This window comes from Haemaphysalis longicornis, unplaced genomic scaffold, assembly GCF_048455015.1.
Source record: "Haemaphysalis longicornis isolate Haplotype H1 unplaced genomic scaffold, Haemaphysalis longicornis Haplotype H1 scaffold_10, whole genome shotgun sequence".
NCBI classification, from domain to species: domain Eukaryota; kingdom Metazoa; phylum Arthropoda; class Arachnida; order Ixodida; family Ixodidae; genus Haemaphysalis; species Haemaphysalis longicornis.
In genome coordinates, this window is record NW_027526204.1 from 31,134,723 (window position 1) to 31,278,901 (window position 144,179).

Consider the following 144,179-nt stretch of genomic DNA (forward strand, 5'->3'; position numbering starts at 1 on the left):
GCTATCAAGTGGTATTAGAGTTTCCTACTAGCGTAACAGTCAGCGAAGCGTCGCATGTGCGCTTGAGTAACGCCTGTGTGGAGCGACCTTGACTTGGAGCTAGATACAGTGTGCAAACTAACAAAGTGAATAAAGGCACATTCTTTCATTCACAAACGTGTCATGGCTTTGTTTCAACTGAGCGAACAAATTGCGACGACCCGTCCGCGGCCGGCGGACTAAACCCTGGGCCGAGTGACTCTGCCGGAAGGTCGGCGAGCCGTGCAGTAGCTCAGTAAAGGCAGGTCATCTCCTCCTGACGATACACGAAAACGCCCCAGAAAATGGGCGAGGATGCAAAGAGGAGGACAGCATTTTCGAATCGATTTTTCTACTAAATAAATTCGCGCAAACGCGCTCAGATTGGTCGAAACATGGCCTATGGACTCTGGACTACTATTTGCGCTAGTAATCCCGCAATGTTTACAAATCACTGTAGTGTCCCTTTAAGTCGGACACTTGCACCACCACTTCGGTTCACCAGTGGCACCGAAATCAGCCCAACAGCCAACTTATAAACGCATGACAACGCGAAAGTGGGAAAGGACAAACAAGAAAGTGTGCCGTCTGTAAAAGAAAGGAAGGCCTTAAAGGGGCCGATCAGAAAAATACAAGTTTGTTTTATTCAAAAGATTTCGCGTTTTATAAGTGGCTCGAGCGCTTGTCCGGCCGCACACGATGCCGCATTAAATGAGAAATTATTCCATTTAGGCTAAATTTTTTATTCTCCCGCCAAATCGTGTTTTCGTGACGTCTGCAATGAAGTCACAAAGGCCGGTATTCACATGAACTTCTAGTGCGAAACTGGGCTCTGCCACCTTACTTACCTCAGCCCTCCCAGATGGCGCTACCATACGGGGCCACAGACCGTTGTCCGCCGTTGCTTTGTTATTGACCGCATTTGCGCCTGGCTCGTTTTTCTTACGGCATAAAGTAACGGTTTCGTGAAACATGGGGTATCCTCGACAAACAGGGCCACTAAGACAACGTCGTGTAAGGCAACCGCAAAGCGGCGGTCTGCTCCGCAACTTAAACAAGCATAGTGCGACCAATACCAAAAGGGTGCACATCGGTCTTTCTTCGTTTACCTGCATTTTCGTAACTCTCATTATTTACCCCACCACCCTTACTGCCTTAAAATCAATATGCATTACATTTAAGGGCAAATAGCTCCTTCGGCATGCTTATAAGCCGTGCCTAATTTGTGTTTGCTTCTGCCTGCCTCAGCCAACCACACAGCTGGACACACGACATCACAGGTTCTGTTGCGGAAATGAACTAGTGGGTCGCATGGTCATCCCCTTTTTTCCCTAATGATACAGCTTATTTGAGCGAAGTATGCGTTAAAAGTAGGGTCAGTAGGGTTCTAGCGAGGCAATCGTTCGAGTGAACTAATCTTGTGTTTTGTCTGCATGGCGCCTTTAAGGAGGAACAGACTGGCACAGCTTCTACTCTAAATACAGAAACCAGAAAAAAACGGCGGCGTTAGAATTCTGCAACGCTAAAGTTATTCTGCTATGCCGAACAAGCACGGTCAATAAAGTCGAGCGATATCCTCCAGATACCCGAGGCATGACGTAGTAAAAACCCGTGAATTTTTTCAAGTAATTAAATTTATTAGCGTGAAGGGATAATTCTGATGTCATTCCTTATTTGCAAGGACATTCCGTTGAAAAGTTATCTCTTGTGCAATATATTGCACACTGGGACTAAGTTGTTAAAAACCCATGAAGCATGATGTCACAGTGTGCGTGCGTGTGTGAATGGGTGGCTGTGTTGGGTGTGTTGTGTGTGCGTGTGGGTTGTGCCTGTGTTGCGTGTGTGTGTTGTGTCTATGTTGTGTTATGTGTGTGTTTGTTGTGTGTGTTGTGTTGTGTGCGTTGTGTGTGCGTTGTGTGTGCGTGTGTGTGCGTGTGTGTGTCTCGGTGTTTCTGATGAAGATAGACAAGCCGATCGGCTATGGAAAGTCCGTCCTCTTCTTGACACCATTAGAAACGCTTGTCTCAGTCTGCCATACTCACCAAACATTTGCGTTGAGGGGCAAATTATTTCCTTCGATAAAATCCCAGTTAAGGGTATCGGTCCTGGCTTGTCCACCCGGACCGGCCTGAAGACATTTATCTTTGCAAGCCCTTAAGGCACGAATCTCTCCAGCGCGAGGAGTAAACGAGTGTCCCGGTGTTTTTTTAGTGCACTTTACGCTCTAGCGCGAGGCGTAAACGAGTTCCCAGGTGCCTTAGTGCCGTGAATACATGAGACTACGATTACCACGACTGCGACCGAAGACGTCAACAGCCTCAGCCTTTAAGGGGCTTCGCCCCTATAGACGCCTAATTTCAATAGAAAGAACGGAATTAAAACAATGCATTTTACCAAACATAATAACAAAGAATCAACATTGTCCTGACATTCCACCAGTGTCACATCGAATTTACGAGTTAAATGAAGAATAAACCAAAACGTCAAGGCAGAAATAATGTTGCTGAATGATACCTGAGTCTTTCATGAGCTCGTAAAGCGAAAATTAAAAGGGTCACATCATTTTTAAAAACCTAACAACGATTTACTTTGGCGGCGTCGATAGGAAACCTTCGGACTGGAAAACGCCATTTTTGTTGGTATGAGCGCGCTCTCGCAACTACAGTTGCAGGAAACACAAACAGATTGCAGCCCCAGTCTCTAATTCAGCATTGAGAGGCTGTTTCGGTTTCGCTTTCAGCCAATTTTGTTTACGGAGCGCTGAAATCTGATTGTTTATTATGTTGTACGCGGGGTCTTAAGAAGATATTGAATATCGTCGTTACCAGACAGCTCATGTGGAGTAGTAGAACGCACAAGGTAAATAAGCGAGAAATCACAATCGGGAGAGTAAACTAGGAGTTTGATTTTATGGTGGAAAAATCCTGGCGATACGCGCTATGATGCAGCTATATTGGTGCCACGAGCAACGTACCAACTAGAAGCCAGAGCGTCCTCACGGCAAATAATTCGGGGAAACGTTCATCGAAGACGCAATAACAAGCGCCGTGTAACGCCTACCCCAGATTGTAATTTCTGTCAGACGAAACGAAGCAGAGTGAAATCACTTCGACACGTCGCGTGCACGCCCAACAGACGCAGTATGCAAAAAAAAACAAGTGTTGCACATGTTACAACTGTCGTTCTGCATTCAAATGGCATGTAGTCCCTCAAAACATTTTAGGGATTTAGGGATGTGTCAAATTTTCTACCAATCGATACTTTTTCGCCTCCCCGTACAGGCATAATTGACAGTACACGCTGTAACTGCGTTTGTCAGCTGCGCCGATGATACTTCGGTGGTGCTTCACGCCTATAAATTAAACACCCCATAATTTGACAGCGAACAGTAAGCGATAGTTAGCAAATACTTCGCATCGTTTCTGAGCTCCAAAAAGAGTCGCTGCGAGACTTCTTTCGTAGAAGAGAATAATACAAACGCAAGGGTGTCATTATTGTGACGCTGTTTAATTGTTGCATTGTGACAAAAATAACTGGGACCTCATAAGTCGGGGCGTGAAATCCGACAACCATAGCAACATTCTGCATGTAGCCATCCTATCCGGTGCTCTGGTAATAAAAAAAATTTGTTCGTTAGGCGCAACCTAATGCAGCCATTACCAATGCCTTATTTGAGCTGAATCCCAACTCCTAACTTGTTTTTCTAGCCAAATAGAGTACAGCTGTGCAAGAGATAAACTCGTGTTTCTACTTTTTGAAGTTGCCTCAAACGGGGATTCTTAAGCTGCTAACTTCGATAAAAAACTTAGACTTCCCAGACAAAAAACTTGTTTTCTTTTAAAATACATGAAAAACATCAACTAAGTTATCCCCAACATGGGTAAATAATGCACCTATATTATGGCCATGTTATGTATTGCTTTTATTTTTCAGTGACAAAACTGTGTTGCCTTCGCGTTAACTGAGACGTCTTCCAATTATTTTTACCTTGTTTCTTTCAGTGCAATAACAGCGAGTCGTGCTGCGTGAGGTTAAGGTGTCTTCCGACAGCAATGAATGCAAATGACTTGAAATGCCTTGAACCTCCTTGGAGAACCCGTGGCTAGCCAAACCAGGGTTGAATTGTGATGTTGCACCCAAATCATTGGTAAATTAAAATAACTGCTCCGCCGTATTCTTGGTTTCCACTTTCTCCATTGAGACGTGTTTTGTATACATCGTAAACGTGGAATTGCTATTCCCCGCCCCATAAAACCACGTAGAGATATCAAATGATGTTATTCTGCGAACACTGAACTTAAACCTATCCTTGATACCTGGAGCACCCCTGTTTTGTCCAACGATCCCAAAGCGGTGCGGTTACCCATCGCCTGGCGTTGGCACCATGGTCACGTTCACTCCGGCGTGAATCTGCAATTAGTAATTGCTCTTTTGAGCCTATGCCACAAACAAATGGTAAAAACTGGTTGGCAACTATTAAATGCAAGCCTTCTTGATGTTCATTACAATAAAGCACCGGCTCTGTTGTTGGCACCTTGGGAGGTGTCAAGTGAATTTTCGATGAGCAAAGTGCTCCAAGGATTACATATTAGCCGGGGGATGCATGAGGTCAATGCGCCCCAGCAGTAGCTTGTTTATTGGCGAGGCAACTGAAAAAGAATCCAGTAGGCGGGAAACATTATTCACTGTATAAGTGCGCAGGGGGTTTACGGTTGCATGTTTTATTGTGTATTCTTGATAATGGCGACAACATCGCCAAAGATTCGCTCTTAAATAAAACACGCCACTTGTACCGTACACGTTGAATTAGGGGTGGCCAATCTTTCGCAAGCCCTTATGTAGCAAGTACAAAACATTTAGCGTGTAACAAAGCGTAGTGCTGCATGCCCCAAGGACGCGTGTTCGATCCCGGCTCTGCTGGGTCGCTTTCAGATCGAAAAAAAGGAGAATAGACTACGTATCTACATTTCAGCGCAGGTTAATTGCCCCTGGATGGTCGAAAGTAATCCGGAGCACTACATTAGGGTGTCACAGCCGAGGTTTAGTTCCAGCACGGTACAAGCCTGAATTTTCCACTATAGGTTTTCTGCGCAATGGAGACCACATAAATATTTCTGCACCCAGTATTCAGCTGACCAATAATTTGATGCCTTAAAAAGACAATAAATTCGAGGTCTTAGCCATACAGCGACAGCATCGAATTATTGTAGTGAAATTGCCAACTGAAAAAGTATTATGCAATCACAAAACATGACATCACCGTGAAACAACTGTAGGTTACAAAAACACCGAGTCCATGGTGAATGGCTATTACACGCTAGATAGCCATGCCATCATTGTCTGTCTGAAAATCATTTGCGGTAACCACGTAATTGGGGCGAGCACTCAAGTTGTATCTTGTTTTGGGGAAAACGAACATTTACAGACATTATTTGGGCACTGATACAGTCTAATCTTTTGTGCTATCCCGTCTAGCAGCAACGTAATGACGCTCCATTAAATAAATGTTTTTTATTTATTCCATTCTTAGAATTTAAAACGCTATGTAGAAAGCTGAACATTATTTTTCACGTGCTGCAAGTGTTTTCCATCTAAGACCATCAACAATAGTTTTGCTTCTAGCATAGAGGTGATAACTGGCTGCGATAAATTATAATTTGTCACAGGAAATTTGAGTAAACGGTTTCCTAATTACAATAAAGAAAAAGAAATCCACCTTGGGCTACAGAAATAACTACAACGCACGTAGGGACGCTACTACTGGTTGACCACCAAGGTAACTGGGTGGATACCAAGAGACGGGTGTAGAAAAAGGGGAAAGCCAAAAACTCGATCGAGGGACGAAATGAGGACGTTTGGAGGCAAAGAATGGACTCCAGCGGCGCAGGACACGAGCGGTTGAAGGTCAATGAGAGAGACCTCCATCCTGCACCGGAACTAAGTAGGCTGTTGGTAGTGCTGGTGATGATGTACGTTTTAGGTTGCGAAGCCCCTTACGGGCTGGGGCTCTTGGCGTATCCTGTCATCGTCGTCGTCGTCGTAACCGTTGTCGCATGTAGTCACGGTACAGAAACACCAGGAAACTCGTTTACGCCTCGCGCTACAACGTGACGCATACTAAGAAGCACCGGGGCACTCGTTTACGCCTCGCACTGGAGCACTTCGTAACGTGTACTACAAAGACGACGGTACACTCGTTTATGCCTCGCCCTAGAGAGCTTCGTGCTGCAAAGACAAGAGACTTTTCACAGCAAAGCTGTATACCTCTAACCCCAACGGTTTTATCTCCGTTGGCCAAAACGCCAAGGCGCCAAGAATGCTCTAGTACACTGCGTGCTTTGCACCTCCCCAGGTTTCACGCTAGTGGAGATGGCCCGGGATGTTTTTGGACACGCTCTCACTTGCCTATATTTATTTTAATAGTAAACGACTGGTCTAATCTTACTAATGTCCAGAGTTTCCTTCAACTCCGTAGGGCCATGCTTGAAGTGTCTCTAAAATAATACAACAGGCTGGACGCTTTTGCCGCAAGTGTTTCTGTGTACACACACCAATTCAAAGTTGAAGAAAAACAAAAAAAACATTATCACGTCGGAGACCGTGAGCCTAGATGGTGGGAAGGGCTCCGAGGGATCTATTCAGGCCTTGCCGGTTTCTGTTGTATGTGCCAGTCACAAACAATGTTCATTTAGGGTGTATGAAGTTGCTAGCTTATTTTTTGTATTCGTAAACTCTACCTGAAGCGCTTCTTTGTGAGCAAGGCATTTTCCATCAATCACTCAAACTAGCGACGGTGTCAGGGTCTGTCTGCGAAATTTGCGCGTAGTTTACACACGTAACGGTAAGAAATAGTACACAGTCAACCGCGTACAGCCTAACTGTGCACCTAATTCACCCGGAAAGTCATATATAAAGATGAGAATTAACAAGGTTCCGAGATTTTGCCTTTGTGGTTGACCTGACAAGAGTGCAACGAAGGACGAAGAGACACCATTAAAACAAACCATTGTTCGAGTCCCGCATGTGTAGATAGTCTTTGAGCCAGCCAAGTAAACGCTCTGTAATTCTTAGATGAGATAATTTTAACAGAAAAAGTATGTGGAACGCAACCCTTAATGCCTTCATTAGGTGTAGAAATGTGCGTTTATCTGTTGCTATTGCCATATCATGAGCGATACAGTCGATAAATTCTGTTAATTGGGTTGCGCAAGATAATATGGAGTGAAAGCCGTGCTGAGTACTAGTTAACAATACCGTTCTTTTAGGGCTGCTTTATGATGTTTGAATAAATTTTAGGTGTAACTTTCTACAGCATATAGACGTTAAGGACAACAGCCTATAACTATGAGGTTTGGCCCGATTTCCGGCCTGATGGATTTGGGTTATGTTAGCAATTTTTCAACCTTTTGGTGATATTGACTCCTGCAGCGGTTTTTAAATAGTATCACTAGGAAAGGGGGAAATATGAGTCGTACAATCTTCCAATACTTGGTTAACGATACCATCAGAACCATTACAGGAACGCCGGTCCAACTTCGCTAGCAAGGCATGCACTCCTGGTTCTGTTTATTTCTTGATTTTTTATTTATTTATTTTGTGATTTATTTATTTATTTATTTATTTATTTATTTATTTATTTATTTATTTATTTATTTATTTATTTATGGTGCAACTAATGGCCCTCGGCAGGAGGCTATTTCATAGGCGGAGCATTCGTATACATCAAACAAACAAAACATGAAAGGCTGCAAACAAAATGACAAATTATAAATACAAAAAAATCCAAGCAATGACAACTTCTCAAACACATCACTACAAAACACATAACTACATAATCACATAACTACAAAAACAAAAAAGGAAAGCATATGTAGGCAAGCGAAAACACCATTAGGTCGCTTCATTCCTTAATAAGTCTTAAATTTGGTCATGTTGGCTTCAGTGGCAATGTGGTGTGGTAGGTTATTCGATTTTACTATTGTGCGTGGAATGAATGACTTGAATGGGAACACCTTCGACAGAACTCTGTCTGGTTGGGTTTTTAAACTTGAAGAGGCAAATACACCCACCAAGGGCGTTTATTCAAAGCGGTCCCAACGTTTTGGTGCCAACTCGGCTCCTTCATAAGGGGTGACTGTGTACGACAAGAAGAAGCGGTTATATACGCTGTCTCCTTCTTTTTATTTTTGCTTACTGGAATCTTGCCCTTGCGCGTCGGAGACCGTGAGCCTAGATGGTGGGAAGGGCTCCGAGGGATCTATTCAGGCCTTGCCGGTTTCCCTTGTATGTGCCAGTCAGTGTCGGAAATGCCGAAAAACAAGACATTTGACCTTCGCGAACGGTTTTCCAAGTCGTCAAGGTTCTCCTGCATACAGGCCAAATGCACCTCATGACTAACGCCGGTTTCAGTTGACAGCCACCATGGATTTGGTTTCCAGATCATTGACACGTTTAGTCAACGCATCTAAGTCGTTCTTTATGCCGATATAAATTAGCAAGACTTTGTTGACCGCTTCGAGTAAGGTCGCATTGCTGGCTTCAAGGCGTTGGACAGTACTAAAAGCTAAGTCCAATTTTTCTTCTTGTGCTTTAGTCATTAATCCCGCGTTTGCTTCTACGTCACCGCGAAGTAGCAGTAGGCCCCAAAACTACAATGCTGTTGAACCGACGGGCTTCAAGAAACCGGGGGACCATGACACCGCAACAAGACAGACCCTATTATCTCGGTAACAGCCCGTTTTTATGTAATTGACCTGTACAAACGTGAAAACTGGGTGTGGCATGCCGAGTGTGGTCGCGCGGCCCCAATGACAGTGTGGTGTCGCGGCCCTGTTGCATCAATTTCTTTCATGTTTTCCAGATGTGTGCAATATCTAGGAACAAAATCCGGTAGTTGCATTTCAATACAGAATGAAAGTACGTACCAAACCAATCAGCTTTATCAAACCAAACCAAACCATACCAGATTATTATAATGCACAATGGCTGGGATCTCAGTGTTGTCTTTTTAACTGCTTCCTGTACACCGCCAATTTGTTTTCGTTGATCAGCAAGGCTTGTCAAGTACACACGCATCGCATTTCTATAAGTCTGCCCCTTCCTTAAAAGAAAGATTGCTAAAGAGCGAAGCTTTCTTAAATCACAGTTAAATCACAGTCCGCAATCCATCCGCGTAATGTTGCAAATCCACACTCCGAAGTCCGAATCCAAAAGTTCACTTTGAATCAGACAAAGCCAAAGCCAACGGCCGTGCTACGAACCTTAACGAAATGCTGTGCGCCACCCCGAATGCGATGACAGACGCCGGTTTCATAACGCGAGGGACCCAGGTCCGATCCCCACCACAGGGAGCGTTTTCTTCTACGTGCGCGCACTGCCCACACCTGCTCGTCGGCTCCTTGCCTCCTTGCCACTTTTCCTCGCACTTCTTCGCCTAGCATTTCCACCTCTCCTCTTCAATGAGCGGAGGGTTGTAGCGTGAGCTACACTGGCCGAGGTTGAGAAGTTTCGCGTGGCTCCTGGAGAGCCGTGCTGCGCATGCGCGAGGAGCTGGGGCGTCTCACAGCCCACAGCTGGCGCTCCGGAGCCGCCGCCACCGCGACTGGATTAGATTGGATTGGCTTGGATTAAATTGGATTGGATTGGATTGGATTGGATTGAAAATTGTTTTAGCAGCAGTGAGACTGATCACCAGCTAATCCTAGACAACCCGGAAACCTAAGAATCACCAGCTGAACCTTAGCTCGCGCTACGTATATCCTGGCGTAGCCGAGCTAAGCCACTGCTAATTTGTCTATTAACGATCAACATCCACAGAGCTCAAGCTTAGACATGTCCACTGTTACAAATTCGCACGCTACTGGCTTTGAAGGGGAATGAATGCCTGGCTCTATTTAGCGATGACTTCTTAGCTGCTATGACATATTCGCGTCTGCTTGTTTTCTTTATTTCCTTCACCTTTTGGCCTAAAATGAAGGTGATAAAATTTGTTATGTTCTTTGCTTTCTCGCGGAAGGCTTGTGCGGCCCTGTCGCTGCTTGCGGGGCCCTTATTTCGAGGCGCCGCTGCATGTGCCGCCTGCTGGACAAGCTGCATCTGGGCACGTTGTTTCTGCTCGCCCTCGTTGGTCAGCCCCTCCTCCTACCGCACTGCAATGGCATGTTTTATGCCTGGAATTGTTTACTCACTGCGTTCCCAAAGGACGTGGTATAGTGTGGGCATGTGACTGGGTCTTTTCTACGTCTTGATAGCTGGCTGTTGGAACTGCTGGCGGAATCGAGTGATGGCGAATATTTTAAAAGGGCCATTGGAGCAAAATACATATTCGGTTCATTAAAAAGGCTGTTTTGTAGCGTGAGCTACAGTGGCCGAGGTTGAGCAGTTTCGCGTGCCTCCTGGAGAGCCGTGCTACTCATGAGCGAGGAGCAGTGACGTCACACGGCGCACAGCAGGCGCGCCGGAGCCACCGCCGCCGTCGCGACTGGATTGGATTGGATTGGAAATCGTTTTAGCAGCAGTAAGCATGATACTCAGCTACTCCTAGCCAACCAGGAAACGTAATATTAACCAGCTGAACCTTAGCTCACACTACGTATATCCTGGCTTAGCCGAGCTAAACCACTGCTAATTTTTTGTCCCCGTGATAACAATACCATTTCATCTATAACTAAACAAATAACTGAGAGCGTAGTGGGGCCGGTAGTCCCGTTTGATCGTTTCGCTTAAATGATAACGTGCAGTAAACACACTGAAAAAAGCGTTTTCAGTTTCGGCCGAAAAGACGCCATCCCAGCCCATAATAAGTGCCTGTGGCGGAATATTTAAGAGTTCTTTGATATATTTGGCCATTTTCCCGTTGAAAATGTCTTTCGTGGCTAACGCGGAGCTGATTGACCTACCAAACTTTCGTTCTATCAATCAGAACAACGTTCTAGATTGTATTCATGCTCCCTTTGATGTATTTCATAATGATTTTTCCACCCCGCACAAGCAATACGAACAATTGTTTGTACGCAAAAGAACAGAAATCAACAAGAAACAGCATTACATTACCTTGCACATTTCTAATCGGGTACTAACCTAGTGAACTATCCAAACTATTGAAAAACGATATTTAGTACCAGGCAAAGCAAGACCCTTCTTCGAAAGCTTTTCAAAATAAATTTATTTATGCTTGTTGTGGTTGATATTCTAAAAAAAAGCTTTTTGTATTGAATGCATGAACTTGATCCTGCTATAAAACAATGAGCCTGCAGTTGTGTAATGTTAATTATTATTTGAAAATTATTAAGTACAATTATTGTTATTCAATATCTATACTTATAAAAAGAAGTGCCCGACCAACCGACGGACCGACCGACCGACCGAATGACTGACTGACTGACTGACTGACTGACTGACTGACTGACTGACTGACTGACTGACTGACTGACTGACTGACTGACTGACTGACCAACCGACCGAATAACTGAACGACTGATGACTGACTGACTGACTGACTGACTGACTGAATGACTGAGTCATCAACGCCCAACAAAAACTGCTACATCTAGACACTTAAAATTTCAAGAGTAGATTTGTATCAATGCTTGAAGGCTGACTAAGGCGACATTTTAAAAATTATATACTCCTAACCGAGGAAACGAGGGCAATTGTATTTTCGTAAATGACTGAATATCTCACTCACCCGTTCATGGAACGAAGTGCTTTTTGCTAATATGTGCAGCGCTTAAGAGTATATAAGAAGTAGTACTTTTGTTTTGACCTAACCAACACTAATGGAGCAATTCCGCATTTTGGAACGAAATGTGTGTTCTTAAACATTCTACAATAAATGTTTCACTGATTCATTAATCCATTTGGTTTTTCTAATACATGTTTGTCATACAAATGCGCAAAACAAATTTTAATTATTTCGCCACGCGACGCCCCTAAAAGCGAAACCATTTTTATTAATTTACACGGATGACGAGCCCAAAAGGCTTAACAGGTGCTGTCAACGTCCAGCTAAACTGCTGATTCAAACAGCTTCAAATTTCATTAGAACCTTTCGATTATGATGCAGGAGCTAAATATTGCGAATTTAAAAAAAAAATACACCCCTGACATAGAAATAATTTCTCAGATGTTTTTTATCGCAGGCCCTTTGAGATTATAAACTGGTTGTTGTTGACATAGGTAACTTACTGAGGCATCTAAACACTGTTCAATAACATTTTTTACCACACCAACCTAAAAGAAACAATCAGGATTTCTGGAAAGATTCGTATTTTCCCCTGTTTCTTAATAACTATACATCCCGTTGATATATCCAATTCGGTTTTCTTGCAAATACTGCCCACACGGTTTTCCGAATACAAATTGAAGGATTTTGCCCTAACACGCGTATGAAGAGGCCAGCAATATTTTTTATATATTTACACCACTCTCGACGTGGAATTCAGTTCAATTTTCCCGCATTCGCAGAGCGCTCTCCATCTGTTGGGACTTTCTGCAATCACGCGCCGCGCGTAGAATCCCATGTTATTTATCCTTATGAGTACACGACTGATGAGTATCGTTCGTACCTACTGAGACAAAATTTCAGATGGTTAAGGAGACGTTTGAGCGCACCATCTTGGTACAATATGTTTCGGGAGGGTCCCAATAAAACCTGAGTTCCAGGCGCTGTCCATTCCCCCACGCCTGTGGTAGGAGCCTACGTATTGACTGCAGGCGGCATATTCTAATTGTTTACAACTTCACGGTCAACTACTTAATTGTGACAAGTAAAAAAAATAGCCGTGGTTTAGCTCGGCAATGAAAGGATACACGTAGCGTGCGCTGAGGTTCACCTGGTTTTTTTTTTTCAGCTTTCCTGGTTGTCTAGGATTAGCTTGATTATCATGCTTGCTGCTGCTTCAATAACACACACGGTATACGCATTATGTCACACATGTTTATTTATCAATCGGCTCGGGAGCAGGTCAACAATCGCCCAAGAGCAAAGCTGGTTCCACAGGCGCACGCCAGTGTTGCTGCGACGCACGAGCCATAGGTTCCACACCCGGCCACCCCTCGCATGATCATGAACTGAACCGGGGCGCCACGGGTGGAACGGAGGTCGGCGAAGACGCTGGGCACGTAGGGTATGTGAGAGACGTTGGGCTGTGAGCAGCTTTCTGTGTGCCTTGTGACGTCACTGCTCCTCGCTCATGCGCAGCAGGCTCTCCAGGAGCCACTCGAAACTCTTCAACCACGGCCAGTGCAGCTCACGCTACAATAACTGAACAAGTGTTACTCCAATTAGTGTCAACAGTATAGAGGCCGACCCGGGCATCGCCGGGGACTACCGCTAGTAGATAAATAAAAGGATAGTTATTAGCGGGGAGTGGTTGTCTTGCAAGGTTTTCAGCAGTCGGTAGGTAAGTGATCTGCGGAGGCCAGCTCGTGAACAAACCTATAAGTAGAAGTGGTTGGGCGCAGGCAGAAGTGGTCTTCTTCCCCGAAATAAAGAGCGCCATAAACGGGGACAACATGTTGTTCCTCCTCAGACTGAAAGTGACTGCTTGTATGAAAAAGGTATGTTTCTGCGCACAAGCGGTAACCGGGATGGCATGGTGCATGTAGTTATTAACTTGCTTCGTTACCAATATCATGGAATAAGGTGCCTGGGGAAAAAACGCTTAACTTGCTTCTATTTTTATTGTGGTGGCTCTTCCGTGCCTAATATGCCGAGCGAATAGCTGGTTTTATGATTGTCATTTTTTCATGATATGAAAACATAATTTGAATTTGTTATTCGGTAGCGAAAACGTTATTGACTTTATAAAGCCTTAAAGAATCAAATTCACCATGTAACGTCAGCGACGGCAGCAACAGCTATGCAGCAGTGAGGTAAAAGGGCGCGAACTGTTCTCGCGATGTCAGTAGACGATGCCCGTGGTTGCTAATTTCATGTATGAGCATTGGTACATGTGCTAATATTTATTTTCTTTAAGAAACACTTTGGTACTACCGGCAACAAACATATGAGTCGAAATGTAGTTCATGTGGGTGTCTCTCGTCGCGCATTAGCGATACCTTGGCAATCGCCATACCCCGTCATTGCCATGTTGCTGGCTGCAGTATAGGCCTACCAGCACCGGATTAAGCCTGCCAGAGAGAGGCTGAGACCGACGAAGTATAGTACCATTCATCGTAACAGGACGAGCCGAGGCGTACGCAGTGACTGAATTCCCTCCGCGCCATTTTGTGCCTATTATAGAAAAAGTTTGTTCATTGATACCGTATACCACTGGCCCTTCAACCAAATCTATCAACGTAGGCCGAGACCCTTGACCTAGCCAATTGTTGTGAAAGGAAGTCGAGCATACGATAAACCAAGCCAGGAAGCAAATCCGGCGGCGAACTTCTAACGAGGCAGAAAAGAGCGTCGGTGCAAGGTCAACGCGCACGCCAGCAAGCCAACTGTGTGAATAATCATCCGTCGGTAGGGCAACGTAATTGGCAGGAACCCACGGGACCATATCAAGCAGCTTCTCTCTTGCGCGGTCCAGCGATGAAAAGCACTGCTTCTTTAGCCGGATACGGTTCGACATCGCCTGCTGATGAGGAGAACGTTGATAATTTGTCAAGTAATTAATTATGCTGCCCCGGTCTTCCAACAATTCCTTAACGCTGATTGATTGATTGATTGATTGATTGATTGATTGATTGATTGATTGATTGATTGATTGATTGATTGATTGATTGATTGATTGATTGATTGATTGTGTGGTTTAACGCACCGACGCAATGCAGGCGATGAGGCGCGCCGTAGTGGAGGGCCCCGGATTAATTTTGACCACCTGGGGGTCTTTAAAGTGCGCCGAAATCTCGCACACACGGGCGTTTTTGCTTTTCGCCTCTATCAGAAAAGCAGCCGCCATGGCCGGGACCCGAACCCGCGACCTCGTGGCCACCAGCGCAATGCCTTAGCCACTGAGCCACCGCAGCGGCTACGAAGAAAGAAAGGGAAACCCTCGCCCGGAATTCGAACCTGCAGAGTTAGATACCACCCACGCACTACTCCAAAACCATGAACTACGAGAGCACGTTACAGGCCCCTCATAAATAACTGGCATAGTTCATGGAGGCCTACCTCGGCGTCTACGTGTACAGTCCAACAGAAATACTAGTTGGATTGCGCCAGTCAGAGCATCTAAGCTGAACATTTTTTGAATGACGCTTGTGCAATGAGCTGCTCCAGCCACAACAAACATCTCATAACCTGCGACTGCGTTTCTTTAGGCAATCAAGCGATTGCGAATGTACAGTCCATCAAATGTTTAACTAGCATGCGCGAGCTGGGATTTTTAATAGAAAGTGATTTATTCCCTGATACACGAAGATTTCGCTGACGTCCTATCCGTAACGGACGTGCCGCCAATACAACGAAGCAAGCGGCCTGTAAAGGATACACCCCTGCACACAGGGTCTTCTTGCGGTGAAGCAACCTTTTGTACTAAAGAGTACGTTATTCAGTGGACCCCGTTAATACGTCTTTCACCAAACCGCGAAAGAAAAACGTAAGAGCCGGGAAAACGTAACAGTGAGGAAAGCCACGAAAATGGAGCCGCGGTTAGCTGGTGTCGTTAAATTACCCCCTATCTAAGGCTCCATTATTGCCATAAGGTCTGTATTAACGTGATAACTCTGTGATGTTCATAGATATTTTACTGGATCTCTGAAGTGTCGGTGCGGTTTGTAGACGTGCTGAGCGCCAGGCTGCCATTCGGGGTTGCTTCGGCAGCGGCCAAGTCCGTGGCACGGCATTGCTTCAAGGCGCCGTTGGATCTTCACGGATTGAATGCGAGGGAAAGCACGATTCCACGGAAACATTTCAAGGTTACGTCGCAAATTTACGGCTGTGGCATTGATTATGAGCCTTCAGACAACGTCGACTTTTACGAACACATCGTGAACGCTCAAGCTAAGGATACCGCAAAGCAGGTGGACCATGTGGGAGAACGCGGTTCCCCGTATTTCCCTTAACATACCTCGAAACAAAGACGCTAAAGTCATGCAGAAAACCACACCCAAAGGGAGTGTTGCGTCCTGCTAAAATGATGGGCCTTTGTGCGACAAAACTGGCGCAAGTGAAGGTATGGGTGGTGCAGAAAGCGCCGAGAGTAGGAAGAAAGGAGGAGCCGACGAGGCGAAGAAACCGATCTCAACTAATCTCAAGGCTACCGCAGCACCACCGCCTGGTCGGTACTGGAAGGCCGCGCTCTTTGCCAGCTGACGTAATCTAAAAACGCTGCACGGCATCATTACAACAGTGCGGCGGCGCTAACACCACGCACTTCCGGCGTTCCGAAGTGAAACTTCTGTTGTAAGCATAGTGATGGTGGTGACAGCCCTTTCGAGGGATGGCCATTAGGCGACGGCCTCTCGAAATCGATTGCTACTTCTTGTAGCCAATCAATTAAAAAAGCCTGGCAAAGGCTTATCAAAAGCCAAAAATGGTGGTGCCCAAGCGACTTCGGAGAGTCAGGGTACGACGCAACAAACGGGAACGGGCCCGCAGTTGTGACGTTACAGCGGGTTCGCAATACACTATATCCTAGGGAAGCTGTGCCGGGACCAATGACAAACAACGTAACGGCCAGGAAAACGCAACAGCGAGGAACGTCACAGAGGGGTTCTATTGTACTTAGGGTTGTTCATTTTCGGGTTTTATATTATAACACGAAAGTGTTTTATGCCGCGACACCCCCAAAATTTCACTGACGGCACATCCGTCATGGAAAGGAAGCCACTACACCTTTACCAAAGTGACCCGCCAAGAGGACGTCGCTCGCCAAGCACACCCACCTGAGAGCCGCCGACCAGCAAATCATGCTCAGCGGCAGATTTTGCTGCACATTTCACTATCGTGTTTTACTGATTCCTACGACAGAGGAATCAACCACACTTTTGTGTCTAATGACCAACTTAGTGGCCTGGCAGACGATGGGCCCAGTTGAGCGTGCGTTCTGAGCATGCATTGAATCTCAACCTGTTTGCGTCTTGGTTTTTGTCATACGGCGCTGACGCATGAAACGTCGCCGCTCACGAGCGCCAGCTAAAGATTTCGGCGACTGTACAGTCGCGTGCGACGTGAAGGTAATCGCGCGAGCTTCAACCGATAAAGACGATAACGCCCCGGCGCGGAATTTTTCAGTGCGTCTGGGACGTAGTTTATGCATTCTCCTCTCCCTCGGTCGCTGTTCCTTCAAGCAGTCATCACTCCCGCGGCTAGTAAACCACCCTTTCCGCTTTGTGGTGATTTTGTGCGGTTGTAGTCACGTGTGGGCTTTCTTCTTGGTTATCGCGAACAGCGATAGCACCCGTTGTTATAAATGCCCAGCATTTACCCGCAATGTTTTTGTGCGCACCTTTTCGAGAACTGCTGTAAGACCCGACAAGTGGGAAGTCATCGCTGCGTGTGTGATAAAAAAAGAAGGGCTTACTGGTTTTGCCGTGGGAGGGATGGCCGCTTGAGTAAACAGCCACCGAGGGAGAGAAGAATGCGTAGACAAGGAACCAGGCGCAGTAAAAGAAGCCGCGCGGGGGCGTTATCGCCGTGGCCGGTCGATGCTCGCGCGATTACCTTCAAATCGCACGCGACTGTACACTCGTGCTGCCGACCAGTCTGCTAGTTCACCTTGTGAAGAAATTCTTTTACAGCACAGCTGTCTACGGCTAGGACCAAGCATATCGCCTCAGGCAACAGAGCGGTGTACAAAAAAAATTACCAGTGGCTTAGCTCGGCTATGCCAGGAAAAAACGTAGCGTGAGCTAAGGTTCAGATGATTATTCTTAGCTTTCCTGGCTGTCTATGATTAGCTTGATTATCATGATTACTGCTGCTTCAATGACACACACATGGTATACGCATCTGGCGGAGCGTCACCTATCACCCCAGAGCTAGGGTGGTTCCAGAAGCGCACGCCAGTGTTGCTGCGACGCACGAGCCATCGGTTCCACACCCGGCCACCCCTCGCATGATCATGAATTGAACCGGGCCGCCACGTGTGGAACGGAGGTCGGCGAAGCGAAGACGCTGGGCGCGTGGCGTGTGTGAGAGACGGCGGGCAGCGAGCAACGTTCTGTTCGCCGTATGACGTCACTGCTCCTCGCGCATGCGCACCATGGCTCTCCAGGAGCCACGCGAAACTGCTCAGCCTCGACCAGTGTAGCTCACGCTACAAAAAATAAAAATCATATGGCACCCTCTGTTATTATAAGACGGCTGATATTTCCCGTTAAAAAAATGTCTTCCCAGCAATCCAGTTTGTTGAGAGGTGACGCGGCCTTTAAAGGGATCGTTGTAAGCTTGGCTTTTGTAAGACGGCTTTCCCTCACTGAGTGTTGCACAGTGAAGAACGTTCATCTTCTGAAGGAGAATCATCACCGCAATTATTTCTAACTCTCGTTTTATGGAAACTATCCCAAAACAAATTGTGCACAAATGGCCGCGAAGACGACTGTAGCATTACGCCGACTTTTATTTACTTTTCAAAATTGCATAGTTCACAGTTAAATTGCCAATATTGTGAAATTCGTGCCCGCCGGCAATATGTTGATGCCGGCCGGCTTACACGGCAGAGAAATTCACGAGATGTGAAAGTCGTGCCGGCCGGTTTATACGGGAGCGAAAGAGACAACCCATCTTTGTCCACCGTAATAAAACTCTGCGTCCAGAAAATTTTATTCATCTATTTAAAAAGGATGCATGCTTCATTGCTATTTATGAACAAACTGGTTTTTCTTCGTGCACCCCTTGGACTACGCCCCGGTCAAAGCATATTGTCGCTGACGTTGAGTTGGGCACTACAGCCTTGTTGGTCATCTTTCTTCACAGAGTGGAAAATCACTGAATTTCGAAGGAACCTCCTTCATGTGCGATGGGTTCGCGACCCTGACCCCGCCCGTCGTATTGATGCCGACACGAAAGAAACAAATAATCACGGGTTTATTCTGGGACAGCAAAATAAAGAATGACGAGTAGAAACAGCTGCTCGTAACGAATGCGGTCATGTAAGCAACGCGTCACTGAAAAAACGCACCGCACCGATTATGCAGAAAGATAATACGGCGCTTCGCTCTACACTCACGACAACGTTCGAGTCCTTGTATCAAGCCACCCCGTGTGCGCCAACCACATGTGCTGGCTAGTCCGAGCTGGTCAGGGTTCGTCGGTCCGGTTGTCTGCCCATTGCTGCCGCCGAGCTGTTCCGTTCAACTTCCCTTCCCGCACCCGAGAGGGCAGTCTTTAAACCAGAAGGGGCCGCAGCGTGGATGTTGCGGGGTTGATACGCACCCCCACGTGTTCCTTGTCCGCTCACTGTTTATCGTACGAACACGCACAAGGCTCATGACGCATAAGAACTGACGTCCGTATCTGTGTTCGTCGTGCGTTCACTGCGCTGTCACCACAACGCGCACCATGTGTAGTTGCTTCGGCCCTAAAACTTGTACCTTTATTTTGCGCTCTACAATCAAAGCTACAGTCCATTGTTATTCTTTATTACATATAATATTTTCGACGACTTTTTTATGCCTTTTTATGACACACTTTCCACGGGCGTGCCAGTCGCAGAGGAATATGGAGTTTAGAACTCCAGTGAAGCGAAGACAGGAAAGCGGCGTTAGCCAATTTACTTATAGGTGGTATTCGGTGAAAAGTTTAGCTGTCAATTTCTTCGCTTGGTAACACTGGAAACGGCCACAGACATGGCCGATGCGCCACGCACATGGCGCGGCTTGGGCCACTGCGCCCGCACGCCGAAGAAAAAACGCCGGCCTGCGTCGTCTGCTCCGTTTCGACCCGATTCTCAACGGTGGTGACCACAGAGCTGTTATTAATTGCACTCACATTCGAGTCGAGGCGGGACTTTGCGTCCGGCGAGGTAGAGTTTGTTAACGTGCAGCACCGTCATGTGCTTAGCACGGACAAGTACCGCCATCCCACGGAGCCTGACGTAACGAGCGACGGCACACTCACATGGTTGCCTGCATGCGCGCCTCGCCAGCGAATACAAGCAATTGCCTAAACGCAAGCGGGAGGTTATTTTGACTTCATCGACTTTACTAAGCCTAATACGGTCTACAAACAAAAAATAACGGCACAATCTTGCGAGCGCCAATCCTGACGTAGCTCACGAAGTTTTCGCTGCGCGATCGAACAAGGACAACCCGCCGGCGGCCGGCCGACTGATCTCGCGTGTGGTCGGCGAGCTGCCCAGCCGGTGCAGCCAAGCCAATCCAAAAGAGCGCGCACTCCAGGACACGTCGTACGAAATCGGAAAGGAGAATGCAGAACGAAGAACAGCCCTTTTTAACTGATTTTGCTAAGAAATAAGCTCACGTAAGTGCACCCGGACGGCTGAAAAATTGCCTAGGGATTCCAGGCTTTAACCCGCGTGCGTCTGTTTCCACTATTTACAAATCACTCAGTGTCCCCTCTATTTCCTCCAACTTGTATTTGTGACGTATTATCCTACACAAACTTCATCATTCTAGCTTAATTTCCTTAAAGCAAGGGGGGTTCATTATGATTTTTCATTGCTGCTTTGAAGTTAGAATTCATGCAATTGTCCGCAATAATATTTCAATGTGTGCAGCAAAGCCACCAGATATTTCAGTGACATTGCGCACTTGACGGGTATTCAAACCAACGCTGGGATTCATTTCACGTCAGACCACTATCTGTGGATTGCTTTTCGCCTTCGTCTATACTCCTTGCAGTGTTTTAGTCAAGTTTAGTAAACCTAAAATAACAAGTGCACCCTATACGCATATACTCGTCACTCGCTGCAGCTGGGGCGTTTCCGGAATCGGTTTGCATCGCATGTAAAGGGTGAGGGCGGCGAGAGTAAGTTCACCATGTCTTGTATAGTTTGGCTGACCCGGAAATGCATGTTTTCTTTGTGGCATAACTTTACGCACAGCGTTAAGAGATTACCCGCCTGGGTGGCTCAGTGGCTAAGGTGTTGCGCTACTAAGTACGGGGTCACGGGTTCGATTTCCGGCAGTGGCGGCCGCTTTTCTGATGGAGCCGAAAAGCGAAAACGCCCGTGTGTACGAGATTTCGGCGCACGTTAAAGAACCCCAGGGGGTCAAAATCAATCCGGAGCCTTCCACTACGGCGCGCCTCATCGCCTCAGTAGCGTCGGCGCGTTAAACCCCACACTGAATCAATCAATCAATAAATCAGTGTTAAGGGATTGTTGCAAGACTGGTGCAGCATAATTAATTACTTGGGAAATTAAAAACGTTCTCCTCATCAGCAGGCGATGTCGAACCGTATCCGGCTAAAGAAGCCGCGCTTTCCAGCGCTGGAGTGAGTAAGAGAGAAACTGCTTGATATGGTCCCGTGGGTTCCTGCCAATTACTTTGCCCTACCGACCGATGATTATTAACACGCAGTTGACTTGCCTTGCTGGCGTTCGCGTTGACCTTGCACCGACGCTCTTTTCTGCCTCGTTAGAATTCGCCACCGGATTTGCTTCCTGGCTTGGTTTATCGTAGGCTCGACTTCCTTTCACAACAATTGGCTAGGTCGAGGGTCTCGGCCGGCCTACTTTGACGGATTGGTTTGAAGGGCGTGTGATAAACGGTATCAATGAACACACTTTTTCTATAATAGGCACAACTGTCGACCGCTTCTACGATTGATGTTGTGGCTGAAAACTGCGAAGTTCATATTGGACTTTTTTTTTCAAAGTTACCCTGCCCCATCCAAAGCTGCCTGAAAATGAATTTAAATTAAATGCAACGTCTTAATATTTCTCTGGAGATTGAGCGAATAAAGATTCTTTTGTGTGCAAAGTATATTTTAAAAAACAAAAAATATGTTTCCTTACCACCTTAAAAGCGATTACACTTACTTGTTCACACGCGGAAAACAAAAATAAAGATATCCCGATCTATTACGCTCTCTAAAGGTAGAGGACCAAGTTAGCTATATAGTATACAGGCCCAGTGGTATGTGACACCGAATTTCGAACAAAAACACGGATTCAAATATTGTGGATAAATAATGACATGTTATTCTAACTCGGAGTAATAACAGCACTTTGTGGGCGAATTCTTATGTAATTGTTTATAGGAAAATATTGATATAACGAAAGTAACAACCATTTTCTGCTGACCATTTGAGACAAACTTGGCTTTGTGGCACGACTTTTTTTTTGCCGTAAAAATTCACGAATCCCTTGCCACTTATGAGCACACAAAGAAGGACGGGCCAGTCAGCTTGTTGACGTTGCACCCTTCAATATTTTGCAAACTTCAGTAAAACCAAGCCGTGAATGCGCTCCGATTAAAGGGGGTCAAACTCACTCCCCAATAAAAGCGGCATCGCTTTTGTAACAATATTTGGTATTTTGGAACGGCGTTTGTGCTGTCTAGCCCGTATTATTTACCACCCTTGTTCTTCTATTGGCGACGATAACATGCGGAAGCTGAAGAGAACATTGTTGCGTTCATCGCGGAGATAAAAAGAAATTGGCGCAGCTTTCAATACTGGTGCAAGGCTGGAGAAACCGCAGAGCTGCGGCCCCACTCCCTTCGTCGGAGACCTGGCTATTGCACCTCACACGCATTTCCAAACTTGCCGCTGAAATGTCTTTATGACTGGCAGGCCCCGATCGTATCGCCCGCCGCCTTTCACATCTCTCCTAAACCGCGCCGCGTTAGCACAGGCCAGAGCACTGCAAAAGGACATTAACACGATTAACATTACAACCCCTTACACCATTCGCTCTTGACATTTGAAGATGTTAATCGGTTCCCATATGAAGTTTTTGTTCTGATAAGATTGTTTAGCTTGTGGAAGTGCCGTAATGTGAACAAAAATGATAGCTCAATCGGATAGACGCCCGTTTTAAAACGCGGACCCAGGTTCGATGACGGCCGCGGGAAAATTATTGTTTTTCATTTGGCTGAACATATTGTACCCCGCTGCATGCAGCCCCCCCACCTCTCGGGCGTTTAGGGTGGCCCAGTGGTTCGTGTGCCGGTTTCACGGCGTGGAGGTCCCGGGTTCGATTTCCGGAACCTCCCTAACCACATGTTTTCTTGACGCTCCGAGGATTTTGGGGCGACGGACGGGAAACACTCGGCCAAAACAGTTCTGCCGTTAAAATACGAACACAATCAACCGATTTTCCGACAGCATTCCCTCCGTGGGAACGTTCACCCATCGGAATTCTACGTCGACGCCCGATCCGCCCGGACAAAAGAGAAAAGTAAGCGAACAATACGTTCGCCCTCTCGCAAATGACAAGGCTGGCGACGAAGCTGACATATACACCGACGCGGCTCTGAATAGGACGGCGGCCATTGCCTGGACATCTGCGGACCTGCCGGAATTGAATGGATCCAGGCACATCTCCAACACATACGGCCTCGTATAATAGGTACAACTTCTAGGAATTCTGTGAGCCGCGGGGCAAATTTTGGCCATTCCGGGCATCTATCTAACAAGAAATTTCGCATTATCACGGATTCCTATGTTGCTGTACGAGAGTCAAATTCTCCGTTTTCACCGAACAATACGGCAACGAACATCCTTACCATTACTAGAGACCTACAAATTGAAGGCTTCAAAGTTCGCATTGTTTGGACTCCAGGCCATAGTACAGACGCAGAAGGCAACCACATGGCACCCGACGCTGCCAGGGAGAGGCTATAATCACCTCCCGCGGGGCCCGCCACGCCCGTCCCCCCTCTCCAAGCAGACTGGCATCTCCACCTTCGCCACCTCAAAAAAGAAAGCGGTAAGCGCTTACAGGCAGAAACTCCGGTTGTCATCCTTGCCCCTCTCAAGCTCTTCTCGCGTCGGGGGGAAGTATTCATCAATAAAGTGTATGCGAATGCAGCGTACACCCCCCACATGTTTATAAATGGACAGCTCCAGCAGGATCCGAATTGCGCCGATGCCCCCACTGTAGTCGTGAAGGCACACCAAATCTTTACCACTTAATTTGGCTTTGTCCATTTTTCGACCGAAATCGCCGCCAGCTTTTAACTCTAGGTCCCGCCCCTGCGACTGAACAGGAACCTGTTAGTCGGGTCCATGACAATCCCCCCACTCTAGAAGCAATCACCGAGTACGCCCTTGAAAACAGTCTCTACAAATTGGTGTAGCAGCCTGGTCGACTTCCCCGTTCTGTCTACACTGTGAACTGTCTGCCGCGTGCACTGTCTTCAGTATGAATCGCATTATCTACAGTGTGAATTGTACTGTGTGAATTTTTTAAAGTGTTAACTCGGCATTTTGGTGCCGCTGACTGACTTTAATGTTGTAATTTGGTGATTAGGACCTCAAGACTGCAACCGTGTTCATTGTGCGAGTTGTGACCTTCCCCTTTTCCCCTCCTCCTTGCTCCCCCCAGGGCCTCATGGCCTCTCGTTCAATAAAGTGTTTCACTCACTCACCAAACCCTAGTTCCTGGGATCTAAGTAAACGCGATTTGCGTAGCCAAATAGCACCCGATTAACATGTTTCATCACTGACATAGGGCGGATCACTGAACAATCGCCATCACACTGGTGTTACTGCAGATGCGCACTTTACACGCATAGATGCAGTGCGATGAAGGCGATAATGCTTTTGCATGCAACTCCCGTCAGCATGGTCAAGTGTCGTGAGGAATCGTTTGTCCAATACTGTAAGCTTGCATTGGGTATCCGGGGCCGACGGTGGCGGCGTACGCCGAAATGCCGGCAAAGACAACTTTATCCTCTGTGCTCTACTAACGTTGGTGATCATGATGCTATTCCAGTGTTTTGCACGTAACTACTCGGAGAGATAGGCCAGGGATTAGACCGGGATACCCCTTCTCAGGCGCGGGCGCGCGTCCACTAGTGTCGCCGTATATCACGCCACGATGAGGGCCAATCAGCGTTGCCACTCGCCACACGCCACATCGCAGCTTCCGTCTCTCGCTCTCGTCGGGAAGTTCACCTTCTAGCGCGGCATGGTGGGTATGCCGCCCCACAGAGTTTCTTACAATATACACTCGAGAGGAATCTGGTGCTAGCGTCCGTGCAGCACACATCAAGGCCGTCTGTGTCGTCATGGACCGCCATTACATCGTGCGCTCGCCTTAGTTTCATCATTGACTTGGATTGAAACGTTTTTGTGACCGCAGATTTAAACAAAGTGCCCCCAATACGCAAAGGATAGTGTGCAATTATGTAAGTGGAAAATAAAACAGGATGTTTTAAAACTAAAAAAGCGGAAGTAAAGCATTATTCTGCCGGAACGGTTGTGCCTGCTATTCTGCAGTCCAAGGTGGTACCAATGTTAATATGGGGGGGGGGGGGGGACTCATAGAGACTCTTATTTTATTATTTTACCATTATTTCAAATAAGAAGTCGTTTGAAGAGTTTGAACGTTTTTTGAGCATGCCTATGAAAACGTGACCGTCGCCTTCGTGGCGAGCCGGTGGACCGACCGTCAGCTAGTTTAACATGAAAATAGAAAACACGGCGTTAAACAGACGTGGATGATGACAAGATAGGACAGATCCAGGTATCTGTCGTATCCTAATCGTCTTCGTTGAAGTACGTTCTGTTTTTTTTTTCATCAGCTACAAATTTTGCGGCGGCGTATTACCCGCTCAGTCGTACGTCCTTGGACTGCGGCATGACCAACGTCAAGTACGATCACGCACTGCCTGCTGTTTCATCAAACACGGCTACCACAGACCAGTCAGGATTTCTGCTATCTCGTAGCTCGTAGACGTGTGAATGAATAGTAAATAAAGCAAATCTCCACAAACCACTTCAGAAAATAATTGTCAAGCCAAGCTCAAGCTAACAGTGCGGATCTTCCCATAACATGACTTAAAAGGTGCAGTTTCCTCTCTAGTATACTTAATAAAAAACTCTATGTGCCCACTTTACGCGGAAGAGCGGGCAACCTTGAACAACGTAAACGCTCCCGATTATCGCAGAAGGATGGTCTACAATACCGCACAGCAAACTTGTGCGTTCGGGTAAAGCCAAGAAAAATGAAAGAGCTTCGTTTTGATCTATAGATGGTTTCACGGGTTGGTTTCGGTCATTGCCTTTTGATTTTGGCAGAAGCGCTTCCGTTTTGTTTCGAGCTCATTGCGTTTCGATTTTGGTCGTTTTCCTTTTTACTTTAGTCAAGCATGGCTTAACCCCTGTTCCTGGAGAGTAGGGCTCATGGTGTTTTTTAAATACAAGGAAAATGGTCAAAGTTGAGTACTCCAGCGAAAGTTCAACATCTCTGCGACCGCGATTCGCAGGCCAGATTCCCAAGCCGAAAGAGGCTACTCAGTTCTGCCGAATAAAAAATACCACTGAAAACAAGAACCGAAAATGGAACGCTGTAGATTAAACTTTTTTTTATTCTTAAATCTGGTTTTTCTATTCTAGGGATCAAAACAATGGTTTGTTTTGTTTCTGGTCCGTTCAACGCAATTTCACAGCAAATAATACTTCCAAGCCATACGTACCGTAAATTGAAATATATACCGGTGAACAAATTCCAGTTTTGTTGCAATGCTCATGCGGGGCATCGGTGGAAGAGTGAAACCCACCGGATCTTGTGAAAGCTGTGGTCGAGTCGTCCTGTAGGATTGCTTACGCGGTAAGGACCCATGTTCTGGATACACAGCGTAATAATAATAATGTCCTTCTTGTTAGCTTTCTCAGTTCTGTGAACAGAACTCATGTACCCTATTCTGGCGCGGGCTTATCTACTATTTTCCAGAAAATAGTAACCCTGAAAGATGAGACGGCAGCGGAGAAAAAAATTTTATACTGCGCACAGATTCCGATTTCCAAATATCAATCTGGCTAACACGTGCCTTCTACTATACCGTCGTGTCGCGGAGCCCTCAGCGTTCACCTAACTCTCTGTTAGACCTCTTAAATCGCCACTCACTCTTCACACGTCCCATCATTTTAAGAGAGAGAGAACAAGTGTACGAGTTCGAGGGCAAAGGAAGAGGGTAAAGAACCTCTTCGATCTTCTCCCACACTTTGCGCGGCCGCCAGGAGTCCTTGGATCCCGGGCGGCGTCTTCAGCCATCCGGACGAGGTTGACCGAAGAAACTTGCAGCAATGAAGCACCAAAACAGTGCTTGTATCAAAGGACCACGGAAGTTATCAACGGGTTTTACGTATCAACTACGCAGCGTCTGCGGTCGTCTGATACTAGCCACGAAGCCATGGACGATATTTTCCGTACCGGTTACTTTAGGTGCTATTGTGGGTACTCAAAACAAAATAGCTCTCCTTTGCGCAATACCTCGCATCAGCGTGAAGAAAACCATGTCGTTGGAGCCAATTCATAGTCTGTCACGGCATTCTAAGAGATTTGATGCAGAGATTCGTTATTTTAAATTTCCACATTTTTTCTTCAACCTCCACATTTAGCTCACAGCCCAGCTTAGCGTCAATGGAGAAAAAAACGTATAAAGAAATTAACTTTTAATTTGTGTATGTGCGATTAGCCCACTGTGCTCGAGTATTCTTTTGTTTGTTTGTTTTTTAATCGTTGAAGTTTGAAACAATGAAGTCTAAAAACTAGAGTACGGTAGACACTTAGCTTGTGTCTGGTCACTAAAATGTTCATTCCTTGATTTCGCTCCGCAGTGGACCACAACGGTAGTTAAGCGTTTCCCTCGGTGCCCTGCCTATGTATCGCGAAATAACTGTGCATTTCGCACAGTATTTGGTCTCGTGAGTCCTACCCGGCTGAAGTTTAAGCGGACGTCTTTAGCATTGAAGAAGCTGCACTGAGTTTTTTTTCTATTTTCGCAGGTGCTATTCTGTTTCTTCCAGATTTGCAGACCATTTATATTTGCGTGGTTTAATTACTTTTCTTGGTTCTTGCTGGAAGGCAGGCAAGAGTGCGCATCTTTCATGACGCACAGCCTTGGAATATACCTAACATTTTCGTATAGCTTATATTCTTATAAAAGGAACAAGTTATTGTCAGGTATTGGTGAATCACATCCCAGAAATATATTTTTCTACGACATATATATTCGAAACGAGGCCGCATTCGTTGTCCCCGCTGCAAAATGAAACACACCTCTCACTGCGTTAGTGTCAGGTCTAAACGAGGCTCCAATAAAGTTCACTTGTGCCACACGTATTCGGAGGTGACAGTGATGGAATGCTGCGACCGTCGCCGACACCCGTAACAGTGGCCAAGAATGACGCTGGGCCACGTTCCCACCCAGCTATTGTTGGCGTTTGAGCACCCTACCAAGACGCAGCGGCTTTTGAAGGGACCTAAACGTACTCTTTGCTTACAAATATCATTATAACAAGTTTTTTAGGGCGCAGAAGGGCAAAAAGAAGAGAAAGAGAAACAAAACACTGCATGAGCCCCTATCAGCCACGCAGCGGACATCCCGTAAGCGCCGCACAGAAGCGTCGGCAGGCGGCGCAGTGATCGCAAAGCTCGAGGCGTGTAGCCCACAAAAACTTCCAGCGCTGTCGTCAAGCGCTGCTGCGCATGCAAAAAACAAAAACAAAAAACGGCAGCCCTAATGCTAATGATGAATGCTAACTGAAGCGGTCATCTCTCCCCTGCTTAGGAGAGGTCACCGTGGCCTCCACATTCCCTGGAAGCCATAATGAATAATTCGAGATATGGCTACAAGTGCGCTACTCCTTGTTTAGACGACTTGCAGATTCCCCGCACCCCTACCGCTGCCTCTAGTTGCTGACGAAGAGCTGGCGCAAGTGTACAAATCGGCGGAAAACTTCAATTCACTACTCACCGCGAAAAAGACGATGACCTCTTTGATGCGTATGACGACGATGGCTAGCACCGCAACTATGCAAATACACAATGATACTGAACCTAACTATGTGTCCGGAAATGCTCACCTAAAACATCTTCGCCATTCAAGTATTGCGACTGAATGAAAGCTTGCCTGAATTTATCGTTTGTGCTTATTTGTTTCTACTCTAGTGCTGTGAAGCACGTGATAAGATAATGAGAATTAATAAGAAAGCAGACAGGGAAAGGTCTCACTGCTATATTTGTATCCAAAGCCACGGTGAAAACAACAAGAATTCCTCGAAACACCTGTCTTTATATGTGATTTTAAGGCAGAGCCTTGAGATCATGATCGAAAACGTCTTTCCTGAAACGTGTTATTCTGCCTCTTCCCCTTTATTTCTTGGCCTTCGCTGAGAATCACTTCAGCAGGAACGCTGATGACGCTTCCCGCCTCAACTTCCCCGGAATCAGAGTTCAGCGCTGCTGCAATGCATCCGTTCTACTCGCGTCCCGTCATGTTCCACTGTCAGGTTGCACGCAGCAGGCTAGCTACTGTTTTGAAGTAAGATGGCAAGTTGGGCTAGTTGGTGCAGATTGAGATTCATGGTGAAAAACAGCGCGAGGAACACAGGGACAAAAAGGAAGAATGGACGACGCACAGCGCTGAACTCGCAACTGAAAGTGTATTAGAAAGAACGCACATACTTATACACAATAACAATACTAACACGTGAACAGATGGCACTGACAAAGCGTGTGAGCGACAACAGAGTAACATCTTTAAAACACTGTGGCACACGACAAAATTCAGCATCCAAGAAGTTACACAATCGGCTAGCGGATAAGAAACTGAAATTCCTTGTCAAGTAATGACAGAGAAGCAACACTAACGCACTTGTCCTCGTTCCTTCTAATATGGAAGGCCTCTGTTATCTCTCGGACCTGCTGGTTTTTATGTTTGGCTACTACTTTTGTTCCCTTAAAAACAGGGTAACATTCTTTACATTTTTTTACATTTTTGCAGTGTTGTGCGACGTGGGAATAGTCATCGCCCTTCAAAGAACGTCTATGCTCCATTAGTCGAATGTTAAGGCATCGGCCCGTTTTGCCGATATAAACATGACCGCACACAATCGAAGTGATATACACCACGCCAATACTACAAGGCAGAAAACATGACACAAGTTTTACTCCACACCTTCCATTTGTAGCTGTACCAGCCAACCTACTATCTACCACCCCACATATCTTTCCTAAGTTGTCGGGCGGCGAGAAAAGGACGTTTACACCATAACAGCCTGCCACGTTTTTTAATCCATGCGACAACGCGTCACATATGGCATCACCGAGAAGTCTTTTTTCTTTGACTCTGTATCTCTACCCGCTACTGAACCAGCTGTTTCTTCCTTGCGGCGCGTTTTCGCCAAATCATGGGTCCATTGGTATGCCAACGGCTTATCTGAACAAGTAGCCAGGCTGACGTCGGCCGGGTACAGCAAGCATGTGATGCGTCTTGCTGTTGACAAAGTAAAAATGTGGGCAAAATCTGGTTGAGTAGCAGGTAGAGATACAGAGTCAAAGAAAAAAGACTTCTTGGTCATGCCATATGTGCACGCGTTGTGACATGGATTAAAAAACGTGGCAGGCCGTTATGGTGTAAACGTCCTTTTCTCGCCGCCCGACAAATTAAGAAAGATATTTAGCGTGGTAGATAGGAGGTTGGCTGGTATAGCAACACGTGGAAGCTGTGGAGTTAAACGTGTGTCAAGTTTTGTGCCTTGTAGTGTTGGTGTGGTGTATATGATTCCGTTTGTCTGCGGTCATGTTTGTATCGGCCAAACGGGCCGATGCCTTAACATTCGACTAATGGAGCATAGACGTTCTTTGAAGGGCGATGACTATTCCCACGGCGCACAACACTGCAAAAAATGTAAAAAATGTTAAAAATGTTACCCTGTTTTTAAGGTAACAAAAGTAGTAGCCAAACATAAAAACCAGCAGGTCCGAGAGATAATAGAGGCCCTCCATATTAGAAGGAACGAGGGCATGTGCGTTAGTGTTCCTTCTCTGTCATTACTTGACAAGGAATTTCAGTTTCTTATCCGCTAGCCGATTGTGTAACTTCTTGGATGCTGAATTTTGTCGCGTGCCACAGTGTTTTAAAGATGTTACTCTGTTGTCGCTCACACGTTTTGTGAGTGTCATCTGTTCACGTGTTAGTATGGTTATTGTGCATAAATATGTGCTTTCTTTATAATAAACTTTCAGTTGCGAGTTCAGCGCTGTGCGTCGTCCATTTTTTCTTTTTGTCCCTGTGTTCCTTGCGCTGTTTTTCACCACGAATCTTAGCTACTGTTTCCCCGTGGAACATGTGCGCAGATAGCGCAGGTTAAGAAAGGCGGTGATAGCGTGGCTGTAGCGCACCCGGGTTCCACCCTAGAGCAGGCCAATGCTACTTTTTCTAGTTTCGGTTGTATTACTGCGCGCCTAGAGGCAGTGGCGCTGGGGAAACACTCATGCTCTCATTTTTTTTTTCTTTCCGCTTCTCTCCGGCGCGACTGGGGGCGCGCATGCGCGATAACGGTCACCGCAGTTGCTGCTTGCGCACGGCGAGCAGCGAGGCCGACGCGCGTCTCATGTAGTGGGCGATTTCTCGTATGTGCTCGATGTGCTCCCTCGGACATTACGGTGCTGCAAAAGGCACGCCAAGAACACCAGGGTGAATCGTAACGCGAAGACTCTTTGAGTGCTGTTAGCAAAAGGTGAGAACGTCGTTCGTATGCCGTACGTGAAACTGAACTGAAGGATAGGACTTGTGTCGTGCGTGTGCTGTGCTTGAAGACAGACAACCTTGTCTGTGTTGTATTGGTCATCGGTGTTTCTCGCCGCACGTCGCTTTCGCGCACGTAGCGCGATTAAAGTGTTCAAGTGATATTCGAGCTGGCGTCGCTACTGCTCAAGCGGCGTGGCTTCGTGCCGTCGGAGCGAGGCTTGCCCGTTGGAGGCAGCGGGGTGGCGGCGGCGGTTGCCGGGTGGGAATGGGGGGGACACGGGGAGGGGGGAAGCAATCCAACCGGCATGAGAGGGGAGAGCGTTACCTCTCCTCCACGCAAGCTGCGCGCCTTTGCATTGTTGCCGTGGAAATTATAACGCCTTCAAGGCCAACATGGCGGTGGCGTTGCTAGGGCAACAACAACGCAGTAATGTTTCCCCAGTTTCACCAGGGGAGAATATGCCGCATGAGTCGCAATTAGCCCGGACGCTGGGGCTGAAGACTAAAAGACCGCCTCCTGCCTAGAGGCCAGGATTGAAACCCTAAAGAAATGCAGCAGTGTTTGTTATTTACTTTTTTCACACCGGCCATTTCCTGTTCCGGTAAACCACAACCACGACAGCGCCCGTTTTTCGCGTAATGAGGGACTCAAGGCTTTCATTCCATATAATACAATGACGTCCCAATTCCGGTAAAGATTAAAAAAAGCGTTACAAACTAGATAGATAACTTGATGTTCGTTTGTTCGTTTGTTAGAAGCTTGTTTATTTGAGCATTCCTAATACACAGAAAAACAGGAAAACGGGGACAAAACGCTTGTCATGCGACAGCTTGACAAGGTTCCAGTACCCATGGCATGCAGCAATGGCAGAAATGTCCTGTACACATGGAGAACTCAACTAACATGCGGAATGTTTTTTGCCTGGTTAACACAAACCTAATTTAGTGATCTAAACCTGAAAAAAAATAAAACATACAACTGTTTTATCTCCTAGGAAGCACAAAACCATGCATGTGATTTACACAATGAAAAGGACGCGTATGAAACGATAGAATTGATTATATCGTCATCATTACAAATTTATGACAGCAAGGAAAAACTAAATAAATCATGTAAAGCTACTTTGCTAAGTGCATCAGTCAATACTACAGGAATTCCCAACGTGTCAGATGAAGTCAAAACCATAAAAACGTTAAATGGCGCACACTACCACTGTACACCGTAGCAAGAATATCATCTTACACAAACAATTCAATTCGCAGGAAAGAATACTAATAAATATCATGCATGTCTACTCCTCCAAGCTCTTGTCAAACGACGCCCTCTTCTTGCGTACCATGCCGTGGCCTTGTTAACAACGCTGGCGCCGGTGACAATCTTAAGTGGCCGAGAAGGGCGGAGGGGAGGAGAGGACGCCTTGTGAAACCAATGCCAGCGGGACACTTGCGAGTGCGGCTTCCGCTAGGCTGAGCGCTGCCGCCGCCGAACTAAATAGCACGACCGCCTCAGTCTGTGCTTCGTGTGTGATTTCATTGGTGATCAGATCATTCGGAATAAGACGAACTGTCTGTCCGCTTTCTAAACTGTAGCTTATCTTAAATCGTTATGGGTCGATTTTGGATTCAAGGACGGTGCTACCAGTGGCTTATTTTTTTCGCCCTCATTTATGACCTGGGCACCGGAGGAGCCGTTGGTAAGACTGGACACAATTTTCCCATCCTTTTGTTTCACAAACGAACTGACTAGTTTTTCCATGTTTTTCGTGTGAGCTAAGTTTTTTTTCAATGGCAATGTCTCATTCGTCGTTGCTACTCGCCGCGGCGGCTCAGTGGCTAAGGCGTTGCGCTGCTGAGCACGTGGTCGCGGGTTCGATTCCCGGCCGCCGTGGCCGCTTTTCTGATGTAAGCGAAAAGCAAAAACAGCTGTGCGTACGAGATTTCGGTGCACGTTAAAGATCCCCACGTGGTCAAAATTAATCCGGAGCCCTCCACTACGGTGCGCCTCATCGCCTGCGTTGCGTCGGCGCTTTAAACCCTAAAATAAATAAATCATTATTACCAAAAGGGCGAAAAATTGCTAACAAAACTCAAATCCATCAGGACCGAGATAGGGCCAAAGCACATAATTATAGGCTGTTGTCATTAACGTCTATATGCTGTAAACGCCTACATGCTGTAAAGCGTTAGAACATAACGTTTATTCAAACCTAATAAAGCAGCCCCAAAGGAACGGTATTGTTAACTAGTACTGAGCACTGCTTTCACTGCGTGTTATCTTGCGGAACCAAATTAACAGAATTTATCGACTATATCGCTCATGATATGACAATAGCAACAGATAAACGCACATTTCTACACCTAAGGAAGGCATTAGAGGTTGCGTTGCACAGGCTACTCCTGTTAAAATTATCTACATTCCTACAATCAATCAATCAAATCATTCGTCTTTGTTGGTCGGATGCGTATTAAAGGTGCCGGGTTACTTAGCACGTCCCCCAGTTTTTAAAAGGACACTGAAGTGATTTGTAAGCATTGCGGGATTACTAGCGCAAATTGTAGGCAGGGGTCCATAGGCCATGTTTCGACCACTCTGGGCGCGTTTACGAGAATTTTAGTAGAAAAATCAATTCGGAAATGCTGTCCTCCTCTCTGCACCTTCGCCCATTTTCTGTGGCGTTTTCGTGTGACGTCAGGAGGAGATGAGCTGGCAATTGGCTGCGCTACTGCACGGCTCGCCGACCTTCCGACAGAGTCAGTCGGCCCAGCGTTTAGTCCGCCGGCCGCCGACGAGTCGTCGCAATTTGCTCGCTCAGTAGAAACTAAACCACAACACGTTTGTGAATGTAAGAATGTGCCTTTCTTTACTTTGTTAGTTAGTACACTGTATCAAGCTCCGAGTCCGGGTCGCTCCGCACAAGTGCACATGCGACGCTTCGCTAACTGCTACGCTAGTACGAAAACCTAAGGCCACTTGAAGGCGGGAGAAGAGTAAGCGAAGTCAATATAGAAACTAAGGAAATAAAATCAACTGAATCATTTACCGTGCAGCAAAAAACTAGGGAGCAGGAAGCACTTTTTTGCGCTGGGTGAACAAGCACAGCGGTCAGCAGCACGTCTACACATCTGCGAAAGCTTTTCAGTCTACGAAAAGCAATTGCTAGACGTGAGGTATTGTGGAAGTTAGGGGGACGCTTAGCGCGAGCGCTATAAAACAAATAGTCACCTAAGGTACTTGAAATGCTAAAATAAATAAAGAGTAAACTGGTTTAGATTATATACCTTATATATCCAAACTCAGAAGCGCTGGGTCGCGGCCTTGTGTTTTGTGCTGTGCCGTGGACGCTGCTTTTCTGGGACGTTTTGCAACGGACACTAAAGAATGACATTCACATCACCCCCTACACTATGCGCTTCTTGCCATTTGAGGATGTTATTCGGGTGCCATATGACATTTTTGTTCTCCTTGGATTGTTTAGCTTGGGGAAGTGACGTAAGACTAATCAGCATGCTGAACCTCCTAGGCCGACGAAGTGCATTTTTCGGGAACAGGCGGCGTTGGTACGGAGCGTTTATGCAGCGCAGAGTGATCCACCGGTGTGCCTGCATCTTTTGGATGCGTGCGTTTGCTTGCCTGAGTTTTTAAATGGGGCCGACCTTTGTTAGACTGACGTGCTAACCCTTTGCTGTTTGTTAGTGTTTATATTGTGTTAATTGTCCTGACTGAGCTTTTTTTTCTAAAATTTCCATGCATTAAAGAAATAACATTACGCCCACCTCCTCTCGCGGGAACCCTGGTGTGATGCGACGTTGAGGGGGGTTCAAGCGCAAGCGGAGAGCAGCCGTCGACCGAAAGGCCGCCGGAGAGCGGCACACCGGTTATATGCGCAGCGCGCCCGAATGAGAGGAGACCGCGGAGAGAGAGAGTACTGCACATGCGCAGCACCGTGCGCAGCGCCGCCCACCGGCGGATTGAGAGCGCGCTGAGCCGCACACCCGCAGATGTTGAGAGAGAGTGTTCCTCTCACCTGGGCACGCGCCGGTGCCAGTGCGTCTGCCGCGGCTATGACGCAACACAATCCAACACAATCCACTTTAATCCAATCCAATCCAAATCCAATCCAATGCCCCTCGCGAGAGAGTGTTCGCCATCGGAGAGGAGAGGGGGTGAACGGAGGAGAGTGCGGACGCCGACGACGGACACACCCAGGAAGGACAGGGCCGCCGACAAGGGATGCTCTCAGCGTCGCATCTAAAAAAAAGTCGTGGCCGAGTGGTCTGAAGCGCTAGGATTACTGTTGTGCAAGTGGCAAGTTCGAATTCTCGAGGGTACATGCTTTTTTTTTGTAAGTTGATTTGTCTGTTCGCGGCCGCTGTTTTCGAAACTGAGTTCACCATTGTTGGGCCGTAACTTTCACTGCTCCAAGAGCGAGTTCGCCTAACGCGTGCAGACTGACACCGATGCGCTAGCGAGTTGTCGTTGGCGTGCTGTTGCCACAAGCACCGAGTACTTGTGGGCAGTGGGCACAGGCCAGAATCAGCAGACCCTCGCCTGGTACGAGCACGCTTTTTACGATACAGACATGAGTAAGGCAAGCTCCGAATATGCGGGAAAAGCGCATGGCATTTCAGCATCTGCGGTGACGCGGAGAGCGCTCATCCACTGCGTAGGCCTCAGCTAGTGATTGCTACGATTCCAAGCCGTCCTGGGAGGCTTATCTTAGGCATTTTACAGCCGACAACGCGGCAGAAGCGCGGTACGACTTTTAGTGAGATATCGAGAATGCCCATCTAACGATGCCGTCGGATGTCAAGCATGTTATTTTACAAAACCGAAACTGAAACTTTTGTTTCAATGGTAACCTTGGACATCGCCCAATCAAGGTCCATCTCCTCTTGTCGTCACAGCCTTTAGTCAGTGCGGCCACCACAGACCGCGCATGGTAGTTTTTCTTCTTTCGCGCTTTATAAAATTACGGACTTATCAACCGGGCAAACGATGAAAAATGTGATAATTTGAGTCAGTCTACGCAGTGCAAGCAGAACAGGGAGCTTGACAAATTCACTTCAGTGTCCCTGCAAGTCACATCGTGGGAGTAAATAAATCAATCACGTGTATACAGGCAAAATCATTCCGGTTGGTTTTTACATGGCTAAATGCGACTATGCAAAGGTAGCAGCAAAACATTGCACAAAACGTTTGCTGAAAGTGAGCTTCGAACATTCAGTAAGAGTACGATAGAGTGCTCAGCGAACATATGTAAAAACCCTTAAATTTTTTTTCTGAGGCGCAAATGCGACTTTAAAAACAGTTTTATAAGCCTCTCCACTGGATAAACCTTCGAGCAAAACACTATCTATTCGCATGCTGCTCAATAAAGCACTCCTTGAATAATTCTGCGGGATGTTAGAAACCAAAATGCCGGGGATTTCCTTGCAGGTTACAACGTGCAATTGAAAGTTTTTATTGCTCTGTTTGTTTTTGAAGGGCATTTGATGAAGAGAAATGAAGCACCCAAATTATCTCCGAGGCACTTGCGGGAACATGCATTACAGGGCTTGCTCTCGGCAAATATAGGCAACAGACAAAGAACGTCTCCGGGATTTCATGTAGGTTATCTCGGCGCACAGCAAAGTACTACCGAAATATTTATTCAGGAACTTGATCTCTAACGTATTTCCTTTTCTGTTTGTTTTCACTTTTCTGCACCCAAGAATAAACTGGACACAAATGATGATCTTCCTAGTAGATTTCCGCGTTACGATATTCGCTTCTAATTGTTCGCACTATTAGAAAAAAGCATTGAAAGAAAATGGGGGCAATCGCGAAAACTTTGACATGAAAACTGCCTTAAAATCTTCGCTGAAAGAGCGTCCAACATTCCCTAAAAGTACGTCCAGTCGATCGACGAACCTTCGAAGCCCCAAATCACAAACGAAGAACAAACCTTAGCGATGATTTTTCGTGCGCTAAGTAAACGCATCTACGAAGGACGGTAATGTATACGCTATGTGGTTTATGGCATAAAGATAAGCTATTGCACTCCTTTATGGTCGATGCGTGTATTGTCTGATCTCGAGCCGTTGCTTTTCCGCGACTTTAAAGTAACCGTTTTGAGCCCATGGAAGCCCTATTTCACACCTGCACCGCGTATCCAGGGATATTGAATGAATGAATGAATGAATGAATGAAGTTTATTATTTCAACAAAAGAATACAGGGGGTTATGTTTTGCAGACAAGCGTCCCAAAGTCCAGGGACTGTGACGGGACCCTCGATAAGTAAATGCAACGAGTGCAGTCATTATGCAGGGTAGCAGCAGAGCTGAATGCAGAAAATAAAGCACACTTTAAATGTAATTTATACAAAAATACCGAAGAATTCACAAACAAATGGCAATCAAATATACACAAAAAACGTTGCAAGGGCACAGACGTTCAGTGAATGTCAGCTAAAAAAACAAATAAAGAATGTTCATCGGCCAAGATGAACGATAAAAAATGATACAAGGCAAGAAACCGAAAAAAAAACAGTCAACAGTCGGGTAATTGCCAGGAAAAACTTCAGCAAAACAACAAAAACGAAAGGAAGCAAAAAAAGAAGGGGGGAACCACACAGTTAACATGGTTTGGGGAAGCGTGGGGAAAGAATTGGAACAATGAAAATCATTGTAACACTAACGATAATCAGATCAGAGCGGAAAGATCTGATCAGAACGATCAGAATCAGATCAGAACGATAACCTTATCAGAGTTTTTTAGCGGGAGCTACACTGGCCGAGGTTGAGCAGTTTCGCGCGGCTCCTACAGAGCCGTGCTGCGCATGCGCGAGGAGCTTTGACGTCACACGGCGCACAGAACATTGCTCGCTGCCAGGGGTGTCTCACGCACCCCACGCGCCCAGCGTCTTCGCCGTCCTCCGTTCCGCACGTTGCCGCCCGGTCCATTGGATGATCATGCGAGGGGTGGCCGGGTGGGGAACTGATCGATGCCTGGTGCGTCGCAGCAACTCCGGCGTGCGCCTGTGGAACCAGCTTTGCTCTGGGGCGATTGGTGACGCTGCGCCTGAGCCGCTTGATAAATATACACCATTTTCCATAAGCAGCCTGGAAAGGAGGAAAATATTCTCAAACCAGTTCTCTCGGCGGCCGACCAGCGTTGCCTGTGCGCGCAGGGCTGTTAACATCGCTCGGCGCGGTGTGCGCCGCTGCGTAGTTCAGGAGTATTTCGCACCGTGTGCTTAATTTTTGCGGAACTTCCAACTGTTTTAGTCAATGCTGCGATGCCGTTCAAGGCGCAAACGTCGCTTGGTCAGCACTGCGCGGTGGTGGGTTATTGAACAACCAGAGAAAGCGAGAAACAGTCGCTGACAGCACGCATGTGCACGACACTGCCTGGAGAAAATGCAGTGCGGTTGCGGCGTGTTTTTGCTGCATTAATTCCCAACGCACGCCGAGTTGAGATATCGGTGAATCCCGTTGATAAATCGCAACGACTTTGTACCAACGATCAACTCCAGGGTTTGTTGGGTGCACTTGTACGGCAAGCAGACGTAGAAAAATCCATTTATCACACGCAAAGCTGCGACAGCGAACGGAACCCCCTCAAATGTTAGAAGCAACTTTATCCTTCACAATACAGCATTGATTGATTGGTTGATTAATTAATTGAATGATTATGGTGTTGAACGCCCCGACGCTTCATGGGTGATGAGGCGCGCCGCGGGGCTCCGGGTTAATTTTGACCACCTGGGGATCTTTCACGAGCGCCGATACACTACAACATTACAATAACTTGTGGTTCTTTGTATTCAATATAAAATACCATATATTGTTTGGTCATTACAGCCGATTGGCATTAAACAATCCCCTTTTCATCTAATCTAACCTTTAAAATCACGGCGTTTTGTTTACCTTTTTTCAGGCCAATGCATGACACTGTCAAACGATATGAAAGGATAACTTTCTCCATCACACACTGCTGGACGATACCAGGATAAGCAGGCAGCCTAATGTGGAAACGCAGCTCGAGATACGCGTGAACGCTGCATTTGGAAAATAGCTCAACCTGTTTACAACGCGGTCAAAGGAAAAGCTTCCAATCCTTTTGCGTTGTAACGGAATCTATAGTATTACGATTACAAAACAGTTACTGCTGGTCGCGTAAAGCATTTGTGGTGCAAGAAGCGCACAAAGGTGGGCTCCGAGTGACAGGCCACATCGGCTGTGCAGAGTTAGGTCAATCATGATCACGATCATGATCAACCAATACTAACTCGCCCGAACGTCGACCCTTCTGCTCAACCTTGGAATAGTAATTTGACTGGTTGTGCGGTCGTGTTATTTTTCCGCCCAGGTAATTTCGTTTCGTCAGTAACAGTCATAAGTCTAGTTAAGAACGATTATGTTGCATTGCAATATGTCAACAGCGTAGGAATCACCTCGTCGAAAGTCCATCGCGAGCACGGATCACCGTGACCCACATATGGTGTGCGCGCTCCGCATTCCACGTCCGCGCTTCCGTAAACATGACTAATCGGTGAACATAACAAGCACGGTGGCATTGAAAGCACGTATTTACTCCCCGATATCGATTTCTATGTCAGTCGGTGCAATACCGGTAAGTTTGCATGGCGGAACTGCGGAGCACCACCGGCACCACCACCACACTGCTACTGCTGCTCGCAACAGCCTGGGTCGGCATTTTCCACTCTGGCAGCAAATTGGAACCTAAAATCCGTCCGCAGATGATAAAAACAAAAGAGAGCACACACACACAAGCACTGCAACCGCTAACTTAACGCCAAACCACTACGCTTCACTCGGTAATGCACGGGTAGCGAGCAAACGCACGGGAAGAACGGAGCACTTAACAGCCCAGCGCGGAGGTTTCGGCGGTCGCTTCATAGACGGCGCTAGCGTCCGGTCAGAAAAAGCAAATGGCGGTGCCAACTTCTAGCAAGGAAAATGGTGTATATATGTGTCACATAGTCCGTATACCGTGTGCGTGTCATTGAAGCAGCAGTAAGCATGATAATGAAGCTAATACCAGACATTCAGGAAAGCTAAGAATAACCAGCTGAATCTTAGCTCCTGCTACGTATATCCTAGCATAGCCGAGCTAAGCCAATTTTTTTTGGTCGACCAACAGGTCCAGCGGGAAATGCATTCGTTTTTTGACTGGACGCCATTAGGCCCACTGAAAAGCTTTCGATTTAGAATCTGCTCCTCTGCACATCGTGCGGATCAGGAACTGACGAAGCTGTAACGAGCGGCCAGTGTTTACCATTGGCACGTTGACACTGCTAACCCCCACACCGCCTCAGACCTCACTCGACGCTGTTGCTGGAGCTGCGCATCCCTGTTAGCTCGCTGCGAGCGCGTTCACCTGAAGACGAAGATCTGCGTCCGCTTCCTCTTGTCTCGTATCATGAGATTACCGCGCACTATCGGCTACAGCTACAAACGTACGCCCCACCGCACAAACAACTACCTAAGGGCCATGACAAAATACTTCGCGCCCTGCAAAATAATACTTACCCCCACCGGAGCAGATACCATTACATAGCCCCCACCGTGTATCCCCGTTTGTGCCGCTTCTGTGGGGAATCTTTCATATGGTCGGCGGGTGTACACGAAGCCCACTTGACCCGCCCAATCCCTTCCGCACTTATGAGCTTCGGGAGAACGCCTTAGCCAGCTCTTCCCTCGACGTCCAACGCAAGTTGGTGGAGAGGGCAAAACCCGCGGCCCGTGCCAATGTACTCCTTGAATGCGGAGGCCACCCTAACGACTCTTTACTAGGACACAATAAATATGTTTAGCCTCTCTTTCTCTCTCTGCTGCAAAACACCCTGTTTTTTAAAGGGTGTGTTTCTTGGGCTACTTAAACCTAGAAATTTTGGTCTATCTGTCTGTCTGTCTGTGACTCGATTCAACCACCCGGCCAAAGTGAAACGAATTCTGCGCAATAGTCTTATACACTCACAGCGAAATGTTACCGCCTAAGTCCGGTTTCTATGTTCATACTTGTCAACATTGTTGAACAAGGACCACACAATACGCAAATATAAGACAGAACATTATTACACAAGGGATATTTACAGTGTTCCTTCATGAAAAATATTTATAGATGCTTGATTTTTGTGAAATGAAATGCTACATCTACCGCAGAAAAAAAAATCACACTGTCACCTGCTGTCGCCCGCGTGACCATAGCTTCTGGTGGCATTTAAAAAAAATTCCAGCGGCAGCAGTTACGAAAGGTCCCACTAGATAGGTTCAACGTTCTGCTTGGAACACATGTGGACTATGGCATCGCGATTCTATAAACGTTGAAGTAGGGCGCCTCGATTCACCCGCTTCTCCGCCATGTGCCAGCGCTGGCATCGACGTACCCGGCCTGGAGCAGTGGAACGCGGTAAATTTAAATTCTTTTGAGCAAATATTTATCGGTTTTACCTTGGTAGGAGCGCGACGCAAAAGGAACAACATGAGAGGTGAGCGGGAAAGTGAAGGGAGGCATTTACTTGGCAAATATCGACAAAGACTATCGTCTTTTGTCGACATTTGCAACGGAAGCAGCAGATACGGGGCCAATGTTTTACTCCCTCGATGCTCCGTTCTCACCTGGTACTTTCGGTAGATGGGAGAATGTAGCTACGTAATCTATAAACGCACCTGAGCTCTCTCTCCCCGTACCTCTAACTCGCCTTCAAACTGGTTATCGTGCGCATGCGTATAAGGGTGCGCCGTAGGAATTCACTATTCCAGTCGTCGGTACCAGTCAGAAAGAGTCGGGGCTGCGTAAAACCCTGCTCCAGTGAAGAAAAATGCAACCCATTGTATAAGGACACGTGTATTCTGTGGCGCCACACTGACGAGTTGACAAGAGAGTTGGCGGAGGCATTTCCTACTAAAAAAGTGAACGGAAGTGCTTTAGCCATGCTTTTGTGACACTGTACGATAAGGAATTTGCCGTCCTAAGACTTTGCCTTAGGTTGTGTTTTTTGGGGGGGAGTGGGCTACGATAAGATTGTTGGCGCACTACTGTGTAGTAATGACGTTTAAAGACACGTGTGGTGTATGATTGTATATATGTGTTTTTTCTTCCGATTAAATATTTAGTTGAGACTCTTGTGTCCGTCTTGTGTCCCTTCATCCTTGTCGTTGTGTTGTTAAGCGCTGTTTAGGATGGACGGATAACAACTAGCCTAGCTGTCGATTCTGTTGTCCGCTAGGATAAAGCTAAGGTCTTTCCAGATTTCATTCAGGTATAGGTGAGGGAGTATCCTCATTCGTAAATTACAAACAAACCTCTTTTGTTTCGTGCACTCTGCGGAGGGCCTGCATCTTCGCAGGTCATCAGTTTTTAGAGTGAAAGGGCACTGATTTTTTAAGTTCCTTCAACTACGAATTACATCATGCACAACCAGACGAGCTTCTGACCCTTCTACATGGTTTCCGAGACCCTTTCGGTGCAAAACACGCCACTTTGTGCCGGGCATCCGGTGTTTCGCAGCATATTGCCACAGGTTTCCACGCACCACTGAGACAGCTACCATACCGTGTGTCACACACTGAGCGCCAGTGTCAAATAACGGTGTCTAGCAAAACTTCGCGCAGTGGCGGAATTTCCCAAACCGACAATGAAACCACTCCTAAGCTTTGTCCCACTTTGCTCTTACTTCCGGCGCGTCGTCTCTGCGATTTCGCCAATATCATTGCGCCTTTGACTAATTTCCTTAGTAGTAGCAAACAGATCGGCGATTGTTCACCCGCTTGCGACAAACCCTTCGATGTATTGCGCTACCTTATTATCTCGCCACCGGTACTCCGAGATTTCATTCCAAACGCTCCCACGGAAATTCATACCGATGCCCGGTGTGTTGGCCTGGGCGCAGTACTAGCACAACGCAAGACCGCATTCAAAGAGTACGTCGTCGCTTACACCGGCCGTACTACCCTAACCAGAAGTCAACTACTCTGTGACTGAGAAGTAATGTTTAGGGATCGTTTGGGCTATTAAGAAATATCTCCCGTACCTCTACGGACGCCCATTCTACGTAGTGACGGACAACCACCTTTGCTGGCTCTCTTAGCTAAAGAATCCTTCTTGCCGCCTCGGTTGCTGGGCTCTGAGGCTGCAAGGACATGACATGCGAGTTGTATACCGGTCCGGCTATAAGAACACCGACGCAGCCGCCCTTTCTCGGTCTCCTCTAGCGTATGACACCGACGATTTATGTTCTGTGGAGTGCACTCTGACCCCCTTTGATATCACTGACATGGCAGCAGAACAGCAAAAGGATCCGTGGAGCGTTTCCCTTGAGGAATTTATGTCTCGACCGTCGCCAGCAGCCGCGCCCCGTTGTCTTCGCCGTCAAGCTGCCCAGCTCACTCTCCATGATCAGCTCTTCTACCGCCGAAACTATTCGCCCGAAGGTCGCAAATGGCTCCTTGTGATCCCTCGCCATTTACTTTTGCACATCTGCTCTTCGTTCCACGGTGACGCGCAGTGTGCCCACGGAGGTGCCCTGAAGACATACCGAAGACTTCGCCTTCGCTTTTACTGGCGAGGAATGTACACCTTCGTCACGAAATATGTTCGTTTCTGTACCGACTGCCAGCGCCGTAACTGTCCTCCGCGACCAACAACCAGCGAGCCCCAGCCTCTGCCATGCCCTACGCGCCCCTTCGTTAGAGTGGGCATCGACCTCTACGGGATTCTGCCGCGCACATCAAGAGAACACCGCTGGATTATCGTTGCGGTAGACCACCTCATGCGATACGCCGAGACAGCAGCCCTGTAAGCCGCCACAGCGCGGGGCATGGCATCCTTCCTTCTCCGTCGTTTCATCCTTCGACACCGAACGCCACGACAACTGTTGAGTGACAGAGGTCGCTTCTTTTTATCTGGGGTCGTCAAAGCGCTCTTGGCTGCGTGCAACAAAGTTAATAGCACTACCACAGTGTACCACCCGCAAACCAGCGGCCTAATCGAACGCTTCAACCGCACTATTGGAGACATGCTGTCTATGTATATTCCATCAGATCATTCAAACTGGGTTGAGGTCCTTCTGTTCATCAGGTACGCCTACAATACCGCGACGCAGACGACTACCGGATTTTCACCCTTTTTTTCTCATCTACGGGCAAGAGCCAACCTGCACGCTGGACACGGTACTGTAATACCGCCCTGACCCCTCCGAGTGCACACCGATTTCCCAGATTTCGCAGTTTGCTGACGAATGCCGCCAGTCGCTCGTTAATTTACTCTGAACACCAGCAGCTACAGAAACGTCGCCATGACGCGGTCAGTGCACCACGCGATTTCTCGCCGGGTTCCCTTGTTTGGCTTTGGGTGCAATGTCCCACTCCAGGTATATGTTCTAAGCTCACAGCAAAATACCAAGGTCCTTACCGTGTTATCAAAGCACTTCGCCTGTTAATTATATCGTCGAGCCAGTTATGCCCTCATCGGATCTTCGACACCGCGGTCGTGAGACTGCATGTGCAGCGACTCAAGCCCTATTATGATCCGCTAGTTCCACGGTCACCAGGAGTCACAGGATGGCTTCCTCTTCTCGCCGAGGGAGATTGTAACAAAGGACATGAACCCCAGAAAATGGAGACTTTTACAGAGGCTATGCCCTAACATAGAAGAGCAGTTGGTGGACAGTCTACACAGAAGGTTATGTCCCATGCCGTGCTTTCTGAAGAAGACGAAGTGTGTGTTCGCTCAGCTAAAACCTCAGCTGTTAAGCTATATGAGGTCATTCCGGTATCCACAATCGAGCGAGAAACTGAGTTTTACTTTCAAAACCCCTTCCCTTCCGCTGCAAAACTTCTACCACGCTCGCTATTAGCCGCTATTTTAAATGAATATTTATCCAATTATCCTGCTTCTTCTGTGATTTATACTGATGCATCTCAAAATGGCGAGAAAGCTGGAATTGGTATTTTTTCACAATCTTTAGACTGGAGTTATTCGCTGAGAATCCCGGATTACACACCCATTTTTATGGCCGAATTTTTAGCAATAGCTCTAGCTCTATGCAAAGTACCGCAGCATGTTTCAAAAATCATCATATTATCTGATTCGATGGCAGTTGTATCAGCGTTAACTTCCTCTTCGGACTCTCCATTGTACCGCACACTATTATTTTTTGTTCCCAGGCACGTGAAGGAGGTACGCTTGTCTTGGGTCCCTGGCCATACGGACATCAGGGGCAACGAGCAAGCGGACCATTTAGCTAATCTCGCCGTCACAGCTCCCATTCAATTCGGAATTCCTAATCTGGCTCTATTTGCATCTGCGAGACTAAGACGATATTGGCATTTAGACGCCACCCGTTCCGATTCACTCTTATCATTTGAAGAGTTCCAACATTTAAAGTACGGGTGGAATGTTAATTTTTGTGGCTCTCGGCAATGCGAGGTGACCTTCACCGAGCTGCGCTGCAGGGTACCGAGGCTTAATTTCTATCTATTCAGATCAGAACTTTCACCTACAGAACTATGTGTGCGGTGCCAGGTCCCCGAAACAATCGACCATTTTTTCCTCGACTGTCGCCGTTTCTCAACAGCTAGACAACTGTTTTTGAAGGAGCCGATTGAGAGGTTGGGGTTGACTTTATCGATAACACTTATATTATCTATTGGCGCATCAAAGCTGGGGTTTGCAAGAAGGGATATATATAATTGCATTCAAAATTTTCTTTCTGCCTCAGGTCGTTTGAATTGCTAAGCGGTGCTGATTAATGGGTAATTCGGGTTTCATTAACAACTAAGTTTCCTTTTACAGCCTCTTTCCGGAAATAAGTATATTGAAGTCCCCACGTTTTTAACCGAATTAGCCCTGGCCAATCCCCCCTTGTGGGTACGTGCCAAAAAATTTGAGGACATCATCATCATCATCATCATCATCAGCTCAGGTTTGCTAAGATCGCTCGGACTCTGACCTAGCTAGACGACGTGACCGTTTGCCGGCTGATCTGTCCATAAACGTCACAACTATAGATATATATAGCGAATTAGAATTAGAAAGGAGGGGCTTGTCGAATGAACGCAGAAGTAAAATGGGGGCAGGCGGTGAAGAAGACGGCGAGCATTTTTCCTCCAATTTCTTTCGTTCAATATATATATATATATATTTATATATATATATATATATATATATATATATATAAGACAGGAAAAAAGAATTGGCAGTCAAGAAGACCTCGGAAAGCAAAGGGGAGGATGTAGTAGCTCAAGATAAAAAATTTGGAAAATAAGAAAGTGGAGAAGAAATGCCCGCCAGGTGGGATCCGAACCCACGACCTCCAGAATACCAGTCTTGTGCAATAACCACTACGCTACCGGCGGGGCTACTTTAGCCTCCACTTTCTGGGGTATTTATGTTCAGGTGTTTTTGTTTCCTGCGCTTGGGGGTGGTAGCCAGCGCCACTCGGACCACTCGGGATGAAGGGGACCTTTTTTTTAACCCCCGGGCCATGACTCGAGCATCTACGACATTTCGAGAGTGGTCGACCAGCATTGAACCCTCTTAAGCTCCCTATGGCGCCAAGACTGCAAGAACAGAGGCCCTCGCTATGCATGTAGCGAATCAGAATAGGAAATGAGGGGCTCGTTGAAAATAAGACAGAAAATAAAAATTGGCAGTCAAGAAGACCTCGGAAAGCAAAGGGGAGGATGTAGTAGCTCAAGATAAAGAATTTGGAAAATAAGAAAGTGGAGAAAAAATGCCCGCCAGGTGGGATCCGAACCCACGACCTCCAGAATATGCGCCAGAAGTGTACAAAACATTGTTAAAACTAGTTTTAATTCTCAACGGTTTTGCATTCGACTCTTCTTACTTTTTGCAAGTTTTTGAACCGGCATGGGTACTCCATTCGCGCCGACCTACGCCAATATTTTCATGGGGCAACTTGAAGCCACTCTATTAAGCTCTTTTCCGCATAAACCTCAGGTTTGCCTCCGCTACATAGAGGACATCTTCATGATTTGGGAACACGGTCGCGCGACTCTAGAAACGTTTATATCTCATTTCAATTCTTCGCATCCGACTATTAAATTCTCCTGCCAGCATTCTGAAAAAGAAGTAAATTTCCTAGATACTACCGTCATTTTAGACAACGGTACACTTAAAACCACGCTTTTTAGGAAACCAACTGACAGGCAGCAGTACCTAGACTATAAAAGCCATCACCCGAGACACTGCAAGCAAGGGATCTTTGTAGGGCAAGCCACAAGGCTTAGAAGAGTATGCAGTGATGACAGTGGCTACGTAGAGCACCAAGATGAACTCAAGTCCACCCTTATTAACAGGAACCACAACAAAAGCTCGCTCGATCAGGCGTACCAAAGTGCATTTAATCTCAAAAGGGATGACGTGCTCAACAAACAGCGACAAAACGAAAGCGCCAGGCCACCTGCCCTAATAACTAAATTTTCACACGCCCTCCCAAACGTAAACAATGTACTGCGGAAGTACTACCCCATTTTAGCCAGTAACGACGGACTTAGAAAGACTTTCCCGGAAGCCCCAAGTGTTACCTACCGGAGAAACAGGAATCTAAAAGATATTTTAGTGCATGCTAAAACAGGCCCTTCAAAGCAACCAGTGATAGCCAGCTGCTCCCGTCCAAGATGCAAGACTTGCAGGCACCTGCAGACCGTGTGCATTGTAAAAAGCACAGCCAGTAATTATGCCCACAAGATTAATTCAAGTTTTACGTGCACTTCGTCCAACATTGTGTATATGTTGGAATGCTCAGTATGCCGCAAACACCATATAAGCGAAACGAGTCAACCTATGAGCCTACGTCATAATGGTCAACGGGCAGATACTCTTAGCAAACCCTCCATACCAGCATTTCAACCAACCAGGCCACAAGTTTGATGACCTTAAGTTGTATATACTTCAGTCAAACCTTAAGTCTCCGAGGGACAGGAAATACCGAGAATCCTATTTAATTCACAAATTCAACTCCATGGAACCTGCTGGAATTAATGCCGATTTGAAATTTCAGCTTGAAGTCTCCGAGGGACAGGAAATACCGAAAATCCTATCTAATTCACAAATTCAACTCCATGGAACCTGCTGGAATTAATGCCGATTTGAAATTTCAGCTTGAACAAAAAAACGATAGGACTTAGGAAGGAAACACGGACACAGTGCTGACTATCAACTGAGTTTATTGACAAAAAGCGGGAACATATATACATGAAACATTGCACAACATTGGCACAGCGCGACACTCTTTTTCCGAGATTAGTTAATGGGATAATCGCTAAGCAGTTCCAGTTCTTTCTTTGTCAGCGCCACGGAAGCTGTGCTGACGCACTTGTTAACTTTCTTGCTGATGGCTACTGCTTCGACGACTTCACGTGCGAGGCGATTGCGTTTCTTTCGAAGCACGTTGATCTCGTCGATGCGCGCTGTGCATTTGGGGCAAGTGCGGCAATGGGATGATAAGTGGCCGGATGACGTTGTCTTGAGTGAGGCGGCATGTTCACGTGCCCTGTCATTAATGCACCTTCCGGTTTGTCCCACGTAGACGTTTTTGCATGATAATGGGTTCGCATGACCGCAAACTCGAGAGACGTGTTGTCGTACCTAGAAGGAGACCAGGGGCGGGCTGTTTCGGGCTTTTCGGTGGACGTCCAGGACCTCTATTACTCTATACCCCACGCCAAACTGATGTCTGTACTCCGAGCAACGATTGAGGAACAAGGCCTGATTTCCTTCCAAAATGGAGTTGGAATGTCCTGTGACGCCTTTTTAGAGCTGCTCAACACGTACTTGCGATCTACCGCAGTGTCTCATCAAGGCCGCAACTATGTGCAACGAGCGGGGATATGCATAGGATCTCGCGTCGCCCCCTACCTGTCCAACCTATACCTGGCGGAGGTGGACCGACGCATTCAGGGAAGCCTGGAAGGAAAGCCTATTGTGGCCATTTTTCGTTATGTGGATGACTATTTGGTTTTGTGCGCGAATGACCTGGATTGTAACGAACGCCTGAAGGGTAAAATTATGGGGAGTTTTGAATACAGCGCCCAGGGGCTATCCTTCACACATGAACTACCGGAGAATGGCCACCTGAGGTTTTTGGACCTCAGCCTGCAGTTCGGCAAGGGGCATATCTGCTGGCGGTACGAGACACGGAGCAGTAAGGGCTTTTTACCCCACGACTCGGCACACTCGAAGAACGTGAAGCGAGCGATTGTAACCATGGCTTTGCGCTCCGCCATTGAGAAGTCCTGCACGCATCAGATGAAATCGAGCTTCAACCGGCAGGTAACCAGGCTGCCTAACGCCGGCTACGCGGAAAGCCTCTTGGCGGCTGTGAGTGAAAGCCTACTACAGCGTGTGAAGGGAAGAAATAAGAGGAGACAGAACGTGCTGCGCACGAGAGGGAATACCGCGGTAGTTCCCTATGTACATGGCTTCGCCCACAACCTCAAAAAAATTGCAGCCAGGTAAGGTGTGTTTGTTGTCTGCAGTGCCCCCAACAAGGCGTATCAAATGTGCCGACGCGTAAACAACGAAACAAGAGGGGAAACATGCACCACCAACCATCGAACAAAATACGCCGAATGCCAGAAGGAAGTCGTATACAGCATCCTATTATCATGCAAAAAAGTCTACGTGGGACAAACCGGAAGGTGCATTAATGACAGGGCACGTGAACATGCCGCCTCACTCAAGACAACGTCATCCGGCCACTTATCATCCCATTGCCGCACTTGCCCCAAATGCACGGCGCGCATCGACGAGATCAACGTGCTTCGAAAGAAACGCAATCGCTTCGCACGTGAAGTCGTCGAAGCAGTAGCCATCAGCAAGAAAGGTAACAAGTGCGTCAGCACAGCTTCCGTGGCGCTGACAAAGAAAGAACTGGAACTGCTTAGCGAATATCCCATTAACTAATCTCGGAAAAAGAGTGTCGCGCTGTGCCAATGTTGTGCAATGTTTCATGTATATATGTTCCCGCTTTTTGTCAATAAACTCAGTTGATAGTCAGCACTGTGTCCGTGTTTCCTTCCTAAGTCCTATCGTTTTTTTGTTCAAGCTGAAATTTCAAGTCGATATGAAAAACCAACTCGCCCAAACCCAAGCAATTCTGGAATTAATGCGTCTATGGGCAACTTGGAATCCCTGCGATATTCACCGGGAATGTAGCATTAGGCACTGTCTTGCATGTACTTTATCCAAAGACTATGACCCCTCCCTCTGGTCTTTACCTGGCCATCTAATTTCTTTTATTTTCATTCCTTAGCTTCCAGCTTAATACTCGCCCGCATCCCTCCAACCTTTGCTTTTGGAATTTCATTTTATTTATTTTATTTCCCTTTTTTTTACTCCGCTGTATCTCGTGCCCCGTACGTCACTCTAACTTTATCTTTTCGTTTTTGAGTTTCAGGACAGGCTTGTTACAGGAATGTTGCCATGGGTGACACGTGCCATTTCAGTTTCTGGGTCATTGCTTTTTCTTTTGTGTGTGGTTTTGTGTGGTTCCCCCCCCTGTTTTTTTCTCTTTTTTTATTTTTTCCTTGACCTAGTTATTTCCCCCTTCTCTACCTTTTCTATTCACCTGAGGCTTGCAGATAGTTTCTGATAAGGACCCCAATCTAACCGCCTGGTCTACTTCCGGCGGTTCTGAGAACCTTTCGGTATGCCCCGCGGCGGGTCAACAAACACCCTCTCATCCTTTCTCTCCAAAAATTGCCCGAATATCAACCCCCGGCTGACTTGCCTGTGACCTACTTCGCGGCTCAAACTATACAACCTTCTTTGCCCCTCAATATCTCCCCCGACATACTCCCAAACCAACCCGCTTTCTCAATTTCACTTCCTTCTTTCCTTCTCCCCTCTCACCTGGGGACCTACCCCTATATAAAGCGTGCTAGCCAGGCGATAGATTGCCCTGACGAAAGCAAGTCCCTTTGCTGAAACGTTGGCAACAATCGTGCTTTTACCTTGTTGAAAATTTTATTTTCTTGTGTTCTCTACCATCTTCAAAAGTTCTAGTGCTCCCTATATATATATATATATAAATATATATATATATATATATATAGGAAATGAGGGCCTCGTTGAGGAAATACAGCCAGAAAGGACGCCAGTGTGCAACGACAAAGGTGACAGGGGAATGGTTAGGCTTGTTTTACTAGAGGTAACGAAGTTAACATTTTTAAATTTGCTCAAGAAAGCACGTGTCCAAAGTGGGAACCGAATTCCGATTTGATCTCGGATGCCTTACCAATACGAGAATATATATACATATTTACCTATTTACATATTTACCTATTTACGATCCTTAAAGTGTGAAGTGCTCTTTTAACTGTATATTCTAGTGTCCACCTGCTATGATCTCTGTGGAGACTGGCAGTGTTCTAAATAAATAAATATTTCTTTAGAAGGAGACAGAGTGGTACTGTACAACATCAGCAAAGAATTTCAGCAGGTTGTGATTTGTTGCTGTTTTCACGTATTTGCTTGCAGCAGAAAGGCTGGAGGTCACTGTCCGTCTGGGGGAACGCCTGAACGAGAGCCGCATCGTGGAAGGCGACGACGTGTACCTAGCATGCATCGTCTCGGGTCCCTCTTCCCAGTTGACCGAGGTCACCTGGCACAAGGACGGCCGCGAGCTGGCGACGGAGGCCAGAACTGGGCTGATACTCTCCTCCCGGTTCCTCGTCATCCAAAACGTCAACCCCGGAAGGGCTGGCCACTACACGTGCAGCGCAACGAGTGCCGATGGAGAGGTTACGGAGAGCGCACCTTTTGACCTCCACATCAGACGTGAGTTCGCTAACCTTAGGCGTCGTTCCGATCCTGTCCTGCTCTGACCCGCCACAGTCTCTCAGTGGCTATGGCATTGTGCTGCTGAGCACGAGGCCCAGGGTTCGTTTCCCGGCCGCGGCGGCCGCTTTTCTGATGGAGGCTAAATGCTAAACGCCCGTGTCTACGAGATTTCTGCACACGTTGAAAATCCCCAGGTGGTCAAAATTAATCCGGAACCCGCACTACAGCGCACCTCATCGCCTGCGTTGCGTCGCCGCGTTCAACCCCACAATCAATCAATCAAATAAAGCCTCCGCCTCTGTGCCCAATCCTTGTAAGGCGCCCAATTTTTAAACCCTATATTTTTTCTTGGCCCACTCTAACCCGAAAGGTTCGCTCTGTATGTATGTCTGTCTATCGACGTCGGCGTAGCCACCCGGGCAAGGTTGAAACAATTCTTGAACAAGAAAGTTCCAGAGGTGGGCGGATTATACACGAGAGGCAGTTACATCGCAGGGTCACCAGAGGGCTATCGTGATTCCGCCCAAGGAGGCCCTACAAAACACTGTTAAGTAGAGATTGCGCTCTAAAACTCATGCCGACGGCCACCATCTGGCCAAGGTAGAAACCTCTCTGTCGTAGCAGCCGCATCGCCTCCGTCGCATTCCGCCAGCTCCCCGCTGTACGTCTGACGATGATGCACGCTTGCAAATGCACTTGCATTATGACTTACGTCGTTGTAACTATTGTCTGGGCGTTATATGTGTAGATGTAAAAAGTGTCTGCTCGTGCACCGTGTTTGGCTGCTCAAATCGCGGGAAGACGACGCCACACTCTTAACGAAAAGCTCGTAAAAGGGTCGTAACGGCTGTATGAACTCTTTACAAAATTTACTACGCCGCAGAACGGTACGTAGGCTCTGTAGAAAAAGTGACAACTGGGCTAGGTGGTATTGCGTTTGGAAGATCTTGATGGTAGCGCACTTACACATGGACATTAAGAGACGACAAACCACAGTGCTGTGGTTCCTCGTCTCTTTTCTAAGTGTCCGTGTGTAAGTGCGCTGTCATGAAGATGTTCCAAATGTAGGCTCTGCCACTTAGTATGCAACCTAAATGCTGTTGTTACTATTCTAGACCATGCACGTAGTAACTGCTGCTTGTTTCATACTAACACTCAATGATAGTAACAAAATTCTATGAATGATTTAACATAATAACTACAGCACTTTTCCCGCTCGAAACCACACTTAAAACGTTTTTCCAAATCCACATGCTGGCCTGGATATGCTCACATTAAAATTCATATTACTGCAAAGCAGTATATTTCTCCCCTCCGTCCCCCCCCTCCCACCGTTTTCATTCCTGTGAAGCGGATTTGCCGCTCCGGGGCTCCTCCTCACCACCACCATCTTTTACAGCGGTTATCGCAACGATAATTCCCCTCGCCACCACTGATGCCTCTTTCATAAGTTGTGTAGTCGGCTGTCAGATGCCGTAGTACCGTTATCAGATGATTGCAGAGAACCACCACCAGCGCGAATGGGTGTAAAGACGTCCGAACGCCACAGCCGTCGCCGCCGCCTAGAATGTGGCCGCGGCCATTATCGCTTCAAACTCCACCTCGCCCACTAGCTCCGTACCCCTGGCGACTGGAAACAACTTGCTCTGTTGGAACACCGGCGTGAGCACGTTTTTCCTCTTCAGCTTGAAAGCCATTGCGAGCAACATTGTCGCATCGGCGGCCCTCGCTGACAATCTGGCCATAATTCTTCTGGCGAAAGAAGAATAATGTATCTTAGCCTGGTCGCATATAAAATCTATCTCTCTCCATTCGGGTGTGTATTTCATGCCTAATTACGTGCCTATCCCCCGTTGCCGATTTAGGCGTGCACGGGTTGGGGGTTAAAGGAGGGGGCATGCACGCACAGGAGAGCCAAACACCACTACCAATGACATACCCGCTGCGATGGTGGGAGATTTAAACACGGTAGCCTAACGGCTCACTGCGCCTAGTCAGCTATCATCCGCAATCGAGCAGTTTGGGTCTGGGTTGGTGTGTTGAACAGCCAATGTGATGCCTACGACTAGGCAGTGAAAGGAACACCCACGTGTGTGCCCACTGCTATAGAGGTCGAAGCCCTCGAGGTGTTAACTCGCTACGGGACGGACGCGTGTCGCTCGCTTGGAGGAAGAAAAGCGGAAACTTACGAAGTGTCAGCCCGAATAGAAGCGCGAATGGGCGCAAAAACCACGGAAATCCGCTGCTGCCGCCGTTGCCGCCTTTATTTCCAGCTAGTCGTGTAGCTGCGAATCCCTCCCGGATGAACAGCAACTGGCCCGCTTGGAACGCCGACGTGGGTGAGTATCACTCGTTCAGCTAAAGGGCTTTCAGAGCGGCATCTTTGACAGCATCTTTCACTTCTAAACACTCGCTCATGACTTGTTGCGGGTTTATCCTAGCACGGGTTGGGTGACGAGGGTAGTAAAGGGGGGGGGGGGGGGGTGCGCGCAGATATAGGTGTCATACCCTTTGTGAGGACATGCGCGTTGTGTTGGCGTGACGTTCAATGTCGCCGTCAAACAGCCCAATGCGACCGGTCCGGTGTCTTGTGTTGTAGAGTGGATTGGGTTGGCGTGTTACACAAACGGTAAGATGTTTACGGTGCGGAAGGGAAAGAGACAGCTGTACGTTTGTCCGCTAGGATAAAGTTCTCATCTTTTCAAAAGTCAATGCAGGTGATTGGGCAGGAAGTATGCTCAGTCGTATATTACAAATATACGTGCTTTGTTTCGTGCACTCCGAGGAGGGCATGCTGCGTTGGAAATCACCGTTGTTCACAGTGTGAAAGGGCACTAACTTTTTGTCCAAAATTATCGCTAAAATAATTTTTTGGCAACAGACCACCGACTGGATCAGAGAAATTTCCGATGCTTGGTGTAAAAGCAAGAACACCGGATGTACTTCTAAAGTAAAAAAGTTATACTCGCTGTCCGCGTGCATCCCGTTGGTTATAAACTAGGCTCTGGATGAAGAGAACTTCCAGGGACCGAAAAAATTTGTTCCGTTCAACAGGAGTTCTGTTTACTGGGGGAGATGTGGAAAAGTTTAAATATATGTGCGTACACAACCCTAATACCATTTCACGGAACTTTAATCACGAGAAGGCGAATATAGCTGACATTTTTTCAGGAAGCAGGAAAACTACAGGTTTAGGTACAGTATTCACAAAGTTTATTTGGCTACAGTTATTAACTGGGCAATAAAAATGCAGCAATGATTTTGTTTGAGTTCTTGCTACTGCACGTTCAGCATTGTTATTTCCATTCCACTTAAGGTTTCGACAAATGATTCAGATTGGTGGAAAACATAAGCGCTCAAAAAACAGGAACGAAGGAAGACGTTGACGTCCCTGTTTTTGAGCGCTTTTGTTTTCCACCAAGATGAACACCTACCAACTAGCCAAACTTTCCGTTCTTCTGCAGTACGAATGATTCAGATCCTGCTTCCTTCTAAAAAAAGTCTTAGACACTGCATAGCTGACTGCTCCTTCAACTGCGGCATGTTCTACGGTATATAGCCATCTCTTCAGATTCATCTTCCGGTTCATTCTCGCCATGCTCCTGTTCATCGCACATTTCTGCAACAATGCTCTCTACGGCCCTTAGTCGTGCTTCGTCGCGAGCACCGTCTTCGTGTAAGAGCCGCGGTCGAAATCAAGAAAGATGTCCATCTTCTTTTCCAACGTAAGAGCATCGTGTACAGGCGCCATTGAAGCAATGGAGGCTAGAGGACTCAACATCACGAGTTCTTACGAACCACCTACTTCAGAAGATGGCAACGCGGTAATGAAGCACGAGTACGATGGCACGGAGGAGGCGGCAGGAGCCACGGCCGCTCGATGGAATCCATCGAGCGGCCGTACAAGAGCTAAGCTCTGTAACATTGCGAGTTGCATCGAGACCGAACGACTAGAACAAAAACAGCGACGTTGCATTCGTCAAGCTATCATGGCTGACTACTAACATGGAGCGGCTTACAAGGCCAACGTTGCTAAAAAACAAAAGCAAAAACGGAACAGCCGGTACCAGAAAAGGCTGAAGCTCATGGCAATGGGTCTGAAAAGAAGTTTCATTTTCGGTTCCGTTTACACGGTGACGTTGAAATTTTAGTTCCGATTACCGAAATTTTCTTTTTCCTTATCTAAATACAAAACCAGCACACTTACCGGCTACTGTTTCGTTTAGGCGGCAATTGCCTTTAAGAGATTTCCCTTTTAGAGATTCTACTGTATTATATTTGTTATCTAAATGTGATTTGTGCTTGTTCAATGTGTCTATGCAGTTCTCGGCGCTAAGCAGTTCCATGCTGCCAGGCGTAGTTCTTTACTTGTTTATGCATGCCCAATTAGTAAAAACACTAAGTACCTAGTCTATACTGGGACAAGTAATTGGTTAGGGATCTGTTAATAAGTGCCACGGCTTTTTTTAGGAGTCCAGAGATCCCGTTTTAACCGTTAGAAGGAAACAGTTATATTGTTTTTGTATCTCGCGGGTTTTACTGAGTTATAAGTGTACACTTTTCCACTATTTATCCAGGCTAGTACCGCTTGTGAACTTCAAGAGAATTCGTCGGCGCAACGGTCGTCCACCCACTTGTTTCCGCACGCACTTGTTTGCGCAGATGAGCTAATGTTGTCGCTCATAGTTTCGGTGGTGATAAAAGTGGTCATGACTGCTATATGATACGTTGGTACAATATGTGTGCCGCAATTAGTCCTTCCCCACTAATTTAAATGAAGGATGTTCGGTCATACAGTAACGGGCATAAACCAGAGCAGTTTCGTCTAATATTTCTTCTGCGCCTGACCCTACGCGAGTGCTCGCATGGTTTTTCATTGGCGTTAAGTGGTAAAGGCGAGGTTAGCAGAGCCATTCAACTTAGCTTGCACGCGGTTTTTCGTGCAAATCTGCCATCCCGATTTCCTAGACCGCGTGTTTCTTTTAATCAGCAACAGGCTACTCGTGCGCGGATAGCGGCGTTTCGAGAGCAATTAAGTTACCTCGTGCACGCAGATTTCTTATCAACAGTATGCTACTCGCTTGCGAACGTGCGTGGTTAGCGAGATTTAGAATGTCTTTCGGTAACCTTGTAAAAAACCGAACAGATTGAAGAAACAGCACCAGTCAAATGCCGGAGTCCACATGTCCAATGCAGGAGGTACGATGTTTAAGAATCCATATGAAATGTATGCACATTTGCCGTTGTTCCAGGTTTCCTAAAGATGACGCACCTGGTTACGCGTGGAAACGAATTTTAGGAGGGATAACTAGGAAGCCGGGAGATAACGACTGATTGTGTACACTTCACTTTGAGCCATATCCCTCAAATTTGTCGCATGCCTTCTATAAATTCTGTCAACCATTTCAGTGAGCATCCTGACTTTAAAAACTGCTTTAATATGGTTATGTGCGCTCCTAATCCCAATTGTAAAGTGCCAGCAAAGCAACAAATGGCAGAGATTAACTCAAACAGTAAATTGTAAAGTTTTGGCCCCACAGTAAATCAGCATGCTACTTAATTTCATTTGTGTCTGTCCAGTCAGTGGACTGTTGAATAAACCATATATGTAAAACATATGTATGTATGTATGTATGTATGTATGTATGTATGTATGTATGTATGTATGTATGTATGTATGTATGTATGTATGTATGTATGTAAAACATATTAAACAAGTAGACTCACTACGCTGTTTGGACACAGCTTTATTGCTCTTTATCGATAAATAATATTCTATAATTCCGGCACTGCTGATAAATAAAGCAAGCTTCCACTAATCACGCTGGAACAGAGGAGGCTCGCACATTTCAGCGCAAAACTGCGGGCCGTGTTCAGGAGGCCAAGGCGTGCGACCTCTGCTAAGACAAATCATCATGCTAAACATTAATGCTAAGGGGTGGCCTATAGGCTTAGACGCAGCGAATAGACGTTTGTTGAAATAAAATTTGCGGTAGTGTTTTTAGCCCAACACTAGGTAAATTTCCGGCGGCAACAGCTGTCTTTACAGCCCTAAGATAAGCAAATGCTAACTCGTTGCTCGAATTATATCTTACGCCAATAGCTTGAACTTTAGGATGACCTCAAGTGTGTCTTTATCGACAAGTCAACTTAGCTATTGATTTCTCCTGCCCAATCTTTATTCAGCGATATTTACCCTTAAACCTGCGGCCAGGCTTTCTGACTACATGTCGTGGGGCTATTCTTGCAGCTGTTCTGCATACTGACTGGGCAAGACCGTGCGTCTGCAAACCTTAAATGGCTCGAATACTTGTCATTTAGCCGTAAAATAGCTGTCTCCAAGCCAAACCTAGTGCACTTCCCTCCCCAACATGGTGTGAAAAATTTTGACAATATTATCTTGCAGTGTCACTCTTTTTCTTTTTCTCTGGTGGATCATTCCAACCGTTCATTGCTTGTATATGTCCTCAAATGGCCTGATGTTAGACTTCTATATTTTTTGTTCCCAACGCTACCAGTATTCCTGCGGTGTCTACTGAATCGAACACGTTTCGGTAGTATATAAATTTCTTGAACAACGTTAATAATGCTCCTCATATATTTTTATGATGCCGTGAACATGCTGTAGTGTTGAATATCCTTTTCTAAACCCTACCTCATGTCTCAGTTGCTGCACATCTGAACTTGTGTTTACGCGGTTAAATATTATTTTTCTACACAGCTACTATTGGCAACTCCACGTTCCGCGATGCCGTCTGGCAACATGAGTCAACACAATCAATATGGCGTCGCAAAACAGGTCCCCTCTCGATGTTCCGCTTGTTGCCGAACTAAGATTTGTAGACTGCAGCGTTGATTCGCGTTGTTTTGGTGAGGAAGAGCGAATTATTTCAGCCGACGACCTTATCTTGATTGGAGTATGAGATCCCGGCGATAAAAACAGACGAGATCGTCGCTATGTGCATGCAAACGTCCGGTGTGACCAAAAAACCGCATCGCATTTTGCTCAGTATAAGCTGCCTTTTTATTGAGCCAAAAATCGCGTAAGGGAAGTGCTCGTGCGCTCCAGAGCTGTCTGAGAAGTGCAAGCACCTTGCTGCGGCTCTCATCCCCTGTGACAGGAAAGTCGTACAGTTGTAACTGCCACTGTTAGGGCTGTGATATAGCTTCGCCGTAGCCTCATCAATAATGCTGTGGTGAGCGCGGAAACTGCAGAAAAATATCGGAAGCCACAGGGGGCGATAACAACACTTCGGGTTTTGGTTTGTTGTCTTTACGCTGGTATTCATGGCGCGAGGAGCTCTTAGACGCGGATCACCTGCATATGGCTACACTGTAGACGAAAGCGCGTTTGGAAAAAATGAGCGACGCGTGTTATGTCTGGGCAGGTTTTTAGATTGTGCGCTGTATTGTGTGCTGTCGAACTGCATCAGTTATGTAGTGGGCTCGGACGCCCTCAAAGTGGCTGTATTTCCAATGCCGACGAAAAACAGAAACGCCATAAATTCGAGGTTTAGAATTTAGCTCGCCAATTTCTGCAGTATCGTCACCGAGGACTGTCAGTGCTTCATCACCAGCGGGGAAATGGGCGGCATTCGGCGTAGAATTTTAACAGCCTGGCATATCGCATTGCGTTAGTAATTACTTCAGTAAGTTTGGTACATGGTGTGTCAGTGTGTGTAGTTCCACAATGCCGCCAGATTTTGCTTTGCTCACTCTTATACCTGCCTTCGGTTTGTTCGGTATCACCATTGAAATTTGTGGAAATATGATCACTTTGAATGGTATGCAATAAATATGTCGTCAATTTAAATTTGCGTTGCATAAATAGGTCACAGAAGGAGTCAGTTTTATTCTCGTGTTTAATGTGAGTATAGTTGATTTTCATAACATCTCAGTGTTGCATAATTCGGCCACACTTACGGGTCACAGCACGCATCCACATATTGCTACAGAAAAAAAGCGCACTTGGTACGCTTAACCCCACCTTATCGGGTAATCTTACTGCTATCTGGCAGGTAAGGCTGACCTATGAACATTGTACAGGACAGCTTAAAGTAATCATTAGGCGAGACGTAACGACTGAGCAAGTTGTGAAGCTGCCTTTCTTCGGTCTTTTGGCAGTAAGCTGTTAAATTGAGTTCTTATTTTTATTATTTGGTTGCAGTCTGATGCTGCAGTCTGAGCAACCGCCTTTCTTGGGGAGTTTCGCAGTAAGCTGTTAAATTGACTTCTTTTGTTTGGTATCGGGTTGCAATCTGATGCTGTAACAGCGTTTAAAAACTGCTCTGCTAAAACAGCTCTGCTAAGGAAGTGAAGCACGATTCCGCGCCGAAAAGCAAGTGGACTATTTTCAGGAAATAGAAATTTAAGGTAACGTGGTTCATTCGACCAGAGCTTGCAGTACTACAAATGTGCAAGGGTTGATTTAACAGGAGTCAAGTCAAGCTATTCAAGAATATGTATTTTCTGTAAAAGTAACACGCACATAAGTAGAACTTGGTATGTAATAAAAAGTGTTTCTGTTATAAGTGTTTGTTGTTTTTTCAGGGATGTACTGCACCGACGTGGACTGTTCATGGGTCCCTGCTGTATTCTCGCTGTAACCAGACACTTTAGCAAAAACAGCAAGCACAATCCGCTGAAGGAATTAACCCTCGAACCATGTAGGGTGTCAACCAAGTTGTTTACTAGTGCTCCTAATTAAACTCGAACAGCCTTGTCGATTTTGACATGAGCTTGAAACCCCCATTATGCAGGGGCCAGTAGCACCACCTTGCTTTTCAGGAGTGAAAGTGGGCTCCCGGGAAAATCCTGAAAAAGAAGGATAGAAAAGAAAAAAGTGGTGCCAGCTGAGGAGAAATGTATTTTCTTCAAGTAACTAGCGCAAATACGTGTGGCAACGCGAGGAAATATTAAGAAACACATATATTAGGAAACACACGAGGAAACACATATATTAGGAACACGTCAGCAGCTGACGGGCCAGCGGCAGCTATTCCTGGCCGAACGCTCAGAGCTCCCGGGAGCACTGACTGTTTACGCCACGAAGCTCGCGCAGTGAGCCCCAGAGTGGTGCTTCGTCGTCTTCGCTGCGTCGATGCTGCTACAGGAGGTCCCCCTCTAGTGGCGGAGCAGTGGTGTGAGCAGGAAGGATACTTTTGCAGGTCGTCGTGTGGGTTTTGTTGTCTGTTGCGACTAGGGTGGCTGGGGAGGGTGATCCGCACTTAGTATTGTCGTTTTGTCTTCTTTTGTAGAGAGCGGCTCTTCAATGAACGCTGGTTTGAGGCGATCAACAGAAATAGTGTCGTGTCTGCCATCCAAATCCACGGTGAAATGCTTATCAGCATGGTGGATGACGCGGTAGGGTCCGTCATGCGGGCGCTGAAGTGGTTTGCGCACGGCGTCACGGCGGACAGAAACGTAGGGGGACGTTGTCAGCTCGCTGGAAACATGGGCATCCGCACGCTGTTGACAGCGTGGTGCGGGCGCACGAAGTGAGCGAAATGAACCTCGTAGTTTGGTCAGGTAGTCGGGTGGATCAGGGCACGGTGATGATTCGGAATCAGTGAAAACCTCTCCCGGCAGGCGGAGCGACGCACCAAAGACCATCTCTGCGGGCGTGCAGTGTAGATCCTGCTTCAAAGTAGCCCGAAGACTCAGCAGAACCAACGGAAGGGAAATGGACCGATGGGTAGCGTCCGGCTGTGCCCTGAGTGCAGTCTTGAGGGAGCGGTGGAAACGCTCAACAAGCCCGTTGGCAATGGTGTGGTACGCTGTGGTCCGAATGCGGTAAGTGCCAAGAAGGGTCACAAGGTTCTTGAAGAGTGCCGACTCGAACTGGCGACCTCGGCCGGTGGTGGTAGTTGATGGGACACCATAGCGGGAGACCCAGCCGGCAACAAAGGCGTTGTCGATGGTTTCACTACGGATGTCGGGAAGAGGGAACGCCTTGGCCAACGCGTGAACCGATGCACGCAAGTTAGTAGGTATGTGTTGCCTTTTGAAGGAGGCCAGGGCCCCAAAATGTCTACGTGCACCTTGTCGAAACGCTAAGTTGGTGCCGCAAACAAGCCTAGAGGGGCCTTGGTGTGCTGGTTAACCTTCGACTGCTGGCATACGAGACAGCAGTGCGTCCACTCGCATACGTCCTTGTTGATGCCCGGCCAAAGGAAACACTGCGTCAGCAGATGTTGCGTGGCTCGTATTCCAGGGTGCGATAGTCTTTGGAAGGCATCGAAAATAATGCGTCGGAAATTCGGCGGGACGTATGGACGCGGGGTGTGCGTGGAAACATCTCAAAGCACCGGGACACCACACGATAGAATGGGTACTTCAGAAAGGTGCAGCGCGCCGGGTTTTTTTCGAAGGGCTATTATTTCGGCGTCATCTTGTTGCGCTGATGCGAGTGCGGTGAAGTCGATGTCAGCCGAGTTGTGGGAACTGGAGATTGCGGCGACACGTGAGAGTGCATCCGCGGCAGCGTTGTCCTGCCCTTGCACGAGCCGTATGTCCATTGTGAATTCCGCGACATACGATAGATGTCGGACTTCACGGGGTGAAAATTTGGTGGAGTTCCACCGGATGGCGAAGGTCAGAGGTTTGTGGTCCGTCTGGATATGGAACTCTCGACCCTCCAAGAAGTGCCTGAAGTGACGTACAGCCATGTACATTGCAAGGAGTTCTCTTCAGAAAGTGCTGTAGCGTGACTCCTCGGGTGACAACTTGCGGGAAAAGAAAGCAAGGGGTTGCCAGGCATTGTCCACAAACTGTCGCAGTACAGCTTCCAGTGCTGCGTCAGATGCATCGGTCATTAGGCAAAGCGGAACTCCCGGTCTCGGATGAACGAGAAAGGTTGCCTGGGACAGCTTGGTCTTGACATTCTTGAAAGCGGTTAGTGCTTCTGGAGACCAAGTGAGTAGATATGCTTTTAGTTTGTTTCCCGTGAGCATGTCTGTCAGTGGGCGGAGGAGAGCGGCGCAGTTCGGGATGAAACGGCGGTAAAAATTTACGAGGCCAAGGAACTCGCGGAGTTTGCGTATGGAAGATGGCTGAGGAAAGTCTTCGAGGGCCTGTACTTTTCAAGGCAAGGGGCGAATGCCATTCTTATCTACACGTAGGCCGATGAAGTTCAGCTCGTGAGCACCGAACTCGCACTTGGCTCTATTGAAGATAAGGCCGTATTCGGCAAGGCGAATGAAGAGTTGGCGAAGGTGCTGGATGTGCTGTTCTGCGTCGCTACTGAACACAAGCAAGTCATCGATGTAAGCGAAACAGAAAAGTAATCCTCAGGTCACGGTGTCAATGAACCGTTCGAAAGTTTGTGCCGCGTTGCGAAGGCCCAAAGGCATGCGCACGTACTCAAAACGTCCGAACGGCGTGATGATTGCCGTCTTCGGAATATCTGCCGGCTCCACAGGAATCTGATGGTAGGCCTTAACAAGGCCGATCTTAGAGAACATCGTCGCCCCATGCAGTGGTGCTGAGAAGTCTGCAATGTGCAGAAGTGGGTAACGATCAGGAACAGTGGCGTTTTTGAGCAACTGGTAGTCTCCGCAGGGACGCCCGTCTCCAGGTGACGGCTTTGGAACCATGTGCAGCGGGGATGCGTAAGGGCTGGACGACGGTCGAACTATTACGAGCTCAAGCATGTGTTCGAACTCGTCACGTGCGATCTTGTAGTGATCAGGCGGTACGCGTCGAGCTCGAGCGTGAATGGGTGGGTCCGTAGTGACAATGTGATGAGTGACGTCATGTCGGACGGGGAGGAGGAAGTTGGCAGGTCGCAGAAGGGATGGGAATTCCTCAAGAAGCTTGTCATAGACCGACGTCGACGAGGTGCTTGCGACCGCCAAGGGTGGTTCCTTCGATTTCATACCAAGCACAGAGAGCATCAATGAGGCGCTTGCGGTGCATGTCAACTAACAAGTTGTAGTGACGCAAGAAGTCTGCACCAACAATGGGGTAGGCCACATCAGCGATAAGAAAAATCCATCTAAATGTTCTCCGGAGGCTAATGTTGAGTGACAGCGATTGTTCTCCATAGGTTGCAATGGGAGTCTTGTTGGCGGCTTGTAAGCTGCTCGTGGTTTGCCTGCGCTTGCGAAACACGGCTGAGGACGGTATTACGCTGACCTCAGCGCCTGTGTCGACAAGGAAACCCAGTGCGGTGGTTTTGTCCATCACAAAAAACCAGCGGCTTACTTTGCAACCGACACCACTCACCGCCTCATGTGGTGCTCCGGGGAGTTTCCCTGAATAGTGCAGGGGGTTGTGCACTTCCGCGCTGCTTTTCCAAAGTTGCAATGATACCAGCATACACCTTGCCTTGAAGGCGACGGCGAACGGTGGTCCAAGAAGGAGCGGCCGCGCGAGAGAGAGTGTTGGCGCTGAGTTGAGAGCGGCGATCTGATATGATAACTTGGTAATCTCCCCAAGGAATTCCTCACGCAGGCTCTACAGCGCAGGTTGAGACGGCGTTGTGAGTGCTGCTTTAGTGGGCCCGGAACGTCCCGGGAGTGATTAGTTGAACACGGGAAGTTCGACAGGAGTGGAAACGTCCATGACGGAGTCGGCAAGTTTGCCAGCTAAGAAATGGATAAACCTCTCACGGTGGCCAGCACCATGCTAACGGAGGTGGGCAGGCGTTGAAGAAAATGATCTCGAAGCAAAGCTTGATCGAACGTGGCTTTCTTTTCTCCAAGGAGCTGCTGAAGGCGGCGCAGTAGCTGTGGGGGTTTGCGATCACCGAGTTCTTCAGATTGTAGAAGCTGCAACCATCGCTCTTGCGACATTGTCGTCCGCTGGATGAGTTCACTCGTCAGGGTGTCAAACGGGGCGGTCGCCGGCGGTGAAAGAATCAGGTCGCGAAACTCGGTTGCGATCTCAGGAGGCAGCGCAGACACGAGGTGATTGATTTTCTGGCTCTGCGACGTGATGCGAGCAACGGCGAACCGGCTGTTTACCTGATCGAGCCAGAGCTGTGGGTCCTCAGGCCAGTACTGGGGAAGCTTCAACGAAAGTGCAGCCACGTCCCCCTGAGGGGCGGAGGATGTTCGATGGGTGTCATCTGCAGCAGTGGCTCCGAGTTGGGCATCCAAAGCGGTTTGATTGTCGGCTGCCATGTCCGATGTCCGTGGTCACCAATTCTGTGGCAACACGAGGAAATAAAAACGCCGAGTCACAGAACACATAAATTAGGAACACGTCAGCAGCTGACGGGCCAGCGGCAGCTATGCCTGGCCGAACGCTGAGAGTTCCCGGGAGCACTGACTGCTCGCGCCACGAGGCTCGCGCAGTGAGCCCCAGAGTGGTGCTTCGTTGTCTTCGCTGCGTTGATGATGCTAGAGACGTTTTGTGCATTACTGCGACCACAAAGATGACATTCAGCTTTGTTTTTTCGATGGACTCTTCATCTTACTGGAAATTTGGTTGGTTGGGAACATCGCTTCCGTCACGGAAGCGTAATTGCTCTATGGAGCGGATTTCAAATGATCTGTGTACTGCATCATAATATGATGTGTCAAGGGCTATGAGACATTCGAGGGAGGAACCAAGTATTAGCAGTCAGCAGAGCGGCACGACACGCCAAAATGAGAAACCCTGAAGATTGGAACCACTGCTCAGTCCAGCAAAAATTCTGCAGGGCTTTTCATGTGTTGCCGAGCAATGCTGTAGCGATGAGTTTCGTTGGATGGGGGATGAACGTTTAAGCATGTCTGAACCCTGAGTACCATTTTAAGGAAACAACAACTGCGATATGCTCATTTTGTTATAATAAACGTTTTTTAGGTGAAATAAGACAGACATTACCTTCGTAATGCGAGGGACCTTGGTTCGAGCTCAACGAGGGGGAGCGGTTTTCTTTCCGAAGCGTCGAATTGGGTGCCTGATGCCGTGTCCCCGTACGAGGTACGAAGGCTAGCCAGGCTCCTAAAGTGCTCCGCACTTAAAACAACAGGAAAAAAGCTCCCTGGCAACCTATTTTGTCCAAAGAAATATATCATTATAGTATATACAAAACATAATGATGAAATGGCTGGAATAGCCAAACTGTGTAAAAGTGTTTGGCTGGTCATTTTGTGACAACCGTCGATAGCCCATTATGCGAGGGCCTTTTTTGCTCAGCTTGTCTGTGGGTTTTACAATTTGTCTGTTTCTGGTATTATATTATGCGTTGCACTTGTCCCAGCAGATTAAAAAAAACCAAAGAGCTGTTTACAGTTCTAAAATTTGGCTTTTTAATCGAGGTCCCTCTGCTTCTCAGTAGCAAACGAGACCATCTTCCCACAAGCTTTTGCTGAAAACCTATTAAAGCTACGAATTGTTTCTGTATGTGTGGTCTCTTTTAACGGATATGTGGCTGAACAAACATTCATTGTGTATGGTATATTTCACTAGAAATGAAAACAGCTATGCGAAAATGCACGCTGTTGATGCTTCAAACTCACGCTGACTCTCACATGGCATATTCACACAGACAACGAAAGAATGGCAATGTCTTACTAGGACGCCTGAACGGTCATTTGCCCAGAAAAGTTCCCACCTATTTTGATGTGACACATTACCATGCCCCAGATTTTCCTACGCATTTTAAAGCGTCAGCTTTAGGGTGCGCTAATTAAGATTTTGTCCCAGGAGAAAAATAATCCACACCAGTATGTCAACACCTATTACTGTTGGTCATGACACCATGGTGTAATTGCATAAATTTCTTTCCCTTGTTGGCCCTGAGCTCTGAATTTTTAGCCCGAAGCTGTCAAAGACCTAGTGTACAGAAAGGTGCCCACTATTTTGGTGCCATGACTTGCAACGCTTGTTGCTGGGTGTGGTGACTGACTTGTGACACAAACTGGAAGGAATTGGTGCTCCACCCCTATTCTTCCTGCAGAATGGTAATATCGCTGATTGGCACGAATAACGATGTTGGTTAAAATGGCACAAGGGCCAGCAGTGGTGATCAGAGGCAGGTAGCAGCCCGGAATGTCGGCTGCTGAAGGAGGGGAGAAAGAAGACGTAGAGCTGGTTTCCAGTTTCAAGACAAGACTGTTTATTTTCAAAAGATCCGTACGCTGAAAGCGTCCCCCGATGAGGGATAGAAGGGGAACCCCCGCGTCCTTCAAAAGAGAGAGGAAAAAGGCCCCCCAAGCGAGCAGACGGTCACGGCGCCAGGACTTATGCCAGGAGTCGGCCGGACAACACGTTACATCTTTCCCGACGCCGACCGTTGGAAAGATCGGGGGAATGACCCCCGAAGTAAGCAGGCGGCACCGTCGACAATACGCGTCTTCCACAAAGGCGCACTGTCGTGAAGCCGGCAGCACACCGGAGAGAAAGGAAGAGCCCTGCTTTTAAAGAAAGGAAGTAGTTACCGGCTGAATGGCGAAAGGTCAGAGTCCACTGGTTATCACTGACGTACGTGAGAGGCTGCATGAACAGAAGCCTCAATATGAGCAGGCTTGGCGCGGTCGACGGTGACGACTTCTTGTTTGCCCCGCACGTAGATTGTGATGGTCTTGTTATGACGTCCTAAAACTTTGAAAGGGCCGTCGTACGGTGGAGTGAGGGGCGGCTTCGTTGCGTCGTGTCGCACGAACACATGTGTAGCTGAGTCCCTGTCGGGACATGTGAAAACATTCTGTTGCGGCCGATGCGATGTGCTGTTGGCCTGAGTTGCTCAAGCCACGCGCGCAGCTTCTCGATGTGTGTCGAAGGCTGCTGGGGCGGAAAGTGTCTGGTCAGAGAAGAATTCTCCCGGGAGGCGCATTGTTGAGCCGTGCACCATTTCCGTTGCGCTGGAGCCGAGGCCTTCCTTCACCGTTGAGCGTAGGCCAAGAAAGACGACCGGGAGCTTTTCCACGCAGTGCTGGCGATCGATTTTCGCTGTAAGTGCAGCTTTGAGTTGCATGTGCAAGCGCTCAACATTTCCGTTGATGGCAGGGTGGTAGGCGGTTGTATGCTGCGGCCTGGTGCCGAGGAGGGTCGAAAGCGCGGAAAAAAGGTTGCTCTGGAATTGCAGTCCCCGGTCAGTTGTTATGTGGGCGGGGCAGCCAAAGTGGGAAACCCATGTCTGAATAAAGGCCTGTGAGACGGTCTGAGCTGATATGTCCGCAATTGGTATAGCTTCGGGCCACCGGCTGTATCTGTCGATGCATGTGAGCAGGTACCTGAAACCTTGGCAGGGCGGTAGCGGTCCCCCCAGGTCGAGGTGAACGTGCTCAAACCGGAACTCAGGAGTCGGAAATTCCTGTAGTGCAGCCCGATTGTGGCGAGTCGCCTTCACTTGCTGACACGTGTCACATGTCGGAGCCCAACGTCGCTTGTCCGCGTTGACTCTGGGCCAAACGAAGCGTTCTGTTATCAGCCGCTGGGTGGCGCGGACACCTGGGTAGCTGATGGAGTGGAAAGTGTTGAATACCATTCGATGAAAATTCAGTGGTATGAAAGGTCGTGGGGTTGCCTGGGAGGTATAGCAGGATTTCGTGCCCTGGAGTAGGGAAGTTCAACCTCCGAATGCACGAGTGAAGATCCCCCACCTTTCAATCTCGTCAACTCAGTGTCCTCCCACTGAGCCACGGCCATCACCTCGAAGTCCAGGACTTTTGTGCCGGAAGCGTTGACGCTAGACAAGGCGTCGGCTGCTTCCTTTTCGACCCCGGGAATGCGGCGGATGGCTGTTGAAAACTCAGAGTTGAATGATAGCTGACGAATTTCCTGTTCTGACTAGGAGGAACTGTTGTTGTTGAATACATAGGTGAGGGGCTTGTGGTCTGTCCAGATGTATATCTCGCGACCTTCGAGGAAGTAGTGGAAATGCTTATTGAAACAATTATTTGCGAGCATCTCCCTTCCAAAAGTGATATACCGTACTTCAGGCTTCAGGCGTTTCGAAAAGAAGCCCAGTGGCTTCTACTTTGCACCCTCCTGTTGCTGCAGCACTGCTCCGAATGATGTGAAAGAGGGATCCACCATGAGGCGTGTACGAGCGTCAGGCAGTGGATGAATGAGAAAGGTAGCTGCGTTGAGCTCGTCCTTAGGCTTCTGGAAAGCGTTCTGGTGTTCGTCAGACCAACAAAATTCTAGTGCCTTTTGGTCGTCTCGGCGCAGCAGGTCGGTCAATTGCTAGAGTACTCGAGCACAAGACGGAATTAACCGTCGGTGAAAGTTTAAGAGCCCGAGGACCTCTCTCAGCTTGCTGAAAGATGTTGGAGCAGGAAACTTTTTGACGGATTTCACCCTCGATTCCAATGGCACAATGCCTTTAGCAGTGATGTGGTGGCCGATGAAGGTGAAAGCGTCGACACCAAACACGCACTTTTGAGGTTTCAACACCAGACCGTGCTCATCCAGACGTTGAAATAGCTGGCGGAGGTGCTGTTACTGCTCGGTGGGAGTTCTTCTGGACACCAAAATGTCATCCAGGTAGACAAAGACGAAAAGAAGACCCCGCGTGACCTCATAAATGAGCCTTTGAAAGGTCTGTGCGCCTATTTTGAAGCCGTAGTGCATACAGACAAATTCAAACAGGCCGAAAGCAGTTGCTATTGCTGTTTTTGCTGTGTCCTCTGGTTCGACGAGATTTGGTGGATGCCGCTACTAGATCGATCTTGCTGTATATTTTTGTACCCGCCAGCCCCGCAATAAAATCATGAATTTGTGGCAGAGGATACTGGTCCGGCGTTGTCGATGCGTTCAAGGCTCTGTAGTCACTTCACGGGCGCTATTCGTCCCCGACGTCTTTACGTACCATGTGCAGCGGCGATGAATGGTTGCTAGACGAAGGGCGAATAATCCCCAGCTGCCGCATATGCTCGAACTCACTGTGTGCAGCTTGAAGCCTGTTGCTGGACAGCCGTCATGCTCGAGCGGTGAGTGGCGGCGCGGTGGTGGGGATGTGATGAGTCACGTTATGTTTCACCGGCTGTTCCGTGTTGCGGGGCTTGGTGAGACAAGGAAATTCGGCCGGGACGTGGTGCTAGGCAGATACTGGCTGGAAGGCGCAGATGCCAGATGAGGAGATGTTTGACTCCAAACCACGTCCTTTGAGGAATCTGTTGTTATCCTTGAGGCAAAGTTCACGTACGCTCACATTCAGGTTGAAGTTGCTAAGAAAGTCTGCTCCGATTATGACGAAATTAACCTCCACCACCACGAAGACCCAGCGAAACAGGCGCCTGAGTCCGACGTCTATTGTCAGCGAGCGAAAGCTGTATGTAATGATGGCAGTGTTGTTCACCACCTGCAGCGACGATATGTTCTTGCTACGTTGGCGATCCTCGGGGGTTTCCGGGACAATAGAGATTTCGGATCCTGCGTCGACTAGCAGGCGCGAGTTGCTTACGCGGTCGACTACGAAGAACACGCGGCTGACTGGAGGGTCAATGTCGTAAGCCGCCGTTAATGACCGGGCGCGTTTCCCGGAAACCAGCAAGGTTGAATGCAGCGCCTAGCACCCGTGCCGAAAGGACGGTGGTACCAGCAAACTCCGTCTTGTCTATCTCGTAACTGACTTCTCTAGCAAAAGCTTGCCTGTTTCGAAGGGGGTCGTTTGCGTCATTGCTCGCCCTGTTGTGGAGTGCCAGACAGCAAAAGTTGCAGCATGGTCTCGGTATGTTGTTGCACTTTCTTCTCTAGGCGCGACAGTCGATCTGGTTGTTCGTGTGTTCTTGCAGCAGCTATGGGCGCGAAGTTTGGAGAATAGTATTCCGTGATGCGATCGGCGAGTTGCGCCAGTCGATCAAGGGACGTTTCATCTGAACCCGCGAGAACCACGCGCACTGACTGGGGCAGCCATTGCTGAAAACGTTCACGAAGTCGGAGCTGGGCGTCATGGCGTGCGTGCACACTGAGTAGTTGCCGCATCCGGTGCAGCAGTTGAGAAGGTCGTTGGTCGCCCAGTTCTTCACGACATAAGAGCTGCTGAAGTCCGTTTTCTTCAGGTGCTTTGAGGCGGTCGAGCACCGTCTTTGTGAGGGTGTCGTATTCTCCTTGTGTGGGGGGTCAATCCAAAATATCGTCGATAGCGTCGGCGATTTCTGGGGGCAGGGCTGCGACGACGTGAAGGTATTTTGTCGACTGCGAAGTGATGTGCCGCAGCTGAAAACGGGCCTACACTTGGCTAAACCAAACTCTCAGATATTTTGGCCAAAAAATCCCGCCATCTCCACGAAGTAAATGATGATGAGATGGGCGGAGCTAAAATGCTTATCGGTGAAACCATGAAACATTCGCCGGCACATCATATATCAACTCGACACGTCAAGCTTTCCATCGCTCCGTTGACAAGCCCGTCGACGACGTCCATGTTTGTGGTGATTATTTTGGGCTTTTTGGGAGGATGAGAATCTGCATAGGTAAGTTAGCGAATTCGGTGTGTTACATTTTAGCCACCTTGGCCGTCGCCTTGGTTCGCGTACCCCGAGTACGTGTCTTCACCTCGCAGGCGACGAACGACAACCTCTTCTTCTTCCTCTCCTCCTCGTTGAGTAGTAACGAACGCGTTGAACGTTTTGACCTCTTTGGCAAATCATTGTTTGGCCAATCTCCAGAGCGATCCTGCCAAAATCATCATCATTCCACCGTGTATGGCAGCAACGAGGGACAGGACAGAGCCCGAGCAAGTCTTGAGCTCGCGGGCGAAGAACGACAACCTCTTCTTCTTCCTCTCCTCCTTGTTTGGTAGCAACGAACGCATTGAACGTTATGACCTCTTCGGCCAATCTTTGGTTGGCCAGACCCTAGGGGGATCCTCCAACAATTATCATCAATGTGCCGTGTACAATGTGTCGTGTACGACCGGGACAGGGCCCGAGCAAGAGGTGTCATGCCCATTTTGCCATGCCATGCCGAGCAAGAGGTGCCATGCCATGCCCAAATTTGGTAGCTTCATTTCTTTGGCGAAGACTGCAGACGTGCAGGCAGCAGTCTTGTCGTCGGAGCTCATCGCGGCGTGTACGTTAAAGCGTTGTTCGGGTCGCCAATTTCGTAGCAGCCCGGAATGCCGGCTGCTGAAGGAGGCGAGAAAGCAGACGTGGAGCTGGTTGGCAGTTTCAAGACAAGACTCTTTATTTTCAAAAAATGCGTATGCTGAGACCGTCCCCCGACGAGTGAAAGAAGGGGAACCCCCGCGTCCTTCAAATAAGAAAACAAAAACGCCCCCAAAGCGAGCAGACGGCAGCAGCGCCAGAACTAATGCCAGGAGTCGTCCAGAGAACCAGTTATGCCTCCCTCGAGGGCGACTGTTGAAGAGAGCGGGGCAATGACCACCGAAGTAAGCAGCCTGCGCAGTCACCAATACTCGTCTTCCACAAAGGCGCACTGTCGTCAAGCCGGCTGCACACCGGAGGGAAAGGAAAAGGCCTGTCTGCAGGGAGCCGATTGCGCTGGGGTGCCAATTGATTGATTGATTGTTGGGTTTAACGCGCCGACGCAACGCAGGCGATGAGGCGCGCTCCGGATGAGGTGCTCCGGATTAATTTTGACCACCTCGTGATCTCTATCGTGCGCCGAAATCTCGTACACACGGGCGTTTTCGCTTTTCGCCTCCATCAGAAAAGCGGCCGCCGCGGCCGCTTTTCTGATGGAGGCGAAGCCAGCGCGGCCGGTGCTGACATAGGTCGGCGTACTCACTCGTGAGTACACTCATTTGTACTCATTTGTACTCAAACTCACGAGTGAGTACGATGATGAGTGATCACACACCCAGAAAAAAACAGTGAGTACGATGACGAGTGAGTATAGGGGTAAGTTCACTACTCGTGAGTACAGTACTCATGAGTACACTACTCATGAGTTTGAGTACTCATGAGTACAGTATTCATGAGTATGAGTACTCATGAGTTTGAGTACTAATGAGTATGAGTACTCATGAGTACAATACTCATGAATACTGTTTTTGAGAGAGCTTGCACTCTTGAGTATATGCACTCCTGAGTACAGTAGTGCAAACAGTAGTGCAAACAAGAAAACGGACGACAAAAGCTGCCACCCGAAGACACGCAGAAAAACGCAGTTTACGGCCACGGCTGCACCGACAACCCCCGAGCTCCCCTGAGCCCGACCCGGCCTGAGAACAAGAGGAGACACCAGACGCAACGCGAGTGCTTACGTTCCGTTTCGATTTCTCACATGTACTTGCCTTCGCGCAGTAAATCGCCCAACGACAGTGCACCGCGTCAAACGTTTTCTTCCTCTGTCCTGATTTATATGTAACCTGTGTTTGTCTAATCAATTAAACAATTTATTTTTTCTACTTAGTCTTTCATTCGAGCTACGACCTAGCTAACAGTGCAGGTAAGTTGATTATTTGTGAGTAATACAAATTGAGTACTCATGAGTGCAGAATGAGTAGTACTCATGAGTGCAGAATGAGTAGTACTCATGAGTGAAAAATGAGTAGCACTCATGAGCAGTAGTACTCATTGAGTACTCATGAGTACAGATTGAGTACTCATGAGTACAGAGTGAGTACTCATGAGTACAGATTCAGTACTCATGAGTACAAATTGAGTACGAATACGCGTGAGGACAAATGAGTTTGAGTACAAGTGAGTACGATTACAAATGAGTATTTGATGAGTGAGTACGAGTGATTTTGTGAACAGACGAACTTTTTGAGTCTGAGTTTGATTGAGTACAGCGTGAATGAAAAAAATTGTGATTGAGTTTGAGTGAGTTCTTTCTGTTTTGCCGATCTATGGGTGCTGATGGAGCCAGCGCGGCCGGTGCTGGGGTGTCAAGCGGCTTCCGCTACAGGCATGTCAAGAATCTCTGAGCTGCAAGATGCGGCTGTAGACACCTACCTTCCCTGATTTCATGGAAGGTACAAGAAAATGGGTACTGTGTACGTTGTTAGAGAAGGGTTTTCAACTTATGCTTACAGTGGGTGACGGTAGACCCCTGCATCCTTAACTGCCATCCTGCGCTCAGCTGTTCATGTCTTACAGCCTTCACTGCATCACGGGTGGATGATTTTGGAACGTCCTCATTTGGAACTTCTCTTTTCTTTGGCACCTTTTTTTTCGACTAGTAGCATGAAAACCCAGTTCAGAATATTGTCATGAAGTCAAAGATGACACAGTCGTCTTCAAGGGAAAACAAGTTTATTGGAGCGAACTTGTGCTCCCAAACAACTCAAACAAGTGCACAGGCGGCGAAGCAGCGGTGAACAAAGTGACGTGCGTTAGCGAGCGTTGGCGATTCAGAATGCCGCGGCGTCTGCTCTGCAGGTTTATATCTTTCGGCGCGAGTGTTTCTCGAAGCATCGATTACATCTAGAACATTGTAGATCACAGACGATTATTCGAGCCTAGTGAGGTTAGCGCGAAACGCTCTCCTTATCAGAATGAGATACCCCTGAAGCATAAAAATAAAGATAACACAGCCGGGCGCGGCCGGGCGGTAAAAACACAACATAAACAAACAAACCCAATCCTTATTTTCCGGCGTTACTCCCCCTCTAAGGGTGCATCGACCGGATGCTAAAATAAAACGGCAGTCCGACAAACAACAACCAAAAGGCCCGTCACCTTGCCCAGTAAGGTTTCAGGGAAATCACGTGGACGACTTCGGGTTGTGTGCGTCGTCGTGATTTGCCGGAATCACCATCGGGCATCACTACGTAGGTAAATTGGCCAACACGTCGTAGAATCCGGTAGGGTCCGAAATACCGTCGCAGAAGCTTCTCACTAAGTCCGCGTCGTGGGATGGGAGTCCAAACCCACACACGATCCCCTGGGTGGTACGCGGCGTCTCGGCGTCGGAGCTTGTAGCGTCCAGCATCCACCAGCTGGTGGTCCGTTATACGAACTCGACCTAGCTGGCGGGCCTTCTCCGCACGCTGAAGGTATCCTGGGATGTCGGCGTTGAGGTCGTCATCTTCTACGTGCGGAAGCAAGGCGTCGAGCATCGTAGTCAACCGTCTTCCGTAGACACGCTCGAACGGTGTCATCTGCGTAGTTTCCTGGGTCGCTGTGTTGTACGCAAACGTGACATACCTGAGGACTTCCTTCCAAGTCTTATGCTCAACGTCGACGTACATAGAAAGCATATCCCCAATCGTCTTGTTCAGACGTTCTGTAAGTTCGTTCGTTTGGGGGTGGTACGCCGTCGTTCTTCGGTGATCCGTGTTGCTGTAGCGTAAGATTTCTTGCATAAGCTCCGCAGTGAAGGCCGTTCTGCGGTCCGTGATTAGGACTTCGGGGGCTCCATGTCGCAACACAACTTGGTTAATAAAGAACTTCGCGACTTCTTGTGCAGAGTCCCTAGGAAGAGCGGCCGTCTCTGCGTAGCGCCTCATGTAGTCAGTCGCTACGACAATCCACTTGTTCTCGGATCGTGACGCAGGGAACGGGCCCAGAAGGTCCATCCAATCTTTTGGAAGGACCTCGATGGGACGGCGATTGGCGGCAGAAGGCCGGCGGGTCTCGGAGGCGGCGTTTTTTGTCGCTGGCAATTACGGCAGCTCCGGACGTAGTGAGTGACGTCAGAGCTAAGGCGCGGCCAGTATTACCTCGCCTTGATTTTTTCAATAGTGCGAGCTGTGCCGAGATGTCCGGAAGACGGGTCATCGTGGCGCGCTTACACATTTTCATCACAAAGGTGCGCGGGGATGACAAGAAGGTAATTCGTTCTTGTCCCGGGGCTAAACTTTTTCACCAGGGCGGAATTTCTGAGGCTGAATGCTAGTAAGTACCGTTTGAAGTTCCTAGGAACGGCGACGTTGCATCCCTCGAGGTAGTCAATTATTACGCGTAAGTCGGGGTCGGCACGCTGCTGGGCGGCTAGGTCGCTCTCCATCACCATTCGGAAGAACGCGCTGTCTTCATCAGTCTTGTGGTGGTGGGTCGATGGGGGCGCGGGACAGGCAGTCTGCGTCAAAGTGTTTCCTGCCGGATTTATAGACGACTGTAACGTCGAACTCCTGCTGGCGCAAGCTCCACCGCCCAAGACGGCCTTCAAATTCCCGAGCCAACGCAGCGCATGGTGGTCTGTCACAACCTTGAATGGTCATCCATACACGTATGGGCGAAGTTTTGAAATCTCCCATATAAAAGCCAGGCACTCCTTCTCAGAGGCATAGTAGTTTTTCTCCTCCTTCGACAGACCACGGCTGGCATAGGCGATTATCTTTTCGCAACCGCTTTGCTTTTGGAGGAAAACAGCACCCCAGCTTATATCACTGGCGTCCGTGTGCATTTCCGTTTCGGCGTTTTCATTGAAATGAGCGAGCACTGGTGGGCTTTAAGGCGTTTTTGCAGCTCGCAGAATGCTTTTTCTTGGTCGTTTTCCCAGCTAAAAGGGGTGCTATCCTTTGTCAGGCGCGTGAGTGGCTCTGCAATGCGTGCGAAGTTTGCGGCGAAGCTCCGGTAGTATGTGCACAGTCCGAGAAATCTTCGCACGCCCTTCTTGTCTTTCTGCCTTGGGAAGTTCGCAATGGCTTAAGTTTATGCCGTGTCAGGTAGGGCTCCCGCGGCGTTGACGACGTGGCCCAACAACTTCAGTTGCTCTTACGCGAAACGGCACTTTTCAGACTTCAGCGTTAACTCCGACCTACGAATCAACTCGAGTACAGACTCCAACCTTGCGAGGTGTTCGTTGAACGTTCGAGCGAATACCACAACGTCGTCGAGGTATACGAGGCAAGTGTGCCACTTCAGGCCAGCTAGCACAGCGTTCATGACTCTTTGAAACGTTGCTGGCGCCGTGCACAGCCCAAACGGCATCGCCTTGAACTCGTGCAGGCCGTCCGGGGTTATAAAAGCAGTCTTCTCTCAGTCTCTCTCATCCACTTCAATTGGTCAGTAGCCGGTCTTCAGATCACTTTGTTGAGCTGCTTCACCACCTGTGCACTTTTTGAGTTGTTAGGGGAGCACAAGTTCGCCCCAATAAACTTGTTTTTCCTTGAAGACAACTGTGTCATCTTTGACTTCGTGACATCTGGTAAGGTGCGGGGTACATGAACCCTAAGCCATCGTCAAGCCGACAAGGAAGCCCAACTCGTGTCAGCCGTCGACAGCAAGGCCTTCAGCCAGAGTTTGGACTGCTTCTGGATAAAGTGAAAAAAGAAGACGTCGTGACCACCACCATCATCAACGCGGGCACCATGACCAGCGCTTCCAATCCTGCTCTCGTTCTTCAGCAACCAAGGGAGCCACCATCCTTCCATGGGTCACCTTCGGATGATCCCGAAGACTGGTTGGAGCACGTCGAACGGATCAAGATTTTTCTTTAACCGATGGGACGACGCGAAGACACTGAGGCAAGTGTTCTAGCTTAAGGATTCAGCACGTATCTGGTTCGAAAACAATCAGAGCTCCTAGATACTTGGAACAATTTCAGAACGCAATTTTTAACGACGTTCACCACGGTTGTACGAAAAGAGCGGGCCGAGGTCTTGCTGTAAACATGGACACAGCAGCCTCACGAAAGCGTTGTTGTGTTTGCCGAAGAGATGAAGAGGCTTTTCAGGCGTACTGACCCTTTCATGGCCGAAGAAAAGAAGTTCCGCATCCTAATGCGTGGTGTGAAGGAGGAACTGTTTGCTGGACTTGTCCGCAATCTATCCAAGACCATCGCTGAATTAGTGGCCGAAGCCAGCACCACTGTGAAAGACCTCGAAATGCGTGCTAAGCAGTAAGACCGCAACTTTGTGGCACGGCCAATGCGAATTTCGTCGACAGCATGCGCATTCTCGCAGATAGCCTACGCGAGACTATCCGTGCCATAGTGAGAGAGGAGCTGCGGAAACTTCTTCCAACGCCGCCGTAAACCCAAGTCGCTTTTTTTGCCGACGTCATTAGGGAAGAAGTGCAGTAAGCGCTGGGAATTGCAACGATGCCAGAAGCACCCCGCGAGCCGCAAGCCATGGCCTACGCGTCTGGTGTCCGTCGACTTCGTTCGCCTGCCCCCTATTCTCCAGAGGCTCCAACCAGTCGTCAAGAAGTCCCGCCGTACCGCTGTTTCCTCTCGCCCGCCCGACCCCCTGCAGCCCAAAACCACACGCCCAGGAAGACGGACTATGGCGAACCACCGATAATCGCCTACTGTGCTACCACTGCGGAGAAGGCGACCACATCTACCGTCGCTGTCCCTACAACAGGCTCGGTTTGCGAGGGTTCTCTGTTGCCGCACCACGCCCCCGACCGGGCAAGCGCCCATATGAGATCGAAGAATACCTGTCCAACAGCTACCGTGGTCGAACCCGTTTCAACCGTTCGCCGTCGCCCTACCCAGCACCTCCACCAGATGTCACGAAGTCAAAGATGACACAGTCGTCTTCAAGGAAAAACAAGTTTATTGGAGCGAAGTTGTGCTCCCCTAACAACTAAAAAAATGCGCGCCAATCCACCCTGTGATTGTGTTTGGAAAGCAAAGCTGTAAGCGGCACCCACAGCGATTACCCATGCGACACCACTTAAATTCACTCACGTGGCTTTTCATATAGTGAAACCCGAGACAAGTGGAAATGCACCTAACCACACCCTTTGTCACTTCAAAGAGATATTCTTTGCTCAGGTTAATCACTGCGTTAACGGTGGTTGGTTGAGTTGTATTGGTGTAGCACATGAGTGGAAACTCTTTTTTATAAAAAAAAGGAAGCTCAGACCCGGTGTTAGACGATCTTCCTTTTCCGTCTCTGCCGCAGATGACAAAGCCGATCAAATCGACGAAAGATTAAGAAGGAGGAGCAGGCGGAGGGACAGGAGGAGGTTATACTTTTATTTAGATCTCTGAACTGCCCAGAGAGCGGGGCCAGGGGGAGTGCTTTCTTCTTCACTGGAGCCCATATGCAACCCGAGCCGCCTGTGCTCTGTCCACCAGTTGGGCAGGCAGAGAGAGCTGGACCGCAACAACTGCCGTTGCTGTTGTTGGGTAGTTGATGGGAAAAGAGGTGGGCAGCGATGAAGTCGCACACCTCGATTATGTGGCAGAGTGTTTCCACTTCTGAGCAAAAGTTACATTCAGCGTTGCAGTGATTCGGGTGCATTGAGTGAAGACGCGTGGGATGGTATGAGCGACAGGGTAGTTGTTCCGTGGAAAGTTCAGGGTGCGGTGAGGGTAGGGTCTGTCTCTGAAGGCGATAATGCTGGGTTATGTCCATGAACGTGAAAAGCGAGTGACTGTCCTCGTGCAGCTCCATAGAATGGGGGGGGGGTAAAGGCGCAGGCCTGTTGGTGGTTGTATTCGTTGCCTTCCATGGAAGCGTAAGTGGGTGTCCAGATGAGCTGAATGGAACCGGTTGGACAGTCTTTTTTAGCACACGAAGTGCAGCTCGGGACACCCACCCTGACTGGTATTCCTGCTAGGCTTTTTGGGAATCAGTGACTGCCTACAGAACCCATGGCTGAGTGAGAGCCAAGGCGATGGTTGCCTCTTCTGCTGCCGTCCTCGGCCAGTCTCTGGTCTTGAGTGAGGCACACGCAAGGAGGTTGCTTCTGGTGGTAGCCACGATGATGGCGTACTGGTGCCCTCGATGTTGGGAGGCACCTGTGTAGATATAACTGCATTATCCACGCTGAGGGTGGTGTTGACCGCTTGTGCCTGTGCTTTTCGGGAGCCCTCGTGGTGTGACGGGCTCATATTTCTAGGTAAAGGGGGGAGCATCTCAGTTCTTGTAGCCAAGAGTCCGGGAGTACATCACGTGGAGTGACATTTTGTGCTGCCCAGCCAATCTGGTGAAGGATGCGGCGACTCAGTACAGTTCTGCTCAATCGGAGCTTCTGGTTAGAAAGATGGCCCTCTATCAGATCTTCCACCGCAAGGTCCCTAAAATTACTAAGGTAGCGCCATATTTAGATCTCGCCGCCTTTCGCCCTCGCCCGCGCTCCTTTCTTCCTTCGTTTTTTTGCCATTTCCTTTTTCGCCGGCGAGCGCCGCGCGCCATTGGCCAACAGAAGAGTAACGTGGTTTTTTTTTTTTTTTTTGGTCCGCCGCCGGGTAGCCTCGCCGATGCCTCGTCGGCTGGGTCCATGGCTGGGACATTGCGCAACACGGCCGCTGCGACGCCATTGCTGGCTGCCGAGCCACGGAGTACCGGATTTATCGTAGGCGCCAGCTAATGGCAAAGTAAGAATTAGCTGCGCGTTCCGAACAAATGTCGCACCGGTGTCGCTTTATGTTGCTTCTCGGTACCGATGTGTTGTGCCTTAGGCAGCGCGAATATCGTCAGGGAGGGCAAAAGACTTCGTTATTACTTCCTGGAAACGCGACGCAGAAAGGAGAAAAGTTTGGTTGCATAGATTTGAACGTGCATACTTCAGGCCGACGCTGCCATCACTCTTTTGCGAGGTAAGTTTATGAATGTTTGCTCTTGCTCTGTTAAATTGTGCGGGAGCTTAAGCGGTCACTTACGAAGAAATGCGTATTCCCTCCGCGACCATCGTCCACCCTTTGTTCTGAGTTCTGAGTAGGCATTGCGCGCAGCGCCGAGTTCATCCCGTCGTGAGCTTTGCTTTGGATAAGATGCCGTGTATTTGTCATGTGCGCGCTTAACTTCTAGCATCATTATCAGCGGCGTAGCATGTTCAGTCGGTTGTAGTAAGGTTTTCGTGACGCGAGAATTGTTCACCTGAATTCGCACTTGTTTTGGCCAACGACGGCTTGCGTCTTACCATGTAGCGTGTGCGTTTGGAGTACGTGTACGCTCCATTTGGCGTGAAGTCATGTTTTGTGCGTTAGCGACCCCGGCGGTATTATAATCCCGTTGTTATGACATTGGAGTGATTTCCTGCGTAATATAGGCTTGAGGCTGTTGCGAGGCTGTTGCGCGAAAACTGAGGCTGTTAAAGGGACACTGAAGTGATTTGTAAACATTGCGGGACTACTGGCGCAAATTGTAGTTCGGAGTCCGTAGGCATTGTTTCGACCACTCTGGCCGCGTTTACGCGAATTTATTTAGTAGAAAAATCAATTCGAAAATGCTGTCCTCCTCTCTTTACGCTCGCCCATTTTCTGTGGCGTTTTCGTGTGACGTCAGCAGGAGATGAGCTGGAAAATGGCTGCGCTACTGCACGGTTCGGTCAGTTGGCCCAGCGTTTCGTCCGCCGGCCGCCGACGGGTCGTCGCTATTCGCTCGCTCAATTGAAACTAAGCCACAACACCTTTGTGAATGAAATAATGTGCCTTTCCTTACTTTGTTAGTTTGTACACTGTGTCAAACTCAGAGTCCGGGTCGCTCCACACAAGCGCTGCACAAGTGCACATGCGACGCTTCGCTGACTTTACGCTAGTAGGAAAACCTAAGGCCAATTGAAGGCGGGAGAAGAGTCAGCGAAGTCAATATAGGTACTAAGAAAATAAAATCAACTGAAACTTTTACTGCACAGCGCAAAACTAGGGAGCGGGAAGCACTTTTTGCGCTGGGTAAACAAGCACAGCGGTCAGCAGCACGACCGCGCATATGCGAACGCTTTTCCGTCAAAGAAATGCAATTGCTAGACGTGAGATATTGTGGAAGTTTGGGGGACACTTACTGCAGGAGTGATATACAACAAATAGTCACAAAGAGTACTTAAAATGCTTAAAATAAATAAAAGTGTAAACTGGTCATACATTATAAACCTTATATATCCAAACCAGCCAGCGCCGGCTCGTGGCCTAGTCGTCTGAGGCGCTGGAATTTCTGTTTTGAAAGTCGCAAGTTCGAATCCCCGAGGGTACATGTATTTTTTTTGTAAGTTGATTTTTTCGTATGCGGCCGATGTTTTCTGAACTGAGTTCACCATTTTTGGGCCGTAACGTTTACTGCTCAACGAGCGACATCGCAAAACGCGCGCATACTGACAATAACGCGCTAGCGAGTTCTCGTTGACGTGCTGTTGCCACGAGCACCGACTGCTTGCGGGCAGTGGGCCCAGGCCTGAATCAGCACACCCTTGGCCTGGTGCGAACTAGCTTTTTACGAACAGACATGAGTGAGGCAAGCTCCGAATATGCGGGAAAAGCGCATGGCATTTGAGAGTCTGCGGTGACGCGGAGGGCGTTCATCCACTGCGTAGGCCTCGTCTAGTGATTTCTACGATTCCAAGCCGCCCTGGGAGGTTTATCTTAGACATTTGACAGCCGACAACATGGCAGAAGCGCGGTACGGCGATAACTGAGATATCGAGAATGCCCATCCAACAACGCCATCAGATGTCAAGCATGTTGTTTTACAGAACCGAAACCGAAACCGAAACTTGTTTTATTGCTAACCTTGGGCATCGTCCAATCGCGGTGCCCCCCCTCCTGACGTCACAGCCTTTAGTTGGTGCGGCCGCCGCAAACCGCGCATAGTAGTTTTTCTTCTTTCGCGCTTTGTAAAATAATTACCGATTTTTCAACCGGATAAACGATGAATAGTGTGTTAATTTGAGCCAGTCTACACAGTGCAAGCAAAAACGGGAGCTTGACGAATTCACTTCAGTGTCCCTTTAAGAGAAAAAAATGCGGCTAGGTAAAACAATTTAAGGCCAGCTAATGTAGTGACCACGCCGTTGACGTACGTTTGATTAGCAATTTCTGTTATCGCTTTGATAATTTTGCGCACATTTGAATGTGCACTTGAAATGCATATTCGCACCGTAACGGCTGTACGCCCTTTCTTTCGTGTATGCACAGAGGACCGTTAATTACATCTTACGTTTGCATGACACGTGATGCCGTACATTTGCAGTGTGTGCGCTTACTTCATCTTAGTAGTCAACGGCGCAGCGTATCCAGTCATTGCCATTTGAAGCAAAGCACGCTGGGCGACTATATTATTTTCAGCAGACCTATATTTTTCCAGCAAAGCGCTTGCTAAACGGGTTTAGTGTAAGGGAGTTGAGCGGACGCAGCACTGAGCAGATGCTCGAACATGAATTTAACCATGCTACGGTAGAACGGTCACTAACTCTCTTCTGCAATGCATTATTGCCTATATTTGCGGAGTGTTTGTGGCGCATCTCAAACTCGGTAGCGACATGTTTTTCCCTTCTCAATAGGATTATTTCACGGATCGATTTGAGCAACGGATATTGGAGAAGCTTGGCGTTAAAAAAACTGAACGCAAATGCCACTCCTAACATTTTTTTCTCATAGGAAGCCACGTCAGCAGCACAAGCCACCTGCACGACGTCATTACGGACGTTTGTTCCGATAAAATATCTATTTGGTGGCAGCAATTCCTTTTTGTGATTGTTTTCTCTTCATAATCATCGTGACATTGGTTCTCTTTCGAATTTCTTTCGGGTGTATTCCTGTGTTAGTGCAATGTACAAATATGTCAGAATATATCCCACCACAAAACAATTCTGTCCAGGCGCCTCCATTAATAACGTCTGTAAACGACCGCGCCCGGTGAAAAAACGTATTGCATGATTAATTAACTGCAGTAACTAGTTACATAATTTGTATCTAGAGAGACTCGATCTCTGGTTCGTATGAGAAATAAGAGGCCACATATCTGTAATTTCCGTTTATCCGATCGATTGATCTCAGTCTTCTGTGGCGCGTATTCCCAGAATTACAAGCCTGCGTTTTTCCCTTGGTTCGCACATGAACGTACGGCCGCCAGTGCAGTTTTTGTGTATCCGGCTGCGAAGACGGGGAAGCAGGCACTTTTCACGTCGCTGTACGTGCACACACGCACAACAGCATGTGTATGTTTTTAATCTATTCCCAGCAGCCGATAACGACATGAAGGTGAAGGAAACATTTCTACAAAAACGGCCAAGCACTCTAAACTGCGCGGAATTAAGGTAGGATGTAGGTCGTTAGTAAAAGCGGGCGCAGAGTTAACGCCGCTGAAGATTCACAACCATCGCAAGAAAGGCGAGTTCAAGGACGCCAGCGCAGCACTCGGACGACGGCATTTGCGAAAGAAGCGCTCTCTATACTGCCGCGAACCGTGCGCAAGACCTCTGTGCAGTGATTACACGACCACAGTCACGCGAATTCAAGAACGGAAGTACCATAACAGAGCAGTTTGAAATGTCCACGCTCGATCCTTTCGCATTCACGAGCTATCCTTAAATGTTACAGAATGCCGCACACGTAAACAAAAACCGCGCTGTGCGTATGCGCCAGCGGCATCCGCCCCGCAAATATCCCCTTGTAGACAAAAATATAGAACAAAACACCCTCACTCAGAGCGTGTTGTTAAAACTGGGCTCTCGAAATCCTATAAATGCTACCAAAGACCGATTGCGGCGCGAAAACGAGCAAACTGCACGAAAAACTGCAGCGAGCGGCCCGAAGCGTTGCGAGGGCGTCTGCTCTGAAGCAGCCAACAGAAATGGCGGCACAGCCGCGGAGTTAAAGAAACCGCGGCGCCGCGGGTGAGGGGAAAGAAAACCAGGAGGGCAGCGGAGAAGGAGGGAGCAGTTCGCGCTACCCTAGAACCTCTCCATGGACGCATTCATGGGAAGACCAATGGCCTGCTTAACCACATTCATAATAATTATATCAAGCATATTTATGTCCTCCTTGCCAAGAAGAAGATAAGGGCCGACGTAAGCGATTCTCTAGAGGAGAAAAGCTTGAATTAATCGAAGGATATTCGCTTCCTGGAAGCCTCGCGTCTTGGTGGCAACTCGCCTGATCATGTGTATGATTTGACTGATGCTGTTTTTGAGGCGCTGCAAGGATCGTAACTCTTGGTGCTGGGCTAGACATGTAGGCCCAGGATCTTGACAACGGGGCTTGGGGTGATGGCCTGGCTACGAAGGAGTATTTGACTGTCTTCCTTGATATGTCGTTTGGCGTAAGGGCGGACGACAAGGAGCTCTGATTTTTAGGTGATACACTGGAGACCACAGGCTTTAGCATATTGTCGTACTAGTAGTGAGATTGCGTACGTTGGTGCAAGCTTGCTTTAATTTTTGTTAGTCCCGGCGGGTGCTCAAGGTGCAGACACGGCCGCTACACGCCGCGAGCGGTGCGAACAGCAGCGCGAGAGGTCGCGTGACGCTATCACGTGGTATTCAACGAGAACGCAGGGCGTTAACCCACAGATGTGCGTGGAGAGTGCACCGCCGGTCTTCCGTGTTTCCATGTCGGCTCGTAGCTCAATCGGTAAGACAACGGACTCACGCTCGGTTACTGTATTAGTTCCCGGTTCGATTCCTGGCGGTGCCAGTAACTTCTTTTATTTGTTCGCGGGAGTTTTCTGTTGAAACCAACGGTCGCGAAAGAACCCTTGGGGGGGTGGAGGCAAAAAGCTTTGCTTTAAAAGTGCACAGGTGGCGAAGCAGCGGTCAACAAAGTGACGTGCGTTAGCGAGCGCTGGCGATTCGGAATGCCGCGGCGTCTGCTCTGCAGGCTTTCATCTTTCGGCGCGAGTGTTTCTCGTACCGTCGATTTACATCTAGAATATTGTAGATCACAGACGATTATTCGAGGCTAGTGACGTTAGCGCGAAACGCTCTCCGTATTAGAATGAGATAACCCCTCCCAGCATAAAAATAAAGAATGAAACAAGCGCTTCGCTTAAGACATATCAGCTCATATATCAGACATATCAGCTCATATATCAGACATATCAGACACATATCAGCTCAGTACTTAAAGGCCTGTTTAGGACAATTTAGTTTATATCGAATTGCTGTAAATGTTATTGCCCAAATATTTGGCTAGTTATGTCAACGCTACAGCATGCAGCTTACAAGTGCTGGATGAACGTATGTACCGGAAATTTCACGTCGTGGTTTAATTGCCTAGGGAATTGGGTAGCTGCGGGTAAAGTTGGAATAGACGCAACCAGGCTGTGCTTTAAAATGGCTCGACATTCGGGCCGCACGTTAAATTTCCGCTACATTTTTTCCTCGCAATTTCACAATTTTGCGCTTTGAGACCCAAGTTTGACTATTTTTCTTTGCAGGCACCAGCGACGTTCGCTAATAAATAAGCACAATATCGTACAAATTATTTAACAGGTACGAGAATCACTAAGGGCGTTCTGAACATGCGGAACGTACTTCTGGGAAACGACTTAACTAGAAGCTCACATGCGATAAGAGTAAACAAAAAGGCCACATAGCCTGCGCCGATAAGATGACGTCATGCGCTCGCAGCTTGGACCAGTCGAAGATGCGAGAGTCCTGCCATTCACCGACTTCAGCGTCGAGTACGTCGAGCTGTGCGCGGGGCGGGCGCGCAGGTGCGCATTTGAGGACCGCTGCAAGCTTACAGTGAAAATAGATGCTCCCAGCTAATTGAAATCAAGGCTTCATTTCAAACATGTATCTTGACACAATTATCATCTAACAGATATCTTTAGCGCCTAACAGATATCTGAAGAGGGCAGGTACACGTTCGAGCAGAGTATGGCCGATCAAGCAGGGAAAGCAGGACCCAGACGTCCGGTTCTCGTGGTGCTCACGGAACACTCAAGCTCGAGCACGCGAGCGCTGCCGATCTTCTTCTTTCATTAATCGTGCCAACGCCCCCTGCATTCGCTGGGGTCCCCCGCCTATTCCACATTTATTTTCCACACAGAGCACACGGGGAAGCGCGTCTACAGAAAGTGCTCCGCACGCATGCAATTCGGCTTCATTGCAATGAATAAGCAAGTGGCTGCTGACCTGCGAGGTAGTAAGAGTAGTAGTCTGGAGCGAAGTGCTTTAGGCAAACATGCATGGTGTGCGTCACTGTTTTCCCATGCGTGCGCTCCCTGTCCACAACGCCTCGCGAGGCCTGCTGTCTACTTCTCGCGGGAAGCAGTAAAAGCATCCAGTGCTGTGCTTCCAACGTGCCCACACATTGAAGGGGACGCAACAAAACTTCTTGCACGTCCGCTTTATCGTATTCGGGTGTTATTTCAGTGGTTTCACGCCAATTACGCAATTACGACGATAAAAAGAGTGCGCGGTGCGCCACGGGGAAGTCCGAAACCGGACCTGATTAGGGCGCTTCCCGTGAAGACCGCTAGGTGACTAGCACAAACACGGAGTCGCCAATATCAACGAGAGTGGTGTGCTGGGGGTTCCGTTTTTAAAAGGACACGGAAGTGTTTTGTAAACAATGCGGAGGTTACGAGCGCAAATTGTAATCTGAAGTCTGCAGGCCATGTTTCGTCACTGTCCCTGCGTTTACGCGACTTTATTCACCAGAAAAATCAATTCGAAAATGCTTTCCTCCTCTCTGCATTCACGCCTACGTTATGCGGCGTTTCATAGGACGTCACAAAAAGGTGGCTTGGTTTGAGTGCGCTCCTGCACGGCTCGCCGACCCTCCGACAAAGTTAGTTGGCCAAGCGTTTATTCCGCCGGCCGTCGACGGGTTGTCACAATTCATTCGCTCAGTTGAAACGAAGTTACGACCCGTTTGTGAGTGAAAGAATATGCCTTTACTTCGTGAGTTCATACACTGTATCAAGCTTTAAGTCCAGGTCGCTGCAAAAACGCATATTCGACGATTCGCTGACAGGTACGCTAGTAGGAAAAGGTAAGGCCAATTGAAGGCGGGAGAAGAGCCAGCGAAGTTGATACACGTGCTAAAGAATTCTAATCAACCACAACTCTTATCGTGCATCGTAAAACCAAGGTTTCATAAGCACTTTTCACGGCTGGGTGAACTACCACAGCGGTGAGCAGCACTACCCCACATCTGCAAACACTTTTCTGTCTGCAGTCGGTAGACATGAGATAGTGTGGGAATTTGGGGGCGCTTACGGCACGAGCGCTATTCAATATAGTTATCTAACCTGCTTGAAATGATAAATATAAATAAAATTACACCATGTTCCTCGAGTAGTATGCGAAGCAGCCATGGTGTCGACTGAAGTTTTCATTAGTTTTCAGTTCGGCGTTTCCGTTGACGTTCAGCTTCGCGTGCCTTCGTTGTATCTGTAGCTGAGATACGGTGAATAGTCCCGTGGTAATACTTCAACTCGTTCTTGAAGACGCGTTTGACCGCCTTCCACATAAAATTGTTTTCTATTTTGGAGTACGAAATTTGGGCGCTGTGATACTGGATGGGGTAAAAAAGTGTTATCAGGAATTCTTGAAATTCTTCACCTGTATAATTGTCAATAAGCAAGTCACGCCAGGTATTCTACAGTTGGTTACGCAAGGCTGCCGTTTGAGTGCTCTGCTTTTTACCATCTACATGGAACCGTTTTGTTTAAACATTAGGAACAGTGAAAAAATAATTGGTTATAAGTTTCTTAAGAGCGATGTAAAAATATTGGCATATGTGGATGATATAGCCATAGTCTGCAGCGACAAAGAAATCGTTTGAGACGCAGTAAAAGGAGACGCAAAGTTGTGTAAGCATACGGGTAGCGCTATAATCTGATTCTGATCTGATTGCACGGTTTAACGCACCGACGCAGCGCAGGCGATGAGGCGCGCCGTAGTTGAGGGCTCCGGATTAATTTTGACCATTTGGGGATCTTTAACGTGCGCCGAAATCTCGTACACACGGGCGTTTTTGCTTTTCGCCTCCATCAGAAAAGCGCTATAATCTGGAAAAGGTCACTAGGTTTGCCGGCACGGGAAGTGGAAAGACACGCATGAGTTGTTTGAAAATATGCAGTGGCCAGTACCTCCGGCGAAATACTTGGGCGTGCCACAGTCACGTGAACGGGTGGTGAGGTTGTCTTGACCAGCTCAGAGAGATGGACGCAGTAACGCCGTTGACATGTTTAACACAACAAACATTTAATACACAATTAGAAAACCCTAAAGCAAACGACTTAATAAATTATTGCACTCAACCAATAAGCACTAAAACCCCTAACTAAACATCCAAACATACAATTCAAAACAAAACTCGAAAGTCTCTACAACAATGTTCGTATTCAGTCCTATCCAAGGACCCCTGCCCTTACGTTACTAATTGATCGCAATGTCGCTAGTACTCTCTCTATAACAACTAGTCCCTAGTTGTGTCCCAATCACTCTGTCCGTATTGGACGGGCCTACCCCGGTTGTCGGAGCTGAAGTGTCGCACCCGTGCGTTGCTGCGACCCGGTGGTAGCCGTCCTCGTCGTACTTCGATGCCGGCGTTCGATGCACTCGGTCGTTCCTTGGAAGGTGTGGGCTCTGCGCGTTCCGATGTGTTTCCTCGGTGGCTACCCCCTGGTAGCCGCTGCCGCTGGAGGTCACAGGTAGTCTCGGCACGAACGTAGCCTTTCGTGGCAGTCGAATCGAAGGTAGCGAAGGTCGACGGAGCGTGGACGTTGGCCGCCGGTGCCCGACCGCCGCCGCTGGGGCCGCGAAGAGACATGTTCGTGGTGCGTCTAGGATGCCGCAGCCGACGCGAAGACGGCCCGCTCCCACCCAGGCTTGATGGGCATAATCGATGGCTTGACCACGCCCCCCTGGCTCGTTCCTTGAAGCTCACGTGCTCTTGCCGCCTCCTGGATTCTTACGCTCTCTCTCCTTTGTGAGCCCGGATTTTAACCCCTCTGGGCTTGATCGCGGCCTACTCTAATTGGCTCCTGGCGTTTTCATGTCCATATTAGGTCGCCACGCCACGGGTCTCCTGCGCGGCGTTCTCTGATCGGCTGACCATTGCGCTGCCATATTTGACCGTGATGCATCGGCGTTTAGGCGCTGTCGTTCGCTCATTGGTGCGTTCATGGCGCGCCGTTCAAATGGCCGTTTCTTTGTTCTTTCTTTCCCTTTTCTGGGGGTTTTGATGCATCCCCTCCTCGGGGCTGCCCTTGACACGTGACAGCCACTCAATAACTACCGGCAGCCTACTAAATTTTGGGTACGGGAAACAGAGGGCGCCAGGGTGCAGACAACTAGGTGGGGTGGGAAGGAATTGCCGAAGTCACGTGCGCTATTGTGTGCAATTTATTTTTTGTTGCCACAGTGTCCTATGTCCTTCAGGTGCTGTCGATGACGAGTTTGTGTTCAGAAGCTACACAGTGTGTTTGCTGTTTTTGTACGGGGATCGACTTGGGAGCGGACCAGCCGCTCGAGCTTGTACCGCTCGGTTTGAAAAGGAGGCTTGGGGGTCTGCCACCTTTTTCGGAAGCAGATTGCGTCCAAGATTTGCTTTTTAAGGGATCAGAATAATCACTTTCTATGTACTGTCATTCAAGTGTGCCTTCGTGATTATATACATGTATTTGTTGTGTCCCCTTCCGGGTGTAGACGAGCAAGTTTGTGTGGTTTCATGCGCGAAGTTGTATGGGCGTTAAAATTATTGCCACTGTGCTTTTCGATAGAGTACTTAAGCTATGTACTACGCAAAATATACAAGGACCGTATTGATGTTATGTTACTCAATTCCCCTATACTTATTCCCTTCTATGTATGCAGTGGGAAGGGAAGGCGATGTGCTTAAGAGGGTAAAGAGAATGCCTCTGCGGGTGTCCGTTAAAAGTTTCTTTTTTTAGCTCCACAGTGGCACGCTTCCGGTGAAGCCATGGCTCAAACAGAAAGGATTAGACATGCTTTGGATCAATAACTGTCCCAGAGGCTTAAAGCCCGATACTATTGAGCGCATTTTTTTGGACTGCTCAGACGAGGGAATTCACTGGAACATTCTGCAGCCTACCGTAAAAAAGGGCCTGCCCATAAACCTTTTCGGGATTCGTTTTCTATTTGTAGGTGATACAGGAGGCGTGCCATTCGACATGTCTATGCTGATCAGCATGCACAGCTTGTGGCGCGCAAGGATGGCTGACAGGCATGCCGATCCCAATGCGCGGCCCATCAGAGAGTATTTTATTGAGAGTGTGGTCAACATACGTGAGGTATACAGGACGCTAAGCGAACCACCTGAATGGTTACCAATGCTTGATGACCTTGTTCCGCTGAAGAGATAGTGAGCTTGTATTATCCCAAATCTTGTGAAATGACTGTAACCTGGTTTTTCGTTTGACACGAACGGAAATAAATCCGTAAAAAACGGTCGTGGCCCAGTCGTCTGCAGAGCTAGAAACGTCATTTTGCAAGTCGCAACTTCGAATCCCGGAGAGTAGATTTTTTTTTAAGTCGTTTTTTTTTTTGTTTTTGGCCGATGTTTACTATAGTGCATTCACCATTATTGCGCTGTGACGTTCATTGCGCCACGAGTGAGTCCGCAGAACGCCCGCAGACTGACACTGACGCGCTAGCGAGTTCTCGTTGTAGTGGTGTTGCCTTGGGCACCGACTCCTTGCGGGGAGTTGGCACAGTCCCGAATGAGCCGATCCTTGGCCTAGTGCGAACACGCTTTTTACGATCCAGGCATAAGCCAGACAAGCGCCAAAGATGGGGGAATAGCGCATTGTATTCGAGCGTCTGCAGTGACGTGGAGGGCGTTCATTCACTGCGTACGCCTCGCGTAGTGATTTCTACGATTCGAAGCCGTGGTGGTAGGCTTATCTGACGCATTTTACTGCCTACAACATGGCAGAAGCGCGGTATAACTATTATTTAAATATCGAGAATGCCCATCAAACAATAACGTCGGCTGCCAAGTACGTTGTTTCACAGAACCAAAACCGAAACTTGTTTGAATTCTAATCTTGGAAATCGTCCAATCACGTAGCACCTTTTAGTCATGTCACTGCGGTTAGCTGGTGCGGCCACCGCCACCCGCGCATGATAGTTTTTTTTTTTTCAGGCATTACAAAATAAATACATATAAGCTGATTATTTCGAACTTCCGCTTAATTCTGATTGATTGATTGATTGTAGGGTTTAACGCACCGACGCAACGCACGCGATGAGGCGCGCCGTAGTGGAGGGCTCCGGATTAATTTTGACCCCCTGGGGATCTTTATCGTGCGCCGAAATATCGTACACACGGGCGTTTTTGCTTTTTGCCTCCATCAGAAAAGCGGCCGCCGCGGCCGGGAATCGAACCCGCGACCTCGTGCTCAGCAGCGCAACGCCTTAGCCACTCAGCCACCGCGGCGGGTTTCCGCTTAATTCTAACTCACGAGTTGGTCCCGGTACAGCCTCATATGTTTTAATGGCGGAAAATTCCGGATAATTCGGACGCGTCGGTATCCAGAACAGCTATTTCGAACTACGATCCCCTGGTTTCAATCGCTCCTCGCAGCAGACGTCGGCCCACACCAATTACAATGTTTTAAAATCCAAACCAAAGCAAATTTACTAGCTTGACAATTGCACTTCGGTGTCCCTGTAAGTCTTTAATCTCAAGCAGCTGGCGAGATGACTACACATTTCTCCCAGCCAACCACAGGCATTACCTCTTTCCGGAGAAAGGAAAGAAAGGTCAGCTCGCTCCGCTAGCACCGTCTCTCGCCAGTTCAGGCTGGCTGTGCCATTTTTTGCCCAAATACATAAAAGTCAAGTGGCACACAATTACATCATATAAATAAAAACCCTCTACCAGTGTTTCGCATCAACTGAGACGGAGCTAATTGGCAGACTAAATAAAGTATCAAGCATAATAAAGGGCCTCATTACAAAAAACATAATTCGAAATTTGAACCACCCACCGTCAGGCACTGCCTCCTGCTTCGCGACGAAGACCGCAGATATCGCCACGCGAATAAGCAAGCATATGGCAAACCAATCGCTGCGCAGTTGTCCATGTCATGACACCGGGAGAAAAAGGGTTGGTTTGAGATTGGTCGAGGTTAGTGTTGTGGTTGGCCAAAGGTTGTGCTCCTTGTTTGAGAGGGAATTCAAAAGCGATTGGTTTAGGTTTCACACGGCTGGACAGCAGCGCGTGAACCCAATTTCCGCGGAGGTGAGGGCTTGGGTTTTATTGAACATTTTCTGGCTGATTGGGATTTGGACTTCGCTATAGCGTGTTCTCCTTGGAACGGTTTGTGGGCGGCTGGCACCGTAACCACTCCAATTGCTTTTGCCTGATTACGCCCCTCTTTGCCTCGCAGACAAGCCAAAGTGCCAAGCAGCGGAGGTCCAGATGTTTGAGGCCCGTATCAACGAAACAGTGGGTGTGAGCTGTGACGTGAGCGCGTATCCGGATGAAGGCCTGCGCTACCTCTGGATCGCGGAGGACGATGGCGGCCGGGAGCGAATTATGTGGAACGTGGCCAGGAACGAGACTGCGGGCAGCAACCACGTCCTAGATGTCAGCCCACGACGACTGGAGGTGGTGGTGGACGCCTTCCTCTTCAATGCCACACTCTTCTGCTTCGCCTTGAACGACGTCGGCATACAGGAGCAGGCCTGCAAATACCGCTTCACTCCGAGACGCGAGAAATAAGCCACATGGCCAGCTACAGTGGCCTAGAATAAATATCGCATCGCCCTGAGTTCATCTGTTATAACCTACAACGCTGTACTTACGCGCAACAATATATTATGAAGTTTGAAAATTGCCTAGATTCATTTTAGGTGTTTTACGTTTTTTTTAAGTTTGATATCCCTAACACACTATTGCATGATAACTAAACGTTTACTGAATATAAAACGGCCAAATACTGTTTCCTGTCTGATACAACAGACTGTGACTCTAACATCCTCTGGCCTTCTCGACCTACTGGTTCTCAGGCATCGGCCTATATAGTGCCCGCTGAGCGTTCCGAAATACTGTGGGGGTAGACCTAACATGACATATATATGCGCGGGCTGTACGGCAAATACGTGTCAGTACCGGTCCTGCGAAACCAGAAGAGAGACATCACACGGTCCTAACAGGATGGAGCAAGACAAAGCAGCTGGGCGAAAATACTCTACGACATTTGGAAAAGAATTTTAGCAGGATGTTTTTTCTCCCTGTTTCCACGTATTGCCTTGCAGCAGAGAGGATGCAGGTGAGAGGCGAACGCATCGACGGGCGCCGCAACAAGGAAGGCGACGAAGCCTACCTGAAGTGCTTCGTCTCGGGTGCGTCCTCCCCGGTCACCAGGGTCACGTGGCACCAGGACAGACGTGAGCTGACGACAGAGGATGTACCCGGCTTCCTCGTGATACGGAATGCGAAGCCCGGCGACGCTGGCCGCTACCAGCGACGGTGGAGAGGTGGCTGAGAGCGCACCTTTCGACCTCCACGTCAGATTTGAGTTCGCTAACCTTAGGCGCGGTTCCAATTCTACTCTGCCCTCTGCTAATGCTGGTTAGGTTCCCAATTTTTAAATACGATAGTCATTGTTGGGCTGAAATGAAACGCGAAAGTTTAGGTCTGCATGTATGCCTATCTCTTTGTCCGTCGACTGAAACACGCGGCCAAAGCTGAACAAATGCTTGCACGAAATTTTGATTAAGGCCCCATTTTCTCAATCTACTAAATCTGGAAACCTGCTTCATATTTCTCAACATCGCTCAACAAAAAAGACACCATTCTGCGTACTTGATGGAGAATCTCAATGCATAACCTGTGCTTGCGGCGTTCTTTTAATAAAAAATTGGCCGCGTATCTGCTCCTTTCGTTGCAAATGCCGTCAAAAGACGATAGTCTTTATCGGTTTTTGCGAAGTAAATGCCTCCCTTCGCTTTCCCGCTCACCTCTCATGTTGTTCCTCTTGTGTCGCGCCCCTCCCAAGGTAAAAACGCCAAAGGTTTGCTTAAATCATTTTAAATTTCCCGCGTTCTACTGCTCTAAACCGGGTGTCTCGATGCGAACGCTGCCGTACGGCGAAGACGCTCGTTAATCGAGGCGTCCTACTTCAACGTTTATAGAACCGCGTTTCCCTACTCCACGTGCGTTTCAAGCAGAACGTGGAACCTATCTAGTGGAACCTTGCGTAACTGTTGCCGGTTGATTTCTTAAAATGGCGCCAGACGCTGTAGTGGCGCGGGCGACAGCAGGCGACGGCGGAGTGAATTCTTTTTCTGTAGTTGACGAAGTATTAATTTCGCAAAAGTCAAGCATGTTTGATACTTTATAAAGAAACACTGCAAATATCACTTCTTTATTGATTTGTTGTCTCATATTTGTGTAATGTCTAGTTCTTCTTCCACAATTTTGACAAGTATGAACATTACACATAGACATAGACGGGTAGATTTAGCTGTGACTATATAAGACTATTGCGCAGGCACTGTTTTGCTTTGAGCGGGAGGCTGAATCGAGTCACAGACAGACAGACGGACAGACAGACAGACATACAGACAGACACAAATTTCTGGGTTTAAGTAGCCCAAGAAAGACTACCGTGTTTAAAAATGTGTGTGCGCTACGTTTGCGATAATGTCATGAAAAAAACTTGTTAAAAAATTACTCTCACCTCCCCTCGCGGGAACCCCTGTGTAGATGCGACGCATAGGGGGTTCCGTTGTTGTTTCCGTTAAGTTGATTCTCCCATCGCGTGAAACGTGCCGTGAACCCACTGCCGCGGCTATAACGCAACGTTGCGCGGCTATGACGCAACACAATCCAACACAATCCACTTTAATCCATTCCAATCCAAATCCAATCCAATCCAATCGAAGCTAAGCCAAGCCAAGCCAAGCCAAGCCAAGCCAATCCAATCGAATCCAATCCAATGCCCCTCGCGAGAGAGTGTTCGCTATCGGAGAGAAGTGGCGGCGAGCGGCGGAGAGCGCAGCTCGCGCGGCGAGGAGAATGGGGGAGGGGTGTGGACGGACAACGACAACGCCGTATGGAGAGACAAAGCGAGTGAATGATATGCCGTCGCATCTAAAACCATCGTTTAACGTCAAATTTAAAAAAAAAATAGCAGTGGGTTAGCTCGCCTATCCAAGTATATACGCAGCGTGAGCTAAGGTTCAGCTGGTTATTCTTAGCTTCCTGGTTGTCTAGGGATAGCTTGATAATCATGCTTACTTCTGCTTCAATGACACACACACGGTGTACGCATTATGTGACACGTGTATATTTATCAAGCGGCTCCGGCGCAGCGTCAGCAATCACACCAGAGCCAAGCTGGTTCCACAGGCGCACGCCGGTGTTGCTGCGACACACGAGCCATCGGTTCCACAGCCGGCCCCCGCGCATGATTATCAAGTGGACCTGGCCTCCCCGTGTGGGACGGAGGTCGGTGAAGACGCTGGGCGCGTGGGGTGTGTGAGAGACGCCGGGCAGCGAGCAACGTTTTCTGCGCTGTGTGACGTCACTGCTCCTCGTGCATGCGTAGCACGGCTCTGCAGGTGCCACGCGAAACTGCTCAACCTCGGCCACTGTAGCTCACGCTACAAAAGGCTTGCACCCAAGCCTCGTGCTCGTGGCTCGAGGGCCAATTACCAGAAATCTTAACACATCTTACGCCTGCCGTGCGAGCCAATGTTCCGGATTTACCACTCCGGAATCGGAATGAATCCGGATGATCCCACCTATTCGAAGTCCCGCAGTAGATTGGGAATGGGAGCACGGTGGCGCTGGGCCGATTGGATGGGAAAGGAATTAGGCGCCGCTTGGCCGAAATGAAATAGGAATGGAATAGTCTCGATTTTTATAGAAGCTGTATCGATCTTGACCTGGGACCTACAGCGAAGCTGACTATTGCATCAGCATCACTGCAATCAAAGCAGTCTATCGCTGTCTTTCCCTTTTAGTGGCTAATGTGTGGTGAGTAGTTCTTAAGCCATGTGCCGTTCCTAATGCTGGTGACAGCGTCAGCTTTTCTTTTGTTCCTCGATAACGCGGCCCAGCAGTGATTCTGAAATGGGGGTCCGCGGACCCCTGGGGGTCCGCGAGAGCATTTGAGGGGTCCGCGAAGCCTACCTCAAAGCTTTTACTCAGAGCTTTTTCTCAATTTTGCCAGCACTTTCTTGCAATGCAAAAAAATTAGCTTTGTCGCATTACATGTACGTTTAGTTTCTCCGCGTAGCACCTATTTTAACAAGTGCTTTTTGCACGGCAAGCCAGCTATGAGAAGGAAAAAAGCATACACAGAAGAGGCAATATATAGGTGTTTAGAAGAATTTTAGATTCAAGACCAGATTGTTTAACATGGTGCGCATCGTCATTAGCGTCAACCATAAAAGGCGGGCATCGAATAAGTGTGTACGCTACGTAAGCTGCAAGTAGAAATTGTTTGACGTTATGACATCAAACAACATATGCTCCATCGTGGGCTCCCCCATCACTTTAGCAAGCCCAAAAGGGGTCCCCGGGGCAGTCATGGCTGAGAACCACTGCGGTACAGCATAAAGGGACAGTCTCTACGCTGAGGAATTGAAAGGAATGGAATTGAACCCCCCGTCTGTTCTGGGAGTGGGAACGGGCTACGTTTTGTCATTCAGAGGAATTAAAACGAATGGAATTGCGACAAGATTTCACTCCCCTAATGGAACTGGGATGGAATGGGGACGCTCATTCTACAACACTGGTGCCAACAAGGCAAAGTTGAATTCAGCAAACCTCGTGTAGATGAACCCCGACAGGAGAGAAACCGCGTCAGAGATGGGCGGATGAGCCATGAGGGGCAGTTACGTCGCAGGGGTGGCAGGGGACTGTTTTGATTCGATCAAGGAGGCTGTATAAAAACTTTTTCAGTAGAGATGGTGCTCGAAAACGGGCCTACACTGGCGCCTTCTGGTCAGGGGCAGGAACTTCACTCTGTCGTTGCAGCCGCATCGCCTCCGTCGCATACTGTGGCTCCCCGCTGCACGTCTGGCGATGCTTCACTCTTGCACGTGTGCTTACAGTATGACTCATGTCCTCATGAATATCGTCGGGGCGCTGTATAGGTGCACATGTCAAAATTGTCTGCTCGTGCTCCGTATTTGGCGGCGCTAATCGCGAGAAGACGACGACGGCGATCCCGTTCTTCCGTTAGTAGCGAACAGTTATATTTGTTTTGTGTTGTATTCGTTAGAAGTGCAATGTTTCCCACTATTTATCCGGGCTGATAACGGTAGGGCAGTTGAAAAAAAAAAACTCGTGGCAGCACGGGTGGCAATGGCTAGGCACAAAGAAGAAGAGCGCTCGAGTCTGTTCCGTCTCCGTCTTTTCTGTCAATTTTTGCAGTGTTAATTAGCAGTTACCGCGCTATAAGTGGTACCAATGTGCGGGTGAAGTTACGGGCGCATAGACCGGTGCCAGTTTCGAGTACACGCTACGATTTACGGTGATTTACGCGGACTTCGTTTTCTCAATGGTAGCGCCTGCCGCTAAGCCTACCCGAACTGCCAAGCCTACCCGAACTGCCAAAGACAACGGCTGTGGACTTCGGCCCACTAGGCCGTTTGGGCCTAACTCCAGCGTGGTGAAAAAGTGCGCCATCATGGCTTCCCAGATGGAGACGACCACGTCTTCGGAGGAGTTAGCGACCCCATGGCCCCAGCAACAGTGGCGGACAGGTGTGCTTTGAGGTTCCAGGTGAGGCCATTTCCTCGGAAGATTTTAATGAGAGTTCCGGTTGGTCGCACATGGGCCGGCGTATCAGAGCCCCGGCCGGCAGTGAGAGCGCCTCCGATATTACTCGCCAGTCGAGGCCTAAAAGACGGGACCACTTCGCGAGAAAAGTGATTGCATCGACAACGAGGGCAGCGAGGATGGCAGATTTGCCAAGGTAAATATAACTGGTAGCGAAGCTTCCATAGAAGCCCATACGTTCAGAAAATGGCGGCTCTTAAGCTGCTCATGGGGCTTAGCGCCATCTGTGTGAGGAGGGAACACTTCCGGCGGAACAAAAAATAAACAGGATGGGACGCAAGATCCGGTCAGAAAGTGACGTCATTTTGGTGGCATTAGCGGGAAAATTTGACTTCAAAATAGCCTTAGCAGGACTCTGATCGCTGAGGGCTCATGTCATTGCCATCTGACGCAAGTTGGCGAGCCCTTGGCGTGTGTGCTTCAAGTCAACGCCAGCTTATACTCGTGACTAGAGAAACGCACTTTAGCATACTGTCGTATGATTCGCCTCGGTGTTTATAAAAGCATCTTGCATCTTCTCTGAACCTTTCTTCTGTATTCATGCCTTCCACTGCTGTATAAAAGTAATCAGTTGTTTATTTTGATTGCACCGGGCGGCAAACATACACCCCCCCCCTCCGGACCGGAATTTTTTTTCTGCCTTGGGATACAGAGCCCAAAATGACACTTGACCGCTCTCCCCGGCCCCCCTTTCATATCAAAAAGGTGCCTTCTCCTTACCCCGATACAAATTTCTACCACCGCCACTGCTGGTTTTAATTGCGTCGCACATACGCAGGTTGCGTGCGTGCCTTAATTATAGATCAAGGTTATATAATGCTTGCTCAGTTTGTGTACTTCTGTTTTAAGAGAAGAAATAACGCATAGTCAGGCTATAATCAAGACATTTGATTTTTATTCCAGGATAAACATAAAACAACTTTACCACGCTGCACAAAATCAGCACGTATACAAATAAGAACAAAATGTTCGTTGGCATTATGATATGCATCATGATTTTCCTTACGCGCCGAAAAATTGACTTTACCCGTAACACATAGCATTATGAGCAATGAAAGCGTCAACAGCAGAACTACTTCGAAACAACAGAAAAGAACTAGACACTGCATCTTGACGTAGAAAACCGGGCCGCAAGAATGCCGATTCACGAAAGTGCAGCGAGCACACTGCAGCTGTCCCGGCGTCTTATCAAGTAGACAAGGGTTTCTACAGAAGTTCACTCAGCATTCACGCCTGCAATTTTCTGGTTGCATTATTAGGCAAGTGTTGCAACAGATAAGTAAAAAGAGGAAAAATGGATCAATGCAAACGAAAGCGACGGCAGTATGTAAAAGCACATAGCAGGAAATATCTGGCAGCAGCGCAGCACGGAGCAGCACAACACAGTACTGCGATGGAAATAATGCTTGCGCATACAAGTGCGGGAAGCAACGAGCACTACAAGCGTTGTAACGCAATAGAGAAGACACTGAGATAGACAATTAAAGCGACTCGTTTAAATTCGAGTGGTACTACGCCGAGAAGTCCTTGAGTAATTGACACAACTTGCTCTGAGCCAGCCTGAGGTGAAATCAAGAGATAACTGTGGCATAACAAAGCTTTAGACCCATTTTTTTTTCGAAGCACCACCACGTCCCCTTACACAACCCCCGTGCACATATTAACAGTACAATAGTTTCGCATTACCTGTGGAAATGAGAGGAAAATGGTGCAGTAAAACGCCAGGTGTACGGGAGTTGCTGTTGCAACTTTTACAGCACATCGTTTCTGTAGGTACCGACGAAAGCGCTCCGCTCCAACCGTTGGCAGCATCGTCCCGTAGTTCACCGTGCCTGCCGGGCACGGTGCTACACGTGTTCACCGACGATACAACGCACCTCGCAACTCCACGCACAGCAGAAATTAAGTGCACACCAAATTATCAAGGAAAAACGAATGCAAATGCGCACCACCAAAACACGCGAGGGGCGTTTCCTAGCAGACGAACTTTAGGAGCGCCTTTCCGATCACTACAACGACTGCATCACAAAGCAATGACATGTGCCATTCTTCAGAGGGCGCTACAAAAAAGGTTTTTGAGAATGAACGGCATTTTCATAAATTATCTATACACTGTGCCTAAATAAATGTGATTCAGAAATATAGTTCGTAAAATATAATGGTTGTTTTATTGTTGAACAAAACTTGGTTTTTTGTTACTAGTGTTTGTTCCCTCCTCACCTAGTCGCGCTTCAATCGCCACTCCCATAAGCCCCCATGCTGATGTCGCTGGCAATAGGTTCTGAACCGCTTTTTGCCCGAACCTTCGCTACCATACCTTGGATTTGCTGCCGAGAGAGGACATAAAATTGATCGTGAGGCCGCAGAGAGGTCTAAACATTGCAAGATCGCAGACTGCGATCGTGCCCTCAGCCGACAGGGTGGTGGCGAGGGTTTCGAGAGAAGACGGTGCGGTGGATACCTTCTGCCGCAACCTACACCATAACATCATGGTTGTGAGTACCCCTGATGAGGGGCGTACTTTGTCGTATGCCATGATTCAGGCCATCCGTATCGGGGACAAGACACACGAGGTGGGCGCGTACCAAACCACATTATATGGTACGGTCAAGGGGATCCTTTGAGGCATATCCACTGAAGACACCCCAGCGGAGATTGACCGGAACGACATGAACTCACGAAATCCATTAGCAAGAGGAGCGCAACGAATTGGCAACACGACTACCCTAATTGTGGTCTTTGAAGGCGAAAAGGTTCCGAAATATGTATGTTACGGCCCTGTATTAACGAGGTGTAGTCTGTATCGCAAGCATTTCGATGTCTGCAAACAGTGCGGCAAAGTACGCCACAGAAAAGACGTTTGCCCTACCCTTATTTTAAAGTGTGCTTCGACTGTGGGGCCAACGACCCCACTAAGGGCCACGAGTACGAGTGTAACCCGAAATGCAAGCTGTGTGGGGGACAACACCCAACGGACAACAGAGAATGCAGGAACAGATACAAGACTCCCTACGTAGTAACGAGAAGGCAGTGGGAGCGCAAAATGGCGGAGCAGTGCGTAAAGCAACAACTGCCGCCCGGAAAGTTTCCACCTTTGCTGACGTCAGCAGTAGAGAGCGGCACAGCTGGTCGCCATGAGTCACGATCGCGCGGGGACAAAAGCGAAAATAGAAACCCAAACCGAAGCACTTGCAGCCACCGCCGATCCCAATCAACATCGTCATCGTTTATTTTTTCCTCAAAGGCCCCTTTCGGGGTATTACATAAAGAGGGGGCAAGATCAGTAAGTAAGTTCATAAAACATGGGTATAAAACACATGATTGACACAGAGAAACACAAAAGGCACATTTTTACATTTCAGGCGGTATTGGCACATAAACATACAAAGGGCATATTTCCACTTTTAAGCGGTAATTTATACACAAAGAAAGTTTGAAGATAAGCATTGCAATGAATTAGGTACATAGTGTTAGTTCTATAAGCGATTGCCCAAAGGAGAAAAGAGAATAAGTCCGATTAAGTGTGAAAAAAATTTCTGCCGGAATTGCAGTTAATCGCGCTCATTTACAATTGCATCGGGTAGGGCATTCCAAGCCTCAATTGGAGCTGGAAGAAAGATTTGTAAAAGAATTAGTGGTGCCATGTAAGTGCTGAAGGCTGTGGGAGTTGAAAAGGCGCAACGCCGAACGGGTTGGGGGGATCGGGAGTGTGGTGTGGAGGACTGGGGGATTAAAGAAAAGAAAATGGAACAGACAAAGTCTAGCGATCTTGCGGCAAGTATCCGGTGCGGGTATTCCAAGGGATGATTTGATGTTGTTGATGCTATGGTGAGGGCTATCTTTGGAAGCGGTAAAGCGAGCAGCGCGGTTCTTCACAGTTTCGAGGAATGTGATTAGGTACGCTTGGTGAGGCTTCCAGATGGATGATGCATATTCTAGTTTGCTCCTTACGAACGTTTCGTGAGTTGCCTGGTAGGTGAAGGACATGAAGCAAGAGATCTTTTGATGAAGTCGAGGGATTTGGATGCGTCAGCAGCACGTTTTTCGATGTGTTCGGACCATGATAAGTTCGTTGTGATGAGAACTCCCAGATAACGGTATGATTCTGTTGAAGAGAGGGTGAAAGAGCTTAACGTCTATGCATTGGTTGATTGATTGATTGTAGGGTTTAACGCGCCGTCGCTACGCAGGCGATGAGGCATGCCGTAGTGGAGGGCTCCGGATTAATTTTGACTACCTGGGGATCTTTAACGTGCGCCGAAATCTCGTACACACGGGCGCTTTTGCTCTTCGCCTCCAGCAAGAAAGCGGCCGCCGCGGCCGCGAATCGAACCCGCGACATCGTGCTCAGCAGCGCAACGCCTTAGCCACTGAGCCACCGCGGCGGGTCTATGCATTGGTTATACTGAAACGCTTTCGTGTAATTTACATGAGTTTGCACTTATTAATGCTTACATTTATTACAGTTTTTAAGTACCAGCTTTCTATTTCATTAAGGTCATATTGAAGTAGTTCGCACTGCGGCTGCATTCTATCCGGCGGTACAAAACGCAGTCGTCCGCGAAGAGGCGAATGGACGATGAAATTCTGTTAGGCAGGTCGTTTATGAACATTAAGAAGAGTAGGGGAGCTAGTGCCGAGCCTTGAGGAACTCCGGAGATAACTTCGGTTAAGGCTGAGGGGTGGGATCTGATTACAGTGAACTGGGAGCGGTTAGTAATAAAAGAGTGAATCCATGATAGTACTAAGGAGTGGAGGTTAAGGCTAGAAAGTTTGTTTTAGTAGGCGCGGATGGGGAACACGATCTAAAGCTTTAGAGAAGTCCAGGTAAATGACGTCAGTTTGAAATGTAGAGTCAATTTTAAGGTGAAGGTCAGTAGTGAACTAAAAAATTTGGGTTCCACATGAAAGCACGGGCCGGAATGCGTGTTGTTTGGGAAAGAAGAATTTGTTGCTGTAGAGGGGACGCGCAATTTGGGATAGCCAAAATCCAGGATAGCCGAGACGGAGCAGCAGCAATGACAGCAGCAGCAGTCAGCGTCATCGCAAAGTTGTAGAAGGAAATTTGAAGATGAAAGTGGGGCGACGAAAGCGCTTAGAGACGCAAACGAGGCGTTGCAGAAGAACAGTGAAATAGAGGCGACAGTCAATAAGATCAATAAGGAATTGGCAGCAGACCTCCAGAGAATGATGGCGGCTCAGTTACAGCGACAGCAGGCACAGCAGCAGCAGTTATCGCCACCGTCACAGCAGATGGCAATAACCGAGGATGAAGCAGAAGTAGAGGTGAACCGGAGGGCAGTGAATGGGGCAGCGGCGGGTCCAGCACCCAAGAGAAGGGCAATTGAAATTCTTAAAGAGCGTAGACTCAGCGATAGGGTCTACAACCTTGAAGGTAGGCTCGACCGCATTGAAGAGTGTATCCGCACGACATTCACCACGACAATCATCGACCGTTTTATAGCATTGAAATGACGTGCCAGCAATGGCTATGACAGTGCAGAATTTGGCGACCCAAATGGCTAACTTTCAGCAAACATGGATAGGACATCAACCACCACAACCACAACAGCAGTGAAAGGAATCCTGGCCTGGCATTGCAATTCAAACTGTTTGGCTGGGAAGATTCAGATTCCCAGATTCAGAAAAGGGTAAGAATGGGGTGAAGTGCATTCGGCAGGCATTCTCAGGTAACGAATGGCAGGCTACCATTGTCCTTGAAAAAGAAGGAAGTGTATGGCCACTGCATCTGGTACTCACCTACGGGGCAGAAACTTGGAGGCTCATCAAGAGGGTTCAACTTAAATTCAGGACGACTCAGCGGGCAATGTAACGGAAGATGATAGATGTAACATTAAGTGAGAAGAAGAGAGCGTATTGGATCAGGGACCAAATGCGTGTTAAGGACATGTTAGTAGAAATTAAGAAGAAATGAACGTGGACAGTGCATGTAAAGCGAAGGCAAGATAACCGTTGGCCATTAAGAGTAACAGAGTAGAACCCTAGAGAAGGCAAGCGTGGCAGAGGGCGCAGAAAGGTAGGTGGGCAGATGAGATCAAGAAGTTTGCGGGGATAAAATGGTCGCAGTTAGCACAGGACCAGGGCAACTGGAGAATAATGGGAGAGGCCTTTGCCCTGCAGTGGGCGTAGATAGGGTGGTGATGGTGATGATGCTGGGAAGAAGGCTGTACTTCAGCAACATGTAAAAGTATCAAGAAAGCCAGATATAATAATGTTGCAAAAGACCCGCATTGAAGACGTCAAGCTCTCGGGTTACCGGTCACACCCTAGACCGCCAAGCCTCGGGGCGGCGGCTGGCAGTAGTGGCAGGGACGTTTGCACCTTGGTGAGGAAAACCCTCGCGTACGTCGAGCACGTACGTCGGGCAAGAGCGCAATTGAGCACACTATGGTAGAACTGGTTACGGGGAAAAAGAAGAAAGGAAGCACTTTTCTGGTAAACTTGTGCAGTATCCCATCACACGGAAAGCAGAAGTTCAAAGCACTGTTGCACAAGGCGTGCAACGTCGCGAGGCCCGACAGCAGGCGCGTAATCGGTGGGGACTTTAACGCGCGCAATCAATCCTGGTGTTACCACAAAACATTGGCAAATGACAGTGACTTAATGCAAGATGCTGCTGACTTGGGACTAAATCTAATAACTGACCCAGCATGCCCTACCTGATTCGGCAACTCGATCACCCGTGACCCAAAGATCTCACTTTCGTCAGAGGTAATGGCGGCGGTACGGCGGACTTTGAATGGCGAAACACGGAGCACGAGTTGGGCAGTGACCACTGCATTGTGGAGGTCACTGTCCCACTCGGTGGCAACGAAGAACTCGGCAGAAGCTTTCGGAAAAATCGACTTACGAATTGGGACACCTTATGGAGGTTGTTACCCGAGGAGAAGACCGAAATCAGATGAGGAGTGGTCGACCGAGATTGTAAGGAAGGCAGAAGAGACCACCAAGAATGTCGAGAGGGACGAGCGTATCGAAGGGGTGGACAGCCGCCTGGCCCACCTCATCGCGGCCAAGCAGTTCATCCTGGGGTGATCGAAGACGCAGCTGACAAGCAGAAAGTTACGCAAGAAGGTCGCCGAACTCAACGGTGAGATCGATTCCCAAAGAAGTGATTTGCACTCAGCAGTGGAATGAGTCTTGTAACGCGGCGGACGGCCATATGAACTGCGGGAAAACGTGGGGTATGCTGAGACATCTTTTAGATGCAGCGCATCTCATTCACTCGCCTTGTCCCTCCATCCATCCGGCGTTGTCGTTGTTGTTGTTGTTCCTTTCTCATTGTGGCGCGTACCCACTTGGGGGATTGGCCAGGATCGGGAGATATATTGGGGCTAATGTGCCCAATTTAGGAGACTAAATTTTGGAGAAAAAGAAAAAAAATTGTTGATCAGAATAATTGCACAACAAATACAGGAATTTGTAGAATGAAAGTGTGCACTATGCAGGAATTTGCGAGAGAAGACTATGCGGGATTTTGCAATAGGCTCTTATTTCGTCTGTGCACAAGAAGAGCGGCTAACAGGGTAGGCGCCTAGTCTCTGATACGTAGGTGTGGACGGCCGTAACCAAATTCCTGTGGGGAGACCCAAGCGAAATGGCACCGAACGACAGTAAGACCGGCATTGAAAGGGTAAGTCCAAGGTGGTGAATTGGCTCCACCAGGTATTTTCTTCTCATTGAAGAGAAGCCGCGCCAATGTAAGAAAAAATGTTCTAGGTTTTCCGGTTCATCACAAAGAGCACAATGACGAGAGGAGGTGAGCCCTGCGCGGTGCATGTAGAAGTTGAGCTGCGGAACTCTACAACGTAAGCTAGTTAAAGTAACCTCGCATTGGCGAGATTCGCAACATAGGGAGTCCCACGCATATGCCAAATGGGCGTAATCATCGAGGGAGGTGATGGCATCCTCCTGCCTCCTCGCCAGATGTTGATGCCGTCGGATCCGTGCTCCGGCCAGCATGGCGGGAAATGGACAGACGTCGAACGGAGGGCCGTCTAGTGCTGACCTCGCTAAAGAGACTGCTTCTTCATTCAGACATAAACCCTTATGCCCAGGCACCCATATCAAGCGGATTTCTTTTTAATCCGCTTTTAAGACATTTAAGACATTTAAGACATTTAATATCTGGGGAGGTAATTTTTTAATGCTATGACTATTGCCATAAACTCAGCATAGAATATTGGGGTAAAGTCCGGTAGGCGAATCGAAAACGACCAGTTGAGTTGTGGACTGAAAATCCCCACACCCGCTCTCTCCTCAAGTTGAGACGCATCAGTCGCTACAACCACGTATGTATCCAAGCTAGACAGACAGTCGTTCAACAAACCGGTTAGTAGACGTGTAGGTAGCCTTTTCGCATTGGTAGGAAAAATGTTATTAAAGGTTAGGGGAACAGGGAGAGCTTCACAGGACATCTGCATAACAGACGGAATGTTAATATTAAGAGGTGAAAGTAAAGTCTGGACATACACGCATTGAGGGCGGTATTGGTGGGGCCACCACGAGTTAAAAAATAAAGCCGGTCGAGCCACCATCAGCGACAAATCTCTGCTGAGGGGCGATTCGAAAATCCTAAGCATCGTCAGAGCAGTTAAAAGCTTAAACCGAGATTCTAGTGCAGGCAGCCGGGACTCTAAGTACAGGATGTTATTAGCTGTGTATTTCGGAAGGCCGAGACACAATCTCAGGGCACGTCGCTCTAGCAGTATAAGCGGATTGAGTTTGTACATTGGAGATCCTGAAAAGAGAGCACAGCCAAACTCTAAGATAGGGCGCACGTACCCGCGGTAAATGAATATTAAGGTGTCTCTTCTCATCCCAAAATTCCGGTTGCTAATTCTTCGAACCAGGCCAAGTGCCCGTTCCCCCTTCGTCGAAATGTGCTTTATATGATGCCGCCAATCAAGCTTACTCTCATAAATATTACCCAAGTATTTTAGAGTTGTCACTTGCGGAATGAAATCCTCCCGGTATCTAAGCCAGAGGGTAACAGGCACTGATACGGGCAATACCAGGACCGCGCACTTGGCAACGTTCATCGACAAATTCAGATTTGACAGCCACCTTTCGAGAGAATCCTAATAATTTTGTGACGCCTGATAAAGCTCATGTATGTCCCGTGGTGCTGCGAAAAAGGCTATATCGTCCGCATAAACGTAACTGCAGACTTCATTGCTGGTAGGAATGGATCTCATCAGTATGTTAAACAAAACCGGAGAAAGCACTGACCCTTGTGGAACGCCCCTTGTCTGATGTAGTGTGGAAGTCTTAAAACCATTTTTCGAGCAAAAGAACTTGCGGCCAGATAGAAACTGCTGATTCCATGAAATAATGTAATTGGGTATCCAGCATTCTTCAAGTTTAGCTATAAGGACGCTGTATTCTACACTGTCGTATGCTTTCGCAATGTCCAGTGTGACAAGCGTGCAGATTAGTTTGTTACCACGGGCAAACTGGATACGACTCTCCAGGTCCACATGGGCGGACCAAATGGAGCAGACTGGACGGAAGCCAATTTGATGTGCACTCAGTAAATTGTCCCTAGATAGGAATCGAAGTAAACGGCCGTATACAATTCTTTCGATCAATTTGACTAAGTTACTGCGGTCAAAGCAATTGGGCGAATGTTGTCCGGGAGAAGGCCAAGACTGGGATTTTTTAGTAGGGGTACAATTTTTGCAATTTTCCAATCTTCGGGCACCCATGCTTTCTCCAATGACGTGCTGATAATGTTTATTAAATCGTGAGGAGATTCCTCAAAGAGAAGCTTTATCGCTGTAGTCGAGATGCCATCGGGTCCCGGGGAAGCTGGCGGGAGGCGCATAACTATATCCGCCATTTCCTCCATCGTGACAGGGGTAAAGTAAAAAACTGGGGTATTTTCAAATATCATGGGTTGGAGAGTAGCCGTAAACCTTGTTTGCAAGGCCCGGGCGACTTTTTCGAGCGACTCTGAGCTTTCTTCCGGCGTTTCCACAATGGATACACCGTTGCTTCTGTCGTCAGTGCTCTTGCGGTTACGCAAAAAAGCAAAAAGAATACGCCGGTTTTTGGTTTGGAAAGCGCGGAGAACCGTTGCGAATAATAGTCTTGCTTAGCCGTTGAGACGGTTCGGCGAAAGATTGCGGAATAATACTTGAAATTGATCCAATTATTGGGGCTCTGATTATGGATAAATTTTTTCCACGCTGCTTTCCTGCGCCGATAATCTCTCGTGCAATCATTATTCCACCACGGGCTTATACCATCTCTGTTGGTTGACGAAACCACAAACTCTGAATTTTTCAGTGTACTTTTCATTAATGCTGTGACGTTTAGGGCCCTAAGCTCCATAGAATCACTGGGCAGAGACGCAAAGGACGAACTCAACTTCTTTTTCATGAGTTCATAGTTAACCAAGGTCCGCACGACACGGTTAGGTGTGCTTGGGGAGACCGCAATATCAAAAATTATCGGAACGTGGTCGCTACTTGTAGGACCATCTACTGTACACCAACTACAAACCAACCCACCCTTTACGAATGTTAAGTCTAAGACTGAGCGCGTTTGATTCCGAAAAAAAGTCGCACTACCCGAGTTAAGACAGACTAACTTATTTTCCTCTGTCCAGTCTAATAAACGCCAACCAGAAGTGTCGGTCGTGAAGCCCCAGCTCACATGGTGTGAATTAAAATCTCCGGCAACTATGACGTTTTGATTACAGGAGGAAAGGGCGAGATCCAGCGGTTCTGTGGTGGACACTCCATTGGGGAAATAGGCATTCAGAACAGAGAAGGAAAAGCAACCTGGCAGACATATATCTACCACCAGGAGTTCACTAACCGGTGACAAAAACTGGAACGACAGCTTGGCTTTCTGGCACATCTTTGTAGCTATTAGAATAAGTAGACCCCCTCCTCGCGTGTCCCTATCTAAGCGAAACACGCGAAAATTTGGTAAAGTAAATGGTTTGCCTCTAGACAGCCAGGATTCTTGAAGGAGAATAATATCTGGGCAGTGATTATTTATAAGACATTTAAGATCTGTCAGTGCCGCAGCTATCGAACGGCAGTTCCACTGGAGTATTCGGATCCACATTATGGAGAGTTAATGGCAGCCATGGCTGCCTCCAAGATGCTTTCTTTCAGTTCATTGTTCCCTTGCACCTTTTTAGGTTTCTTGGATCGCGACCCTTGGGAAGAAGTTGGTTGTTGCGAAGTGGATGGAGTAGCTCGGTTAACGTCAGGACGCCTTGGCGACTCAGTAGAAATGTCAAGTTCCATTTCGGTCTCATTGAATGGGCAGAGATCTGAAGAGGAAGGCTGACCTTGGGAAGTCACAGAAATAGAAGGTGCCGAAACCTGGACAGTTGCCATCGGAGTAGAGTTTGGGCCTACTGTCTCCTTCGAAGTCACATTCTGGAGAGCGCTCGCTGAGGAAGGATTCCTTGCCAGATCGACAGCTCGCACCGATGAATCCTGGGGCTCTTGATCCCTGGGAGGCGGAGATGAGGATTGCAAGCAACCCTGCTGCCGGAAGGGAGCCACGAGCAGAGAGAGTGTCTGCGCAATTTGATGTGTTTGTGCTGCCAAAAGATTGGACACCTGCTCCGTTACAGACGCAACCATGTTCCGTGAAACCTCCGGTAGCACTTCTTTGAGAGCAAGCGCTATCGCTTTTGCAAGGGAAGCTTCGTTGGATGGTGCATGGCGGGCAGCAGCACCTGCATATCCATGCGTTCTCTCTTTAACTATCGCTACCGCCTCCTTGCGAGAGCAACGGCGCTTTTCAAGAACTTCAAGGATACTGATTTCAGAAGAGCGGGCCGGGCAGTTGGAATAATCAGCGGTGTGAGACGCTCCACAAAGGCAACAGGAGAAGTCGTCCGCGGTACATTGGCTAGCCAAATGCTCGCCCCCGCAATTGCAGCAGCGCGATGCTGACTTGCATGACCCTGCGCTGTCTCCGAAGCGCCAGCAGTTCCGGCATTGATGGGGTCGGAGGGACAACGGTTCTACCCTGTAGATGAGAGGCCAGACTTTGATTTCCGATGGGCACGATGTACCCGCGAAGGTTGCGATCACCGATTCTGTTGGAATAGTGGTACTCTCCACTACACAGGAGCAACGGTACACCGAGATTACCCCGGCATCCCGAAACTGCTCAAGGAGCTCGCTGGGCGAAATCTCCGTGTCTACACCTCGGACTATTCCTTTTGTGCAGGCTAGGTGGGAGGGGACAAAAGGACTCACCGGGAACGATGCGAAGGTCGAGCACTTCAGAAGATCGATTAAGCAGGTCTTATCCGAAGATTTGCAGACGATTCCGCCCTTCCCGTATGGTCTCCTTCCTTCACGTTCATGAAGTGCTCACTCGAATAGTTTTGAAATTTTTAAGCCGGATCGCTCCGCCATTCGTAGGGACCATAGCCACAGGAACGGCCGTCACACCATTCCTCAGGAAGGCGTCCAGGGATAAGTCCTGCGCCGAAAGACTAGCCGTTGTCGGCGTCCGTCACGCGTAAAGATGATGATGATAATGAAGAGGATGACGATGATGATATGGGCACGCACCCACAAGGGGGGATTAAATTAAATCTCATGCTCTTGCTTCTGTCATTCCTGCGTCGCGGCGTAGGCGTCCGCACTGCTGGGCCTCTCCTTCCCTCGTCTCTCCCATAGCGAACTGCGCATATAAGCGGAGTGCCGCGCTCCGGCGCGCTCAGTCGACGGTCGTCTGTGCTTGCGGTTGCTCTCTCTCACAGTACTCGGCGACGTCTTCATGCGACAGTCCCTTTAGTGAATGGCATGCCGTGACCCATTTAGCAACATGCCAAACACTGTACCTAAACACACACATCCATAGTCTCTCATTTGCATGTGCATGTGCATTGCATGAATTGCATGGTGAAAATTTAAAATTACGCCAACCGCCCCATCGCGTGAGAACCCTTGCCATACACGCAATCAACACAACGGAAACGCCAATGAAAACCCCTTGATGCGTTGCATCACACCAGGGTTCCCGCGAGGGGAGGTGGGCGTAATTTTTTGAACGAGGCCCCGACCAAGACGCGCCAGCACAACAACGTGGCCAAGATCATCCACAGGGCGCTGACCGAGCGCGGGGAACATGGGGTGAAGAAACGCCTCGACGACAAGTACCAGCAGGTCGCTCCCACAGAGTGGCTAGCTCGAGTCATTGAAGTATGGGAAGTGAGGGTTGCTCTGCACGATCTCTACAGCAAATCCGCCGCTGGTCCCGACCGAGTTACGAATAGAGCGCTGGAAAATCTCAACGAAGCGGTAATCGGGAACCTCGCGGCACACTTGAACAAATGCTGGTGAGCCCGGTCACAGCCCCAGCAATGGGAAGCTGCCAAGACCATCTTTATTGCCGAACCGTGCACGCCACCCAACACTGAGAACCTCGGGCCGATCTCGCTTACATCCTCTGTGGGAAAAGCGTTGGAGCATCTTCTCATGGACAGGTGGCAGAGGTACCTGGAAGATTCGGGGCTTTACCCAAACACTTTCATCGGGTTTCAAAACAAGCTCGGAACTCAGGACGCGATGATACAGCTGGAAAATGAAATAAACATGGACAAGAGAACGTGTGCCTACATCAAGAATTTTTTGACAGGCGGACCACCGAGATCAACGCCCGTGACCTGCGGCTCAAAGAGAAGCAGCTCGGCAGTGTAGGGACCCCCCAGGGCTAGGTCATCTCGCCATTACTTTTAAACCTTGTAATGAATGGGGTGGCCGAGCAGCTCTCGCGAATCGTGGGGGTCCGACACACCATCAATGCCGATGACAGAACGCTATGGGTCCCAGGTGGAAGCCACGGACACATAGAGGGTACATTGCAAGAGGCGGTTGACACTATCGAGGAGCAGCTGGACAGGTCCGGGCTCGTCTTCTCTGCAAGCAACTCCGAGCTGTTGTATATTCCACCGAAAGGAGCAGCTAGGAATACGAAAGGCAACGATCCTGCGAGAAAGCAAGAGAAAAAGATCAAGACGAGCGGCGCTGACACGATCCCGGAGGTAGAGAAGATCCGAGTGCTGGGGAAGCTGATTGAGCGCGAACGAGTGAACGCCGAGACGGCCGACCGTCTCGCGGCTAAATTCACCACGACAATTCGCCTCATCAAGAGGCTGCTAAACAGAAAAGCAGGCATGAAGGAAGAAATCCTCACCCGGCTAGTGCAATCCTTCGCTATCAGCCACATTACGTACGTTGTGCTTTCCACAACTGGAGGTAGTGCGAGCGTAATAAAATAACCTGTCTCAAGTAAAAGCTGTTCAGTTGAAGTCTGGCGATTGTCCCGTCTAATTCTTTCCAGGTCCCTGTCCGTTTTTCGCTAATACAATGTTTCCAAGCCAACACCAACTAGCCCAACTTTCAGCCTTAACTGTAATCAGATCAACGCGCTCATACGCAAAAAGTAAAAGGCAGCACTCGGACTTCTAGACTGCACAAGCACCGAAACTTTCCTGGCCCTGGAAGTGCATAAAACCTTGGAAGAAATCGCTGAGGCACAGAGTACCATCCAGCTCGTGCAGCTATCGGAACAAGAACGGGCAGACAAGTGCTGCGTGACCTAGGCCTGGGGCCAAAGGAAATGGGACCCTAGGATACAGACGTGCCTGTACCGGAAGCAATTAGCAGACGGTTACGTGCATGTCCGGTGCCAAGAAATATGATACACGTGTTAAATAAGGGGTGGCGGGGACCAAGGCGCTCACCGATCTCCATGCCATAGACAGGGGTGCTGTGTTTGTGGATGCGGCAGAGTATCCAGATTGCAGAAGGGCATTGGCCGCAGCAGTCGTAGGGGCAGCGACCGGTGCAACACGGACGGCAGCGATTGTGTGGACTCGAGAGGCGCGTCGAGCAGAGGAGGTGGCCATTGTTCTAGCCATCACCGACCCCGAGTGCACGGCTGTACTGTGTGATCGAATTTCGCTTGATGGTGGTGTGCGCACGGATGGACGCGGACGCACAGTGGAAGGTGCTAAGGTACTCCGCACCGTTACAGGCGAGGCAGTAAGCCGTTTGCCTCTCGGGTTCTAACTCACGGTCTCATTCTAACCCCATGGGTAAAACGACTGACACTAACTCTGTCTGGTCTACCAGACACAGGCTCGCATCCTGCCGGTGCCTGTGTGATTTTTTGCGAGTGCCCACGGACGCGGACAGATATTCTGCGTTCCTAAGGTACTCCGCCCCTAAAACAAGTAGACTCACTACGCTGTTTGTACAGAGCTTTATAGCTGATATTCTATGATTCCGGCACTGCTGCTGAAAGCAAGCTCCAACTAATCACGCTGGAGCAGAGGTGGCTCGCACATTTTAGCGCAAAACTGCGGGCATTAGCAGCCGTGATCAGGCAGCATCTAGTGCCATAGTACGCAGCATCTCGTAACAATAATGCTCATGCTAAACATCGATGTATAGTCGATGTATAGTCTTCGGCACACTGTAAGGGATGTAAGGGATGTAAGGGATGTAAGGATGTAAGGGATCGATGTATAGTCTTCGGCACACTGAATAAACGTTTGTTGAAATAACATTAGCGGTAGTGTCTGCAGCCCAGCACAAGACATTTTCCAGCGGCGACAGTTCCCTTCACCGCCCTAAGACTAATTGTGAAAGTGAACTTACCTCCCGGTTTCTCCTACCAGCATCTTTATTAAGCCATATTTACCCTTAAAGGGGCACTGACACAAAAATTTTGCATCTTGTTTTTTTTGTTGCGATAAGTAGCTAATGACCTACTTATAACCTGTAGAAACCTAATTTGCTTCAGCGTGCGACGGTTGTTTAATTAGAGGCATTTTCAATGCGGCCAGTCGCAGTTTCGGTTTCAGCGAGTGCCGCGAAACGATGGATTTTGTGGATTTTGTGGGAACAAAGCTAACCACGTGACCGTCGGAGGGATATCACAGTTACAGAGCAGAGCCGCCGTAGCACTGTCGAATCCGCATCGACGGCAGTTACTGCGAATGCCCCCCCGTACTGATCTCGTGAGGCGCCTAATTAAAAAGCGACCGTGGATGTGACGCAGGCGTTGCGAGTGCAAATGCTACCGCGGCTAACGGACGACGCGCGACGCTCGAGACGGTGGGTGGCAAGACGCGCGCTGGGAGCAGCCGGCCGGTCTGCCTACAGGTCCGCCTACAGATGTGTTCGGCTTAGCACTGCGGCGGATATTCGAGTGCCGCTCTCGTAAGCGGTGCAGATGACAATTTTTAATGCAACCCGCCATGGCATCATTAACTCCTTTCTCATGTAAGCCACCATGGTCGGGACTTGGGGACAATTTCGTGCAGCGGTAACAAGCTATCACTCGAGCTACCTGCGCCGGCGTGGGCCACTTCGCGGCCGTGGCCGCCGCCTGCACAGCGACCGTGCGGCTTGCTCAGTGGGCTTTTCGTGCCTCCGGCGCGTTTCCGCATCCAATGGTAATAAACAGTAATAGAAACAGAGTGCCTGGAATCGCTGTAGAACTTTGGTCGCGGTCAGCTGCCCGATGAGCTGACGAAATCACGGCGCCTCCGCCGCCAACGATCGGGTCGTTCGTTCTCGAGAGCAGAAGCTCCGCCCTCCGGCCCTCCGATTGGAGCGGCGAGCCGGCAGTGCGGAAGCGGCAAACACAAACTCGTAACGTGTTTGGATGTTGTTTATTTACACTTGCGCGTGGTCCTTTGCTGGCCGCTCGGTTGCGTTTCGCACACTTCAAAATTGATTTTAAATGTGTTCTAGGCTGTATTCACCGCTGATATTTTGCAGATGATGTATATGTGTTCCCACCAATCTATCTCCGAAGTTATCTCGCCTTCAAAATTTTGTGTCAGTGCCCCTTTAAGCCTAGGACAGGCTTTCTGACTACAAGTCGTGAGGCATTTCTTGCAGCTGTTCTGCATACCCACAGAGCAATACCATGTCGTCTGCAAATTTCAACTACCTGAAATATTTGTCATTCATGCCCCGTCCAGCTTTCTCCCAGTCAGACCTATTGTACTACCATTCCTGACACGCTGTGAGAACTTTTGGTGAGATTATCTCCAGGTTTACCTCCCGCTCTTATCTGAACTGTTCGATTTTTGTCCGGTGGATTATTACGACCGTTCGTTGCATTTATATGTCATCAAAAGGCCTAACGAAGTCTCCTCTAGTTCGTGTTCCCAATGCTTCCAGTGCTTCTGTGGTGTCTGCTGAATCGAACGCGTTTTGGTTGTATGTATATTCCTTGAACAAGGTTAATTGTGCTCCTTGTATTTTAATGCTTGTAATAATGTGTGAACATGTCACATTGCTGAGTATCATTTTTTTTATCCAAACTAATGTCTCAGTTGCTGGAAATATCAGCTATGGCTTATGTGGTTAAATATTCTCTTTCTACACAGCTACTATATCGCGCCAAATCAATGACAAAGTAGGCAAGAATCAGGTTCAAGACTAGGAAGTTGCGAAGTATGGTCGGGGTTACAGAAATAACAAAGGGGACTTATTAGTCGAGTTCTCAGAACGGAATAATTTACGCAGCATGAATACCTTCTTCCGCAAACGGGAGAGCCGGAAGTGGACGTGGAGGAGCCTGAAATGGGAGCATAAAAATGAAATAGACTTCATAATATGCGATATCCCTGGCGTCGTGCAGGATGTGGAAGTGCTCGGAAGGATAAGGTGTCGTGGCCACCGTATGGTAAGATCTCGAATTAGGCCAGATTTGAAGAGGGACCGTAACAAGCTTGTACGAAAGAAGCCAATCACCGAGATAACACTAAGACGGAAAGTTGAAAAATTCAGAATCACGCTGCAGAACCGATATACAGCTGTAACCGAGAAAGCAGAGTTTTCGACAAAGGAAGCCAGCGACAATCATACACGCATTACATCACAGTGTGTGGAGTAGACGTCGGAGGTACGATTGCTAGACAGGACACTGTTAAACTTTCCCAGGAGACGAAAGATTTAATTAGGAAACGGTAAAGGATGACATTCTCCACCCCGGATGACAAAATAGAACTAACGGAGCTTTCGAAGTTAATTAATAAGCGTAAGAAAGCTGATACACGGAAGTATAATATAGAGAGGATAGAGCATGCTGTAAAGAACGGAAGCAGCCTGAAAGCAGTGAAGAGGCGTCTAAAGGCATGGGGAAAAATCAGATGTATGCGCTTAGAGGCAAGCAAGGCGTGTCATCACATATGGGGATAAAATAGGTATAGTACCCCAGAAGTTCTATAGATACCCGTACAGTAGCCACGACATCCAGGATAAAAATTAACGGGGAAGTAGTTCAGACGAACTAGACATACCGCCAGTAACGACAGAAGAAGTAAAGAAAGCTTTGAAATAAATATAAGGGGGCAAACCACCTGCTGAGGACCAGATAACAGCAGACCTCTTGAAGGATGGAGGAGAAATTATACTAGAAAAACTGGCAAACCTTTTACGCAATGCCTAATGACCGCGAGTGTACTAGACCCTTGGAAGAACACGAACATCACCCTAATTCATAAGAAAAGTGACAAGAAGGACTTGAAAAATTACAGACCGATCAGCTTACTGCGAAACGGCTACAAGGTACATACCAAGGTAATCGCTAACAGAATTTCTGCCGCCTAAGATTTCTGTCAATCTAATGAACAAGCAGGGTTCATTAGGTTGACGGGAACGACTATTCAACAATAAACTATATTCACACGATCAATAAGGCGGCGGAGAAATGCGCGGAGTATACTCAACCCCTACATATATTCTTCATAGATTAGAAGAAAGCACTTGACTCGGTCAAAACCTCTCAATTCATTCCGGCATGGTGAAATCAGGGTGTGGACGAGCATTACTTAAAGGGACCCTGCAACAGTTACCATCGATTGCTAGGAATGTATTTTGGGGTAACTTCCATTGTCCCAGCAATCTCCTCCCGCAAGAATAATGAAAATCCGTTCACTATCACCGAAACTACGCGCGATGAAAAATCGCGCATAATCGTTTCCTCTCAACTCGACCGCGGACAACGCAACGGAAGCTGCGCGATTTCTCCCGGAGAGGGTGGCGGCTCGCGGCGTTCTCTTCGGCGGCCTTCCGTACATCACAGGCCAGGGAGTATTCTCCTTCTCCGCAACGTAGAGGCGCCTATTTTCGGTCTGGGTGCACAAAACAGCAGGCATGGGTGCCTGCTCGCAAGGGCCGCTCGGGCCGGTAGGGCGTTTTTGAAGCAATAAACGTTTGTAGTCGAGTGGTCCCGTTGAAAGGGAAGTATTGAGCTCATCACTCAAACTCCGCGCGCACTCAAAACACAAAGAAACGGCAAAACTGTGCCTACAGGTTCCGGCATAGAAGAGGTTCGTACACAGCGATGACGACAGCGGAAATGGGAGAAATCAGCCGCGAACTTGACCAGTGACAGCCGATCGGGCAGCCATGGCCTGAGTGACGTCGCTTAGGCTATGGCAGGGGCGCATAATGAGGAGAACTGAAGAGAGCGCAGTTGGTTTTAAGTTCAATGCACTTCTTAAGCGACCCTGAACCTGCGTCCACCGGCGATGTCCGCGCACGTGGAGATGGGCGCGCGCAGCCTGGCCGCTGACATAGCACACACCCACGTGGGGGATTGGCCAGGAATCTCCTCGTCTTCCTTGGCAACGGGGGGAGATGGGCGCGCGCTGCCTGGCCGCTGACATGGCACATACCTACGTGGGGGATTGGCCAAGAATCGGGCGAGAGAAGGGCTAATGCACCTGCTTAAAGGAGTACTGACACGAAATTTCAAAGCTGAGATCCTCTCTAGCAATCAAGTACAACGACAACACAAATAGGTGTCTGTGAATAAATGCATCTTTCTTTCTTTGTAGTTGTATGTGTGTGTGTGATCTCTCTTTCGCGAACATTAACGAACCGCGCAAATTCAACTCGTGCATTCGCACTTTCACATTCTTCCCCTCGGGGAAATGCGGGGAATTTTTTCGGCGTCTTTCAGGGCGATTTGCGCGCTCACCGCTTCACGTGCGCGTGTATTATTTGGCTCAGGTATTTGAGGCAGTGTAATCTAAACGTCGCGCAGGTTTACTTGCAGTGCTCAAAGAGTGTTGCAGGGTCCCTTTAAGGGTAATAGAGGATCTCTACGCTGGAACCCCAGCACTATCGTCCTCCATCACCGAGTATGTTTGGTGCAAGATTTGCCTCGACAAATGTTCAAATGTCATTAGTGTTTTCTATCGGCCTCCTGCCGCGACTATTGAAACATTACATATTCTTAACTTCATGTACGAGTGCCATTTTAGTGCATCGAAATTCATTCGCATGGGTGATTTTAACGCCCCACGAATCCACTGGCCTTCCCTTACGTGTGATCGTTGCGAAATTAACATTTGCAGAGAACTGGTATACTTTACAGTATCCTTCGGCTTAACTCAAATTGTTCATGGTGCCACCAGGTTGAATGCTGTTCTCGATCTCTTATTTTTAAGCTCCGACCTTTCGAATAATGGCTTTAACTTTTAAATAATTGATGGCCTGTCTGACCATCAGGCTGTTCTCGTTTCCCTCGCATGCGTAATCAATAAACCGCAATATATTTTCACTTCGTTTCCTGACTTTGAACGTGCGGATCACCTCTCTGCTTTAGACGCTTTGGTGGATGCGTACGATGATTTTGTGCTACTCAGTGCTTCAGGTGACATTGATACACTAACTATCACTTTTTAAAAGCCAGTAAAATCTTGCATTAAGATTTTATCCCTACAAAGACTAAAGAAAAACACTGATGTTCCCTGGATGAACCATGATCTTTTACACTTATCTAAGTCCAGAGACTTTGGCGCTGCAAATCATTCAGCAATCCAGAAAGTAGCATCAGGTTTACTGAGGCCAAGAGGGAACTTCTAGAGCAGCAAAATATACATAAAGATTTATTTTTTCGTGTTCAACTGCAACGTTTACTATCCGAGAAGCACCGCAAGTTCTGGCGCTCGGTCCAGCCCCGCAAGGCTTCCTGCAATTCTTTCAAAATAAACCACAGAATCGTAGATGATCCAGCGGAAATTTCGAACACTCACTTTTAACTCGTTCTTTCAGTCTGTCTTTACAGTCGACAATCTTGTTGCTCCTTCTTTTTCCACCTCGAATCCAACGTCTCCAATCCGCGATGTAGTAACCACTGAAGAGGGCGTGTTCAATCTTATACTTAATTTGGACACAAAAAAATGTTATGGGCCCGATGGTATCCTTAACATGTTTCTCGTTCGCTACTCATTGGACCTCTCAATACCCCACAATAATTTTCAATAAATGCGTAAAATCTGGTACCTTTCCTAGATCTTGGAGAAATGGCAAAATAGTACCTTTACATCAATCTGGTGACAAGCAAGTCTTCAGCAATTACAGGCCTATCTCTCTTACCCATTATTCCTGCAAGCTATTACAGCATATTATTTACACACATATTATTGCATTTCTCGCATCTAACAATCTTTCGTCTAACTTCCAACATGGATTCAGACGAAGTTATAATATTGTTACGCAGTTAACATGGACATTGGTAATCAGGTTGACGCACTATTCATTGACTTCTCGAAAGCGTTCGACACTGTACTTCACTCTAAATTACTATGTAAATTAAACACCATAATAAACAACCCACAACTAGTTACTCAGATTTCTAATTTTCTTTCTGAGCGCTCGCAATACGTTTGTGATAACTCGACTGACTCCAAAAATTGTAGTTTTAGATCAGGCGTTCCGCAAAGTTCTGTAGTTGGCCCGTTACTGTTTCTACTATATATAAACCATTTGCCTAACCACGTCACCTCCAAAATTGGTCTGTACGCGGATGATTGTGCTTTGTATAAACCCATTGACTCTCCAGAAGCTCATCATCGTCTAAATGACTCATTTACTAAATTTTGTGAATAGTGCGCAACTTGGCAAATGAGTATCAATATCAACAAATCCGAGCTTATGTCTTTCACGAATAGTATCTCACCTTCCTGCTTCACGTACTCGTTTAACGGATCCACATTAAAAAAGTAACAGAATACAAATATTTTGTTGTTGTTCTTCCCAGCAATCTATCTTGGTCTCAGCATATTGCTTTTATCTGCACAAAATTAAAAAAAAATCGGTTATTTAAGACGAACACTGTCCCGATGCCAAAAAAGCACTAAATTACTAATGTATAAAACACTGATTCCTGCTGTACTTGAATACGCATGCCCAGTATGGAACCCACACAAGCAGGGTGAAATCGATTAAAAAAACCTATCTGATTTATTTGTAATCGCTATGACCACTACTTTTTACCTTTCTTTGCCCTGTCTTCTCTTAAACTCACCACACTACCCACGCGCCGACTAAACGATTCTATGAAATTCCTTTACTGTTTTATTAACTCAGTCTATCGCATGCCTGACAATACCTACATCTCATTTGCCTCGCCGTCCATAACTAGAAGGAATCACCACCCTAATATCAAGCCTTACCATTTTCGAACCAACGCATTGAAATTTAGTTTTTTCCCTTTCACTGCCGAACTCTGGAATGAATTGTCCGGTGATATTCGCTACCTTCCGCTGGAAAACCTTTTACTTGCCCTTGATGATTTGCGTTAACTGTTCTTATGTTGTATTGCTTTGTTGATCTGTTTATTTGCTATTTTTTGTTCTGTGAATGCTGACTCCTACCATAGCCCCAAATTGGGGTCTGCAGTAAGCATAAATAAATAAATAAAAATAAAGTATCTATAGGAAAGCGCGTCAGAAAAGGAGACAAAATCTTGACTATGTTATTCACAGCAGGTTTACGACAAGTGTTCGGAACGTTGGATTCGGGACAGGTGGTCGGAAGTGTTAATGGAGAATACCTAAGTAACCTCAGATTTGCTGACGAGGTTGCCTGACAGGGCACGAAAGCATGCTTACCGCACTGGACACGCAGAGTAAAACCGTGGTCCTGAAAATATTATGCAGAAAACTAAAGTAATGCTGAATAACCTCGGGAGAGCGCAGCGGTTTGACATAGGTGGCGAGGCAGTGGAAGCGGTGAGCGAATATGTCTACTTAGGCCAAGCAGTGACCCCGGTTCCAAACCACGAGGCAGAGATAATTAGAAGGATAAGAATGGGGTGGAGAACATACGGCAGGCCTTCTCAGATAATGAATAGCAGCCTACCATTGTCCCCGAAAAAGAAAGTGTATGACAGCTGCATCTTACCGGTACTCACCTACGGGGCAAAAACTTGGAGGATCACTAAAATGGTTCAACTTAAACTGAGGACGGCTCAGCCAGCAATGAAACCGAAAATGAATGGTGTACCGTTAAGGGACAACAAGAGAGCACAGTAGGTCAGGGAACAAACACGTGTTAAGGACATATTAGTAGAAATTAAGAATGGTGCGTGGGGAAGGGCATGTAATGGGAAGGCAAGATAACCGTTGGTCATTAAGGGTACGACAATGGATCCCTAGAGAAGGCAAGCGTGCCAGGTGGTGGCAGAAACGTTAGAAGGGCAGATGAGATCAACAAGGTTGCGGGGATAAATTGGTCGCATTTAGCAGAGGACCGGGATAATTGGAGATCTATGGAACAGGCCTTTTCCCTGCAGTGGACGTAGGTAGGTTGATGATGATGACGACTATGTGAACGAGAGAAGTCTGCTGGGTCTTCAGTTCTGAAGGGCTTGATCTTATGCCGCTGGCGGGAGGACTACAAAATTCTCCGACCCAATCACATGTACTCCCTCTTTCCCGAGAAAGGAAAGAAGTATGAGCTTCCTCAAGCCTGCACCATTCTCGCCAGTTCAAGCCCAGCAGTGCCATTTCTCACAGAAACACGCAAAAACTTAAAATAGCACACAATTACATCAAGTAAAGAACACCCTCTAGCAGTGCCCCTCATCAACTGGGACTGAGCTATTTGGCAGAGAAAATACAATATCACGCAGAAAAAGGATCTCATTACAAAAACATATTCCGAAATTTGAAGCAACCGCCGTCAAGCACTGCTGCCTGGCTTACGACTAAGAGCGCAGATGGCGCCACGCGAACAAGCACATGGCAAACCCATCGCAACGCGGTCGTCCATGCCAAGACACCCGCAAAAAAAGGTTGGTACCGGATTACTCGAGGGGAGGGTTAGGGTATATATAAATAAATACACACACACACACACACACACACACACACACACACACACACACACACACACACATATATATATATATATATATATATGTAGCGAATCAGAATAGGAAATGAGGGACTCGTAGAAATAACACAGAAATAAGGGTTGGCAGTCAAGAAGACCTCGGAAAGCAAAGGGGAGGTTGTGGTAGGCCATTGAAACAGATCAAGAATTTGGAAAGAAAGAAAGAAAGCGAAGAAAAAATGCCCGCCAGGTGGGATCCGAACCCACGACCTCCAGAATACCGGTCCAGAATACCAGAATACCAGAATACCAGACAGGTATTCTGGAGGTCGTGGGTTCGGATCCCACCTGGCGGGCATTTTTTCTTCGCTTTCTTTCTTTCTATCCAAATTCTTGATCTGTTTCAATGGCCTACCACAACCTCCCCTTTGCTTTCCGATGTCTTCTTGACTGCCAACCCTTATTTCTATATACATATATATATATATATATATATATATATATATATATATATATATATATATATATATATATATATATATATCTTGTAACGAAGAAGAGAGCTCCAGGTCAAGGTATTCAAGCTCAGGCCGAATCCCGAGCTGACCCAAGACAATCCCTACCCATAAAGTGCGCAGCATGCCTTATCGTGATCAGTTCTGGCTTCCCTCGCTTCGGTTGCTTCATCTCTGTTTCTTGGCCTTCCAAATAAACCCCACTACAATATATATTGAGAGACAAGGGCTAGGAACGGCGTTTACTGAGGCGTTCGAGCCGCAAGCACCGCAGAGTACACGATGATGATGATCATGTCCGTAGAAGATGATGGAACAGTACCGCATGGCTGGTGCTGATGAGTATGTACAGATGAAGACGAGGTGCGGGAATTGTCCTCTGGAGTTCTCCACCTCCGGGAGTGTGGTCGCGAATGCTCACAATATATATATATATATATATATATATATATATATATAAATCTAGAAAAAGATAAACTCACAAAGCGCGCAGAAATAGTATAAGTAAAGAGTCGGATACACAGCAAGAACAATAACAAACAATGTTTACTTACGTAGCGGCAACGGGACTTGCCTTCATCAGAGTAAAGTTACATGATTTTGCTGTCGCAAACATTTTGAACACATTTCTTATATAGGTTTGCATAAAACTGTGAGAAAGAGCGGAAAATGTTTCGGAAATGGGGAGTGTGCATACAGTCAGGCTACGCCTATGTTACAACATCAACAAACAAACAAGAAAAATAAAAAATAAAAAAAGGGGGGGGGAGCGAGAGAGAGAAAAAGGGGTCGTGTTAACAATGCAGCGTTCAAGGTTGCACCACGACGGGTCAACGTATGCCGCGCGGGCTGCCAGTTCAGACAATGGGGGAAACTGGACAACTGCGGTTTGAAAAGAAAGGGAAGAGTATACACTGAGGTATTCAGTGACTGCTGAGACTGGTTCGGGGGGAAGCGAAGATGGGTGTGCCCCCCGCTGGTCAAGAGAATAGATAGGGGGCTCAAAAGAGCATTTCACAGAAGCTAGCAATTTTAACAGGAAATAGGTAGGGTCACAAAAGGTTAAACATGAATAGATCACAAAGAGATCACAAACATGAATAGATCACAAACATTTTGAACACATTTCTTATATAGGTTTGCATAAAACTGTGAGAAAGAGCGGAAAATGTTTCGGAAATGGGGAGTGTGCATACAGTCAGGCTACGCCTATGTTACAACATCAACAAACAAACAAGAAAAATAAAAGGGGGGGGGGGAGCGAGAGAGAGAAAAAGGGGTTGTGTTAACAAAGCAGCGTTCAAGGTTGCACCATGACGGGTCAACGTATGCCGCGCGGGCTGCAAGTTCAGACAATGGGGGAAACTGGACAACCGCGGTTTGAAAAGAAAGGGAAGAGTATACACTGAGGTATTCAGTGACTGCTGAGACTGGTTCGGGGGGAAGCGAAGATGGGTGTGCCCCTCGCTGGTCAAGAGAATAGATAGGGGGCTCAAAAGAGCATTTCACAGAAGCTAGCAATTTTAACAGGAAATAGGTAGGGTCACAAAAGGTTAAACATGAATAGATCACAAAGAGATCACAAACATGAATAGATCACAAACATTTTGAACACATTTCTTATATAGGTTTGCATAAAACTGTGAGAAAGAGTGGAAAATGTTTCGGAAATGGGGAGTGTGCATACAGTCAGGCTACGCCTATGTTACAACATCAACAAACAAACAAGAAAAATAAAAGGGGGGGGGGGGAGCGAGAGAGAGAAAAAGGGGTTGTGTTAACAAAGCAGCGTTCAAGGTTGCACCATGACGGGTCAACGTATGCCGCGCGGGCTGCAAGTTCAGACAATGGGGGAAACTGGACAACCGCGGTTTGAAAAGAAAGGGAAGAGTATACACTGAGGTATTCAGTGACTGCTGAGACTGGTTCGGGGGGAAGTGAAGATGGGTGTGCCCCCCGCGGGTCAAGAGAATAGATAGGGGGCACAAAAGAGCATTTCACAGAAGCTAGCAATTTAACAGGAAATAGGTAGGGTCACAAAAGGTTAAACATGAATAGATCACAAAGAGTTAAACATTCTTAAGTGATGGTGGCAACGAGGCCTCCCTCCCCAGGACAAATGGCATTGTTGAGCCGCATTAGGCGTATCAGACACACTAGGCCGACACGACGGCGACGACGACGCGACGCCGACGAGTCGCCAAACCATCGGCCAACTGCCGAATTGCCAGACCGCGTTGTCACACTACGCCGACGGCGACACCAACACGTCGGCCGATGGAAAGTCGCCGTAGTAACTGCCTCGCCGACCGAAGACGCCAACAAAACCGGTCGCCTGACTGGTCGTCCGAGAAGCGACCGAGAAGCGAAAACTCCGGCCCGACAATGCGTTGCGCAATGAACTTGGCTCTATTTTGTTAGTTTCTGGAGTGTAATAAACTCAGTAAGGTCCATGAAGTCCATACAACTCAACACTAGCGTTAATGAGATCCGTATTTTGGCGTTCGACGCTTCGGCCGTGCTCATCGGCGACGCCGCCACCCCGGAATGCGTGTGCGATCGGCCTGCCTGTAGAAAATGTAAGGTCAGTTTCGTGCAGAAGAAGAGTTACGTACGGTAATTTGGGTAATAAAAGATAAGTAGCGGCAAAGGTTTTAAACGTAAAACGTAAAACCAACGTACCGCAAGCACTATCCCTACAGTGCAAAATCGTAGTCGCAGCCGGGCACACTTATTTTTGCGAGCGCTTTCGCGAAGGAGAAGAGTTGATGGCGGTAAGCTATTGCGGGGGCTTCACGGAACCTTGCTGAGGAAGCGCTATTTAAGAAATTTGAGTTTACTAGCCAGGAATTATGTAAACTAGCTAGTGAACTCCGACGTACGACTCCAAGGATGGGCCTCCATCTAGTACACCGGCTATTTCGCGGCGTGAAACCATTTGTGCAGTGGCGCAGTGGTCTCGCGCGGCGCGCCAGCTCAGTCAACGTTGCGGGTTCAATTCGCGGCGGGGCAGATTTTTTTTAAGGGGCATGGTTTGCATATCCAATTGAATTTCCATGGTTTGCATATCCATAGTTTTCATTTGTCTGCATCCTCAGATGCAGACAAAGAGTCCGTGTCGGAGCTGTCGCGGCTTGACATGACGAGTCGGCGTGTTCACTTCCGTGGTGACGCACATGTGTGGGGGAGCAGACGTCACAGTAAAGTCGCAACGTACCGCAGCGCCGCGTGGTAGACACACGTGGCAGAGCGTCCTCGCAACTCTGTGACGTCACTGCTTGAATCGGCGCCCAGATACCGAAACCGAATCTTGTTCACATACATCGTGCGATAATAAATTTTTTACTCAGAATATGTGCATGTGAGAGCATGCATCATGCTTTCTAACGAAATATAAAACGTGTGCAACAAAGAATTCGGAAGCAACAAATTTGGTGGCACAACACCTTTAAGGACGACGCTTGAAGTAGCAAAAACAAGAATATCGCTAACTGGTTGTCACGTTTTGTGGCACGTCTCGACCAGCTCAGAGAGATGGACACGGAAGAATCGTTGGCACGTTTACCACAGCACACATTTATTATGCACAACTACAACCCCTAAGCAAAATAAACAACAAAGCAAACAAAGAACTCAACCAAAGAAATTCCTAAATATTAATCCCTAACAAGAACCCAGAAAAGCCAACAAACCAAACCAAAAGTAATTACAATAAAGTCCCTAATAAAGCAACCCGTTCTAGTTCCAGCCTATACAACGTCCATATTAACAATCCTAGCAACAATGGTCATATAATCCCAATTCTCTAGCGGACGGGCCTACCGCTGTCTCCGGCGCTGACGTCGTACCCGTAGCGTGGCCGTGACACACTGGTAGTCGTAGTTCTCCGCTGCCGTGGTGCCCATGGTGGTGGCACCGACGTAGTTGTGCGCGGTAGTCACACGGTGGACAGCTCTTCAGCTACCCCTCGTGGTAGCCCTCGTAGCAGGAAGCAACCCCTGGCCTCGGGGCCGTCGCCGTGGTAGCAGGTAGCACCGGGGAGCTCCGGGAACGTCGCCGCGTGGGGTCCTCCAAGGCGTTAGTTGACGGTGCGTGCTCGCTGTACGCAGGCGCCCCACCGTCGCCGCTGGGGCCACCAAAGCGCAGGTTGGTGGTACGATGCGTAAGTGGGAGCCGATGCCACGTCGGTCCACTCCGGCCCAGGCTGACGGGGCTCTGGTCGATGGCGTGGCCTCGTACCCCCGGCTTGTTCCTCGGACTCGTGCCACCTGACCTTCCTGCTGTGGCGTTCTTCTAATCTCTCTCCCTCCCGGCCTGTGCCCCGGGATTAAATAGCATTTGCCCGGCTGTCGCGGCACAGTTGCATTCGCTGTGGCCTTGTCCGCCGCAAGGGTCACCGCCACACTGGGTATTTCTGCACGTGCCTCCATCGCGGCACCTCGTCATTAGTCAGGCCTTCTTGGCGGGAAATTTGAATTCTCTTTCTTCGTCTTCATCTTCGTCGGCCTCTGGCTCCACTATGCCTCGTTATCTTTATTCCTAAGGGGGATTTCCCCCTTAATCATGACACTGGTTATGAACGAATGTTGTGTATGTTGCATTTTATACGCGATAAATGATCTGCTTTGGATAAAATATTGCGCCGTTCGATGGCATAGGCTTGACCGAATTTTCAGCTTGTCATCATCAAAAGCCTTCAAGATTTTAGGTAAGGCAGAACATTTAAAGGGACACTGAAGTGAATTTGTCAAGCTCCCGTTTTTGCTTGCACTGTGTAGACTGGCTCAAAATAGCACACTTTTCATCGTTTATCCGGTTGAAAAATCGGCAATTATTTTACAAAGCGCGAAAGAAGAAAAACTACCATGCCCGGTTTGCGGCGGCCGCACAAACTAAGCTGTGACGTTGGGAGGAGGGGGCGCCGTGATTGGACGATGCCCAAGGTTAGCAATCAAACAAGTTTCGGTTTCGTTTTCGGTTTGTAAAACAACATGTTTGACATTCGCTGGCGTCGTTGGATGGGCATTCTCAATAACTCAGTAATCATCGTACCGCGCTTCTGCCATGTTGTCAGCTGTAAAAATGCATAAAGATAAGCCTCCTAGGACGGTTTGGAATCGTAGCATTCACTAGCCGAAACCTACGCAGTGCATGAACGCCCTGCGCACCCCGAAGACGCTCAAAATCATGCGCCTTTCCCTCATATTTGGAGCTTGCCTCGCTCATGCCTGTATCGTAAAAAGCGTGTTCGCACCAGGCCAAGGGTCTGTTGATTCTGGCCTGTGCCCACTGCCCGCAAGCAGTCGGTGCTTATGGCAACAGCCCGCCAACGAGAACTCGCTAGCGCGCCAGTGCCAGCCTGCGCGAGTTCTGTGGACTAGTTCGTGGAGCAATGAACGTTGCGGCCCAAAAAAAGGTGAACTCAGTATAGAAAACATCGGCGAAAAACGAAAAAGTTAACTCATAAAAAAAAAGCATGTACCCGCGGCGATTCGAACCTGTGACTGGCAAAACACTTGCGATGACACACCTAGCGCCCCAGACGACTAGGCCACGAAGGGCCGCTGGCGGCGACGGAATATATAAGGTATATAATGTATAACCAGTTTACACTTTTATTTAGTTTTAGTATTTCACGCAGCATAGGTGACTATTTGTTGTATTGCGCTCGTGCAGTAAGCATCCCCCGTGTTTCCACAATAGCTCACGTCTAGCAATTGCATTTCGTAGACAGGAAAGCGTTCGCAGATGCGTAGTCGTGCTGCTGACCGCTCTGCTTGTCCGCCCAGCGCAAAAAAGTGCTTCCCGCACCCTAGTTTTACCCTGTACGGTAAAAATATCAGTTGATTTTATTTCCTTAGTACCTATATTGACTTCGCTCACTCTTCTCCCCCCCCCCCACCCGCCGCGGTGGCTCAGTGGCTAAGGCGTTGCGCTGCTGAGCACGAGGTCGCGGGTTCGATTCCCGGCCGCGGCGGCCGCTTTTCTGATGGAGGCGAAAAGCAAAAACGCCCGTGTGTACGAGATTTCGGCGCACGTTAAAGATCCCCAGGTGCTCAAAATTAATCCGGAGCCCTCCACTACGGCGCGCCTCATCGCCTGCGTTGCGTCGGCGCGTTAAACCCCCACAATCAATCAATCAATCAATCACTCTTCTCCCCCTTCAAGTGGCCTTATATTTTCCTACTGGCGTACCAGTCAGCGAAGCGTCGCATGTGCGCTTGCGCAGCGCTTGTGTGAAGCAACCTTGACTTGGAGCTAGATACAGTGTACAAACTAACGAAGTAAAGAAAGGCGCATTATTCCATTCCCAAACGTGTTGTGGCTTAGTTTCAACTGATTGAGCGAATTGCGACGACCCGTCGGCGGCCGGCGGACTAAACGGTGGGCCGACTGACTCGGTCGCGGAAGGTCGGCGAGCCGTGCAGTAGCGCAGCCAATTGTCAGCTCCTCTCCTGCTGACGTCACACGAAAACGCCACAGAAAATGGGCGAGCGTAAAGAGAGGAGGACAGCATTTTCGAATTGATTTTTTTAGTAAATAAATTCGCGTAAACGCGCACAGAGTGGTCGAAACAGGGCCCAGGGACTCCGGACTACAGTTTGCGCTCGTAATCCCGCATTGTTTACAAATAACTTCAGTGTCCCTTTAAAAGGTATGTCTGCACGCCTCAACCAATGCGTTCGAGAGCTTTTATCACTTCCGATTTGCCCAAGGAGGAGGAAATGGCACGAAGTCATGTTCGCCGATGCTCGGTGTAATTATTTAGATAACGAAGATGAATTCTGACGTGTGCTGACTCTGGAGAAGAAAGAAGGTGGTGGAACACTGCAGGCTCCTTACGCACTACGCACAAAAGCAACGTATAAAACGCGTGGATGTGTTGACCGCGCACTAGATGTGAACCGCATCGGCATTGAACATCCGACAGCCGCTGTTCTGTTCACTGGTGAGCACCACTGACCGGCAATGCGAGAATTGTTAGTAAGGATGCTTTGTGCAAAAACGGGTAGGCGTGTGGATTTGGGTACGTTATTGGTAAGGGTTACTACCATTATATCATATTGAGGCCAACCAGGAGACCAAAAAATCTGACTCTTACGAAAGAAATTTTGCGTGGTATGTATACATTGTAAGAAACCTTTTGCCCCAGTAGACGCTGTAGCCGTAATACGAGCATTGTTATACACCGTTTTCCTTGCTAGAGGTGGGCGCCACCATTTGCTTTTTCTGCCCAGACGCTAGCGCCGTCTATGAAGCCTGCGCCGAAACCGCCGCGCTGGGCTGTCAAGTGCTGCGTCCTTTCCGTGCCTGTGTTCGGTGGCCGTGCATTACCGAGTGAACCGTGGTGCTTTCGCGTTAATTGAGCGGTTTCAGTGCTTGTGTGTGTGTGTGTGCTGTTTTGTTTTCACCATCTGCGGACGGATTTTAGGTCCTAATTCGCTGCCAGAGTGGAAGATGCCGACCACTGCTGTTGCGAGCTGCAGTAGCACTGGTGGTGGTGGTGCCGGTGGCGCTCCGCAGTTCCGCGATGCAAACGCTAGCGGCAGGGCGCTGACTGAGATAAAAACTGATATGGGGGAGTAATTACGTATATTAAATGTCACGATGCTTGTTATGATCACCGATTAGTCATGTGTACGGAAGCGCGCACGTCAAATGCGGAGCTCACGCTGACTCGCGCTCGCAAGGGACTTTCGACGAGACGATTGCCTCGCTGTTGACGTTGCAATGCAATATAACCTTTCTGAACTAGACTTATGACGGTTACTGACGAAACAAAACTACCTGGGCGGAAAAGTAACATGACCGCAAAACCAGTCAAATTGCTATTCGAAGGTTGTCATCATGATTGGCCTAACTTTGCGCAGCGCATATGTGTCCTGTCGCTCGGAGCCCATCCTTGTGGACCCTCTATTTGCACCATGAATGCTTTACACGATTAGCAGTGGCTGTCTTTTAATTGGAGTACTTTAAATTCCACGACAACGCAAAAGGGTGAGAAAATTTTCCTTTGACCACGTTGTGAAAAGGTTGACCTATTCCAAATTAAGCGATAGCGTATCTCGAGCTGCGTTTCCACATCGTGCTGCCTGCTTATCCTGCTATCGACCAGCAGGGTACGATGGAGCGTATCTCGAGCTGCGTTTCCACACCGTGCTGCCTGCTTATCCTGCTATCGACCAGCAGGGTACGATGGAGAAAGTTATCTTTTCATATCGGTTGGCAATGTAATGCGTTCGCTTGAAAAAAAGTAAACAAAACGCCGTGATTTTAAAGGCTAGATTGAAAGGAAAGGGGATTGTTTAATATCCATCACTATTATGATCAAAAAATGTACGTTATTTTAAATTCAATACAAGGAACCAGAACTTATTGTAATGTTGTATTGTAACCGCGCAGGTTAAAGATCCCCAGGTGGTCAAAATTAATCCGGAGCCCTCCACTACGGTGCGCCTCACCGCCTGTGAAGCGTCGGTGCGTTAAATCCCATAATAAATCAATTAATTATTCAATCAATCAATATTGTACTGTATATAATAAAGTTACTTCTAATATTTCAGGAGGATTCGTTTTGCACCCCTGTCGCAGCTTCAGGTGTGATAAATGAATTTTGCTCCGTCTGCTTACCGTCCGAGAAGTGCACCGAACAAAGCCTAGAGTTGGTCATTGGTACAAAGTCGTTGCGGTTTATCGACGGCGCTCACCGATATCTCAACTTGGTGTTCGTTGGGAAGCGATGCAGCAAAAACACGTCGCAATCGCACTGCATTTTCTCCAGACAGTGTCGTGCAGATGTGTGCTGTCGGCGGCTTTTTCTCTATTTCTCTTCTTGTTCGATAACCTACCACCGGACAGTGCTGACTAAGCGACGTTTGCGCCTTGAACGGCCCCGCAGCATTGGCTAAAACAGTTGAAAGTTCCGAAAGAACTAAGAGCGTGGTGAGAAACACTCTTGCACTACGCAGCGGAGCCCACCAGCGCCGAGCGGTGTTAACAGCCCAGCGCGCACAGGCAACGCTGGTCCACCAGAAGCGGAGGGCGCGCGGGCGGTTTAGAGAACTGGTTTGCGAGTATTTTCCTCCTTTCCCGGCTGCTTATAAAAAATGGTGTATATCAGGATGTACGGGAGGCTACGCAATGCTTTTGGGGAACATATAGCACACAGGCCGCATGATAGACTCACCAAATCGTCACGGCCGCTCGTTTGGCGGGCTTTGTCTTCACTGCAGGAATATCACGGTCACATTTGCGGACAGCCGCTCGCTAGAGAATTATTTTGTCGCTTGCATCCTATGTAAGCCCGTATGCAATAAAAACTATCCTAACTGCTGTGAGGGTAGAATCGACCCCGCAGAATTTTAATTTGTTGCGACCATAGCGTGCATTGACCGCGCCGCGTTGGACCGAATAAGTTTAATCAAATCCCGGCGCTTTCACAACGTTAACTAAGACATTTTTCTGGTATCCTTAAGTCGAAATATTGCAACTCGCGAACCGGATGTATTTCAACAAAAACATTGCCCTTTCAAACACGCAATTTTTAAATCAGATCACAACGTGACCTAATATCAGCCTTTGATGCCAGCTGGACCACCAGGTGGCTGTGAATTCATTTCAGTTGGGATCCGCTCATACCAGTTTATTTTCAGCTGCTCGCCTGTTGGTTTCTTCTTGCTGAGAATTCATTCGAGCTTCATTCATGCCAATTCGGAGCGGTGGTCTTCGGTGATGGGACCGGTTCATTACCTGTTAGGACCACCTCATTCCCTGCTGGGACCAGTTCGGACCCGCTCGTTTGTAGCTGGGACCTGTCTGAACAAGCTTATTCCCAGCTGGGACCAACCTGAACAAGCTCATTCCAAGCTAGGACCAGTTGGGACCAGCTAATTCCAACTGATAACCAGTTGCATATGTTCGCCTGGGAGGGCGGATACCAAAGAGTGCCAATCCTACAACAAATAGTGTAAAGTTTTCTATATTGGGAATTGTGTAAGGCAGGTAGATACGCTCTTTTCGAAATTGTCCGCTGTCTTTCGAGATGAGTGCTTAGGACGCTTTATTAGGACTAAGGGCGGACGTATAGAAATAAGAGGGAAGAAATGAAGGAAGTTCACACTAACACGCAAGCCTTGAAGGAAGCATAGCTGTACGCAACCTTCAGGACCATCACGACGGTTTGAGCCCCCGATTGCAGCCGATTGGCTTCTTCGCTGCCACCACGACCTTTACTCCATCATTGCTGCTATAGTTGTTAGCTTCCTTGGAGTCTTTCTCGTTCCGAGCAAGTGTTGCCACGATTACGGCGAACTCTGGCGTTTTTTTGGTCAGTCTCCCTAAGTGGGTATGCTGGGCTTGATAAACGTGCGCCGGGGACGCTGGGCGGTCACCGCATGGCGCGCACACACAAGCGCTTTTCTTGCATTTACTTTGTTTTGTTAACTGATGGCGGTAGCCGCGAGGTATGCGCTCGCGTGTGCTCAGCATTTTTGAGTATTTTTAGCTACGGACACAAAAAATAGCGATTTGCTAAACAGCACTGCTGTAATAGCGTATTCAATTGAGATTTACTGATGACATCAACTTATTGAGGTTGAGCCGGAATAAACTAAACAAGCTTCAGGACCTCTTGTGAGAGAGCTTAGTTGAAAGGTAAGTTATTGAGGTAATTGCTAAATGTAAAGCATAGGTATACAGATTTTCCCTTAACTGCAGGTAATCAAATATTGTAACAATGCAGTGAATAACTATGTGGGTAAAATGTTAGGCCTAATTTAATCCTTCCAAACAAATTTAATAGCGTGTTTGTATTTTCTCGGCTCTGTGCAGCAAGCATTCCGTAAGAAAACGGAGGAGCAGTCTACCTGATCGGAAGCAAAGTCTGCTTCGGTGGTGTGTACTTCCGGTGATGACAGAAGGGGCAGAAAGTAGGAGTATTTCAATAAACGTTAAAAAAACTTAAGTTAGTTTATGAGCCATTGTGAAATAATTTTTAGGAGTAACACTGGAGGTTAGACAACGAACTACGTGCATTAGATATTAAAGGGGGTACAAGGCGTCTTTGCTTAGATTAGGCGAAAAAAGCGGGGTTGGCTGGTATTGTAATCTGGGCGACGGACAAGAGGGGGCGCATCGGTTACACGCATATAGTTTCATACTAATATACACTAGAGGGAAATCTGGCGCCACTGTGTATGGGAGCCGCGCTTCAGGGAGTGTTCCGTCATGTATCTGGCAGGCACGTTCCACTTTTCCTTGGCAGGGATAGTGAACAGGCTAAAAAGTTTACTCTAGCTGCAAAAAGCAACAATGTTACTGTAGATGTTAATGCAATTTGTTTTGTGATTTAAAATTGAACCTCAAAAATATCAATTTGTCAGTGATTAATTAGAAGCTTCAATGAAGATGAATAAAAAAAATGTTACCTCTTTTTTGTTGATTTTGGCTTCGAGACAAAAAAGAAGCCATATGGCTAGCTAAGCCAAGTAGTCGAGGAATGTTGCTAGCGGCAATGGCACCACCCACGGCAGCCCGCGACTGCAGGGACAGATTTTCCTCTAGTATATATTAGTATGGAACTCAATGGTTGTACGGATGCTACGCATACGGACACCTAAACAAATAACGGTACTGAAAGAAGGAATACACATCCTTAATGGCACTGCAACTCAAATGAAGCCTTAAAAAGATGGATCCCTCATTCTATGACCCCTGTACCTTGCGATGAGCGCAATCGGGGGGTGAGATAACAAAACTGAGGTACAGTAAATGGGCTGAGAAGACTTGGGGTAATAGTAGTCTGGTGTCAGTGGGTAAAGCCTATGTCATGCGGTGGGCCCGGATAGGTTGTTGCTCCTTGTGCTGAAAATGATGATGATGACCTCTAATGCAGCGTATAAACCAAGTAGGATGATTTTTGCTTCGAGAACTCTAAAATTATTTCCCTGGTAATACATCCTGCTGTTTTTATCCTGGTTTTACTTTCAAGCCAGTAAATCCTGACAGTTTTTATCAACCTTCAGTAAATACCGAAGCAAACGTATAGCACCCGTTAGTAAATAGTCACTTTGCTCGGTACCCACTTTGATTGCAGGCACTATACAATTTATACCCTCACGAGCCTGTCAACCCCACAAATTTCCAGCGTGACTAATGGAATAGCAAAGGTTTAATTCATTCATTTTCTCAACCTCCAGTTCTGTTTCCATGGCTTCTGGGTGCCATCAAATTTCATTTTGGCTCTGACGATTGGGATGCCAAGTCGTTTACGCGGCATCAGCTCAAAGATCTGTGCTCTAATATCGCGTTTCCTTTTTTATGCACCGCAAGGGTCGCTGAACTTAATGTCTTCAGAAAGTGTAATTACAAAATGCAACTTCATCTGCAGTATTCTGTTCCTAATAGACGCTATAAGCCATGACCCTAATCAATCAAGCTTGCTTCTCTCTCTGTAGTGACGTTTGGAGTAGACCACTGCTTATGCCGATTTTTTTCAGCCCGTGCCGGGCCCGCACCCCCTTTTTCACAAAACGTCACCTTGCGCATCGGTGCACCTAGCGTCCTCTTAAGTAAACGCGGCAGGGCCTTCCTATCCCAAATCCTACCTGAAGTGCTTCAAGAAGTCAACTGTTTATACAAGTACCAGCAGTCACCCCTTTCAAACTAATGGCGTCACTGAAAGGTCTCGAACTCTCTTCGACATGCTATCCATGTAGGTATATTGTAGCGTACCAAGGACGATGCAGGTTTCTTCAAGGAACAAGAGTTTATTGGAGCGAACTTTTGCTGCGCTAACAACTCAAAGAATGCCAAAGCGGCGAAGTAGCAGTAACAATAATGATGTGCATAGAGGAGCGTCGCCGAATCACATGCCCTGGAGGTTCGCATTCGAGAATTTATATTATGGCGCTTTACTTTTAAAACAGTCGCATCACATAGAAAACAAAGAGCGTTCTAGTCAAGTGACGACAGGGTGCAATTCTCTTCCTGGTAAATAAGCTACCTTATGTGGAATACAAAAAAGAGAGGAAAACACGCTTCGCATCAACTATACACAAGACTGTCATCCATGACCGGACGCTGGCAACCAAACGGACAACTAAACAAAAAATTAGCAGTGGCTTAGCTCGGCTGTGCCAGAATATATGTAGCGTGAGCTAAGGTTCAGCTGGTTATTCTTAGCTTTCTTGGTTGTCTGGGAACGCCCCGCTATACGTGTACACCGACTAATACCTCTGCGCATGCGCACAAAATGAGAGGCGCTATCAAGCGGCTCCGGCGCAGCGTCAGACTCGGCTACTGCGCAACGGAGGCGCACAGCTGGGCACGCGCCGGCACCAGTGCGTCTGGAGCGCCAATGACATCACTCCTCTTAAATGCACAGACCGGAGAGGCGCGCGCGGCGGCTCCGGCGCACGAGCTGTGCGCCGTGTGACGTCACTGTTCCTCCCGCATGCGCAGTACGGCTCTCCAGGAGCCACGCGAAGCTGCTCCACCTCGGCCACAGCCTCCACCTCGGCTCCACCTCGGCCACTATGTTCTCTGTTTTGTAGCTCACGCTACAAAACACAGAACATAGTTGCGGCATAACCCTCCAAGAACGCATTGAGTCGATGCTAAAATAAAACAGCAGTCTTGATTGGAACGATGTGGATGACCTCGAGCCGTGTGCGGGCGCTGTTATGTGCCGGAGTCACTGCCAGGGACAATCTCTTAGATAAGTTGGCCAAAACGTCGCTGAATTCGGTAGGGTTCGAAACACCATCGCATCAGCTTCTCACTGAGTCCGCACCGTCTAAACGGGATCCAAACCAACACAAGATCACCCGGGTAATAGGAGTCTCGGAATTGGAGGATCTGGCGTCCTACATCCACCAGGTGCATGTCCGTTGTACTAACTCGAGCAAGCTGGCCGGCATCCTCCACATGTGGACGGTATCCCCATACATCAGCATTGATGGCCTCGGGTGCTACGCGTGGCAGCATGCAGTTAAAGGGAGAGACAACCAATTTTTGTCGAGTATATATTCTCCATCCGAAATTAAAGGGCATCACTTAAAGCACCTTGACAAGAAACGGTTTTGTTGGTAGCGCCCTAGAACTTTTTAAATCGAATTTTTTAGATCTACGAGCCGTATGCGTCCCTCCCAAAAATGATGCTGGCAACCATGACATACAGTAGCTCGGCAACATACTTTTGTCTGTATGCGCAATGAAAAACGATATTTAAAAACTTGTCCCCAGGTATAAAAGTTTGAATCACCGGCTTTCCTGTTCATTTATGTTTTTAATGCAGCGGTCTATTTTGCACGAATGCGCCATCTGTTCGGATAGACGATAGGCAGAATCTGGCTTCACGTTGTGGAGGTGGGAAGTTCGATTCTCCCCCGGCGCGACGTTTTTTTAAGCTGCTGCTGGCGTATTTGGAAATTGAAATCAAATATTTTGGCAGAAAAAACGCCCCAGACCCAGGCAGAATCGTCAAAGCTTCTTCACTGGGTCTGTTTACTGAATGCTGCCGTTGATTCTGGGCATGGAGGCTCAGTTAGCGACACTGAGAGCAACCCAGCGACGGCGGGCACGGTGTCTATAAAATAACGTTTAGAAATACATATACAATTTAACCTTGCACAAATACTTGTGATAAAAGGTTTTGTATACGTAAATAAACGTTTTAGCAGTTACAGTAGCTGCTAGGTTTGCAGGTCACGTGACAGGGACACATATTGTAGTGTCCAGTTTCGACACTACGAACCACCACCCTTCCGATTTCAGGAAGTTTGCTGCCAAATTAAAATTATTTCCGCCAATTTCTTTAGAAATTGCTTGTGGTTACCGGGCTACATAAAACGCTGGCTTCCTTATAAGCTAGAGAACATATACGCGACAAAAATCGGTTGTCCGTCCCTTTAAACATCATGGTCAGCCGTCTTCCACAGACAAGATCGAACGGTGCCATCTGCGTAGTTTCGTCAGTAGCTGTGTTATACACAAACGTGACATAAGGCAGAACTTCGTGCCGCGTCTTACGTTCCACGTCGACCTATATTACAGCATATCCGCAATCATCCTGCTCAGCGTTCCGTTAGTTCACTTATTAAGGGGTGGTGCGCCCTCGTTCTTGGATTCATGTTGCTGTAGCGCAAGACCTCTTGCTTGAGCTACATGGTGCAGCTCGTCCCGCAGTTTCTGATCAAGACTCTGGGGGCTCCATGTGGCACCCAATAGGTAGATGAAGAACTTAGCAACCTCTTCTGAATCCCCCTTCGGAAAAGCAGCGATCTCTGCGTAGTGCTTCATGTAGTCTGTCACTGAGGCAAACAAATTTTATTCTAAAATGACATAGAAGCTCTGTTCCGAATGTGTTGGAAGGGCCCCGATGGGACGCCTAACTGCAGCCAAAATCGGGCGGTAACGATGGTGGTGTTTTTCGTCGCAGGCAGTAACTTCAGCTCCAGACGTACAGGGAGACATCGGATGTAACGCGAGACCTGTAGTACTTTGCCCTGACTTTAAAACAAACCTTTACTTGGCCGAACGAATTTCGCCGTCGTAGAAATTTGACCTGCACCTGACCACTGCAGTGGTGTAGCCTTGGCAATGCATCACGTGACTAGCCACGCTGCACTCCGCCGCCGCCGGCGGCTTCACGCATGTATTCTGGCAGCTGCATCGCAGCCCCACCACGTGATTCGCCGCATGCCTTGCTAGGAGGCGTCTAAGAGGAGTGCGGCGTATGCCTATAACTTGGCCACGGATGAGAGCGAGAACCGGACGCTTTTTCTGGCGGTTTCACGCAAGATGGAGGCTTTGAGCTGTCGTCGGCAAGCGCAGTCTGACCACCCCTTTGATATCACCCAGCGTTCTGCCTCACTGGGGAGGGTCCGCAATCCCAAGCGCGCGAAGATGGCGTCAAATACTGAGGAAGAGCCAGCTGTTTGGCTCGGAAACGCCAGATGCCTGACAACAATCGCAGACAAAAGCAGGATTTGGATGAATAGTATAATATTTAAGCAAACTCACAGGTCCAAGTAAAAAAAAGACTTAGCAAACAAAGTTTTCACTTTGCATATCCAGGGTTAACTGAGTTAAGCTGCAGCCGGGCTTTAGTTCCCCATGGTGGGCTAGGGAAGGGGACCAAGGACCTACATGGTTACTTCGACAGTGTTTTTCATGATCTCAAAATTTTTCTAAACAGCCACGCAGCTACATTAACCCAAAACATCGTTCAGCCTCCCCTTTGGGTAGCTTCATCTCCCCTGTTCGTTCGTCTCAAGTGAACCGAACCACCATTGGGAAAACTAGGTGAATGCAGTTTCTGGAGCGGACCACATTGCACGAATTCATTATATCTCCCCCAGCGAGCCTCTGAAATGAGTCACACATCATATTCGAAGGAATTGCTGCGCAGGCCTGAGTGGACACCGGACCCAGTTTTTCTCCCATGCATACAGATCTATGTGCTCGTCTACAAATGGTCAAGAACCCCTACTCTTCCCTTTCGTTATGTGTTGCCAACAGACATCTCTTACTGCCTGTCACATCTTTTAAACCACGTGTCATCATCAGGGAAGACTGCCACTTTGCAGTTTTGTCACAGTTCTCTCAGGAACTTAGTCTTGGATGGGTCAGTGGCTATCACTTCTCACTTACCAGCCATTTGAAAGACGAGTACGGAGCAGTGATCTGCTGGTAATTCGAGGCATCAGCTCTTGACACTACGCACTAACCATATTCCCCTGCCTGGCTACAAGCAAGTACTGACTGTATACCCGGATGACATTTTTGAAGGTGATGTGTTAATAGGTGTCTTCGATTTTACTGCACTCGCTGCACTCATTCAGGTAGTGCAGCACTCGTCTCTTCGATTTTCGAGTGCAGCGCGCGGCGCCTGCACTTTTCTCTTCGATTTACCGACGGTGCAGAGAGTGCAGGATGAGTTCACGCTTTCCCTGCACCTCCCAGGGAGGAGGTGCAGAAGCAGACGACAAAAGTGCAGGACCGGTTCTGCAGTGGCGGCGCCTGCGCTGAACTGGCTGAACTCATCCTGAACTCATGCAGAAAGTGCAGGCCAAATCGAAGAGACCTAATGTCACCATCAAGCAGCTGCTTCCCCGTGGAATTGCCATGTACATGCGCCCTCTGTGCCTCGGACATAGATGTCTTGCTCTGGCCACACTGAACACCCCCTTTGAGCCAATGTTGCTCTCACAAGGCATGACCATTACTTCTTTACACAGGCGGACTAAGCCCCTTTCTGTCCTCTCTCACCAACAAACGTCTTTGCACATGAGGTGACCTAGTTTGCTCGGATGGCGTCTCTAAGCTTGCTGCTGCCATCAGCTCTGAACTTAGGAGAATGCAGAGCTAACAATTTCTGAAGGTTTTGGCAAGATAGGTTACAAGCTTTGATGTGTGTACCTGCGCTCTCAAAAGGACAGTTACTGCTCAAATCGAAATAGGTGCCCCAGTACGCCACTGACCGTATTCACGTCCTCACAGGAACGTAAAACTATAAAACTTGTTTCCGGTACGCCCAATCCGGATTTTATCACCAGTAATCTAGTTTGTGGTCGCCACCAGCCTTGCTGGTGCAGAAAAACGACCTGTGTTCTCTTCTGCGTCTATCACCGTGCACTTAGTATAAACTCCCTAACATGCATATCCGACGCCTCACATCGATGACGCTTCGGACAGTGTACAAGGAGAGGAGCACTTCTCAAGACTCAATTTGCGTGCGGGATATTATGCACAAAGATTAGAAAAAAAGCGGCGCTTGTCCCTCTGGATGGTGTTTTTGAATTCGTGACTGATGATATTGGGCTTTGCATTGATCAACAGTGTTCTCAGCCACCTCCAATGGAAAATCTGTCTATACTACCCAGACGACGTTGTTTTGGAACTTCACTTGAGGAATACCTGCAGTGTTTAGATACAATACTGACGCGTCTATCAAGTGCGGGACCACAACTCAAACACGAAAAATGTCCTTTCGTTAAAAAAACCGTGCAAAAACGGAATACAACCTGATGCTAATAAGATTTTACCCGTTTTACATTTTCCCCATCCACAATAGAAAACCCTCCACAACTTCCTCGAGCTAGCATCGTACTTCTGCCGAATAATACAGAATTTTACCAGTTTTTTTCTCTCTGCCTTACCTTCTCTGTTCTGGCGCAACTTTAATTTCAAAGGAATATTATGAATGGGCGATTCAGACACCCTGACATCAAGCCTCATGCTTTACCATTTTAATGAATTCATCTATTCATCACACGGAAGCCAGTGGGCAAGGCATCGGCGCGGTCTAGCGGCAACTTGATTTTCACCAGAGGAACTGAGTGGTCGCCTACGCCCGTCCTTCAGCGGAACAGAACTATACCATAGTGGAGCAGGGCAGTCTTATTGTTTGGGCCATTCCAAAGTTCTGCCGACATACAAAACTTTAAATTGCACTACGAGGTACCTTTTAGTATGGCTTGTCTCCTTCACCCTGAAAAATTCAATACATTTGACGGGCACGTTGTTGTTTTTTGAAGGTCACGTTCAACTTTGATGGAGAAAACTTATGTGTTAACAACCAAAGTTATTGGAACATATGGAAGCACATTTACAGCATAATAGCGAACTGCAGGATATCTTCACGACATAATAGCCTAATTTTGGTGCAGTTGTCTTGTAACAACAGATGACATGTTCATAAAGCAGCAAGGACATACATCCGACCTAACGAATATCGGCATAGCTAGGACACCATTTTCTTTTGTGAGGGCAGGCGCCTTCATTTTGCTTTTTACGACCCAATAGCACTGCAATCTATGAAGCGAACGCCCCAACCGCAGCTCTGGGCTGGTAAGTGCTCCGCTCTTTCCATGCTTCTGTTCGGTGCCTGTGCGTTACCCAATGAACCAAAGTGGTTTGGTGTTAGTGCTTGTGTGCTTGCTCTGTTTGGTTTTTATCACCTGTGGAAGAACACAACACTGGATTCTAGGTATTAGTTCACTGCTACAGTAGGCGATGCTGACTCCAGCTGTTACAAGCAGCAGTAGTAGTTGTGGTGGTGTTGGTGGCACTCCGCAGTTCCGTGATGCAAACATTACCGGTATGGCGCTGACTGACATAAAAATCGGTATCGAGAAGAAAATACGTATTTTCTATGCCACCTTGAACGTTATTTTCACCGATTACTCATGCCTCGGGAAGCGCGCACCTCGAATGCGGAGCGAACAAACCGTGTGCAACTCTACGACCTGCTCTCACGATAAACTTTAGTTGAAGCGATTGCAACGCTGTTAACACTGCAATATAATCTTTCTGAGCTAAACTTATGACAGTTGCTGATGAATACGATTAATTGGGCAGAAAAACAACACGACCACCGAACAAGGGAAAATACAATTCCAAGGTAGTTATCATGAATAACCGAACTCTGCAGAGCGTACGCGCTTTGTCACCCAAAGATGATCTTCATGGACCCCATGCTTGTACCATGAATGCTTTTCCTGATCAGCAATGGGCGTTTGGTAATTGTAGTACCTTACATTCCCTGACAACACAAAAGTATGAGAAACTTTTCCTTTAGCCGCACTGGGTCCAGGTTTAGCTATTTTCCAACAAAATGTTACATATCTCCACTTGCATTTCCACATTGCAACTCCTGCTCATGCAGCTATTAAACAGCAGTGTACGATAGAAAAAGTTATCCATCCATAACGTTTAGGAGTGTAGAGCATTTGACTAAAAAATAAACCCAACACGATTCTAAAAGCATAAAAGAGCTATGCCAGTTCATAAACGCATCTGAACCATTGGAAGCGTGGGAGTCTGGAGTAGGGGCGGAGATTTTGCTTGCTCTTCGAAAAAAAAAAGTCATTTATCGTACTCCTGATCATCATTTAGCAAGAATGTAATAAACATCAACTAAAATTGCTTGTATGAAGCGCCGAGCGCAGTGCATTTGCTGTGCCGTAAAGTTCCAAAAGAACACCCACCCAAAGTGATATCCAGTGAAAAATGCGAGATGGGCGAACTTTCGAGTCAGGTGAGAAAAACTATGAAAAGGTGGCCAAACATATCGGTAACTCCAGAATCAATACAATATATCTTACTCATTTTATATCAAAATAATTAGCGGAGGCGTGAATTCTGGTTAATGCAATACTTGGTGCTAATTGTTCCCACTAGATGGCGGCGTCAACGTCATGTTTTCTATTTTTTAAGCTCTACGGCAGACGTTACAGCTCTTTTGAAAGAAAATTGTTGTATCGTGAGAGTTTAATCTAAGACGTCCAAGATTCAAGCTATTTCAAACGTAAGCGAATAGTTCTGGGCAACAGACTTTTGTGTCATTTGCTTTGAGACGCATTCGCCAGATGTCGCTACTTGGCAGCCGGTAAGCCGGAATGAAGAAACCGCAGAGTGCAATCGTTTCGTTTTCAGTGGCAAACGGCTACTCTTGCTTCAATTAACATGGTAAACGGTAAAGCTCGCTAAGAACACTCGGCAACACGGTTCATTCAGAAGGGCGGGCGCACCAAACCACTTTCCTGCGACCATGACTTGATGGGAAGCAATGAGATGAAACTCTTTGGCTGGAGTTGTCGTTACGGGATGCGCATGCGCTCCCCTTTTCGCGACCGGTGCAGCGAATCATCTGCCACAGCGTTTGGGCTTGTACTGATTTATTCAGCCCGCTTGAGCGAACTTGAGCGTGTGCCTCGTGATCACGAGCAGTGCTTGGCGTCGTTCAAGCGCTGCGTGAGGAACTACCGCCTTCGGCAGCGGCACTGCGCTCCCTTGGCGTGCCGTTCGTTACAACCACATAACTTAGACAACGTTGAGGCTACGCTCGAAGCACAGATGGTGCAAATAATCCTCTCGGGTACAGCATCCGAAAACAAATGCAAAGAAAACTGATGAAACTC

The 144,179-nt window shown here is 48.0% G+C and overlaps 1 protein-coding gene across 1 annotated transcript; it reads left to right on the plus strand.

Annotated features, from left to right (window-relative positions):
- The first annotated feature begins 33,007 nt into the window (after positions 1-33,007).
- On the plus strand, positions 33,008-93,628 carry LOC144158340 (neural cell adhesion molecule 1-B-like). Its single transcript, XM_077689161.1, has 3 exons — positions 33,008-33,275; positions 52,092-52,391; positions 93,169-93,628. Exons 1-3 carry the CDS (start codon positions 33,188-33,190, stop codon positions 93,501-93,503), a joined length of 723 nt encoding a protein of 240 aa, XP_077545287.1. The 5' UTR covers positions 33,008-33,187; the 3' UTR covers positions 93,504-93,628.
- Positions 93,629-144,179: the final 50,551 nt, after the last annotated feature.

What these genes read in the sequence shown, in the direction of transcription:
- LOC144158340 (XM_077689161.1), top strand. Translation starts at nt 33,188, where the DNA reads ATGGGTCGATTTTGGATTCAAGGACGGTGCTACCAGTGGCTTATTTTT. An exon ending in GGGCACCGGAGGAGCCGTTG is followed by an intron (nt 33,276 to 52,091) that starts GTAAGACTGGAC and finishes ATTTGCTTGCAG; the next exon opens with CAGAAAGGCTGGAGGTCACT. An exon ending in TTTTGACCTCCACATCAGAC is followed by an intron (nt 52,392 to 93,168) that starts GTGAGTTCGCTA and finishes TTTGCCTCGCAG; the next exon opens with ACAAGCCAAAGTGCCAAGCA.